Source organism: Rosa rugosa, chromosome 5 (assembly GCF_958449725.1).
Source record: "Rosa rugosa chromosome 5, drRosRugo1.1, whole genome shotgun sequence".
NCBI lineage: Eukaryota > Viridiplantae > Streptophyta > Magnoliopsida > Rosales > Rosaceae > Rosa > Rosa rugosa.
In genome coordinates, this window is record NC_084824.1 from 2,146,673 (window position 1) to 2,288,197 (window position 141,525).

A 141,525-nucleotide genomic window follows, 5' to 3' on the forward strand; every position below is an offset into this window, starting at 1 on the left:
GTAATTGATTAACATGGCATATATACACAATCATAGTTAACCTGCAGAATGTACCATAGGGAACTGGTGAAAATATCTGCTGCCAAAAAAAGGCCTCCAAGAATCCAATTTGAATGTTGTGGTGGTGAGAAATGAAATTCATCAGGTGCACTTAGCAATATGATCGGTGGACGGTGGACCTTTGTAGAATGTGACCACAAATGCTCCTGTAATTGAAACGATGGTCCCCAAAACTTTGGCTTGACTATTTAACCTTCTCCAGTACACATTTTCCATCCTAATCAATAATAAATATTTAGACCACGTTAATTTCCAACAATTAACGTCGTCATGCAGTTCTTAATTAGTTGTTTTAAATTAATTAACCGCACTAATTGACAGCTGACCAATATATGAAATTTCAACAATAATGGCACATGAAAGCTCTTTGTCCCAATAGTCCTCACCAACTAATACGTGATTGGGTAGAAACGAAATATCACTTAAACAAAGTTGAGTTCCTTAATTGTTTATAATTATAGTACTAATAATATAGTAGTATAGATGTACATACATAGTCAATTAAAATATGTATTATGTATACCATATGTAAGTATATTGGGCTATTACGTACCACTCAACACATAACTTTCCCACAACTACTAGGAAAGCACAAGTTGCAGAAAACTAGGATAAGGACTCCTCCAAGTTTCTCGGTGACTCATGCAAGATCTGAAGAGGAAAATCTGGCAAAATCACTCTCACTGATCTTGTATTCATTCCATCATTATCTTTGATATGCATATCGACTAAATGATTTACTTTGGTTATATGCAATTAAATGGTTTAAATGATGCATATCAAATAAACGATTGGTTTGCTAAAAGTTAGGAAGTTTTAGGTTTTGAATGTTTATCAAATCAGTTTTAAAAGCTTTCCTTGTTTTCATCTTGATTGATATGCATGAAAAAGAGATTTGATTAAGGGGGAGTTTTGCTCCTCTATAAAAAGCTTTGAAAACTGATTTCTAATAGCTAGAGAGTTTTTTTCGTGTATCAAAATTGCTCTTCTGTGTGCTGCACATGTTTACTCAAATCTTTTACTGAAGAAAAACTCTCGATGCTTGTTTCATGTATTCTCTTGCATACTCTATCATTTCCATAATTCATTCTCAAGATCAGTGAGATGATCGAGTACAAGGAAGATTGAAGATTGTCTTGTTTACATGTTGTGTTGTTTGAGTCAGAAGTTAGAACAATTAAAACAAGTTAGCACTTGGCTAATTGAAAGTGATTGTTTTGAACAACACTACTTGTATACTGTAAACTTGATTGTTTCATATTGGATTGATTTTTCGTGTTGGATACGTCAAAAACCACGCAGTAAAGTTTCCTCAGTGGAGAGGTTTACACTGCGTTAGCAATTCCTGTGTACTTCTTGATAAAGCAAATTCCTGTCAAGCAGTTCTATCAATCATATTGCAATATGATTGATAGAACTGCTTGACAGGAATTTGCAATATTGCAATTGCAATATTGTTCTGTTCGGTATTTTCACCATATACATCAGAGTCTTTGATCAAATATATAGTATACTGACCTGAAAATAAGAGCAAGTATGAAAGTGAATGCAGGAATGAGGTTAAGCATGGCGGTACCAAGCGTGGGAGAGCTGTGGTCTATACCAATAAATAATCCAAATATCTGCCCTGAACATCTGCATATAAACAAGGAAATTTAGTAGTAATTAATCAACTAAATAAAAATTAATTCCAGACCCTTCAAAATAGTACTCAGTCAGTTACATACGCAAGGAAGGCAAGCAAGAAGAATCTGCGGAGTATGGAGAATGTAAGTGGAGGAGGGCGGTCTGGTGATGATCTGCAAATTATCATTCGCGCCCCCCAAAAACAAAGTAAGTAATCAACAGCAAATTAAAATACATAATTAACAAGATCATTAATATGAATATATGATCGAATAACCGAAATGATAAGAAAGAAAGGAACCTGTGGAAGATGAACAAGGCATAAGGGAGAAGGAGGAGGGTAGAGAGAGCTAGCGTTGGCGTAGACGACCATGGTGTATTTGTTGACCCCTTTAGACATGGCTGCCTTGTTTACTATCATATTCCCAGCTTGAGCCAGAATGGCCATAACCATTCCACCAAATGCCAGTAATTTCTCCATGCTCGATCCTCTCAAGCTCGATCTCTATCTCACAGAGAGAGAGAGAGAGTTAAACAGAAACCGCTAACCAACCACACCTGCTATTTTCATGATTTCATCTCATTATGATTTTTCCTTCAAGCTACATATATGTTTGACCTATTGCTTTCAATCCTTTCACGCTTTTTCGTTCCGGAGAAATTATTGACCAATTGAATTATCAATTGCAGACACGGTCGTACATCCAATGATATGATATATGTAGGACTAAGAGTGGTCCGTTTTGTTATGTTGACGATGTTTGGTTAGATGAGACACATGTTATTATTCAGAATGTGTTTTATCGATTTATGAGGATTTTTGTAATGTTTCAAGGCAGAAATATCACTTTGGTCATCGAACTATCTTTCGTTCAACACTCTGGTCACTCAAAAACTTCACTATGGTCATTAAATTATGTCCCCGTAAATCACTTTGGTCTCTCTGTCTATTTTTTCCGTTTAAATGTGATTTCTCCGTTAACTCCAATTAATGTTGGGAGTTTCAACTTGAAGACCATGGCAAACGAAGCAAGAGACAATCTCAACCACTTGCAGAGAGCCACCCAGCTGTCTAGCACTACCAACAACAATGGCAGGTACAACAGGGGATCGGAAGGACACTTTAGGAGAGGTTCGACATGCCCCGAATGACTAAAGAGGATGTCAAGGTTTGGGTGGAGGAGAAAATGCTAGTCATCAAGGTGAGAAGATCGCCAAGAAGAACGATGGTACGGGAGTTGAGGAAGAAGGTGAAGAGTGGTCGGCTAAGGGTTATGGAAGCTATAGCAGTAGAATTGCTTAGCCGGAGAAAGTTCAGTTTGAGAAGATTAAGGTTGAGGTTAAAAATGGGGTTTTGTATATCACTAATCCTAAAGCTATGAGCAGCTCCAAGGTTCTGGACATTAATGTTCAATGATAGAATCACATGTAGCAGAGGATTAGGAACATGTATCTCTTATATTTGATTCAAGTTTTGAAAGTGTTTCCACAATGAAACGAATCAATTGTGCAAAATAGAGTTTGTCTTGAACTCTAATATAGAGAGAGCTCGAATACTCAGACTCTCTTTTTGAAATGGGTTGACGAATACATCCCTACTCATTAGGCGCGTGAGGTTCAATTGCCACAGTTAAATGGAGAAAAAAGACAGAAAGACCAAAGTGATATACGGTGACATAGTTGAGTGACCAAAATGAAGTTTTTAGAAGTTGAATGACCACAGTGTCGAACGAAAGATAGTTTGATGACTAAAGATGATATTTCTGCCATGTTTCAATGTAACTTAGGGTTCTGGCTTGATGTCCCTCTCTATGCATCTTTTAAATTTAAATATAAATAACGGGCATAGGGCTAAGTTTACATGTTAGACTGGGTCCATATTCAACTGTACATTTGAAATACGTGGCAAGCTTCAAACGGCTAGATTCGTTTAATGTCTTTCCTTTCTGGAATAGTACTCAACTGTCTCTTGTCATTGATTTATCAATCACGCGTGGTTTTACCTATCAAACTATATATAAGAGTTAATAGTCAAAATTAAGGTTCTCGGAAACTCTTGAAATCACCGGTCCGTTTGTGACTGGATGACGGGAGAAAAGGAAGGGGAAGTTGATACACTCACTAAATTTGAACCTCCATTCCATATTTATATGGTCAATTGGTCACAAAAATCAACCCATGAATATGTACATTTATACGTACGTTAAGTATATCGATCAAGAAGCTATTATTAGCCAAATAGTCATCCTCAAGTATAAGAGGTACAACTAATAGTATAGGGATTTAAGAAAGGCTGTCGAATCCACGAGGATTGGATTCCTTTCACTAGCTCGGGTGTTAACCTAAGGAGAGCTAGCTAGAATATGCAAATGTACAATCACAAATCTAAATTCACAAGGAAATCTAGGCTCATGGTGAGTATGTACATTGTGGTGGTAGTGAGATTGTTTGTTGGATAGAGTGGTGAATCAAATTAAAATAAATGTTCAAATGTAACCTAAACTACTCTAAATTAAACTAGTAATATAATGAATGAAGTTAGGGGTTGAATTGTCTACCACTAACCTCCCTTGCGTTTTTTTTTTCACCACATCAAACCATGTGGCATTTGAACCAATTCAAGTAGGAAACCCTAGGTCAGAGAACGCGCCTCACGCGCCAAAGACAAAGAAACCCAGATCTCGCAGTTGGCTCTCCCGGCCGGCTGTAGCCGGCGAATCTGCCGCTGCGGTTCGAGCCGGGAGGGGTCTTTTCTTTCTCAGTCTATACTTTTTTAGCCTTTGCTTTCTTAGTTTTCTTGTTTCTCTAGAGTGGTTCGCCGGTTTGGGAGTGTCCAGATCGGTGGGACGTGGTCGGAGCATGCTGGCTCGTGCTGTATCCGTGGTGGCGTGGCTCGGTGGTGAGGCAAGGTTGGAAGGATGATGTTGGGGATGTGCTTTTCCATTGCGGTGCGGATCTGTTCTGTCCAGATCGATCCGATCTGGTTTGGATCTCTTCGATCTGACCTGGGTATGGATTTGTTTGGCTGGTCTGGTCTGGATCCATGGTGCGGATGGGAGGATGGCATCCTGTCGACGGCGGCGGTCGGTAGGGGATGGTTTTGTTGGGGCTTGGCCTGCGATGTTGGTTGACGGCGGTTGGGGTCGGAAGGAGGTGGCGGCGAGGTGTGGAAACTTTGTTTTGGAGTTCTGGTGTTTTTTTTTTTCTTTTTCTTTCTTTGCTTTAGGTCGGGTGCACTGCAGGTGGTGGCAGAGACTTTCATCACTTTTGGCCTTCCTGATGGTCATTCTTGCCTAGTTTTGAGTCTGCACAAAGTCTGCCTGTGGCATAGACAAGCATTAATGGCTTTCTAGGAGGTCTTTCTGTCAGGATGTGGGTCGGAAGTGATGCGTTTTGGAGGAGTGGTGGGATGATGGTGTTGGGTTCTCTTCAGTCCTTGGTCTGATTGTCCAGAACTCCCTTGATCGGGTTCGAAGCAACGACGAGTGTTGACTTGGCCGATCAATTGCTGGCCAGGCGGATTCTGGGTGGGAGTTGGTGTTCTTGGCTGAGTCTGCTCCATTACGTTTTGTTGTTGCTGCCAGTTTGTTTGGCGCCAATTTAGTTTTTTTAGTTAGTTTGGAGTCGGGGCCTAGTTTGGCTTCAACAGTGCGTCAGTATAGATGTCCATTTTGATGTCTAAAGTGGGAAAAGTTTCGGTTGAAGCTTTTTCCCATTCTCATTGTAATCTTCGTTTATTAATGAAGTTCTTCCTTGATCAAAAAAAAAAAAAAAAAAAAAACCTCCCTTGCGAGTATTGAAGTTCAAATACAAGTTATGCTATTCTAATTTCCCAATTACCCTCTTTACATCTAGATAAGACTACAAATGCTTAAACTCCTTTAATGTTATCAATTCCAACCGGATAAGTCTAGAATTAACTACCTAAGAACAAATCCTATTACCGGTTAAGTCTCAATTCATTGTTCCTAGATGCATAAATCTTTTAGTTTAGATAATCATGCAAGCAAACCAATGCCATCATAGAGGATGCTATCATGCTATCAATGCTCAAGGTTAACTGTAATACCCCGAAAAATCCAAATTAAATTCCATGGATTTTTAGAAATGATTTTACGATAGTAGGAGCGAATACGAAGCTTGGAGAAGTTGTGGAATTAGTTCGAACGATTTTATTTTCGAAAACGAACGTTTTTTAGGGGGTCAACAAAGATGACTTTTTATACGTTCAAAATTTGGGAAAATTTCCTTCATGAAAGTTGTAGAGCTCGTCGATACGATCGCGTGCATATGTGGAACGCAATATTCGGAGTTCGTATGAATAAGTTGTGAATATTTTAAAATTGGGTTTTTTCTATAAATAGTGGAAAATTCTGATATTTTTTTCATTAAGGCCAAAAAAATGGAAATTTTGCTGAACAGTCCCCCCCTCCTCCGGTTCTCTCTCTCTCCCTCACCCTCAGACCCGACGTTTTTCACCCGACCCGACCCGGACCCATCTCTCTCCTCCGGCGTCCTCCGGCCACGACCCGGCCTTCCCCGAGCTCGCCGTCGCACGCACAGCCTCCCTCCGGTGTCGCCTTGCCCCGCCGCTGTCCCTATCCCCGGATCGAAGCCACCCAGCCTCCGATCGGTGACCCGACCTAAAAACCCATTTTCCGGCGTCCCCTCGGCCGATCCTTCCCATTTTCGTGATCTCCTCCTCCCTCTGATCATCCCCATGTAAGTCTTTCATCACGATTTTGAGTGTAGAACACTAGATCAAGGTTTGACTTTTTCGACGTCCCTGATTTAATCTGAAATCTGATCGGACGCACAGGATTAATCCAAATTCCAAGCTTGATCTAGGACGATCTAGGCCAAACCAGACTTAGCTCTAGGTATGGAAGTCGATCACCCTTTCATTTTGAACAAGTTTGTAGTTGGTCGCTTTGCCATCGGAGGTGGTTGACCCGGAGTTGACCGCCGCGTTGACCGCCCACTGACCACCGCTTGTGGCGGCGCGTCAGACCATATTTCGAGTTTTCATTATCTAGGCGATGATCTATGCATCCATACGAGCGTTTTGATATATAACATGGTCATGTTAGAAAAAGTTGATAAATAGTGGATTTACGTTTTTACGTTACTATTTACGGTTTTTACGTTTTATCTTCTGTTTACGATCTGCGAAGATCAGACCATTGGTTTTGCTTCAAATTTAGATATGTTGATCGTATGACTGTACCGATGACTTTGTGAGGTCACGGGCGAAGATCCGACCGTTGGATCTTCGTATAATTGTAAAACAGTAATTCGGAAGGCGATTCGTGAGAATCTGACCGTCGGATTTTCATATAAAATTATGGAGATATTAGTAAGGGCAATTCAGGAAGATTGGACCGTTGGATCTTCGTGATAATATTGGAGGATGATCCTAAGGGCGATCCGTGAGGATCCGACCGTTGGATCATCATATAATTTCGATCCGACCGTTGGATCATCGTTTAATTTCAATCCGACCGTTGGATCATCGTTTAAGTACGTTTATGAGTTGTTGGCTAAGTTAAGATCATTATTGGATTAGGTGATCGATGGATTGATTTGGTGGACGATTCGGATTGATATATTTGGCTTTTTAGAAGACGCAGCTGGATTAGAGGTGAGTAAACCTCACGTGGTTCATATTACGAACCGAATAAATTTAATTACTTTATTTTTATCGCAATTGTGTGAAAATATTTGTGGAATAAATATTTGTTTTAAATCATATGGACTTGATCAACTACGGTCCATAGGTAAGTAAAATGATTTTATTGTACAAATGAATTTCACGGTTTTTATGCTTGAACTATAGTTGGTATTAGTGGTCATCCCTGAGCGGATGATTACGTATATATATATTTACGTGGAATATATATATTGGTTGATGTGTGATTGGTGTGATGAAATGATTGAGAATGGATTGGATATTATTCAAGCTATTAATCTCGCATTTTAATTGTTGAATAATGAAATGTTGATCATGTGGTGTGAAAGCTATTTTATATGCCCACTTGTGATTATGTGGAAATTATTTTAAGAAATAAAGATTTATCTTGAAATAATATGTCTCTTTATGTGGGTGTACATATACATATATACGATCTATAAATCATAATTAAAGATTGTATTTGTGAATTTGATTATGTCTGAGAAGTACAATTGTGAAGCCGAGTGATTTCTACAACCCCGTGCTTAAATGAATTACTGGTAAATGTGTTTTGGTGTTATGAGACGTTAAGCCTGGGCCCTAGTCCCTATAGATAGTGCACTATTATACTCTTAGGAAAGAGGTGTTCTCCTTGAGTATACATACTTTGGATTTGTCCTCTGTATGCTACGGCTTACCCGTGCTTTGGGTATAGTAGACATACTCTAGTACGTGGATTTGTGATTTGTTACCAGTCAACCTGGCTTACCCGTATTTTGGGTATAGTAGACATACCCTAGTACGTGGATTTGTGATTTGTTACCAGTTAATCCGAAAATTCACTAAAAAGAGAAGTGTGCTTATATTATCCTGATCAAATATCTATCTGTGATATATTGCTAATATGTGAAGGTGTTAGTGAAAAGAGAATCAAGCATGCTTTGCTTTAATGTTATTTCACATATTAATGTTGCAATATTTGTTGGTTGGGATCAGTCAAATGTGGAGTTTTAAAAGAAAGCATCGAGAATATACTTATATGTTTCTGTGACTTTTGGAGTTACCTTGTGAGTGTGTTGATTGTTTACTTGAGTTATAGTAAATATAATTGAATAAATCAACAGTTCTTTCTTGTTTACTCATACGGGCTGTCAAAAGCTTACCGGGTTTTGTGTTGTTGCAACTCCCGGTACACTATTCAAAATGTGTAGCGGGTAATCCTACAGGTCAGGAGAATCAGGGCAGTGATCGTGCGGTTTAGAGTATTAGTATTAGATTTATAGTATTTGTTTTGTGAGGAGAATTGTGCTCTCTTGAGCTTTATAATTTGTTTTGGTGAGAGTGTACTGTAATAAGTAGCTTGAGGATTTGGTTTATGTAATTATTGAGAGGTGTAATGTGCAGTTGATTTTGAGAAAAAAATTCTGAGATTATAAACAGGGTATTTGAGGTTCATGCTTCGAATATGAATTACTTAAATTCAGAATTCGGGGTGTGACAGATTGGTATCAGAGCGTAAGGTGCATATTCAATGATTTGTCAATACTTTCCGAGTGATGGCCCGTCTGCAGTGGATCCCCATCGTGTGCTCTTCAGTATTGATCAAGTCATTGGTATGTGAGAGTGTTAGAAGTCATCTAGGACGTTTGGTCGTATTAGGAGTTATAAAATACCCTTGGTGTGTTAGTATATTGGTTATTAGGTATTTGTATTGATTGATGCTATGTTTGAGTGTTATACAAGTTTTAAACAATTTTTGCTATGCTCCCGAAGTAATGGACAAATTGGGAAGCATAACTAAGGATTGAGGTAGACCCTTAGGTAGAGGTCTAGTATGATGTAGGGACATGATCTTTCTATGGAGACAGTTGAGGATGAGGTGTAGGCATCAGAGGTTGAGCTGCCTGTTCCACTAGTGGTTGATGTGATGAATTCTATTCTTAGGTTGAAATGGTGAAAAATGTTGAGGATTTAGGAGTAGTTGGAAAGAGAATTGATCTCACCGCACCCCCGCCGTCCTCGAAGCTCGGCCACCTCTCCGACTCCTTCAAGCTCGAGCACCAGTTCCTCTGAGTCCCCTTCGAGCACTACAAGAAGACGATCCGCGCCAACCACCGCATCACCGAGAAGGAGATGTCCGCCGTCATCAACGACGCCGTCAGTCACCTCAATTCCCTCGTCTCCAGGCTCCAAGGCCTCAAACGAAAGGTAAACGAATCACAATTCAAAGAATTAGAGTGATCTGGAGTATTGAATCGTCGAAATTCGAGCTGACAATTTTGAATGTTAGGCATAATAAGTAGTTATTCTGATTATATTGCGAAATTGTGATTGAGATTTTGTGTGGTGATTGATGTTGAAGCAGGAAGAGGGGAGCAAGACTGAGCACTTACAGGTGCAGAGGTGCCGGGCGAGGCTGGACCATTTAGAATGAGCAGATGTGGAGAATTTGTCAGAATGGAACAATGTGAGGTTGAACCGGATCCTTGTGGACTATATGTTGAGGATGTCTTATTATGATAATGCGGTGAGGTGAAGATGGCCGAAAGCCAAAATATTCAGGTAGTTTTGCTTTCTGGTCTCGGATTAGCTAGAATTGTATGATATTATGGTTCTTATGGTATGGTTTTGGTCTTGTACTTTCCGGTATTTGTAACTCATGCTAGAATAGAGCCAATTAGGCATGAGAATATAAAACCTGAGTTCAATGTTTTTGCATTGCAGGAACTGCAGTTTGGAGCCACTGCCTCAAAAGTTTTATGAGTCATATTTGAAGAGGTATGCTGCCAAAATATTATATATTTAGTTCAACCTCTAAATTTCGTCTAAGTGTTGATTAGAGTTTTAGAATATAGAGTGTTAAAGGGTCCAGCAATAGGAGCCAATTTGAAGTCACTAATTTCTCAAATTTTTAGCAATTTTTTGTACCTTGGGCATTATGATGGTTAGCCATGGATATATCTAGGACTGTAATATATGTTCAGTGGGAGTTGGTTTCAATGCCACTATGTCTACAAACATTTTAGGATTCCCCTGTTTCTTCCTATTATTCGAGCTGAAATTGTCTGATTATCATTTGGGTTAAATTTGTTCCTATAGTTCGTAATTTGGCTATGTATCTTTTAAAAATATCATCTCCTTCAAATTCTTTTTTGAGTGTTTTACATTGTGAAGTTTGTTCTTTATAAAACTTTGCAGTGGTGTATTTATCAGATTTACATTTTTATTGAGATCACAACTCTCTTTTTGATCTATTTTTGTGGATATGCAGAAAGCTAACAAGTATTGTTCCTTCTGACAGATTTGCCTTCTATTGTTGTTCATGTGACAGGTGCCTTAGTTTACAGTTCAACTCTCACTGAAAGAGTGTTCATTCTGGTTGAAGGGTAATATAGCTATGGATTATTGTTTCATCCGTCGTTGCCTTTTTTTTTTTCTTACGATGGTGTAAAATTTGCACTTATTGTGTTTATTTTATGTTTTCTTCTTTATGGTGCCCTTTTAGCTGTAGAATGTGTACGAAATGCTTCTGATGGTACCTTGATGCATTCTTTGACGGGTCACAATGAATCTGTAAGTAGTCAGTGGTGTTTTTGCAGTTTCCTTTATTCTACTTTGAATTTCTTCATAAGTTGTGTTCTTGAATGCTTTAGTTGCAATATGTGCCTGTGGTTCTGTGTTCTGACAATGTTGCAAGTAATTTTAAAAGATTACTTATTGTACTTGTACACTCTTGTTAATGCTTTCATCAGATTGACTCTCATTCCTCTTGTTTATTACTTTTATTGGCTTAATATTAATTAACTTTTGTTGAACTGTAGGTACCAATTCACTTCTCATTTGCTTTGAAGGGTTGCACTTGCAGGTATTATTATGTTTTTCTACATGGGGTGGCTTCCTTAACATGAGTTATTATGCTTTTCTAATTGGGGCACTTTGCTCGTTAGACTGACATTTTTTTTTTTTTTTTTTCAAGATTATGGTTTAGTATGTAAACAAATGGTGACAGACCTGTAGTTGTGTTGTGTTTGTCCACATTTACAGGCGGACTTAAAAAGCTGGACTTCAAAAGTTGGACAGAACTAAAGACTAAAGAGGATCACTACAAAGCGGAAAGTGCTAGTACTCTATGACGTATGATTTAATTTCAGATGTTTAGTATACTCGGTACCATTAAATGTATCTGATTGTCTAATTTATTATTATCAGTAGTGTGTATTACCATGTATATATTGTGGATACAAGACTGATGACCAGGAAGAAAAAAGGGGGAAAAAAAAAGTAAAACAAAAGCTCCAGTTTGGTGCCAATTAAAAATGGCACCAATTTTTTTTTTTAAAATTTGGGGGATGTTTCCCACTGATGTAAGAGTTGCCAATTAAAGATATAATGGTGTAAAAGATGATGTGGCACCTGACAAAAGTAATATGAGAGAGTGATGTGACACACATGTCAGTTTGGTTAAAAATAGCCCACCGATAATGTATTGGTGCCCTATGTTCCAAAGGAAACTGGGGCAAAGAGCACTGTCAAGGTTTGGGTGGCTGCATAGTGGCTAATGAAGATTTTGGTGGCTTTTGTGAGTAATGAGCACCCTTATTGGAGGGTGTCCTTTGGCCAATTTTCTAGTAGTGAATGCTCCTTGAATCCTCCTTGATGGTGGAATAGATGGATGATAAACTTATTGATGGTGATGATGAATGAAATGGTGATGAAGATATGATGCTCATTTGGCCAATTTTGAGTGGTAGTGATGGAGTAATGGTGGTGTTGATGGAGGTTGAGGAGTATGTATATTATGAGTTTGGATTTTGGGAGGTGGAGATGGAGGTTATGCATGTGGAGGAGATTGAGAGAGAAAGAAAATGTAATGGGGTGGTGTGGGTGATGCCTCTTTCTTGTGAAGAATGGGTGCTTAAATAGTGGAGAGTGACGTGAAAATGGTGTTGAGAAGTAAGATAGCAGTTAAGTTTTTTAATTAAGCAAAGAGGTGGAGTATGCTATTACCACTCTATCCCAAAAAACAAGAGAAAAGAGTATGGGAGTGATGGTGTAGGTTAGAGTAGGAAATGATGAGTGATGGATGGTGATTAAGCCTAAAACATGATAGATATTGAAGTGATGATGATGGTGGACTTTTGGGTAATAGGGAGTGTTTGGTTGAATTGGAATAAAAAGGTTTGGAATTTGGTTAAGATAGAATGATGGTGAATGAATATAATGGAATAGATGCTATGGTATTTATCCTCCTTGCTCCTCTATGAATATGACCGGAAAATACATGGCACCAACGTGAGTGGTGGTGCGCTGCCACTTGTGCCGCCAAAAGTGGTGGTGCACGAAAAATTTGCCGAAATTTCACTTTTTTCTCCTCTTGTCAACATTTTCTACAAAACATGAAATTAGATTAGTCAACATTAAATTGAATTTTAGAACAAGTAATTTTCATATTTTAGGGCACAAATACGTATATGAATTATGATCCAACAACTACTTCTATCGATCTGTGGATGATTGATCTAGCTACTTGTTTTGTAGTAGAGGGAGCTTGTTATGATCAACACTAGAGGGATCTTCATCATCCAGCTTCTCTAATTCTCTGGCCTTTCCCCACATCACAGCGTAAAACCCAGTAACAATTATAACTGCACCAACCAAATTGCATGAAAACCATCGAGTTCTAAAATTATCATTCATAAAATATGATCGAGTGTGAGCATTCACATGTGTCTATTGTTGAAACTACATGCATATACATCGACGAATGACTCTGATATAGTGATATATACTATGAATAAATAAGCGTCGAGAGGCTAAGATTTGAGTATGTAAACAAGTTACAAATTAATTTTAAAGAAATATGTACCTCCCAAGGTAGACTACTGAATCTCCCAAAAAGATGAAACACATGATGACACCAAAAATTATCGCAAGCGGTTTGAACATAGAGCAATAAACAGCTCCAGCCTTCCACACGCACCATGTCACTAAACTGTAACGAAGAACTGTTGCTACAATTCCTTATACAAAGTCTACTTAATTAGTTTGATATATACACAACTAATAATTAGTACACTACATATATATTTGATCATGAACTATATATGAAAAAACTAATCTTAACTAGAACTTCATTAAAAGCATTACGGTGTATAAAATAGCAATGAGCCTCATGTCCTGTCTTAGCGCCCATGCATTTGCATCTTTGATAGCAATTAAAGTAAACGCCGCAGACTGAATGGTGGTGAATAAGCATTCGAAAAACACAATAAACACAACTGCTGGGTACTGCTCAAGGATCGATGCCTGCAACTGTACGTTTCCTAAATTAATTAGGAATGAGAAAAATTACTTGTGACGTAATTAATAGGTTGCTCATGGATGCTTGTTGATAAGCTCATAAATGTACATGATTTTGTATTGATTTCTTCATGTTTTCTTAGCTAGTTTTCCATCTATTTGAGTCATTTACTTTATTTTTATGTTTTATAGGTGTTATGGAGCAAAGTAGACGAAAGGAAGCTAAATCAGTAAATCTGCCTATGTAGATCAGTCAACATGCATCGACATGAAACTGAGAGCATCTCAGAATGAACCAGCAGTGAGCTTTATATGGTTGGAAACCGTTGGATGTCTAGTTTCCAGAACTTTTAACAGTTCGTTCATATTATTTTTCTACAAGAAGTTATGGTCGATTTTGTACAGTAAGGTCAGACAATCCAAGAATCTGACACTTTGACAGAAATCCATGATTTGGGGCCTCTTTTAGAAGCCCAACAACGAGTATTAAATGCATATCTCTGTTTATTAGAGATATATGACATCTTTTAGGAATCTTAGAGGAGAATCTATTTGAATCCTAAAAGGAAAAGAAGTGCAAAATTTCCTAAACGAAGCAATAAAGAAGGGACATCTACTTTAGACGTAGGCTCTGCCGCACAAGAAAAAGAAAAGAACGACATCTTCTGCCATCATCTAGCCGTGATCTCACCTCCTTTCATCTCTATTTCTCTTTTCAATTCCTTGATGTATGCTTTCAGCGAATTCATGACTATGACTAGCTAAATACTTTTGTAGCTAGGGGCAATTTTAAAGCCTCAAACATGTTCAATTCATATTGATGACAATTTCGATCAGTTTTTGGCTTTCTATATTATCAATTAAGTGTTTGTTTCACCGTGTCTACAAGATGAATCTTTGCTTGTTTGTTTAGGTGCGCAACTAAATGAATAGGTTAGGGTTCTAATGCTAGGAGTAACACTAGATTAATTCGTATTGAATTTCCAATTGAGTAGCAAAATGTTTTCTTGAACTACATGTGACTTGAACCCTAGGTTTAGCAAGACTACCAATGTACTTGTGACCTTAGATTTATCCAAACCCTTTTCTTGCTTAATGATTTTGATATATTAAACTTAGCGAGTTTGTGTCTAGGTTGCATAATCGGAAAAAGATTAAGTGGTGAGCTTGTATATATTCACTTAATGAGGAACTAAGAAAGGGTAATGGGTTAATTCGAGCTTGTGAGTTAACTTTGGGTAAATTCAATTGAGAAGTAGGATTCCATAACTGAGCTTTGATATTTTTTATTTTATTTTAGTTTATTATTATTATTTTTAATGAATAAGGGTTTAGGCGATATTAGCTCCTTGGAGGCAAACGATGTAGGGAACAAGTCCCCCACCCTCAATCATATTCTAATAACCTGGAGAACGTACCATAGAGAAGTGAAAAAAGCGTCAGCTACAAGAAAAAGTCCTCCCACAAGCCAGTTTGAATGTTGAGGTGAGAAGAGGAATTGAGTGGCTGAACTAGGAACTAGTAAGATTGATGGACCTTTGTAGAGTGTGACAACAAAAGCTCCTGTGATTGATGCAATGGTTCCCAGAACTTTGGCTTGGCTACTTGACCTCTTCCAGTACACATTTTCCATCCTATGTAATTAATCAAAACACCGATTAATTTATAAAATATGATTGAAAATGGGGCATATATGAAAAATCTTTCCTCCTAGTTAACCCTTTTTTTTTTTTTTTTGCCTGAAAAGATAAAAGATGACCCATTTTCAGAGTGGTCGACAATGGGGCATCGGGGCATGCATAATGCTAAAACGCGTTTCACTTGGCCTTTGAAAGCTAGCTTAGCTCTTTGTCCCACATTCGTACTATCAATGTTTGTGGTGTAAGGGATAATATAAAGGTATATAATATATTCTCCAAAACTAGTTATTTTATGTGGTTAACAATGGTCGAATTATTAGAAATAGACGTGTGGTATATATCATAATATCAATACTGGCCATAGCTATCAATAGTCAGGATATTTTTACCGTCAATTATTCCAAAAATTATTCAAATGGATCAACCATGCATCCTTAATTATAATTAAAATTTGTCTAAACTAACCTGAAAATGATGGCAAGTAAGAAAGTGAATGCAGGGATGAGGTTAAGCATGGCAGTGCCAAGCGTGGCAGAGCTATAGTCTACATCAATATAAGCAAAAATCTGGGCCGAACATCTGCATTGTTCTTGGAAGAAATTAAATAATGAAATCGATCAAATTAACAGTATATATCTATATATATATACACCTTTAAATTAACATGAAATAATTAAGAATACTTTGCAATTAATTAAGCTGTACTTATGAGCTAGGCTACCAACCCAAAGAGGCCAAGCAAGAACAATCTGCAGAGTATATATAGAGAATGTAAGTGGAGGTCGCTCTGATGGTCTGCAATTTGATTATCGCCAGAAAAAATTAAGTATAAGTACTGATTAATGAACAAGACTACAAGAGGAACAAATGCTAATTAAGTAAAGGATATGCATGGGGGAGGGTCTAGATCGAACAGAAAGAAGAACCTGTGGACGACAAAGGCAGAAGGAAGAAGGAGGGTGGAGAGAGCGTTGGCGTAGACGATCATGGTGTATTTGTTGACCCCTTTCGACATGGCGGCTTTGTTTAGTACCAAACTCCCAGCTTGAATCAGAATCGCCGTCACCATTAATTCCAACAAATGGCAGTAATCTCTCCATCCTCATCTCTCTCTCTCTCTCTCTCTCTGCAGAAAATCCATGAAAGCAGTTTCTACTACTCTTAGAATTTCATTCAAGATATCACTCTCCCTTGATCTCCCTCGGCGTCCCAATTAAAGTATTAAACTAAATTCCTACTACTCTAAACATATGTATCCTCACGTTTTCCTTATTTTATCAACATTTGGCTCTTTCTCAAAGTTTTTTTTCATTGTTAGAGACATCCCAACTCTATATGATAGGCATTTAGATATTTGTAAGATCGAACTTTATATGGAGCAAACTAATTAGAGCCAAGCCAGCTAGCTAGTGGGTACGTGCTGGTGTGGTAGAATTGAATGCATCTGGTTTTTGCATTTTTGAAGAATATAATGCATGTATTGGGCTTACATTCCATTTAGTATCATGCAACGAAGTACTATTACATCTCATTGTCCGAGATCTGGTCCAATGCAACCCAAGAGATCCACTACTATAACAATAACAGCATGATCATATTTCATTTATTTATTGGGCTTTTCCCTAAACCTAAACCCAAAATGAAAACTGCCTATCATCAACACATTTAACGAAAATGCTCTCTTTAATTCCAATTTTTAATTTTTAAAGAAATAGTAGTAATAACTAATAAATCCACGCTAATTACTGTTCAGAAATAAATCCATTTTGCATTGGCAAACCCAAAATAGGAGCATTACTGTTCTAGCTATGTCTCTGCAGTCTGCACGCAATAAAAGATTGAGAGCATTACTGTTCTAGCTATATATGCATGTCTGCAGCTGCAGTGAAAGACAACTAGCTAGCATCCATATATATGAATCAGTACTCTTTGAATGCAACTAGTTATATGCACTCATGCGGTCCTTTTATGAATGCATTGAAGTTTGAACCGAGATAAGCATGTGGCTAAGTTACCATAATGTGAATATGCATTGGAGTCCTGTCTTTGTTGATCGAGCTAGCTAATTTCAAGCAAGTCACTCACAAGAATTCAGGAACGTACTCACTACAGTAATAAAACACTTACTAGTTATAAAATATTAGTTCTGTTTGAAGGTGGTCCTGTACGTATATACTTGATCGAAACTGAATGATCATTAACCAGCTAGCTAGTACTTTGAGCTAGGGACATCATTCAGAGTACTTCTGCTTAGTCCTCCTCTCAGATTCTGATTGCAATTTAAAGAGCGGGAGGTTATTACAATTCTAAAGTTCTTATCAGTAAGTACTAAGTAGTAAGTTGACAACCTTTACTTACTACGGTAGGCGTGGTAATAAAACCCTTTGCAGCAATTAGCTAGGTTCTGGTGCTTAATGCAGCTTTTATTGACATTAGCTTGATACCAAAAATCCGCAATCCTTGACAATGTAATTGTCTACCCGGAAAATGGAAAAAGAAAACAGCCAGACAAGAACATTACAGTAGGTATTCATTTGTAGACAAACTTGAAAACGATACCAATGCATTAGGGTATCGTCTTATTTAACAAAATTCTTTGTGAGCAAATTCAAATACGTCACGCAACTTGTGACGCGTAATGAAGACTTTGATATCATGTTAGACAAGAATACTCAAGATTGAAATGAGTCAAAATAATGTCTATCAAGTCAACACTAGAGACAAGCTATATATGGTACATACCAGTATCTCATACACTCATTTTAATTACATATATTTGAACAAAAAATTACAATTATTTGAATCAAAATTACAACATTGAGAACAAAAGTTACCATATTCATTTACACTATTTACATATAGTTAAACAAAAATTACAACATTGACAGCGAATTTGTTCAAAAGCTTGTAACAATGTCGTAGGAGGTGTAATTACCATTATTAGAACTAAGATTACACAAAATAGGACTCAACATTACCACTTTGACAACAAATTTGTTGTCACATTTGTAAATGTGTGTATGAGATACTGGTACGTACTATAAAATTTTCCGTCAACACTAATTCTATACGCTTGTTCTTGGTCGATCGACATTCCTTCTCGTGAACGAATTCCGGCTACGCGCTGGCTAATAAAGGACTCGTTGATTTAGCACCTGCAAGCAATAGTAACTAGCAGAGGGGACGGAGAAGGACAAGTCAGTGCAACCCATTGGCTGCAAGTACCAAGTACGTTTCCCTCCTCTCTTTCCTTCACTGACTGATTACTAATGATGCAGATAAAGAAATAAAAGCTTCCAAGGGAAAATCACAGATCGCTGCTGCTGCGGTACTGTACAATATGAGGGTCCTAGCTTCTCTCTCTCTCTCTCTGCCTTTGAGACTTTGATAGTGGCATTTCACTGGATTTCCATTAATTTCACAACTTCAATGATGCTATTGTCTCTGAATCTCTGATCAGGTACTTCTGCAATTCAAAGGAATTAGTAAGGAACTTATGAGACTTCTCCAGCAGTTAAATAAAATGATCATTGACCCTGTAATATTTTTGAAATATTAATTGGACAGTGCCTACTGTACGTAAGTGCTCGATTTCAAAATTGCAAATTGACTGTTTACCTAACCACAAGAGGGCCATAAACCTAGACAATCTAGAATGAGGACTGTTGGGACTTGAAAGGATGTGGGATCAGATCATCAGATACATATTTTTTTTCTTTCTTTCTTTCCTTTGGTTTCTTGGCCCACAAGCCTATCGGCCATTCGGCCTTATAGGATAGGATAAGCATATCTTTCCCAGGCACTGCACCTACCACAATTTTTTTAAACATGTATCACGTTTTTTAAGTTTAATTAGTTAGATTCATTTCCCTCTTTGACGATACACAGTTTTTCCGCCTTTCAATTTTCTCCATCTCACGACTTCGGGGGGAAGGAAATTCGAACATTGAACCTGTTTGATTGAGACTTATAACCGTTCACCGAGTCCAATCCAAATTCCGAACTTTGAACTAGTCATGGCATGGCATGGAATTGGGTTGGATTGGATTGGATTGCTAGCGTTGTTTTAGGGTCAGTATGTCGAACCAATAAACACCGCAAGGTCATATCCTCATATTCTTGTTCATGCTTAGAAAGTAGAGAACAAGGAGCATCTCAGTTACAGTATGGCCATGCCTTCATGTATGTAATGCCAACTGTAAAGAGAGACGGAGCCTTAAATTCACTTCAATAATACCAACTGTTAATAAAAAGATTCCATACTCGATCTAGAGCAGCTTTAGTTTCTGTTGTTTCTTTTTACATGTATGTAATCTCAATTGGTAAAAATCTCGATGTGAGAGGAGGAGCACTTTCTGTGCGATCTGATCACGACGTCCCTATCTCACTGATCAGCTGCTGCTTGTATATACCTTACCCACCAACCCCACAAAAATCTCAGTCACGTTGTCTTCAACTAGAGAGCTTCAAATTTAAAGATGCCTTCCATCTCTCTATGATTGTTAGTCCTTTTCGGTTCTCTGTTAGCCAAAGAAGCAAACATCATCCCTTTAACCCCACTCAAATGAATGCAATCATGGCCACCCATGCAAATAGATATCTCACTTCCCTTAATTGGTTTATATATAAAACTTAACCAATCCCCCCTAATTAATAGACTACACCTAATCATTAACACAATCTAATTGTCAACCTAATTCCATGCTAAAGTGTACATTTTTATATAGAACGTTCTCATGTATGCTTCCCCTATATGGGCAACTCGATCATCTAGCTCTCACCAAAGTTTGTTAGAATATTTATGTATGTGAGAAAGATGTTTGTTAAATATTTAAAGAAGTTTCAACAAACGCATACAAGATCTATCAAGGAAGTAAAACGATCGAGTGCAAAAAAGATTCATTGTAGTAAAGTACGTGTTCGACGAAATGCTTCAAAATAACTGCTAGCTGTAGCAAGAATGACCGAATGAACAAATCAAACTAGGGTTGAGCTTTCATTAACTCCCCAACAGAAAGCGTAAGCCAAATCTAAGTTTTGGTTTGTGGTTCCAAACCCAATCAATTGATTAATATTTAAACCAAACAAACACTCAAATCCTTTCAAGGACATGATTGAGTACAGCTTTACAAGTGGACCAGTATATACTAGTTGGGTCTTGGTTGTCCAATTTCACTTTATTTACGATGTTGATGGGTGATGATAGTGAAAGGGGTACTGTTGCTGATGATGGTGAAGCAAAAATCTTTACAAGCTCTCAAAATATTTAAAATGTGTTGAACATCTGTAGTCACAAATTCACATTAAGGGTTTGGTGCTGGTGGATTGGACGATCCTTATATGGGTCATCCACTACATTGACTACAAAGCTTCAGATCTAGAGCCTGAGAATGGAAAAAAAAAATTTCTTCCTTTCGAAGTACTATGAACCAAAACGATAGGTGTCTTTCTCTGACTTTTTACTTATCAAAGTTGCAAGTATTGTGGATGATTCTCACAAGGGTTGTCCGGTACGTCAATTCATAACATGTGATGTTTTAGATTTTGTAAATCATAGAATCAAATTTTTCATTGAATTTAAAAAGTTTAAAAGTTAAAATTTTCATAATATATATCACATGCTCTGAAGTGTGTGTGTGTGTGTTTGTGTATATATATAATGCAGAACTTTCATGAATTTTGATATATACTCTTTTTTCAATTTTGTGAAATTTTTGCTCATGTGATGGACGGCTAAGAACGAAAGGGCATCTTCCATTTTTTTGTAGCAGGTTTGAATTGCGACCACTATACTATATACGTGGGTGGCTTTTCTGCTACATTGATGATATGTAAAAGTTGGGTAGGAAAGAAGAAATCAAGAATATATTTGAGTCTTTGGAAAGGCAAGGGGACTCATTTTTACAGCAATGAAAAGGTTACCAAAGGTACCCAGAAAAAGGGATATCTTTCTTTAATCTCTTTGCTTTTTTCCTTTTTGTTATGGATGAGTACACACGAGCTTTTCTTGGCCAAATTTGTGAGCCTTCACGTGATGCCTTGGAGTTTTCTCATCTCAGGGCAAAAATTTCAGAGTGTATGAACTTGATTGCATTTGACCAACTCCAGTTCTCCCCTCTTTGGACTTTTTCCAATCTGTTTCTATGGTCCTCCCCTAGTTAATAAAGGATTGAATGTTTAATCTCTAACCATCCCTTCCTAAATTTCATTAGCTTTAGATGAGAAAACTAGCTAGGGTTGATCTTTCATATATTGGTTGTGGAGAAAACAAAAAGAACCTCTCACATGATCATTAACCAAAAGCATTATAAAAAAGAAAGATGCATGTTGGGAAACGGTGGATTTCATTTTTTATATTTATCAGCTTCGAAAACAAATCATTTTGTTAGTGGATAAGACATATTTCATCACTCCAAGAAACACTGAAATTTAGATTTTTGGACATCACATTGTGCCTAATAACACACCCTTTCGAACAACCAAATAACTGAGCACCACCTAGTTATTGTTCCTGTTTCCTTAGGACCAAAATGGCAATCCACCCCAATAACCAATGCTCATATGTGGTAATCTCTATCTCTATATAATACCATTTTAAACATTCCAACCAATTATATCAAATTACATTGAACCTAGCTTCTCTCATCAAATTAATAATGGGGGAGGAAATGAGTGGTGAAGATGGAAATCAGGGAGAGAGATGATTATATGCCTGCTTTAGAGTATGCATTACTAGATACTGTCTCTTATTGTCTGATCATTACTATACATATCAACAAAGGCACATTACTTGTATATATTCATAAATACCCACATTGTATATTTCTGAATCAATTCTTATATTATCTTTATTTGTTCTCCATGCCACCATATATATTGAATTGGGAAGGATGGGAAGAGGCAGAGATTCCACTTGTTAAAGAGAAAAGGATGGGGCATTTAATTTGTTCAAGGGACTTTGTTCAACATCTTGAACAATCTTGACCAATACTACTCTATCTATCGCTTTTCGATCTTCCATACCAATATAATAAATTCTATTGTTTTGTTATTTAAAAACAAGAAAGAACCATATACAGAAGATATATATAGATCTGCAGAAGAACCATGACCACTAGCACCAATAAAATCCAAAGCTCATTGAATTGTTGCCCCAAAACTCAGTCCTTTTGCTTACCTCACTATCACCAGACACAGTCTCCAAAAACCGAATATTTTACTCAAACCGATCATGAATTCATGCATTGCAAAGATCCCAAAAACTACAATAACAGATAGAACCCATTTATAACCTCACGCTCGAGCTCTTTCTCTCACATATACATAAAGACATATATCTTGGAGTTGGCTATAGCTTGGTCCAAAATCCAGAAAGGAAAATAACTAGAGATAGATGGATACGATCACTAGATCATGAAATGTAAACTACACTAAACTTAATTTGGAGTGAAACAACGTAAAATGACCCTAAAACAAAGTTTCAGAAAAATGAGTACTTAATAACGGTACATGTCCAAGCAAAAGTTTCGAAAATTTTTTGAGAATATTATCGCAATTTCATACCTTCAAGCTAGCAAAGTGTGCATGCCATTATTAATTGCTAACAAAATAACGAACCATGAAGATGAGAAGTTAATGTTGGTGGTGTGTTTGGTTGCCCTAGCTGTGAATTATATACCTACACATTATAATTAATTTAGCACTTTAACTACGTACGATGCATTAAAGGAATTGTGTGTTAAAAATTAAGGAAGACGACGGTTTTCCTTGTAAAAAAGGACGGTCAAAGCAGCAGGGAGCTGGGGACAGTATATAATGCATCTTCTTCGATCTGTCACATTTTTGAGGTGTCAGCTAGCTGGTGCAGAAATAATGAACACACTGAAAGCTCCTTTTGCTCATCATTTCATTTTATACAGAGGAGAAAGAGAAAGAGATGGAGATAGAGAGCTGAAAAACCTAAGTTTTCATAGCAGTCCGTAGCTCGTTTCCATTAATTTCTGTATATATATTTAGTTCTGAATTCTGTAACTGAGAGAGACTGAGCTTGATCGATTTACAAGGAAAGTACAGTACTACAGTACTGTACACAGTTGCTGTTGCTAGCTTAGGTATCTATGTCTTCTGTGTGTGTATGTGTGTGTGTACCTAGCTAACTGTAACTCAGCAGTTTCTGTAACCCTAGCTCGAAAACTTATTAATTAACCCTAGGCAACCAATAAACCAGAACGTTAAAACCATATTAGCATGGATAATATGTATACTGATGAATGAAAGTTAATAAACAGTTGGCGCCGAATATAAAACTCTTTTTCGTTTTGGTAAATGTGGGCACCAAAGCCATTTTTCTTTTTTCTTATCTGAGTAAAATTAATGCAAAGTGCTGCAGACTGCGTTGGTTAATAATGGTGGTTGGGGCTTATAATTGGGAAAGTATTGTCGTGAAGAAGTGGCAGGAGGTCGAAGAAGTATCAAGTATTGTGTATATATTTATATAAAACCAGTCTCTGTCTAACTGTACGTACGTATTGCGTGCTCTAAGGTTTCTCCAACCCACGTATGTTATGAGTAGTTATGCCATCCATACTTTCTCACACAACAATTAACCAAGTCTAAGACACATATCCTACTCCATTCCTAAGGTATAGGGTCACTGGCTAGTATGCCTACATGTACAACACAAAAACTATAAGAAAAACTAAAGTTGGCAAAGCTTTGCTCAATATTAAAGATAAAACCGATTCATATAGTAACAATCACATTCTACCAATTAATAAGTTTATGGTACAGGAGAATTAAAAAAAAAATAAAAAAATTGTGATGTTGATTTTTCACCTGAAACTATTTCACAAGGGTTTTTTAGCAAAAATTATTTTGTTCATTAAAGTGATCGATAATATTGTATATCAAATTAACATTATATTGTGACATAAAACATATGTCATGCCAACTCTCGTAAAATACAAGTCATAGTTTACAACTATGTTACTCATAGAATACTAGTTTGAACGTCTTAGTGGATCTTTTCATCTTGAGAACTTAATTGAAGACTATATTTATTTAGAATTTTTTGTTCATCCTTATTTTGTCAAAGAAAATCAAATTAACATCCAATATAAAACGCATGTCATGTTTAACTCGTGTAAAACAGGGGATGGTTTAGTGGCAGGATGAAATTGAGTGTCGCCGGATTTATTTCCGTGCGGCAACATAGTGGGAAAGCTGTACTATTTGTAATGATGCTTCTTTGTGATAGAGTTATCTTTCCAGTATGTCACCGCTATGTCAAAGCAAATGGAGTAGCATTTCGTGCACTCTTTGCTAATTGGTGCTTGTTAGAATACATAGATTTGGTGGAGAGTATTGATATTATTTCAGGATGTTCTCTTTATGCTTATTGTAATTTGGGGTTCAGGCTCTACGTCCCCCCCTTGTATTCTGCAATTTCATTAATCAAGGCTTGAGGGCAGCCGCACCAGCCCCCTTTCAAAAAAAAAAAAAAAAACAGGGGATGGTTTACTACTAGGGAACTACTATGAAATTTGAAAGAAAGAAAGTATTCATGGGACTGAAACCATCATGAGTGGTAATACTATTACCTAAATGTGTCAGAAAATCAGAGCGTGATAATAATGCAATGTATTGGGGTTTGGGTTGGAGATGAGAAATCAAACATATGGGTCATCGTCTCATCGATCAAAGGAAATGGTGGTAGCTAGCTAGCTGCTGCTGCTACTACTACTACCTCAATTCTCATCATGATAATGATGCAGTCTGGGAATAATATTAAGGTTTGGTCGTTTCTCTGATGCCTAACCATAATAATTCATAATAATACCAAGTTTTGAATGAAGGGTTGAAAGAAACACCATTGGGAACCAAAAAAGGTAGGCCCTAAAAAAAAAATCATTTTGGTAAAAAGAAAAAGAAAATTAAGACTCATTTATTTCACTTCCAGTCTTCCACACAGTACTCACTCACTCTCAAGTCTCAAAGAGAGGAGAGAGAGGGTAGTATAAATGTGAGACACCCATGTAGGTGAGCTCATATATCATCATATAAAGTAGGATAGGATGTTGGGGTTTTCCTTCTCATCTTTAACTCAAAGATAGAAGAAGAAGAAGAAGCAGGTAGAGATTGAGAGACTACTAGCTAGCTAGCAATGGAAGAACATATTAACCCTTTGGCAGTGACTCATCTGCTTCAACACACACTGAGAAGCTTGTGCAGTCAAGAAAATTCACAGTGGATTTATGCTGTCTTTTGGAGGATCCTCCCAAGAAACTACCCACCACCCAAGTAATTAAAAACTTTAACTTCTTCTTCTTCCTCCAGTACAGGCACACGCAGTTACTACACAGTGTAATTTGAAAACTAATTAACTACTGTTTTATTTATAACAGGTGGGAAGGTCATGGAGCTTATGACAGGTCAAGAGGGAACAGAAGGAACTGGTATGTTTTTATTAATTGTTATTAGTTTCATTTCATACTGGACTATAAGTACTTTATATGATCGATCATACAGAAATGGATTATATACACAAATGGCAGGATATTGGTTTGGGAAGATGGTTTCTGCAACTTTGGTGCCTCAGCCTCACCAGCTCATGATCAGATCAACTCAACCAATGGTGAGTGTCCAGGTGGCCCTTCAGTTTATGGTGGTGATCAATTTCAACATCACCAATACTACCATGGTCTGCAACCTGAGCTTTTCTTCAAGATGTCCCATGAGATCTACAACTATGGAGAAGGGTAAGCAATGGTTGATGATGATGATGAAGAAGTAGTTAACATATATTATTTCTGGGTTTTTGGATATATATAGAAACTAAGCTTGATTTAATTTGGTGGTTGGTCTGAGCAGGTTGATAGGGAAAGTGGCGGCAGATCATAGTCATAAGTGGATATACAAAGAACCAAATGATCAGCATCAAGAAATCAACTTTTTATCAGCATGGCACAACTCAGCTGACTCGGTACTACACATTTATTATATGAAACTATACACTAAATCTAGTAGTTAAGTTTGTGATTTCATGCTACATGTATGTGCTTATAGGTTTAATTGCTTTACTGGTTTTAGAATTTCATATGTGTGTGCGTGCATGTCTTGTTAGGTTTTTGTTTAATTTTTACTTCTTTTGCTTCAGCACCCTAGGACATGGGAAGCCCAGTTCCAGTCTGGCATAAAGGTATATACTAATAATCACCACAAAATAAAAATTCAAAAAAAAAATTATACTTACTTGATTGATTTGATTAGTTAATTTAGATGCATAATATCATTGCAGACCATAGCTCTGATAGCAGTGAGAGAAGGTGTAGTTCAGTTAGGAGCAGTTAACAAGGTGGTTGAAGATCTGAGCTATGTTGTTTTGCTCAGAAAGAAGCTGAGCTACATTGAGAGCATCCCTGGAGTTCTTCTGCCTCACCCATCATCTCTATCATTCCCCAGCTTCAAGCTTGACCCTCATGGCTATGGTAATATGGGTGCCCCTCCAGAGCATCATAGTCATGCATGGCACAATTTCCAAGGCATGGGCACTAATGCTACAAATCTTCTTGTCCCACCACATCCAAGTACTACTCATGACCAATATTATGAGCACCATTTCAACATGAACCATCATCAAGTGCCAATGTTGAAAAACATAACACCCTCCATGAGTAGCCTTGAAGCTCTCCTCTCCAAGCTTCCCTCGGTGGTGCCCTCACCACCTAATACTACTCATGATCATCACCAGTTTCCAGAATCGTCTCATCATCATCATCATGGAGGTGGAACTATGCAATTTATGGCGACTACGGAGCAGATGGTAGTGGCCAAGGAGGAGACTGATGTTCAAGAAGAGGAGGAATACATGGCACCGGATCACAAGAACGTTTGTGTTAACGCCGGGGAGAGCAGCACTTCTATGTCCGCCGCCTACGGCCGTCAACAACCCCAGCATTTCCATCACCACTGAGATCAGCTAGCATATATATATATATATATATATATATATATTGTACGTGTAATCGATCAGGAGCTATAGCGAGCTAGCTAGCTAGCGGAGCAAACAGTATCGGATATTGCTGATTAAAAGTAATGTCAATTAATGCTAATTTTAATTTCTTAGCTTGATTTTATATTATATGTAGGAGTCAAGGATTGAATTCTAACAATAATAGTTAACGAGTTTGATTTCAGTATATTAAGATGGGACTTTGTTCCTAGGCTAGTCAAGGATTGATCTTCTCGTTTCTTCTTTATTTTATTTTTTGGTACAATGGGGGCCCAAGGCCCAAGCAAATTAAAGAAACAACAAACTAAGAAATACTAGCTGTAGTCACTAGTTACAGCTCTCGGCCTAGCAAGGCCTATAACATCACCAAGAACGACTGGAGCAATAAAGGCAGTTATAGATGGAAGTGTATATGGCAATGCCGAACTCCTTCTCGTTTCTTCAGTTCTTATATGAAATCAAATCAGTAACTTGACCAACTCTGAAGCATCAGACCAAAGCTAGAATACTCATAATTAATACGGAGAATATCACAAATGGTCACTCAACTTTTACCTATTCGACACTTTTGTCACTCACCTTTTAAATATATCACTTTGATCACTCAACTTTGACTCTGTTATTTACTTTAGTCACTTCTTTAATTTTTTTCATTAAAAAAAAATTATTTTTCACAATATTAATGATATTTTCGTCCAACCAATTGTGAAAAATTGAGAAATATGTATTATAATGATTGGGAGAAATGATCAAAGTGAGATAAAATGTCATTGGGTGACTAAAGTGATTGACAATATAATAGTTGAGTGACCAAAGTGATATATTTGAAACTTAAGTGACCAAAGTGTCGAATGAGTCATAGTTGAGTTCTGTACAAAATGGCAAAACCTATAACTACGTTTGAATCTTCGAGTAAATTATAGACCATATAATCCATTCTAGTACTAGGATATCAGAATTAATACATGTAGTCTTCAGTGAGGTCACAAAAGCCGTAATGTGTTGTTTATCTGATAGAAGTCTAAAATTTAAGCATTCTCCAAATAAAAATTCTAATGAAGAGCTTCAACTTCGTCCTTGAAGTGTTTGAGTAGGCTATGTGTCACAGGCCGACTTTTTACGCAACGGAATTAGCTCATGAGGCGCCAAGGTTCCTCTAAACCGAGGCCAACCTGTCTTCTTTTTTCCTTGATACTCCATTTTTCTTTTCCTCTATGTGCTTTTCTTGTCAATCTGACCCCTTTTGACATTGTCTCTTTACTTGTTGGGGTTTACCAACGAAAGCTACTCACACATGAGTTTCACACCTTGTGACTAACCGATCGCTTCCTTGTGTCCTGGTTGACTTCCAAAACACTCGCCTAACCAATAGGCTTCCTTGTCATCCCGGCTTGTGCCAGTCTATTGTTGACCCACGTGCATCCCGCACATTGATAGCAAGTAACACGACAGTGCGCCGAGACTTAGATGGCCTTCACATTCCCTCATTGGTCATTCCTTAGTAACATGCCCAACTCATTCGCCTCGTGGGCATCCCTTGCACCACCCACTCGGCTCATGGGCAATAGCTGCCTGCATACTTCACCTCGTGAGCATCACTTGTACAACCCACTCGGCTTATGGGCAACATCTGCCCGCATACTCAAGCCTTGAGTGTTTTCCTGACAAGCCATCCTGGTTGTGTGGCATTTCCCTTCTAACGATGCTAACCTGTTCTCTTCTTGATGACTGTCATGGCTCTAAGGCCTATCCTCGCCCATAGGCCAATCCCCAAGCGGGTGTACCGACTTGCATGCTGGCACGCCGCTCAAGTGAGCAACTCACCCTCGATGCCCCTCTCGAGCTTCCTTTAGTCTAGCACGGGGTCGCCCCTCCCGTGCTTGCTGGCATCACTTTCCTTTGGGCAAGGTCGAACCCTAACATATGCCCACGTCGTTTGCTCTGTGGCCAATGAGCACCATGGGGTCCCGACATATCTTTCGTAAGCCCACATGTTTGTCTAACGCTGATGGCTTAAGGACCGCCCTCATATGAACCTCACCCTCGACGCCGACCCGCAATATCAGCTTTTCAACCGATATTGTACACAAGACATCCTGACTTATGAAAACATACGTTGCCCCTTTCTGACGACATATGCCCAGCCCTTAGGCCCCAACGGGTGCTAGGGGAAACTCACTTAGTGCCCCATAAGGCCAGCAGCGAGGGTGGTGGAGAGCTAGACACCAGGTCTCCCCCTATAGAGCATATCAGACTTAAATGGAGAAGGCGCGGGGGAGGAAACATCAATATAATCGAAGAGACTAATAATCCATAATTAATTCATAGAAAATCCAAATGACATGCCGTCAAGTGCGTTAGACTCGTCTCGAGGTCCTTGACATTTCTTATGTTTTGAGTTCTCTCAAATTCCCAACCGAAGTGCCTCGAACCCGAAGTTTCACTTAATTATGACAATGCCACTCGCCCTCCATTTAGCTCCAAGCTCGCTCTTGGGTCTCCGTAAGGTTCGCCCCTCTTGGCATTTCCTTCACAAAGTGTCATGATAACACTACTCTTAAGTGCGGCTTGTGACACTATACATGCTCATTACTGTGGAATCTCCCTTATCTCTAACCCGTACACTCACCTGAAAGGCTGAAACAATCAAAGAGTAACTTCTTACCTTTAACAGAATTTCATCATAACAAACACAAGAAAGGACCATGCACGTAATTGCTTCATGTCGATTATCAATTTCTTGATTTGTCATAGCAAAGAAAAATCACACCAAACCATTGGCCCATATACAAAGCTTATTCTCGATAACAGACACTATTGTTGAAGGACAACTTAAATGTTTGTGGCTAGACAACTGCGACTAGGGTGAAATACAAAAATGAAGTTATTAGAGAATTAAAGATGAATAACCTGTCCAGTTTGGACGGGATGAAATCTGCTGTCCCCAAAAATACTGTGCCAAACCAGTCCCCATGCATTCATTGGTCCACAAAGAATAAAATATGGAACAAAAGATTAAGAAAATATTTTCTTAATCTTTATGGACCAATGAATGCATGGGGACAGGTTTGGCACAGAGTATTAGGGACAACAGATTTCTTCCCAGTTTGGACTTCATCGTCACCAACAACTAAAATGTAGTTGTAATGTGTCATCTGAGCTTCTCGTACCTGCAGGAACAAAATCAAACAACAACCCAAGGGATGAAAATAAAAAGTTAAAAGCCAAAAAAATAAAACTAAAAACTACAAAAAAAAAACCAAAAAATAAAACTAAATACAACCTTGATGCGGGGGTGAATCGGTAGAGAATGAAAACTAAAACAACATTAGCACATCTAAGAAAGGAGAATGATAAAAGAGCAAAGCTCTATATTTCTCAATAGAAATTCTCATAAACAAAGTCTAATTTCCTCTTACATTGTTGTTCCTAATGCTAATACAACTTTTAACCACACTTTGGTCTCCTAATACATTCAAACATTCAAGAGTACCATTTCCCAACCCAACATTAAACCATGTTTAATCTTCCAACACATTCAACAACTCTAATAAATAGGCATAATTTGAAACATAAATTAATTAATTAAATTCAAAGAGGGACTCCTTGAAATGCCAAATGATTCAATGGAGTTACCCCATGCACTACATCCTAAAAAATGGAAAATTTGATGCAATAGGACGAAGTTATGAATGCAAATCTTTTCTGTATGGTCCTATCACTTGTGTCAACATAAACAAAATAACGAGCCTGAAAGATCTCGTCCTGGACCTGCAAAAATGAAACAGTCGATTTACTAATCCAGGATGGTAAATCTTGTGCATGTAAGCATATTTAGATTAAATAAATTTAAGAAAGAATATCATACTATAATTGCGATTACTATCAATCCCAACAACCAGTTAATTTACCTATCGATGTTACTGGAAATACTAGATTAACCTAGCTGGTTTCACCAAGCCAGATCAGTTGTTGGCTCAGCTCCGGTTCATGCATAACCAAAATTATCACTATGCCAAAAACTGCATCACACTACACTTTTTAGACAACGAAAAAAAAATTTCCGTTGTGTGATCACTGAAACTGCTTCACACAACAGGTTTAATGAGATTGGCGTTGTATAAGGAGGTCGTACATCAATTTTTTTGGGTCCAAGATTATTGTACAACAGTTTTAAGGATTTGTCTGTTGTCTAAATGTAAAAAAAATTTCCCCCTCACCTTGCTCAAATTTGGGTCTAAATTTTGACTCACCTTGCACAACAGTATTGTTGTATATGTTGTATGAGAGTAAGTTGCAAAATAACATACAACGCATTTTTTTGTTTCCGTTGTGCAAGTTTGGAAGAAAATCACATGTACCCCAAATGTGAGTGAGTAGCCCCAAAAAGGCCAATATTTGAGTGAAATGCATGGTACACGATTTAAGCACCTACAACGGAATGGCTTATTTGTGTTGTCTGAATGAGAAATGTATGTCCTTAACGTCAAAACTGCTACTTTGATTGCACATAGGCGGGAATTTTCCCTCCTTGCTCCCTTAACTCAAATTTAACATGTACATGATCAGACAACTTAACTTCATACATGCGTTGTGTGAAAAAGTTATAAAAAAAAAAAATAAAAAAAAAATGCCCGCCTTTAACAAATTTAGTTAGGGCCTTAGTGACTTTGTCTCCCCACTCGGCTTGCACAAAGTAACTCTGCCTTCAGGCCCCTCTTCTTGTTCGTGTCTATCTCTTAGAAGCCAGCCATTTCCTCTCTCATCTCTCCTCACGTGCAAACCAAAAAGGAAGAAACCCAAAGTTTTGATTCTAAGCAACATCACCACGAAGGTAACTCCCTCTTCTCCTTCTCTAGATTTGGTCTCTTCGCACCATTCTACCATGTTTGGATTTCCTGATTTTGATTTTAGGGTTGTAGATACCTACTAGCAAGGCTAGTTTGCTATCTCACTAAGCATAATTAACACCCTCTTTGGGACACCCACAAGCCATGGTGAGGCCCAACCGCTACTTGCATCTTGTAGCCCTATGTTCAAGCTACGCTACGGTATCCGGAAGTCACAAATCCATCGCCGGGAAGCCACCTTTCCGGCCTTGCCAAGTTTCCTCCATAATAGGCATTTCTAGACTAGAATAGTTGTTTCTTGTCCCACATCTAAGAAAATGTAAAGGAGAAGCATTCCTTCACCTATAAAAGGAATGCCTCCTCCCACAACTCAAAACACTCCATTACATCTCTTGTAATCTTGTAAGGCCGCAAGGCTCGACACACTAGTATAAGCTTTCAAGTGGACGTAGTTTCCCGCTAAGGCGGGAAATGAACCACTATACATCTTGTGTCGCTCTCTCTCTCTTTACTTATTGTTAATTAGATCCCCAACGGATCCAAGCATTAACATTGGCGCCGTCTGTGGGAAGCCGACACACAAAGGCTTCGTCACTTACCATTGAGTTAAGTCATATTAACCGAGCTCAAAGTAATTTCTTTCATTGAGTTATATAATTGAAATTTTTAGCGGTAACTTGTGCCATCGAGGCCGGTCAACGCCCAACATGGCTGGTCAACGCCGGTCAACACGTGGTCAAACGCCCGGCGGAGTGGGTCAACGCCCGGCGGGGTTGGTCAACGCCCATGGGTCCGGTCAATACTTGGTCAACGCCAGTCAACGCCCAACTCAAAGGTCAACGCTGACCTAAAAAAAAAAAAAAATTGGCGGCAAAATCTTCTCTGGACACCCAAAAAACTTCTCTGGGCACCCATGCTTTCTTTCAAACAACCATCAGCGCGCGCTCCGCTGGATCTTCACACCTTCGCCGAGCCGCCTCCGCTAACCATGCTCCACAGCTGACCATCACCTCCGCCGAGCTTAGTCAGCGGCACCGCCGAACTCCTCCTCCGCTGAGTTCCGCTCTGCCCAACTATCCTTCTCCGCTCCGCCAGGAACCTCCGTTCCGCCAGCCATGAGCCCCACTGGCCGACATCCGCTAACCTCGCTCCGCTCCGCCTGCCAGCCCAGCGGTAACCCAACACCTCCGCTGACCATCATCAACGGCCAACACCGCCATGTGTTCTGCCGCCAAACACCATCAGCGGCAATTTCTGCCGCTCAGCTCCACCACGACAACCTGCATCACCAGCGGAACCGGCCCCTCCGCCAAGAGCCCCGCTGACTTCGAGCACCACCGACTGGCTCCGCTGGTCACAATCACTACTCAACCATTGCTGGATGTCCTCCTCCGGTCGAGCACCGCCGAGCGAGCTCCGCTAGCCATCCACCAGCGGCTCCGCTGTTCATAACTCGACAAATCTAGCACCTCTGCTAAGCACCGCTCGCCTTCACCGCTGAGCTGTCACTGCCGAGCTATCGCCTCTAGGCATCACCGCTGAATTTCACCGCTGGGTACCACCGCTGAACACCAGCTCTCCGCCGAGCATCAACTCTCCGCTGAGCTCCAAATCTATTGAATTTACTATAGGTACCTGGATCATTGATCAGGACACCCACCCACCCCTTCTCTGGACTTCCACCGAGTACTCCATGTCTAACATCTTCTATCAACACCCAAGTATCTGTTTGGGCAACACCAACGTCAGGAGAGCTCTCAATTGACCAGAAACCCAACCTCATCTCCCATCGTCTTCGATCGGCGTCGGCCAATGCTGATCGTCACCTCTTTGACTGCTCTCGGTCTATGCTGGAAAATACGGAGCCTCAATGCGAGTCCCCTCACCATCCACTGCTCATTGACAGCCCCCAGTCAACCTCTGCTCGTTGTTCTTAACAATTACTTCTGCAGAAGAAAACTAATCTGAGCACATAGGAGTAACGCGCAAGCACCCAACCACAAAAAACAGATAAGAGACACAATCACCAACAACCGCTTCAATTAACGAGCCTTCTACTATGGAGCGTAGTGCTTGGACAACTCCCGCTCCAACATGATTTGGGCACATACGGTGATTCCAACTCCAACTCGCTCCAAATCGGCATAAGATAAGTAACTATATCTTTCTTGTCTTTTACGCTCTTTCAATTTGAGCTAATGCCATGCCAATCACATGCTTTTACTACTTCTAAGCATGCTTATCGAATATCACACTTGATATATCTTTACATGCTTCCATAACTTTTAAGCATGCCTACAACATTTCATAGATTTGGCAACACTTTCTAGATCTCACATACTAGATATACCATGCGTCACATACCGATCTCAATGATCCTTTAGCATATCTACAAAAATGCAAAAATGATATTAGCATCCACATTACAAGTACATGCTATACACATATGCCATGCTTCTATTTTAATTGCAACTCAATTAAATAAACATGGGACACTCAAACAAAATATTATTACTTACTCTATGTGTTTATCATTTTTCATACAGGTACAAACTTTACGAGTCTATGGACTACGACCAACCGCCAAGCGGTAAGGCAACGCCTCATAATGACAATGACCGCTACGCTGCATGCAGTCAAGTTTCTCCTCTGAGAAATAGCAAAGGGACTAGTTAACACAGCCCACGGCAGCCATTGATCCGGCAGTTAACCCCGACGCTTGGGTACCAAAGATTGGGCTCGCAACCCAACACCCTCTGCTCCGCGCAGCTCCCCTCATCAAACAATTTTCCGACCATCTGGAGGTCTATATCCAGGAGTGGGGGACTCCTCGCAGGGCCTAGCAGGGGCCCACCCGAAAGGGCAAAAGCGTTCGCTCCAACCAATTCTAGATGGACGACGCACTCGCACTAATTATGCTTGATATACGGCACAAAGCTACGCTTTGGTATCAACCCGCAAGAACACCCTCCTTGACTGGGGACTTCGGGGACTTATACATACAGCCCAGCATAATTAGCAACGGCCACGCTCATGCCTCAGGGCGTCACCATCGAGCTACCCGTTAAAGCCTCATGGCAACACCGCCAGGTAGGCCTGGGCGTCTGGACCCGAAAGACCGAAAGCCCGACCCGGACCGAGCAAAAAAGCCCGATTCGGTTCGGTTTTGATATGAAAATTCTCGGTTCGGTTCGAAGCCCGACCCGAATGCATGATATCGGTTTGGTCTCGGTCCTCACATACTATGAGACCGAAAGCCCGAACCGGCCCGATTTTCCCATCATTTTCCACTTGTCCCTCTATTATTGGGTGATATTAATATACTAAATATTAAAAATAATAATAATAACCCTAAACACTAAAACAGTCGTGCCTAACCCATTTCGGCATTTTCCCGATCTTAGCCTCTCTCTCTCTCTCTCGAAACCATCTCAGGCTCTCAACCCTAAACACTAGTGTTCTTCGGTTCTTCCCCATTTTCTGAAAACAATCTCAGCCCGATCTCGAAACCATCTCCAAAGTTCAACCCCATTCCAGATTAACACTCGTGTTCTTCCCCATTTTCTGAAAACCCAGTCTCTGAAAAGTGAAAACCAACTCAGCCCGATCTCGAAACCATCTCCAAAGTTCAACCCCATTCCAGATTAACACTCGTGTTCTTCGACTTCTTCCCCATTTTCTGAAAACCCAGTCTCTGAAAAGTGAAAACCATCTCAGCCCGGTCTCGAAACCATCTCCAAATTTCAACCCCATTCCAGATTAAAAATTCCCCAAATTTCATGGCTTCAGTTCTTCCCCAATTCATTCCCCATCTTTATCAGTTATCAAGCAAGAGAGAGAGAGAGAGAGAGAGAGGTTGTCGTCGCTGCGTGTCTTTACTCTGTAAGCCGAGTGGTTGATTGGGAGTGGACGAAAGACAGAGACAAACCGATTTCTCCGTCATCTCAGCCTCTCTCACTCTCCTCCCAAGTCAGCTCCTCCTCCTCCTAAACCTTTCCCCTCCATTTGCAAACCTAAATGCTTCGACGACCCGAGACAGCAGCCCATCAACCACAGACGGTGGGTAAAAGAAGGTGTTGGGTGGGTAAAAAATCTGGAAAATGAAAAGAAAAATCTGGGCAACAACCACAGATTGCCATGGTATCGATTTGAAAAGGAAAAGGAAAATCTGGGCAACAAGATATGGAGATGAGAGATGGTGGGTAAAAGAAGGTGATGGGTGGTGAGGAATGGGTTAGAGAAAATTTGGGGCTAAGGTTCAAAAAGAAAATTGGGGCAAGATGGAAAGAGAAAAGAACGAGACGAATGGGGAAAACGGAAATGAACCAAGAGGCAAAAGCCTCAAATCTGGGTTCTGTTTTAGTGTTTTGTAAGTTTTGTTTCGCCTAGGACGAGAATAAATATAAACTTTGGAGATATTATGACAAGATTGTCTTGTGCTGCAGTGGTTGGGAGCAAAGCTTTCGTGTAAGAGGTCGGGGGTTCAAACCTCGCCTCTTATCGAATTCTGTGTGTATTTTGCATCAGAGCTGGGAAACTTGATTTTGGGCCCGAAAAGCCCGAAGACCGAACCGGCCCGTTTGGGCTCGGTTTGGGTCGGTTTCCACTTTTGAAAAAGCCCGAACCGGCCCGAACCGATTATTTCGGGCTCGGTCTCGGTTCTACCAAATTTCGGGCCCGGCCCGACCCGAGCCCAGGCCTACCGCCAGGCTTTCGCGCTCGTGCCTCAGCAGCAACTGCCAGGCTTTCACGCTCGTGCCTCAGCGGCACCCGCCAGGCTTTCGCGCTCGTGCCTCAGTGGCACCGCCAGGCTTTCGCGCTCGTGCCTCGGCGGCACCGCCGAACTTTTCGCGCTCATACCTCAGCGGCACCGCCGACTTTCGCCCTCGTGCATTCCCGGCACCCTTGAGTTTCCGCTCATGCCTTCTCGGCACCACGAGTTTTCCACCCACGAGCTCACCGCTCACGGCTTCCCGGCACCACGAGCTTCCGCTCACGAGCTTACCGCTCATGCCTTCGCGGCACCCTCGAGCTTCCGCTCACGAGCTTACCGCTCATGCCTTCGCGGCACCACGAGCTTACCGCTCATGCCTTCCCGGCACCCTTGAGCTTCCGCTCACGAGCTTACCGCTCATGCCTTCCCGACACCCTTGAGCTTCCGCTCACGAGCTTCCCGCTCATGCCTTCCCGGCAACCCTTGAGCTTCAGCTCACAAGCTTCCCGCTCATGCCTTCCTGGCACCCCGAGCTTCCGCTCATGCCTTCCCGGCACCCCGAGCTTCCGCTCATGCCTTCCCGGCACCCCGAGTTCCCGCTCATGCCTTCCCGGCACCCCCAGCTTCCGCTCATGCCTTCCCGGCACCCACGAGCTTCCGCTCACGAGCTTCCCGCTCATGCCTTCCCGGCACCCCAAGTTCCCGCTCATGCCTTCCCGGCACCCAAGAGCTTCCGCTCACGAGCTTCCGCTCACGAGCTTCCCGCTCATGCCTCCCCGGCAACCCACGAGCTTCCACTCATGCCTTCCCGGCAACCCACGAGCTTCCGCTCATGCCTCCCCGGCAACCCTTGAGCTTCCCGCTCATGCCTTCCCGGCAACCCCGAGTTTCCCGCTCACGAGCTTTCCGCTCATGCCTTCCCAGCAATCCTCGAGCTTTACGCTCATGTCTACTCGACACACCACACGTTAATGGAACATTGAATTTTTCTACCATTTGTCGTTTACCGACCGCGACAAATCAAATTCTTTTCGTGTTCCATTAATACGAGCAAAAACCAAACAGACACAACCGTACGCGCGGTCATCGTTCATGAGTTACAAATGCATACCTTCGCGGCACTCATGCAACTTACATCTCACGAGCGTAACCCCGTCAAACTCGACCTCGTTCGTCTCCTTGCGCGCATAACACATTTATCATATGCAATCCATTTGCATCAACATGTATCACGCACCCCATACGTTTATATATGCCAACGCATACCCATACAACTCACATTTGTTGCCCAATGCAACGAGCATTCTACGTATGCCTGTTTTTTTGTCTTTTTTGTGCAGGTTAATGAGTCCCTTCTTGCTTACGGAGTTCGGGGACTTGTAGGGCTCCGTACCGCCCGGTTACTTATGCTTGGTGACATCATGTGTATAACTCCCCAACCAAGAAGCTCCTCTTACTTGGGGACTTCGGGGACTTGTAGATACCTACTAGCAAGGCTAGTTTGCTATCTCACCAAGCATAATTAACACCCTCTTTGGGACGCCCACAAGCCATGGTGAGGCCCAACCGCTACTTGCATCTTGTAGCCATATGTTCAAGCTACGCTACGGTATCCGGAAGTCGCAAATCCGTCGCCGGGAAGCCACCTTTCCGGCCTTGCCAAGTTTCCTCCATAATAGGCATTTCTAGACTAGAATAGTTGTTTCTTGTCCCACATCTAAGAAAATGTAAAGGAGAAGCATTCCTTCACCTATAAAAGGAATGCCTCCTCCCACAACTCAAAACACTCCATTACATCTCTTGTAATCTTGTTAGGCCGCAAGGCTCGACACACTAGTATAAGCTTTCAAGTGGACGTAGTTTCCCGCTAAGGCGGGAAATGAACCACTATACATCTTGTGTCGCTCTCTCTCTCTTTACTTATCGTTAATTAGATCCCCAACGGATCCAAGCATTAACAAGGGTTCTTTTTGTTTTCCAGACTGGGAAGAGACACTCTTCATTCCTCTCTTCAATTGAACTACTTTTGGTGAGGAAAAGTTAGTTTCTCTTTGTTGATTTTTTATCTTTCATATCAATTTCTCTTTCAGCTTGAGGTTTCATATGTGGTTTCCGAATGGGGTTTCAATTAGAGTTCCAAAAGGTGGAACGGTCCAGATCATCGTCGTCGTCCACCTCCAGCAGCTCTCACTACCTCTCCAAGTGCCTCCTCCGAGGCACCGTCGTTCTCCAGGTCCTCTACGGTCACATCCGCTTCCCTAACTCCAACGACATCGTTTTCAGTAAGGTCTTCTCTCTCTCTCACTCTCACACGCCCCACCCTCCCCCTTCTCTCTCTCTCTCTCTGCGCTCTAGGTCAATCTCTACTCGTTTTAGATCTGATTTTGGTGGAATTAGAAACAAAGATGAACTAATATGTGATTTTTGGCATTTCAGGAGAAATCGATAGAGTTGGTGATAATTGGTGAAGATGGGGGATTGTTTAGTCTATATGTGAGCAGCCTGTGTGTGGCACCATTAAAGACATTGCCGTCCTACCATGGAATGATAGATTCCGAACTCAAAACCGCCAGGTGTTTAGTTCAATTCAACAAGCAGTTTCACCATTTTGTTTCATGAATTAACTAAATTGTATTGCATTGAGTAAAATTAATTTTGTCCTCTTGTTGTAAATGCTAGGCAAAGATCTTTTGGTGGTTGTATCTGATTCCGGGAAGCTCTCGGTTCTCTCTTTGAGCAACGAAATGCACAGGTGTGTATGCATTCTCTTGCTTTGTTCAATTTTCGTATTAGTTACTTCTTCATGAGCTGTAACAATAAAACCATTAGTTTAAAATGTAAGCATCTGCAGAATCCCGATTATATGCAAAATGGGTACTATTTTATGCTCTTTGTGTGCCTGATCTGTTCATGAAAAGAGTGGGAAATAATGAAAAGTGGTCACTCGTTGAGATTGATTATGATCAAGTTCATGGCCTATACAGGGAAACCACCAAGTTCATATCAATTGAGATGTTTTGATTTATATGAGAAAAGGAGCTTACTTGTTAGTTATCCAGTCTTTAGTTGGATGGTTGGAAAACATTTCGTTCAGCTTTCATACCTTGATATTATGACACTAGAACCTTTTGTTCCAAAAGTTCAGTATTTTTACTATTTTGTAAAGTATTGGTGTAATTATTCCACTTTTGTAGTTGTATACCCTGATAGTATAATGCCAATTTATACCATTTTTCTATAAATTGGAGTGACATTTGGTCTACGTTTTGTGTATTCTTCTAAGTGCATGGTTGCAGATTTCAGAGGCCTACTGGAGCAATTCCTTCTGTAATGCTGGGATTGGAGTCTCTGACAAGAGACTTATTTCAGTCCTGAAGATTACATGAATGGTAAGAACACTTTTCATGAACCAACTTGTGAACAACAATTAAAGAAAAGCTAATCTTATATTGTTGTCACTTTGATAGTTGATTTTTCTATCTATAAACAATTGTTTTCCTTCATAGTTACCAAATATTAGACTCTCCCAAACATTTCTTTGTAGAAGAAAAATCAATTGGTATTGTCTTCTAACTCTTTTGCCTAAGTAGGAAGTTAAGTGTTCAAGCTTTTGTCTAACAATCACAATTCCTTGTGTTACATTCTTGATATCAATGAATTCTCCCTTGTAAATCTAAGTTTGCAGAAGTGCTTATGTTAAGTTCTGTATAGGATTAAATTATGTTTAGTCTCTGTACTATGACCCTTTTTTCGTTTCAGTCCCTGACATTCTCAATTAATCTGAAAAGTCCCTAACGTCAAAATTTCCGTCTGATTGGTCCCTCCCGCGTCAAATTAGGAGTTGGCCATAGGTGAAATGTCCAATATACCCCTCTGTTATTTCTTTTTCCTTTTTAATTTCTTTTTTTCCTTTTTATTTTATTTTTTCTTTTTAATTTCTTTTTCTCCTTTTCTTTTCTTTTTTCTTTTTAATTTCTTTTTTTCCTATTTTTCTTTTTTCTTTTTAATATCTTTTTTGCTTTTTCTTCTTTTTTTCTTGTTCCTTTTTAATTTCTTTTTTGCTTTTTCTTCTTCTTTTTCTTGTTCCTTTTTAATTTCTTTTTTTCCTTTTTTTTTTCTTTTCATTTTGCCTACTTTCTCCTTCCTCAACCCACCAATCCCATTCCGATCAAACTCCACAACCCATCTGGTTCTCTCCCCAAATTGAAACCAAACCCAGCAAAGACTTAGCTTGGCGGTGCAGAGATGGACATCGAGCAAAAGCAAGAGCTAGGAGCTGATCGATCACTTCTTCACCTTCTCTGAAGCCATCTCCCTCTGTTGGGATCCGCCCTCGCCTCCATCATCGCCGACGCCATCTCCCAAACACAAGCAGATCCCAATCAGCTCGGAAATTCGCCGCTAAACCACTCCCCTATTGTTTTCACAGCCTACTTCTCTCTCTCCCACTCAAATCTCACTTTCTCTTTCCACATCAAGCCTCAATTTGGAAACTTTTCACTGAAAACTACCATTTTTTCAGACCCTGAGGTTTTTGGGTCTTGCTCAAAATGGTGATTTGGATTTTGGGTCTGGTTTTTGATGGCCAAGTTGACCAAAACCAGAAGTGAAGAAGAAGAATACTGATGGAAAAGGAAAATGGCCGCCGGCGTGGAGAATAATAATTGGGGTTTCGGGTCGATCTGGATTGGTTCGCCGACGTGGCGCTACCGATGCAGCAGGATACGATGGTCATTAAAAAGGAAAAAGAAAAAAGAAAAAAGAAAAAAGAAAAAAGAAAAAAGAAAAAAGAAAAAAGAAAAAAGAAAAAAGAAAAAAGAAAAAAGAAAAAAGAAAAAAGAAAAAAGAAAAAAGAAAAAAGAAAAACAAAAAAAGGAAAAGGAAAAAAGAAATTAAAAAGGAAAAAGAAAAAAAAAAAAAGGGCTGCCGGCATGGAGAATAAGAATTGGGGTTTCGGGTTGATCTGGATTGGTTCGCCGACGTGGCGCTACTGATGCAGCAGGATACGATGGTCATTAAAAAGGAAAAAGAAAAAAGAAAAAAGAAAAAAGGAAAAAAAAAAGAAATAAAAAATAAAAAAGCAAAAAAGAAATTAAAAATGAAAAAGAAAAAAGAAAAAAAGGAAAAAAAAGAAATTAAAGAGGAAAAAGAAAAAAAAGGAGAAAAAGAAATTAAAAAGGAAAAAGAAATGACAGAGGGGTATATTGGACATTTCACCTAAGGCCAACTCCTAATTTGACGCGGGAGGGACCAATTAGACGGAAATTTTGACATTAGGGACTTTTCAGATTAATTGAGAATGTCAGGGACTGAAACGAAAAAATGGTCATAGTACAGGGACTAAACAGAATTTAATCCTTCTGTATATAACTATAAGACATCATAGATTTGTATAAACTGCGTGTTAAGAGGACCTCATTTTTGTAGCTCTTACTTTTATGTCATCACACAATATACATATTAAAATGCAAACTAAGAGAAGAGGTAGAAATCTGTCAAGCACAGATTGGTTCTTGCTATTCTAGTTCCTCTGTCTTATTTGAGATTAATGTCCAGTCTGCTGGCTTATATTTTCCGAATGGGGTATGTTCTGTCCATACTTTTGTTATGCTTACTAATTATTATCTCTGTTTTTGCTATGCGAAAAGGGGAAGGGAGAAGATGGTGAGTATATAAAGTACTTAGCTTATACAATCATCAGCTTAACTTATCTATGTTTGTCTTCTTGCAGTAATGTATATAGGGCTTCAAATACAAGTGGAGATTAGCTGTAAGACCTCTTCATTTATACTTGCTGCGTATGAAAAATGCTTGATATTTTACTTGGGTCTGGGCATTGTGTGAATATCTTTATCTTCCAGTTGTCTTCCTCAAAAATGCTGAAATTGGCTATTTGCTTTCCTCTGATTCTGATATGATGGCTTAAATTATGTTATAGATGCATTATAAGTTACACCAATATGTTGTTACTGTTTTTATTCATCTATCTAAAAATTTTAAAAGTTTGTTCCTCTCAGCTAATTGAAAGTAGAAGTAGAAGAACTAGACGAGAACTAGGCTGAACTTTTGTATTGCAAAGAAAAATAGGAAGTCCATTGTCCAACTGTGTCATGGTATAGCTACTTGTTTTACTTCATTATAGAATTGGTTTTATAATGCAGCCTCATCCATGAATGGTGAATTTAAATTTTGTAGCTTGAGTTCTCCTCTTAGTCCCGAAGAAATTGTGAAACCTTGAAAGGTGTCCAATTTGTAAGTTTGTGGGAGGGGATGATGTTAACAATGTTATTTTTATGGAATTAAATCTAAATGAACACCAGTAATTTAGCCTTCTTCTACAGGGAAGGCGAGAAATGAAGGTTCTGGGAATGGAAATGCTGAATCAAGATCATACCTTGAAAAGAAGCTCGTATTTTGTTTTGGTTCGCACATTGCAGCACAAATGCTACTCCTTTTGGAGAGGAGAACTTGCTTTCTTCTTCAGAGTTAACGCAAGCACAGGAGATTGATTTCATTCTATGCTTTCTGCTTTTCAACGGTATTAATGTAAAGCAAAAAATAATCTTAGAGGATATGCAATGCATAATCATTTCTCTAATTCCCTTCACTCTTTTACTCAATTTGCAACAGATAGCTACACGGATGGTTATTCAGTATGGGTGGGGACCTGATGATAGTCCTGCAATATATTATCACAGCAATGCGGTATTCTTCTTTCTTTGCATTCAAGAGTTGGTCATGACTTGTGTTAGAGATATAGATATTTCTCATGTGCCGTCTAAAACTTCTTTGATTCTATTTTCCCTTATTCATTTTGTTAAAATAGGGATATTAAGCTTCTAACTGGAAAGGTTTTGTTAATATGAGCTTCTTTAGCCTCCATACATCTGTTTGTTCTTTTTAGTTATAATATTGTATTTGTTGTCTAGAGTTGGTTTCGTTTGCTGTACTGTTTTGCCTTTTCAGTTTGGTTGATTACTCTATATATTTGTGTTAAAATATGCCCCTCTCAAAAAACATCAATTCCCTTTCTATCTTGCTGGAAATTTAGAATGAGCTCGGTAGTGAATTGCAATTTTTACTTTGCATTCCATAATCTATCAAATTTCCCCATAAAGGATAAATATTGAAGTCCTAACATGTTCTCTTTGGTACAGTCTACTGCTTTAAGCATGGGGAATAACCATGAGTAGTAGTTTAGCGAGTTATTTATTTCAGTATTAGGTAAACGAGTTCTGTTTTCAACTGTATCCGTAGTGAATCGATTGAAGTATGATATGGCAGTTAAAGTTGAAAAGGTATGATGACTATGACTATTATTTGTTCTAAGCAATTACTCTATGTTGATATAACTTTCCCTAGTAATGCTTTCTTATTTTGTAGATCCATGATTTAGCATATTATAAAGCTAAAGAAATGCTCCCTCAAAATGAGTGGTAGCAGCCAATACACCCAAGCGGATACTGATCAAGTGTGAAATGAGTGGGGGAAGTTTGTTGTGAACACATATGTGCATGAGCCATGAAGTAGCGCGCTTGATGCTGGTCCATTTTTGCTAAGGAAAACTTCTTTTTTTGTGCTTCTCTGCTGGTACATTGTCATGCACCATGTGTTGCATGTTTTGGAACAATAGATATATATGTATCAGCTTTTTGATGTCCCAAGTAGATGGGCATGCACTAGAATGCTTCTCTTGTTTAAAATGTTGGGTTCAATGATTAGTGGTTTGCAATGTTTATATTTGATGGTTTGCAATGTTTATATTTGGTATGTAAATGGATCAAATGCACAATTTAATTCAGGAATGGGATATGTTCAAAATAATCATACAACAAAATAGACATAATGATAATTGCCCGTTGTCTGAATGACCAAAAATAGGGACAAATCACACTGCAATCATTCATATCATACATCGGTTTTTAACAAATCACTGTCTTCTAATCTATACTCACACAACAGAAGCAATTAAACTATGTTGTCCCCGAGTTAATCAGACAACAGTTATAGTCCAAGAACTGAAGTTTGAATATCAGTCAGACAACACACAAAATAAAAGTCTGTTGTCTGAGAAGCTCAACATACAACATCTTCAAAACTAGCACTGTTGTCTGAAGGCAGCGCCGCAACTGCAGCGCAGCTGCGCCTGGCATCTGCCGAGCCACCTGCCGAGCCATCTGCCGAGTATCACACAACACGTTTAACACATACCTGTTGTCTATATGTTTCTCAGACAACTGTGTTCCACCGTTGTCTGATTTTTCATCAGACAACGGTCACCTCTACAACGGTGGCACTCCAAATCAGACAACAGTTTCTGTCTGTCGTCTGATACCTCTTTTGGCATAGTATATAGCAAGTATTAGTCTTCCTTTAACTATGTTTTTCGGTGATCTAGGCACCTAGCCCATCGTACGTTATTGAACAGAGCAAATGAATCAACTAGTTCATGAACAATTCAAACTTGCAAGAAAATTTAAGCTCTGCAATGAAATTTCCCATTGATTCTCATTAAACAGAATAATCAGCTCAAACCATGGATTTAGCTCAGGACTGTTACACATTAAGCAGAATTTTATGTTTAAGCTCCAGTACTGTTCCAATCCAACATACATCCATCTAAATCTGCTTAGGTGCTGATCTACACAGATCCAGACCCATATTTTAGTCTTCAGATCAGTAAAACTAGCTAGCAAATCAATCAAGTATATATGAATCATGAATGACAAAATAAAGCATTAAACATAGTACACATCTAACGGAAGACAAATACTTGCATAGAGATTATGTTATAGATGAAGATGGGAAAGAGATGAACAACTGTATATAGCATCCCCTTGTAGTGCTCCAACAGTATATTAAACATACGCTCGACAGAACCCAAAATAGCTCTGTGTATCATAACAGGTGACTCCCTCTTGCCTTCTTCACCCTCTGCTGAGTAATACAGCTCAAAGCGAGCAGCAGGCTGAAAATCAAGCTGCAACCACAGTATTTTTCCCCAATATAGTTACACACTTACATAATGAGAAACAAAAGAACATGCAAGAGATCGTTAAACAGAAAAAGTGATAACAATATACCTGTAATGTTGCACACTGAACTTCATGTTCAATGCATCAGATACAATGATATCTATCTTTGGTCCATAAAATGCACCATCCCCTTCATTTATTTGTACATGACTGAAAATGTAAAACATTTATCCGCACAAAAACAAGAAATTCAGGGGCACCTACAGGAGTGCTTTTAAAAATAAATAGATAATGGACCAAAACACTCCATCAATGATAGCTAATTTATAAGCCAACTATTTTACTCTTAGCAGCTAGGAAACTGTATCTGTCAAGGAAAAAGAAAAAGAAAAATTAAACAAAATTAAAGATAACCTACCTCTATAAGAACGAACTCTGTGCCGGAACATGAATCAATGCCCCGGGCAATTCATTGGCTTCAGTTCAAACTCCCAATCTGTATTTGAAACTCAATATTATCAATTCATCATATACAAAATTAAATCAAGTAAACTCAGTCCTATTCAGTTGCATAGAATAACTACTGGATTAAGTAATCAATCATCCGCATTGGCGCGGATTTCCTACGTACTATAATTAAGTTCCAATATTACTTATATGTTAAGCAATAAAGCCTGTTCCTGATAAGTCAAAGTCAAGTCATGAGAAGAGAAAGTCAATGCTCTAGAATGAGAGAATAATGAAGGCCATGTGTTACTCATCCGATGGTTCTGTTAGAATATATATAGTATAAAGACAATGTACGTATTAGCTTATATTTCTTTAAGCTTGATTTTACGTCTTTATCTTCTTGTAACAACTAACAACCATTCGATCTCTTCTCTCTCTTAATTCATATAGAGATTAGAGATTGGGTTTCTTCATCTGTAACCATGCATACTATGGTTCTATATATTATGATTCATTCTTTTATAATGAATTCTCAAGCTTCTCTTATGATTCCAGAGCCTGCAAAGCTCACGCGTTGATTCGATTATTGCGACTGATGTGATATTTTTATTGCAACTATTTTCTTACTACCACTTCACTTGTAGTTTAAGGAATTAGGGTCTCCCGCAGATATTATTGGAACTAAGTATTTCAGAAAAAAAAAAAAAAAGTTTTGTTTTGGTTTGGTTGAGAAAACAAATAATTAAAAAATATATTAAAGGTACGTCGAGAGAAAGAAAAGAGCTAGGAAATGTCTGCACCACTAAACAATCAATCAATAACAATATACTTAATTAGCTCAATTACATGCAATTGGATGACAATGTCCCACAATTAAACCTAGGGTGTTAAGGTCAAGACCGTATTAGATACTCTCTTAGTTAGCATGTTATGTGAATGGCAGTATCACCATAACCTAATATGCAACAAAATGGCAAAGAAGGGTGTTATCAAATATCTAAGATGTTGCACTCATTAAGCAAGAAAAATCTATGAACATATCAAGATACTTAATGAAGGGTGTTATCACTAGGTTACCTAGAAATTGGTTTCCACAAGAAATGCTAAGTTTCTAGCTTGGTTGTTATTTACTAAACATGCATTGATTAGGTAGTCATCTACATGCTTAAAACAATAGGTCCTATTCATACATTCTAAGCGTGCACTCAAAGAACGTGCAAATTGAAATCATCAATGAGGTACTAAATCAACTTTCATCCAATAAACATAGAACATAATCAAGTATCAAATGATATTGAAATCATGTCTAGGGCTTTAACAACCCCTAACCTATATGTTTACTTACACATAGTCTTGTTTGAAATCACACTAAACATCATCAAGAAAAAAACTAAAGAAAACCGAAATTGAGAATTGATTTAGGGTCAGAATCGATTGTTCGAGATAGTGATCTCGACTGGTCGATGACAACAAGGAAAGTCTTTTCACGTTCTTGCTCAAATTTTCTTGATTGATTTTCGCGCGAAAGTTTCTACTCCTTTATATTGCTCCTTGAGTCCTCTTTCATTCCTTTTTGGATTGAGATTCCTTAACTTAGAAAGGAAGCCAACTTATTGATCTTCAATTTAGGATTCTCCACGTCATCCTTCCAATAATAGCTTACCACGTCATCAATGCAATAAATGTGAATATATCCTCAATATTTGCTGCTCAATCCCCATCATCCGGCTTCCTAGATCAATCAGGGTTTCGTTTTCCCGTTTTTCTCTTAATTCATGCATCTTCTCCTTTTCTTCTCATTTTTACATCTTTGCTCCCATAAACCTAATAAACATAAAAGATAATAAATTGATAGAAAATATAATAAACTAACAAATAACATCGCATATCATGCTCCTATCAGCGACCTCTTCAATTTGATCGAGATCCTGATCTGGATCTTGCTCGTCACTTCTTATTGCTTCTACTTCCACTTTGTATATATTTTGGTTTCGGCTGCTTCGTTTTCTGTCGTAATGTTGGATCTTCTTCACTATTGTGTAGTTTTTGCTCTTATTTTCGAGTTCTCCAATATTGCTGAATTGTTACTTAGTTGGTTCTAATTCCAGTAGTTTTTGCTCTTATTTTCGAGTTCTCCGATATTGTTGAATTGTTACTTAGTTGGTTCTAATTCCAATTTTATCAGGAATGTAAATGGATCGGATTTGAAGTGGATCAATCTAAATCCAAATCCATTTACTAATAAAAAAATTCAACCCGAACCCACTCTGTTAACCCGGCGGATCATTAATAGCTCAATCCAAATTCATATCTGTCGGATTAACGGATACCCGATCCGCTAATCTGATCCGTTTATAATTTTAAATATTTTAAAATTTTAAATAGTAATATTAAATTTATATCATGATACCTCATAAAATATTAAAACAACATGAAGAGTATCACTGAAAGTAGAATTACATTATCAAAATATTTCCTACACCTGATAAATTAAGAGAGAGACGTCAGGAGATGTGTATGAGATTAATTGTGCTTCTACAACCTTCTTAGCTTTTTGGTAAACTAAACAAAGCCTTTATCAATAATGCTTCTTGGGTAATGGACTGATGGACTTTTTTTACGAAGACTATCCCTTAGGTTTTTGCAAAAAAATTGTATTAGAAATTCTTAATATTTTATATTTTTCAAAAAATAATAATGTATTAATAAAAAATAATCTTTTTGTTGTAAATATTATATATATGTGGTTGTCCACTGTAAATACTCATTAGTTATATCCTTATAATGTAAACACTACTCCTATATAAAGGGGTCTAATGAGAATGAAACACACACTTTTACCTCCTCCTATATTCTGTTTATCTCTTCTATCTCTCTCTTATTCTTTAGTTTATAACACGTTATCAGCACGATTTGTTTTTATTTCTTCTTCTCCCTAAACTCCATGATGATCCGCAAGCCTATGGTGCAACATAGTTGCCTATGACCAAGGCTAATGATATATGAGTTTTTTCTCTCATTCTCAAAGAATTGCTTCATACATAACATAGATATCTTATTTTATCGCATAACAGGGATATGTGTAGCATCTTTATTCCTATTAAATATGAACATCAAATTTTTTATGCAATCAAACAATTTACATATATTTGTATGCATGTATCTATTATATAATGTAATTGTTGAGATTTATGTTTCATATTCGACTTTGAGAACCATTGTTCCAATAGTCAAGACTCGAGTCCACTCGGTCAGTGGTCTTAGACCTATGGCTCTATAGACATCACACGAATGTTTTTCTCGTGTTTTCCCTATGGGGTCCGTTGTTCATATTTATGAACACTTCGAAACCTCTGTTTCGTATATGAATTTTTCTATGATTTTTCATAGCACATAAAGTTCTAATACTTATGGATCCTCACATGGCTATAGATGTGGCTAAGGTAATCATTTTTTTGCGCATTTGTCGCATGCCCAAGCATTTAGTGGCACTTTACCTAGCCCTCTCTCAAAGGCAATAAAGACAAAATCAATTGTATTGATCAATCAGATCCCTTGGGATTGATCTGTGCCATTGGACATCATTCCACTCAAAATCGACGATTTCCTTTGTCGATAATAAAAAACATGTTGGTAACATGATCAAAGGCGGTGTTCTTGACAGTGATTAATTTTAAGCCTATATTTAAGCATTTTTTTTTATCTATCTTTGCTGTCTTTAAGTCACTTTTATTTGTTTTTCTCTTATTTGATATTTCTTTATTGATGTTTAATTAAATTTTATTATGAATCATGCTGAAAGTTTCATCATGAATTATGTTCATTAAGTTTAATTACGCTTAATTATGAATTATCCTTTATTAAGTTTACATTAATTATCTTTATTACATTTATTTGTTGAGATTATTTTGGCCTAACAAACGTTTTTGTCATATCAGCTACATGAATACCTAAATTTTTTCTTAATTTTTTTTTTTTTTTGAAAGGGGTTTGGAACCCAGCCTAGTTGGGAGGCTCAGCCCCACGCCCGATTCCATTTATTGTATTAATATTAGAGTTTTGCATCGAGGGGGACATAAAACCTGAACCCCGAGCTACATAGAAACACTTACATTGATCCTCGTAGAGAATATCCTGAATAATTGCAGGCATCTCATCTAACCACAAATCATCAATATCACATCCACTAGTAAGGTGAGCAAGCATATCTGCTACACCGTTTGCTTCACGGTAAATATGTCGAACTCTAGCTAACTGATTGAAAAGCACACATATACTCTTTACAATCATCCAAAACTCGACTTACCTCATAGAAATTTTTCTCTTCACTGTTGAGAGCAGCAATCAGAATGGCAGAGTCGCTTTCAATATCAATGTTAGTCCAACCTTGGTGAATACCAAGAAGTAAACCAGCTCTACATGCCTCCGTTTCCATATTAAGGACCGAGTGTGCATGTAAAAAAGGCTTAGCCAATGCAGCAATACCCATACCTGTTTCATTCCTAACTACTACTCCAATACCTCCACTCCCATCTTCAGCTCGAAAAGCTCCAATATCCACATTAATTTTGAGACGACCACTAGGAGGATTTTTCCATTTGGTCTGAGGTCTCCTTTGCTTCCTCACAGTCTTCGGATGGTACTTCTGGAAGTCTACTAGTCCATTGAATCATGTTCATAGGTTGAAAACTTACACCCTTCTAGAGTATATTTTTTCTTAATTATGTCTACAATCAATGATTTATATCCACCCCATACTATTTCATTTTTTTGTGAAAAAAATAACAAAATTATTTTCCATCGCTGGGACTTAAACCCATGTCTTTTTGGATACGAACCAAATATCCTAACCAACTAGGCTACAACAATTTTCTAATTATTTTGTTATAATGTTCTATTAATGCATGTATCAATTATTAATTCTAAATGAATATCTCTCTATTTTGGCATATGGTACTCACGAATTGGTATCAACAATATTAATTATATTTCCTGCAGAATCGATGTATGTATTTTTATTAGTTTGACGACTTCAATTTGGTTTCCTCTTATTATTTAATCTGATAATTTGATAGTAAATTGTCAATTTATAATGAGATCGAAACTACATGTTTCTTGATCCAAATACATGTGGACTTAAAATTCCTCTAGTGATTGTTATACAATCAAATAGATCAAAACTTCTTGTTTCTTGATCTCCAATTATGTCAGAACTCAGAACCTTTGTCCCTTCTTTTTATGAGTACATGTGAACCTCTGTTCATTCCACTTTTAGAACATGCTTCTAATTGTGAAGACTCAAACCAGATGTTTTGAGTATGAGGGCTATGGTCCATAAATCTATTATTATTGGAGTATATGCGTATACGTACCCATATGGACTATTGTCCCAGACTCGAAATTTGAGTATATAATTTTGACATTTGTTTTCAATGTCAAACAATAATATGAACCACGTGTTCATCAATAAATTCAATTTGAACCATGAATGTTCATGATAATTATAATGACAAACATAGTTGTCTTGCATGCATATAATGCAACTATGGACATGATCCATTGCAATTAATGTTGATAATTTTTCACAATTGATGCTTCAAAAAGCTAAGGTAACAATAATCTCAAGAGCTGCAGATCTTGATTGATGGTCGGCTCCAACTGAGCTCGTATTATGTTACCTATGTGGAATATCATTACATATATTTGGTGATGAAATTTTCACCTAAATTAAGTTGTATTAATCAACTATAAGTATACTACTGTATACTGTATCATGAACTAAAAATTTCATTGAGCCAAATGAAAATTACTTTGGCGTGACCAATGTGTCATTGTTTTATCTACTATATCATGTAGACTCATCTACATACTTTACATTGTTGTATAATACAACAACAGTTGCAAACCTTCATAACAAGGATATTATAAGTTATCGCATATTTGCGAGTTGTCACTTTAATAAGACAATCCTCCCATCATTAGGGGAGCAATATCGTTTATGAAAAACAACATGAATTGATGTGTGATATCTATCCACCATGTCTCATTTAATTTTGAGAAAAATTCTAAATTCATTATCTTTTTGACCTAAAATTTGGTTTGGGCTCGCCACCCCCCTATATATGGATATCATAGATCCAATATTTTTTATCACACATTTTGCGAATGGTCAAACTAGATAGTCTTCCCGCCATTAGGGGGAGGAAACACTATTGTAACGGCGTGAATTTATGTGGAATATATCCACCAAGTCCAATGTTTCAAGTTCCTTATAAGGGAAGATTATACAAGCCCTATAACACTCTTCATGAGGTTATACAAAGATCCACATTCTTGAATTAATTTGTCCTTGAGAGACAACAAATGTTAATTAAAAGAGGCATGGGTACCTGATATGAATAAGCTTTTTATAGCTAATGCATGCATATATTTTGAATGTGTGATAGATCTCTAATTGATGATCATTGATGATATCTCATCTATAGTAGCGCTACTAAAAATCATCAAGGGTTGTATACTACCACGTTTCACTATGTCAACAATTTATAATATTGGCCAAATTGGAAAGAGGCAATTCCAATGAATTTGAATATTGTAAACGTGATGATATACTTGGACTTTATCAACCCTAAAAATTACAAAAGGGTGTACTAAAGTGAATTGCAATCACTATGACACAAGTCTCTATAAAGAGACATGGGATTATCATTCTTCTCCAAGCGACAACTTTTCTATAAGTACAGTGTTACATATAGTTGTTATATTGATGAGAGGCTTATAGTAGGTTGTCATGGTTACTATGAAGATCTTAAAGGCAAATTGCTAAAAGTAAATCCCAAATCCTATGTGTCATTATAAGCATATTGCTTAATCAAATCCTTGACGGATTCATATTGCCAAAGGCAAGTCCATGAATGAGTGAAAGAGCTTAAAGCTCACTCATGGAATCAAAAAATCTAAAGCTCATATATACTCATTCATTTACGGTCAAAGTGACTTATTGCCTCAATGAGTACTATGACAAGACGAATAAATCGAATTCGAATCATGCTCACAATGTTGCAACATATTCTAACTTTCGCGAAGTTATGAATTTCTCCAGAGCTCATATTGAGCCTATATGAAATTATCAATTACACAAATTGATATTTATGGCTAAGTATGCCATACTTGAATTTCAATGCTCGGATAAAGGTAAATGTCTCAATTGTTGTTCCTTTATATTGTTATTCTTTAACTAATATCTTTATCTATAGTTTGAGCATATGAAATTGGTTTTACTCTTATCATGTCAGGTAAGATTCATTAAGAATATCATAGTTTTATTAGGTATTACCGTAACCTATGCAGGAATTGCAATTCATGATGAGTCCCCTTTATGCAAAGCACACATAGTCTCACCTATGTAATCGACACACTGTAAACACGAAAATCCTGCAATGAATGAAAGAAGGACACGTGTACAAAATAATATATTTTATATTAATGAATTTGAGGGTTACAATCTCTGTAGATACTCTTTCACAAGAATCTCCTCTGATTCGATCTCTGACGTTGATTTGATCCAAGGGTGGCGAGCACTTGATCTTGAATCGAACGGTTGTAGTGTGAACTTCTTGTTATGTTGATGATTTGAGGAAGACGATTGACCAAGGGCTGTAGAAGCTTGATCTTGATCGGATTTAGGCCACGAGTTGTGTCACGTGGTGAGCGTTCTTCGGCTTTGGTAGGGGACGAACCGGCACGTGTGTTTGGTGCTTGTTGATTCTCCACGAGCTTGATGAAGAACTTGTAGAGGATTTACTTTGTTGAAGACGACGGATGATCAAGGGCTATAGAGGCTTGATCTTGATCAGACTTGAACCACGAGAAGTGTCACGTGGCGAGTATGGCTTTGATGGCGGATGAATCGGCACGTTTGCTTGGTGCTTGTTGATTTTCCGTGAGTTTGACAACTTCTGAGCTTGCAGGTGATTTCCCTCGTTTGTCTGAAGTTGGTGAGGTGAAGAGACCGGCTATTTGGCAGCTTGATGGTTCTTCACGAGCTAGGGAGACTTCTGAGCTTTGGAGAGGTTTCTTCCGTCTGCTTGCGTCCCTCTGTCTGTCGTCCTCCTCGTCTTGATTTGAGAGGGGGTATTTATAATGTTGTCGCCTCCCTCAATTTGAAATGCATTGATGACATAGCATTAATCACATTCCTTAATTGTGTAATTAAATCAATCAGTTTTAATTGATTGACTTAATTATTTTTTTATTTAAGGAATACGTCAATCAATTTTGATTTGATTTAATGCCCGATTTCAATTAGAATCAAACAATTTAATCTGATTGATATTTGTATTTAATACTTGATTTCAATCAGAATTAAACAATTTAATTTGATCGATATTTGTATTTAATATTTGATTTCAATCAGAATCAAACAATTTAATCTGATCGATATTTGTATTTAATACTTGATTTCAATCAGATCTTAAACAATTGAATCTGATTAATATTTGAATTTAATACTTGATTTCAATCAGAATTAAACAATTTAATCTGATCGATATTTGTATTTAATATTTGATTTCAATCTGAATCAAACAATTTAATCTGATCGATATTTGTATTTGATGCTTGATTTTCATCGAGATCAATCAGTTTAATACGATTGATCCGCTTTAAATGCTTAACTCGAGCAACAATCAATTAGCGATAAATTGACGCTTCCACAATTGATGCTTCCGCGTCATTCAATCGATAGATCACTCGTATATATTTTGACATGCGTCATCCTCGAAGCTCACATAATTTTGGTGACGTATGAGCCACGTGTACCTTTTGTAGGACCCATGTGCCAACTAAGCCTGTTTAGTCAAAATTTCAAAGATTGATCGACTTATTTAATGAATTTTATTTTCATTAAATTTCTTGTGTCTACACACACCATATCCAATATACATTGTGCATGTATTTTGTTACATACATGATTGAAGCTTGCAACAATCAGGAGGAGATTCTCATCAAGGGAAGCATTCAAAATTATGCCTAGGACATATGCGTGTTGCACTCTTTTTCTCCTTCGACCAGGGTTGTTTTTATCCCACTGAGTTTTTGTTACCTGGCAAGGTTTTTGATGAGACAACATTAAGCGCGTCCAACACCATATCATTTAGTGGTGGACATCCAAGGGGGAGTGTTGTAAATATTATATATATGTGGTTGTCCACTGTAAATACTCTTTAGTTATGTCCTTATGATGTAAACACTACTCCTATATAAAGGGGTCTAATGAGAATGAAACACACACTTTTACCTCCTCCTACATTATGTCCCTCTATTCTTTCTCTCTTATTCTCTAGTTTATAACACTTTTATTATTATAAAAACGGATCAGATCGACCTAAATCCTTATTTGATCAGTTAAATAAACGGGTTAACGGATTCGGATTATTAATGGATCAACGGATCAAAATTTTCAATCTAAACCCGCCCAATAGCCACGGATCAAGATCAAAATCCGGTTCATTAACATGTCTAAATTTTATTGCTAATACTGGTAAATCTTTAAAAAGGTAGCCCAAGTTTTACTGCTATACTGGTAAATCCCTCAAACAGGTAGCTCGTCGCCTCTTCAGTCTAGACCCATCTCTCACGGTCCTTGTTTATTGTATGTCATTGCTAAAACGTTTTGTCCAAATTCGTATAAGAATTTGAACAATTAGGAAAAACAAGTAATTAAAAATGCCGATAAAACACTCAATTGTCCATGGCATGTAATTAAAAATAGCTTAACAAGTATACGTACGTAATAAGTTTAAATGATTGGTGAAGAAACACAGTATAAACTACAGACACATGAGGATATTTGAGTGAATACGGCTGTTCACATTTGGCTTACGTGGTATTCCATATACCTAGTAATAGCTTTCCTTGATAACTCATTAACTCCATGCAAAGCCGGAGTAATATTGGATACATGTGCGCTCCATTCCCACCAGGTCAGGCCACCACTACTCGATCGCAATTAGGGTCCAGCTGAGCTGCACATATGTACCTACAATAAGGCTATGAGCTAAAAAGCAAGCAAGCAACCAGCGGCAGCCACTAGCTACGTACACGTCCCCTTAGTTTGATCGAGTTGTTTGAGTAGCTTTGGCTAGCTAGCTTTATACCAGCTCATACATATATGCACCACGGACCGATCGATGGAGTACCAATTAACCAGCTTGCACAGCCAGTACTGGTAGCTTTCCTACTTCCTAGAGCTAGCTAGCTACTACTAGTTGATAGACGACAAACTGAAGACAGTGAAAGATTGAAGATGAAGAAAAAAACTGAGGAAAGCAAAGAAAAAACTGGGAGCTACTTTGATATTTTTTTTGATTGTTTGCAAAAGGACCTAATTGCTTAACATTTCTAATTGCAGTTAACCACTACTTATAGTAATCAGTTACTAACTAATTTTCATTCTCTCCATCAGATGCTCAACACGCGTAGGCAATCTGCAACCCTTATCACCGTGATTCTGTACTATAGTCTTTACACAAACTACCTCTTCAATTTCAAATCCAAAGACCCACATTATGTATAGTGCGAGAGGAGGTCTTCACAAGGGGAGGTTGGACCACTGAGATATATTTGTCCAATCGTCTAATTATCTTTCGTGTAAGTACTCTGTTTCTGCTAAAGAATACGGAACGGGAACTAAGCATGGATCATGGAAGGGAGAGAGAGAGAGAGACACAAGCATGTATAGTGGTTCACCTTGCCCTTGAGGCAAGGCTACGTCCACTTAGATATTTCTACTATGAGTGAGGCCAAGTAGCCTTTGTAGTGATACAAGTATAGGGATCATGGATCCATCCCTTCTAAGAAGGAGAGGACTTCCTCTTATAGCTAAAGGAAGTCCCCATCTAGTTTACATTTCCGATGTGGGACACAACATACATATTGCTTCTCTTGAAGCCTCTTGGAGAGCATAGGAGGGTGGCCTCCTAGCAAGGTACCGGCCGACCTCCACCATAGCGAGGTAGCTCGGGTGTCGGACTACAGGATGCATGTTGTAGGCGGGACTAGCCATGCCGCGGGGCCCACCTAAGAGGTCGTTGCTTATGCTTGGCGGTATGTGGTATAAGTGATATCAACAAGTCCCCCAAGTCCCCGAGTAAGAGGCGCTTCTTGGTTGGGGAGTTTAAATGTGATGCCGCCAAGTATGAGTGATGACCTTGTTGAACGCCATACCCATACTAGTCCCCCAACTCCGTAAGTAAGAAGGGACTCTACGGGTATGTTGGTGCCCCGGGGCCCTCATGAAGCTAGTACCTGCAAATAAGATAAGAGTGCACAAAAAAGCATATTGATTGCGCTAGGGCAATCGAAGTGACATTTGAGTCAAATGCATCAAGGTGCATGAATGTTTATGAGATGCATGATGCAAAGATGTGTGATGAACACGGTAAGACAAAATGATATGTAAGTGTTGTATGTACGTGATGCACATGTGTTAGGACCGGGAGTGTGGTTACTCGCCGAGTCCCCCAAGTCACGTAGTAAAACAGGAATTTGGATTTAGGTTACGTTCGACGAAGCCGGTAAGGCTGAGAATGAAGCTCCGGTATCGAAGTAACCATTGACAATACTAGAGACTATGGCGTGACCATGATAGTCCCCGAAGGATAGGTTAGAGGAAGGAACACTAACTTACTTAACCCGAACGTGTAAGCCATTACCCGATTGTTTGGCTTATGTGTAACGGGAACGTAAGAGTTGAGCTCGCTCATGTTGAGCGGGTGTGAGTTTTGTCCTATGGTCTTATTAATGGGATGTAAAAGAAATTTAATTGTTGCGATCAACAATAGGTGAAAAATTTCAATATTTCCATTAATACACCATAGCACGAAAAGTATGAGCGTGAAGCCTGATGATAGTCCCGGTCGGGTACTATCTCCACTTGTGATAAGTGGTATGAATAAGTCCCCCAAGTGTACAGAACGCTCGGGAGGTGAGATGACTCAGAAGCAAGGGATTGGACCTTGGCTTACCCCGCCTCCGGTACCAAGTGGGGTTTTCTGAGGGCTTTAGCCTATGGTGCCCGATGGGGTAGAATGAGGAGAGTTGAGCCTCGGATACCCGGAAGGGTAGATTGAGGACTTGATGCCTCTAGTACCCGATGGGGTAGCATGAGGGCATGATGCCTCTAGTACCCGATAGGGTAGCATGAGGGCTTGATGCCTCTCGTACCCGATAGGGTAGCATGAGGGCTTGATGCCTCTCGTACCCGGAAGGGTAGCATGAGGGCTTGATGCCTCTCGTACCCGATGGGGTAGCATGAGGGCTTGATGCCTCTAGTACCCGATGGGGTAGCATGAGGGCGTGATGCCTCTCGTACCCGATAGGGTAGCATGAGGGCTTGATGCCTCTAGTACCCGATGGGGTAGCATGAGGGCGTGATGCCTCTAGTACCCGATGGGGTAGCATGAGGGCTTGATGCCTCTCGTACCCGATGGGGTAGCATGAGGGCTTGATGCCTCTCGTACCCGATGGGGTAGCATGAGGGCTTGATGCCTCTCGTACCCGATGGGGTAGCATGAGGGCTTGATGCCTCTCGTACCCGATGGGGTAGCATGAGGGCTTGATGCCTCTAGTACCCGATAGGGTAGCATGAGGGCTTGATGCCTCTCGTACCCGATAGGGTAGCATGAGGGCTTGATGCCTCTCGTACCCGATAGGGTAGCATGAGGGCTTGATGCCTCTAGTACCCGATGGGGTAGCATGAGGGCTTGATGCCTCTCGTACCCGATGGGGTAGCATGAGGGCTTGATGCCTCTCGTACCCGATGGGGTAGCATGAGGGCTTGATGCCTCTAGTACCCGATGGGGTAGCATGAGGGCTTGATGCCTCTAGTACCCGATAGGGTAGCATGAGGGCTTGATGCCTCTCGTACCCGATGGGGTAGCATGAGGGCTTGTTCAGCGTGGGCCGGTGGGGTCACGTGAGGGCTTGAGCCTCCTTAACCCAATGGGGTTGAATGAGGGCCTGTAGGCCTTCTTTACCCGGTGGTGTGACCCCGGGTAGAATGATGTAACCCCGTTGGGGTAATCGGTGGCATTGGCCTCCGGTACCCGGTGGCGTGGCCCCAGGTAGAATATATGATGGTATTGGCCTCGTGACCCCGCTGGGGTACCTCGCCGATTAGGGAGGATTTATGTAAGAATATGACCTTGACTTTACCCATTAGGGGTACCTCGCTCGGGGCAAGGATGTTAAGTGCCGCATAAAAAGTGCCGTATGTGTGCATGTAGTAATCGTAATTGTCGGGCAATTAAATTAAAGCATGAAATCAATACATAGGCATAACGGATATGATAATAGATATGAGATTGAATTTATCAAATATCATAGGCATGCTTTAGATAATAGTAATTGTTATTGAAGCATGTAAACCATTGCATTTAGCTCAAATTGAAAGAGCATAAGTGAGAACTTATCTTATACCGATTTGAAGTGGATTGGAATTGTTTGAAACATGAGATTCCCATGTTTTGAAAAATAGCGTCACAGTGTGGTGCCGACAATATATCCGGTTTGAGTGATTGAGCTTTCTCAAAACAAAAAATGGATGTTAGTCCAAAGTGATTTATAGGGAATGGGACCATGCTCGACAGAAACATTGGGGAGGAACAGTTAGCGATCCATATTTATTTTGATCAATCAAATATAGTTTAATTTAATTGTATGTTTTAACATGGAGAAGAATGGGAATCATAGTGTATTGACTAGAAGATTTGTTTTGCATGGAAGTGGTGCGCAATTGATGCAGCTTCACATAAGGTGCACTGTCATTAATTGTATAGTAAATCACGTGGCCTAGTAGCTATAATGAATGACATTTGATCATGTATATCTTATATCTATCACGAATGTCAAATTGGCAAGTAAACTCAAAAGGTACTTCAAGCACTTGCAAGTGTGAAAATTTTGATTAATACTTGCTGGAAGTGGTATGCTTAGATTTCACTAAACTTTCATAAATAAGAGACAAGTATACCATGAATGGAACATGGATTTTCTAATAATTGTCAAATGATATGTCTAGGAGCAGTAGGTGATTCACAACAGCAAGACATGAAGGTTTATTCTCATAGTGATTATGGGCTGCCATGCACCTACTTTGAATGATGCATCTGGTCATGGAAATGTATATATCGACCAGTACATTAATTATGCAATGGGTCCTATACAATGAACAAGTGTTAAAGCACCTAGAAGGATGTGTGTAGTAGGCATGCACGGGCAAGCAAGTGCGTGATATGTGTCATTGTATTGAAGCATAGCAGGTCATGTGATGGGGAAAACATGACATGTAGCAGGTAGGCCAGCAGCTATGCTAATCGTGAACATGGTTTAGATAATTATAATATGCACGTGTATGAATATATAGCATGCTTCGGGTTTGCAGTGCAAAGAGTAAAGATTTGATTTTTGAAAGCTTATCCTGTTCTCTGGTTTTGCTGAAGGGTTGTTTTGCCATCAGCGTAAAGTCAAGTCCATCGAAGAGTTGAAAGCTAGATGCAGCTGGGTTTGGAGCCCTCCGTTTTTGGTGAGTGCCCGGAGAAGAGCATCCTTCGTGTTTGCAGAGCGAAGAACTTCTCCTCTTTTTTTTTTTATTTTTTTTTTTTATCCCGGAGTGTTTGATCCATGAATGAGTTGGTGAAGTTGGGTCAGAGGTGTAGACAGCTGTTTGTTGAAATGGTGACTATCGAGATCTGAGGCCGCCGAGACAAGCGTGTACTCCGGGATGCTTTGGTGAGGGAGGTGATTGAGCTGCTGCCGGGAACTGTCGGTGGGGGTACCGATGATAATCCGGGATTCGTGGGTGCCCAGAGCAGTACTTTTTTTTTTTTCGAACGGTACTTGGCTGAATTGATCATTGGCTCTGATCCGGGAAGGACCAGAGGGTACCGGAGGCTGCTCAATTGTCACCGAGGAGAGGCCAATTGTTCCCGGTGAGAGACAAAGTTGATGCCCGCGGTGGGTGAAGTTTTGGTGAGGCACCGAGATGTCGGGCTGAGAAGAGTACCGGTCGGAATGAGCCTCCACTGATTCGAAGCCGGAATCGCACTTTGAAGTGGTGGACCAAGGTCAGCGGTACCAGGCGGGTGTCCAAAGTAAATTTCCTTCTTTTTATTTTTGGAATCGGTACCGGTGATGCAGCTGGTACCCGATGAGGTCAGCTGGTACCGTCGAGGTTCTCGTTACAGAGAAGCTGGGATTTTTCTTGGGTTTGAACCGAGGTGTGACCGTGTGAAGATGATGCCGGTGAGGTGAACCCGGGATCCGGAACTGGTGATGCCGGGAGGTCAAAAGGGTTTTTCTTCAGTGCTTGGACAGCTTGAGCCAGTACCCGGACGAGAGTATAGCGGGGAGCTCGTTGCCGGAGAATCACCATCTCTTTTTTTTTGCTGCTCGAACTGTCGAACAGAATTGGTTTCCAGAAACGAAGTTGTTCCCGGGACTCTGGCCTACACATGATCCCACCGGGATGTGTCAGAGATGGGATAAGTTTCGAGGTTTAGTCACCGAAAGGAGAAGCGGCTGCGTCAGTGAGGGTGAAGAAGCTGCCGGGATGACACATGTTTTCTAGTTGAAGAGGGTACCGGACGGCCTACAAAAGTGCGGGTCCCGGATGGAGTAGGTTGACTGCGTACAGAGGGTGGAGGAGTTTGGGTGAAGAAGCTGCCGATGGAACTTCACTTGACATGGTTGTCGATACCGGGGACGAGGTGGTTCCAGTAGGTCCACGTACGAGTTGGGCCCATCACATGGCGTCGGGATGAGTTAATGAGGGAGGTCAGCAGCTCTGTCCGGGTCCCCATGCAATTGAACCTTGATTCCTAGATGGGTGGTGGTGTGTTGCTCGGTACCGTGATACATGTGATGAGCAAGAGTTGTTGCTGGGCCCAAGGGTGCATGAGATTCATGCAATTATAGTAAGTACCCGATGAGGCTGAAGTTGCTGCCTGGTTGCATGCACGAGTAAGAGCTGCTGACTTGTGGTACTCGATGGCTCAGGTACCCGGAAGCTCATGGTACCCGTACATGACTCGTGGTACCCATCCATGACTCTTGCTCAAGGTCGGAGGCTCATACCCAAACATAGGGCCCCTCCTTCTAGCGCCAATGTTTCTGCTGAAGAATACGGAACGGGAACTAAGCATGGATCATGGAAGGGAGAGAGAGAGAGAGACACAAGCATGTATAGTGGTTCACCTTGCCCTTGAGGCAAGGCTACGTCCACTTAGATATTTCTACTATGAGTGAGGCCAAGTAGCCTTTGTAGTGATACAAGTATAGGGATCATGGATCCATCCCTTCTAAGAAGGAGAGGACTTCCTCTTATAGCTAAAGGAAGTCCCCATCTAGTTTACATTTCCGATGTGGGACACAACATACATATTGCTTCTCTTGAAGCCTCTTGGAGAGCATAGGAGGGTGGCCTCCTAGCAAGGTACCGGCCGACCTCCACCATAGCGAGGTAGCTCGGGTGTCGGACTACAGGATGCATGTTGTAGGCGGGACTAGCCATGCCGCGGGGCCCACCTAAGAGGTCGTTGCTTATGCTTGGCGGTATGTGGTATAAGTGATATCAACATACTCTATAAAAAATAAAAATAAAAAATACATAGTCAATATTTTACGTACACATAAAGACATTCTGATTATGACCGCCTCACTTAAAACTTTATTGTAGTTCAATTACTCTCTGAACAGCTGAACTGGCCACCCACTAGCTAGCTCACTCCCTCCCTCAACCTGCAAGTTTCACCCCGGGGCCGGAACGGTTCACTTACCAAACTCGACGATTTTGTTACTATCTAGTCAAGGCTAGCTATAGCTTGCCAGCTAGCCAGGTAGCAGCTGATATATATGAAGATCGATTGAATGAGGTCCCCTACCCTCTCTAGTCTCTCGTGTGCTCGTGTGCATGTGACTGTGGGTGTCTCTGTGTTTCCTCTGACGATGATTGTAATACTAATAAGCACCCACGTTTTCCATCTCTTTCGCTCTCAACGCCATCAGTTTCTCATAACGTCGCTTTGCACAGTAACATGCTGTGTCCACAGTCTCTGCGTGTGTATCGCGATCTTTGCCAGAAAGCTAGCTAGCTCAGTAATATGACGATCGACATGATCAGTTTGGATTGTATATGTAAACCCTAAAGGGCTTAGGGTACGTTAACGTTCACATCAAGATCAATATATGAGTTTAACCGCAATTGTTAATTTTCAGATTATTAATGGGTGTTTCAATTTTTTTTTTTTTTTCAGACTACTGGGTGTTTCAAATTTTCATTACTGTGTTTTGTATATATGTAATTATGTATAGATTGTTTTGGCAACAAAAGTATGTGGGTATATATATGTGTGTGTGTGGGTATGTGTGTTGGCGCGCGCGCGCGAATTCGATCTGAGACTGATACTAACTCCATCTCTATCCATGCTAATACATGCATGTTGCCTGGGAAAGGTCGAGATCAGTGAGTTGACATACTCACATGCATCAGGGTTTATCTATAGGGACCCATCGATCTTATTGCCCTCCATCTCACAGGTTACTAGTTACTATACGTACCATGAATGCAAATAATAAACCAAGTCAAAGTACACACACATCATCTTCTTTCAGAAGACCTACATTTAGATATTTCATCTAGCTAGCATTGTTATTATTACTAACATGCATGGCGTTGGTTCAATACTTCAGCCCTTCATCTTAAACCTCCAAACCAAGTCGGCACGCAATGGACCGCAAGCTAGCTCCATCGGACGTGCTAGGTTACCAATATCTTCTTTTTCCTTATCTTAATTTACTAATTACTAACTTGTACACGCCCGATATTCTGATTATTTTTCTAAAACCAATTTTTATTACCTCTCAGATTTTAAGTCCGTTAGATTTATCTTTATCATCGAGTATTGTTATTTAACAATTTTTTTTTTCTTAGTAAATCACTACTGAATGAGAAAATATAAAAAGAAAAAATAATACGTTCACACGGGGAAGGAACGCCATAAAGGCATAAACCTTACCGCAACTTGAATTATATAATAATTTATAGGGAAATTCGTCCAAACAGTGTCTGAACTTTTTCAGACTATTAATTTTCGTACCTAAACTTTGAAAAATGTCACAATGGTACCTGAAGTTTTGGCCCCGACCCAATTTCCATACCTGGAAACAGTAAAATCGTCTACGGTGTTAAATTTTGAAGGATATTTTCGTCATTTTACTATTCATCTTCTCTGAAATTGACGGGCCACCACTCGATTGGCTCTATCCTCTTCTTCTCCTCCACCGAAACCATCACCAACACCTCTCTTAGCTATCAATGTTTTTCCTCCACCAACTCGATTCCTTTCCAACCATGTGAATACATTAATCTTTGGAAAGAACTACCGGAGCTACGAGACCATGAACACATTTATAGGCTGCCTAATGCAGCTCACACATTTTCGCCCCCCCGGCATTGATCCCATAGCTTTAAGCAAACAGTTACTACAGTACTTTGAGTCACACACCAAGCACCACTCCCTCTCCTTCAATATGTTCCCTTTTCCACACCTGCTGCAAATCCCTCTCTTACTCGCTACCTTCAGCGGCGAGGCCCAAGCAACCGGCGATCCCACCGGCTCCGATTGCGGCGGCGAGGACCGGTCGCCGTCGTCTTCCGTCTCCGATTCTCTCGGCGTGTTGAAAGTCACGACCGCAGCTCTCTTTCCTCCTCCTCCGGCGTCGTCCTCGACCGGTTTTGGCTCCGAGTTTGAGTCCTGAGCTGAAAATTCAGAGCTGAAACCTACCGAAAACGACGTCGAAGTCTGCGTTTCGTTTGCGGCGTCGCCGTTCCTGATCCGGCTGAACCGAGAGGCGTCCCGATCGACCGGCTCGGCCACCGGAATCGAAGAAAGCTCCGAAACCGAACCTGAAGCTCCGGAAGCAGCGCTGCGAAGCGAATCGATGTCGACTGGATCAACCTTGGGGACTTCGTAGGGCAGCGGAGGGCCTTCATACTCAACTGCGATGGAGTAGTAGAGATGGTCATCGTCCGGCAATGGCGCGCCGGAAGGCAACATCTTTCTGAGTAGCTCCTGCCAGCTTTTCTCATCCTCGGGTTCCGGAGCCGCCATGGCGAGGCCGTTAGAGGACCCGCGAGAAAACAGGAAATGGAAGAGAGAGAAAGATTGTAACTGACGGTTTGTGGAAATGGAATCATCATCATCATCATCATTACTGTCTTCCTCGTCCTCTTCCGCCACCGGAGCCTCGGGAGTGAGCAAAGGACCTCGCTGTAAGCGCTTAAAGGTCTGGACGGTCTGTTGAAGCAATTCGAATTTCTTGGGATTGAGATTGGGCTTGGATTGGAGAGGCAAAGGCATGGTGGAGCTAGGGCTGGAACCCGGGCTGGGATTAGATTTAGAGACGGGAGTTGGAGAAGAAGGAAGTGATTTGGCGCTGTGGGTTGATCAATGGGGACGCGCCGTCGATAGCTAAGAGAGGTGTTGGTGATGGTTTCGGTGGAGGAGAAGAAGAGGATGGAGACAATCGAGTGGTGGCCCATCGATTTCAGAGAAGATGAATAGTAAAATGACGAAAATATCCTTCAAAATTTAACACCGTAGACGATTTTACTGTTTCCAGGTATGGAAATTGGGTCGGGGCCAAAACTTCAGGTACCATTGTGACATTTTTCAAAGTTTAGGTACGAAAATTAATAGTCTGGAAAAGTTCAGACACTGTTTGGACGAATTTCCCTAATTTATAACATAAAGCTCCGAAACATGTATGTCGAATATTGTGGACCAAGTATAAGTGTAGGAGGATGCAACTCATCAGCAAATTCAGTGCATGCTTGATGCCTCACATCAACCCATGTTAAACAAACATATCGATCACCATCACTAATTCACTACCTGTGTCTCTATTTGATCCAGAAATATATAGAATGCATCGAAGATACAAGAATAGAGCACATATGCTAGTTCTCAATTTGGAGGGGAGTCATATCATAGTTTTTCATGCATGCTACTGATAATTAATATCATAAGAAATAATTGTACTCCCTCATACTATATTATGATTTAGTAATAGAGGGACGTGCGGTGGGTTTTCGGGTGTAGTGGTCCCTTCTTCTTTATGGGAGGGCAGGCGCTCCACGCAAAGACCGCTAACGAGGTGCTAATATCGCCTAATCCTCTATTTTAAAATTCAAAAAAAAAATTATGATTTATGAACATTGGATAATAAGTTGGCACAATCTTGCCCATATTATTCCGCTTACATTTGTTTTTTTTTTTTTTTGATATATTAATAAATCTCAGGCCAGAAAGGACCATTACATATCCTCCCTCTACCATCTCTGGGTAGATAAAGAGTTTGTGGTAGTAGCACAGTGATACATAGATTAGATCCAATCATTTGACGGTTCCACGCTCATAAGAGAGCCTATAAACTATTAACTACTACATAGTAAATAGGCCGAGTAAACTAGACTTGATGACGCTTACTAAAAAACTAGAAACATAGCTCCCTCAACAAATAGGGAATTATTGGAATTAAATAGCAAAAAAACTATGTAAAACCCTAGTAGCCCAAAATAGCCCCAAAAAACCCAACTCCAAGCCCAACAAAGACTGGACTGACATGACCCAGTCCCCGTCCCTCACCCAGCAGCAGCACAATACCGGAAACCAGATGTACGCCACCCGACCACGCCGTACTCGATCGGTGATACTCCGATCAACGTCGCCCCTGCGCCTCCCAAACCACGAGCTGCGCTGAGTTACGTCAACCCAAGCCTCCACGCCCCGCAGCATCCCGAACTCGCCCCACAACGAATCCAATTCACCTCGACCCGCAGTCACCGATCTCATCCCACCATGATCTTGCTTCGCCACAATCCGGCATCCCACGCACATAACCACTGCGCACACAGACGGAGCACCAAAGACCACGACCAAGACAACCATGCCAAGACTAGGAGCACGGAGCCTTCTGGAGAACTTTTCGAGCCAATAGCATCAACACCCCGTCCGGCGGCCAACCGCAAAACATCAGCGAGGCCCGGAGGCCAACACCAACATCCGGGCGCCGCCGAACGAGATCGATTTTGAGAGAGCGGGAGAGCCGACTTTAGGGTTTCTCCTTGAGAGAGAATATGGGTTAACTATCTTAGAGTCCGGTCTTGCACTGGTTAGACTTGGATTGAAAATTGTTATTCCGCTTACATTAATGTATTTTAATCATCATTTACCTAAAGAAGAAAAGTATAATTTCTCACATTACATGTGTCTCCTCATCTGCCATAATCAATTTCGGAAAAGAAGGAAAGAGGATCTCCATCCAACCACGTTATTTCAAAATCCTAGATGATATAATTAATTCATTCAATTCGTAAATTTGGTCACATTTCAAATCCAATCCAGTTTTGCCAGCCTCACACATTCTCATTATTGGTTATGGCCCTAACTCATTAACTAACTTTTCCTCCCTTTAATTGTACAAGAATATATCACCAAATCCGACGGTTATAACCTCTCCCAGGTTGTTCTTTCCAAGGCCCTCCACCCGCTTCAGATTTGATCACATGACATATCACTATGGGTGCTCTCCTGGAACCCAGTTGGACAACACTAAAACTCGAATGTAAACGGGTAAATGTGATGTAGGAGAAAGGCATACCGGCGGCCGGGCCATCATATACACGAGGTGAAGCCTGGCAGCCTTCTCAACTATGTGATGTAATATGTTAAATTGAAAATGTTCATTGAATCGATTAACGTATGAGTAAGTATATGAGCTCAAATTTTGTCATATTGCAATTAACATTAGGACTTGCGTGTAACACTAATGGGTCACAACATCACGCTCACTCAATAGTCAATACTCAAACTATCCTCAATTATCTCGCTTCTAAAAAAAAAAAAAAATGGTAAAACACAAAGTCTCAACATTAGTGGATGTGTAATACGTTCGGTTTCGCCACCCCTTAAACGTAGGGGATCAGATCGGACACGTGTGGGGAAGATAGCTGCCGGGATTCGGGGATTACGATGGTAACTAAACAGAAACGTACCAGAGATGGAAGAAAGCAGGTGTACGGGAGCGTGCGAGAAGAAGGGTTTGAGAGCTGTCAGACACGTGCGTGGGTCTTGGCAAAGGTATGCAAATGGGAGTGGGGGCGGGACCCGCAGCCGTGCCCCATATGGCAAAACGACAACAAAACTGTGCTCGTGAGGGAAATTCAAAGGTGTCCTTTGTGGCCTTATTAATATGGAGAATTATTGGTCCATCATATCGGAGAGAGTTGGCCGGGTAATTTGGATTTTGGAGGTCCAAAAGCCAAAGTACAAAACAAAAACACCAATGGCTCGGCTCACATGGCCTCGTCGCCCTAACAATATAGGGTGCTAATGTGCTATAATAGTAGCCCAGCTAGCTTCGCTTCCCATCATTTATATCCCCTCCTCCTCTTCTTCCTCATCATTCACACTTCACGCCCTTAATTCCTTCTTCGTCTTCATCTTCGTCTTCACTGTTATTTGAATTGTGCTGTAAAATACCGTGTTGGATTCTGAGAATGGTGAGTTCATTGGATAGCGGGTGTTCGAACATGAGGTCGAGAAGGAGGCGGCCGAGTGCGGTGGGGGGAAGACGACTTCGTGTTGGCGGTGGAGGGAGGACGTCGAGGACTGTGAGAGTGAAGGTGAAGAAGCTGCAAATGCTGATTCCGGGAGGGAGAGGGTTGGAGGCGGAGAGGCTGTTTCGCCACACGGCGGATTACATAATGTATTTGAGGTTGCAAGTCGATGTTTTGCAAGCGCTTTCCAAGATTTACAAGCTGTGAGATAGTGTTAATCACCATGCGCCTATTAGTCTCCAATCTTATTTTCATGTAATGTTTATTTTTTATTTTTCGATCTCCTGCTATATATATGGAGCTAATATATGATATGTAAGGTCGATCGCTGTTAAATTAAATCCCACTGGTAATGTTCATCAACTTAGAGCTGTGAGATCTCAGAATATATTCAAGTCACGGTTTAATTTAATTATGAGATTATAATTCTGAGTGTATATATATATAATGAGTAGCTTTAACATTGGTAATGTAGCTAAAATTCCTTGGGTTAATTTCCTCTCATCTTCTTGTGGTGGCATATATAGTATTTAACTTTGGTAATTCGCAGGAGCAGCAGCTAGGGTTTTAAGTTTGACATAGTCATTTAGATCTACTCGAGCTGATTCATCAACTTCTTCCAAATTTTACTGTAGGCAATAGGTGGTGTTTTTGTTAATGCTCCGATAGTCCGATAGTTTCATGACTTCATCAATATTTCTTCTGTTCTAAGTGAAGTTTTATAATCCCCATCAGTGATAAACCACTGAAAAAAAAAAATGTCTGTTTTGTGTAACTGAAGTTTCTAGGTAAAGTATTGTATATACTGATAATATTTGATTTGACTCTTAACTTTAGTTATGGATGTTATTCCCTTGAAAGAGCTTGAATAGTAACGAGGAAAGTTGGAAACCTATGGAGTCCTCAAAACAACAAAACAAAATTGAAAAGATAGGTAGATTTTTAGGCTATTTTTTCCCCAGCCAACAATAAGTCAAGTCACTAATAAATTTCTCTGTGATTGATTTGTGGATCTCATGTTAGAAACTTCTAAAGCAGTTAGAAAGTTGGCATCCAATATCTGCTAGCTAGAAACGATTCATTAATTCCAATTTATATCAATTGGTCCTGCAAATCGAGCAAAGTCATAGATAGCTTTACACATTACATAACTTTCAAAATTAGTGCTGAAGATGAATTCAAAGACTGAAGGTTAATTAGGTGGGAAATAGAAAACTGTATCCTATGAAATTGACCCAGTTGATCACAATCTTCCACAAACAAACCATGGAACCTTCCTAACTGCTAATTTACCCCAGGATTAGATATCTAGAGTTTGATGTTAAATGCTCTTCATCTATCGTTGTAATTAGAAGTGTGGAATGTATTTTTCCTGAAAAAAAAGAAGGAAGAGATTATCTGTCCTATCAGTCCTATGTATGTCCTTCATCAATTTAAGCCACTATCTCAATTCTTATGCCATGTACCACTTAAGAAATGTTTGGCAAAAACCATACTAATCTCAGACCAAAGAACGTGTACTCCATGGCCTACCATCTCCTATCACAATCTTCATTTCCTGCCATGTATATAATATAAGTGAGCTACTAACTAATTTCATCTTTTAGTTATAAACCAAAGACCTAGCTAGGAGGGACTTCTTAATTCAGAAGATGCATGATAGCAATAATGATTGGCTTGAGGTCCACAACTCCGGCCACGTGGTCATTTCAAGCGGAAAATTATTGGACTATTTCAAACTAACTATATATGAAATTCCTCCTTAAGACTTGACTTTTTTTTTCTTTTTTTTTTTTTGGTTCCTTAAGTTTTGTCCAATGCATGAGAAGGCCTTGACTAGAACACCCATTTCATAACACAAAATGAAAAATTCAAAGGTTGAACAGCGTTTCCAAACTGCTACCTTGCATTGCGAAGACAAAAATCAAAATAACAAAGCCCTTCAGTCAAGCAGTCGGACCAATAGTTTTGTTCGATGTGTCGGTTAACCTAATACTTCATTGCTCAATGGGCTTTGGGTCCATTAAAGTTGAGACCGATATTTTTGGGGCCCGGAAAGAAATGGTGGTACAAAAACACTGCCTTATGCCATCATGAGGTCACCGTCCTCATGATCCGAAATGACACTTATACCCCTGGTCCTTGCTCTTGGGAAGCTACTAGTTCCAGTACCAGCTCTCTCTCTCTCTCTCTCTCACACTCCAACTCCTACTGAAATATCCTGCAGACTTTTTCTACTATATAAACAAATCACAGCCCCCTGATGTGGGACTGCGGCCACTGCCTGTAATAACTTGTTTAGGGGTTAGTATTTAGTAATCTCTCTCTGCAAAGCTCTGCAACATTGTCCTTAAAGAGCAAGACAAGACTCGTCATCATCATGATATCAAGCAATTAACGTGGACAGCTGGGCTCCATTAATGGCAGATTTTCCAGAGCTGAGGAAGTGAGGTCGGTACACACTGCAAACTGCGACAGTTCCAAAAGAGAGTTCTCTGTGTTTATTCTTGTTGCAAACCAGCTTCTAAATTATGTCAAAGATTTCTGAGGCCAATGATACCCTTCTGAAGGTACCCTTTTTTTAAGTAGTTAGGGGTCAAAGAATTGTTTTGTTCTGAATCTGACCAAAACTGAGATTAAGTCTCTTGTGAGTTACAAGATGTATAATGTGCATGTTGCTTGTTTGCTTCCAAGTGTGAGTTGGGTTTGATCTCAAACCAAGCAAGCAAGTTGATTTTGATTACTTGAGCTTACATAAAGGTTTTTGGGTCTTAAATGGTGGATTTAGTTTGCCGGTATTCTAAAATGTCTTGGAATCGAGCTCAAATCGAGCTCCTCCATCGTCAATCTCGGTTTCTTTCGTCTTCTCCTTCACTGCCATATAATAGTGAATATCAGAAGCAATCAATCCCACCATCTTCATCTTCTGGCAATAAAATTAGTCCAGCAATTCTCTTCATCATAATTGTTCTAGCTGTTGTGTTTTTCGTATCCGGAATCCTTCACTTGCTTGTTAGATATCTCACCAAGCATAGATCTTCATCGATTTCTGAATCCAACAGATACCCAGAAATGTCTGGGTCTGGAGTTCTCCAGAGACAGTTACAGCAGCTCTTCCATCTTCATGATTCTGGATTGGATCAGGCTTTCATTGATGCTCTTCCTGTGTTCCTTTATAAAGAGTTGAAGGGTCTGAATGAGCCATTTGATTGTCCAGTTTGTCTGTGTGAGTTTACTGAAAAGGACCAGCTGAGATTGCTTCCATTATGTAGTCATGCTTTTCACATTGATTGCATAGACACATGGTTACTGTCTAATTCTACTTGCCCTCTTTGTAGAGGGACACTATACACACCAGGGATTGCCATTGAGAACCCGGTTTTTGATTTCGATGATTCGAGGGAAGAGGAAGGTTTTTCAGGGAATGGAGGAAATGGGGGTCTGATTTCTGGTCAAAAGTCTGCAGAGAATGAGATTGAAAAGAGAGTGTTTTCTGTGAGACTTGGAAAGTTCAGAAGTACTACTACTACAAATGTCGAAGGAGATGAAGGAAGAGGTGTGGAGAGAATAGAGGGAGAGACTAGTAGTAGTAATTTGGATGCAAGGAGATGTTACTCAATGGGGTCATACCAATATGTGGTAGCTGATTTGGAGGTTCAAGTTGCTCTGAGGCCCAAAAGATCAGGTGGTAATGGTGATAGTATGAGGATTGTGAGAGGGAGAGTGGGGCAAAATGGGAATTCCAACAATGATAGTGATAATGAGGGGAAAAAAATTGGAGGTAAAGGTGAAAGCTTTTCTGTTTCTAAAATCTGGCTATGGCCTAAAAAGGGCAAATTTCCAAGTTCTGCAGAAACCCAAATGGCTGCTACTTCCTCAGCTACCGTGGGTTTGCCATGGAGTGATAATAGATCTCAGGATACATGATGTTAACTACTGTAGTATGTATTTCTTCATCATATCAATGGATCTATATAAATTCTTTATCAGAAAAAATAGCTCTAGGCTTTTGCTTTGTTCTGGAATTTGATTTCTTTACTGTCATGCAGATCCTGTTCTATATAACTTTGTCACAAGCTGCTATGCACTTTATCTTTTCAGGAACATATATAATGACTTTGACAAATGCTTTTACTTTAACCACAACTTTAGCATTATGCTTAGGACCAGATGCTAAAAAGTTTAGCTTCATATGTTGGGTTGGTAAAGAACTGGTAATCTCCACCACCTTCCAATGCATATTTGAAATTGGAAGTCCTATCTTACTTCTATTGAAACTTGTAATTTGTAGACACTATAAAACACTATTTGAAACTGTTGTGTTTTTCTTGTTTAGTTAAGTTTGGGATCTAATCAAAACCATGTGATGTCCTTATAAGCCTAAACAAGAAAAAGAAGAAGATAAACTTTGTTATAAATGTATGAAATAGTGACATCAAAATGATGCTTTTTGGCTGCTTTGGGTGTCTTTAGAAGATCTGCTTTTCTTTCTCCTCTTCTTTTTTATCCGGTCATGGAATCCCTTTTTGTTTCGGATGACATGGTCGTTGGTGGGATCGTGATAAAAAGGGGTTTGAGGCACTCTTGTGATGAAGGTGCCTGCTTGAGTTGACAGGTTGACGATGGCGGGCAACGGCCTGTGGATGGTGGGGTCGTTAATAGAGGAGTGTTCTCGACCATGTGAAATCAAATAATGCTACATAATTTTCGATTAGAAAGACCTATCATGTTATAGAACCCGTTTGAAATTGAAACATGGGTTATGGGTAGAATTTTTTTTATTTATATCTAAAACAAATAATTTTAGAGGGGAGGGGAAGACAGCTCGTGAGTCATGATTAATATAATAGAATGCACAACATTTAGAGAAATTTAATGTCACGTTCCACTGACTCCACTGGATGTGAAATTGGGGTTAGTGATGATTATATATTGTAGCCCACATAATCATTTGAATAAGTATAATAATGTTGGATCTGAACAAAACGCCATGAAATAAGCGAGAAGAAAGATCAAATGATGATGCATTGGGACCTTGGTATGATCTCACTACAATACCAACTCCTCAAAGTCAGAACCTCGGAAGAGAGGTTTTAATGTTTATGGGATTGTTCAATTTGGAGGGGGAAGAATCCAAGGCCTTGCAGGTTGGGCATAAATAAAATATATAACGACTACTTGAATCTCGTATGATTGAAAATGCCACCTTACCAAATATGTTTGACTGTGATTTAGTCCAAAATCAGAACAGCAACTAAGATCTAGAATAGTAATGGTTAAATCAAACGATGAAATGCCATAACAGATGCAGTCTCTATTGACAGGTTTTTGGTCGGATTTCAGGGCTATACATTAAACTGGTTCTTTCGGAGTTGGAGTCATCTATTTTTCAAAATATCACTCCACCAAAAAAATAGCTACAATATAATTATTTCCCATGAATTTTGATGATAAAAGAATAAAATAATATGAAGTACAAATACAAAGAAAGTTGACAATCAAAATAAGCTTACATTACTGACATCAATGAAAATTGTTACATTAAATCAAAGTTGATATACTATATAGCTGATACTGATTTGTGTTTCAGAAAAGATGAAAAGTATAACTGATTTGCAATCTCAAACAATAAGGCTACTGTGCATTCAAACTAACAAAAGTAGAAACAGCACCTCAAGATCTCAACATGGCACGAGCTCCCTCCTTTTTGCACCGAAAGCAAAATTTAATTACCACAATTTAGTAAAGGAATAATTTGTAATAATGTACATAAACCACTTACAAGGGGAAGAAAAATGAAGGGGGAGTTATGGGGCCTTTGGATGAATCCCATAAAAATCACAACCACTTGCTAAGAACATGCCCCATACTCTTAAGAAAATTCACTCCCACTTGCTAAGTAAATGCCACCCCAAATTGAACAATCGCACGGAAAAGATTGCACCGACACGACGGACAGTGAGAAGATGGAGACTTGTGCTTCACCATCTTTACCATCTAGAAAACTGCTCCACTTCATAAACCCTGGGGAAAATTGTTGATTTGTCCTTCCTCCAAGACATCTTTGTTGTTCATCTTGTAAGCTATCCTTATGCGCATGACAAGACTTTTCTGGAAGAAAAAAAATACATTTCTGTAAGTATCCACTGCATCCACCCAAAAATGAGGGAAAAAAAAGCTACAGATGGATTCATCTAAACCCTCAGCCTTAAAGACCGTATAAAGGATCCCAGTCCCAATCCCATGTCATAGGACTTTTGTCCTTGTGCGCGCGTGTGTGTAGATGTGTACATGTTATAATGGCGGAGTACCAATGGGGACGGAAGTTGAGGATTTACGTATCAACTAGCTTAATCTTAAAGGTGAAAATGATTAGAAGCCAAACGAGCAAAAGAAGTGCTTTCTCATGACATGAAGGAAAGTTCAAAACCTAAACGCGACATATAGACAGAAATTCAGATACCTTTCCATGTTGGCTATTGGTAACTCTCAAAGTTTGTGTGATGGACTCATTACCACTTGCCGGAAGAGTATTGCCGCTAGCTGGCTCTAAGTGCAGTTGTAGGAACTGTAACTCAGAATAAAAAAAGAAAAGTCAGAAGTGCAAGTTCAAATTAAGAACAAATAAACTTAGTGCGTGTGCACTTACATTTCAACTATAAAATGAAACAAACTTTAAATAGTCACCAATCATTGTAGAAATACAAGAACACAGCAGTAAAGAAATGTGGGAATCTGTATACGACCACCAGGTCCTTCCACACTTTTTAAGCATTAATTAATCTCCCATCGCAAGGCATATGTTGCATAAAGTTGAGAAAAGGCAACTAACTACTTAACTCGCACACTAACTATACACGACAATGAAATCCCACCGACAGACAGACAAATATAATAGAAAGAACAGTAAAAAACAGAGATTTTCGTAACCATGTTACCTTTGGAACAGCTGCCTGAAAAATAAAATCTGTATAGACGCTAGGTGACAAATTAGTGAATGTAGCCTTGATTATTGTTGTTTGTGGATTTCCAGGCAGCTTCGAGAAGTTAAACCCTATCCTTAAATTGCTGCTCTCAAATGCCACTACAGATGGATACGCAGGGCCATTGTTTTCTGGATCACAGAAAAGAGGACAGTCACCAAATTAACCCCGATCATATCTGAATGTTAACTTCTGAGTGTTACCAAAAGTTTACCTTGTATTGGTGAGTTGGTGGCAAAGCTGTCCAGCAAATCAATAGCTCCAGCAGAAGAAGTGGGTTGTATGGAGTTCGAAAATGGAGATGATAGTACCTCTAATGGTGAAACAGGTGTTTTGTTATCTTGACCAGAGTTTAACAGATCAGAGATAGCTGAGCTGCTTTGTGTAGGTGTAGCAGTAGACAAGAGATCCAACAGAGCATCAGTGCCATTGTTTGGAGAATGATTTACACCTATAAGAGTTTCACAATCAATATTGTGGGTTGACTACAGAAATAATGCAATTACTTTCTTTTCCATTCTATTCAGGCATATATGTAGTGAGACACCAAAACAATTCAAATCCATATAATTACTTCCAGATATTACCAAACGAAAGAACAGAGTGCAGTCCATGCATTACATTCTACAATAAGTGGATTTTTCAGAAATGTCTCTTGTAGCATCTGTAGGTTTGAATTAAATTTCAATAAGTAGCATGAATTAGTAACTCCAGCGGTCCAGCCCTAAAGATCTCGGCAACATTATTATATCGACCCAAAATTTCCCAGCCAAGAAAATCAAAATTTTGACAAAACTTTAATCTGGATCATTTACATGACAAATCAATAGAAACATAATGATCCAACTGGTAGGTGCTGGGGAAACTAACCCGATTGTTTAGGAGCTCCTGACAAATCAATATCGAGAAGACCGTGAAAAGAATCACCACCAGAGGAGCTAGGTGCTGGCACATCATCTGAATTTAGATCAAGTAAATCCACAAGAGGAGCTGAAGAAGGTTTGACAACTCCATTTGGTATGTTGATTGAAGCATGAGCAGGAGTTGAACTAGTAGTATTTGGTATAGAACCACTCTGCTTTTCCTCCCACTCTAACAAATCCAAAGTTGGCATCCTCTCAACCAGTGTAGATCTGCAAAACCTCATCCAATGTAACAATTTGCTTTCGAGTTTGTAGTACAAAGCAAACACACACACATACGGAACCGGGGAGAGAGAGATAGAGAGGAGCATATATATAGATGAGCTCTATTATTCGAAAGTACGCGTGCACCACACACACACATATAAGAAAACCTTCTCAGAGCAAGGGAGATCCAATGTAACAATTGCAACTTATACCTAATGTTCTGATGCTTCGCAATAATAGAATTCAATTCAATGGATCTTTGCTGCAATTCAAGCACAAGGCTTCCTTTGTACTGAACTACGATTTCTTTGATCCTCCTACATAGGCCATTCAATGAACAATCAGGCTTCGTGTAAATTAAAATCAGATAATAATAAAACAAGCAAATTAACATAGAAACATACTCTGAACAAGATGGGAAACGTGAAGATAGCTTTAAGAGAGCAATCAAAGCCATAGCTTTGGTAGTCAGATCCGAGGTATGGTGCTTAAGGGCAATTTCTATGATATCCACAGCATCACTCTCTGTTACCTGATTATTATTATTTTAATAAAAAAAAAAGAAAAAACTCAATCATCAGGAAACTTTGACAGAAACATAAAAGGATGCAAACTCATGGTCCAAAACACAGGCAGTGTTACCAACTCGAAATGAGATGGATCTTAAATGAATATGAGATGTTTCATTATGCCATGGCATTAAGTCAGAAAATAGCTTATTTTCTTTTTCTTTGAACTATTTGTCCTCTAGGTTTCAAAAGAATAAGAAAACCTTTTAGAAAAGGTCTTCATTTTATCATTTGCTTCAGATATTCATCAGTATTGCAACATATTGTATTAAATACCACATGCATAAAATTTTATGACTTCTATAAATGCAGGGATGACCAAAGTTTTAAATAAATGAAAAACAGCAACAAGAAAGCTAAGAATCAAGCATAGCATAGTATGCACAAATTACTACACTTCTCCATTAAGTATCATGGCAGAAGACGAGAAATTTATGACTGCAAGATCTTCAGATGACTGGAAAGCATGAAAATGTAAACTCACCGTTATGGGATCCTCTACATCAAGCATGCCAATATTATTTACCAACATGTCACCATATTCTCCAATGCACCAAACTGCTACTCGAACCAAAGTTTCCTGGAAAAATAAATACTACAAAACATCACTGACATGAAAATGTTGATACTCAAGATACTAGGGATTGTGAATTGGGCACTAATCCTATTGAAGGAAACATTAATCACCTGATCAGCTGATGTTTGGAGTGCTCTGTATAAAGCCCTAACCGCATACCCATGAAGATCAGGTGAATTGGTTATCACAACAATAACTGCGTGCCATACTTCATCTTTTACAAAATTTCCAGCCTACTAAGCATAGCAGAAAGATGAGTACTTTGAAAACAGAAATTGTACCAAGTGAACAATATCTATAGCTATTGTCCATACAACTTAATTAAAGCTTATAGCACTTCATTAAGATTTATACCTCAGAGAGAACCTTGAGCATCTGATCAATGTACCAAATCTTCTCAGGGGAAAACCTACGACACCACATGGTGCATGTTCATCAACTAACAGTTGTAAAATTAAATTTAATACATGTCGAATAATTCTACAATACTGAACATCAGCGGCACCAAGCCTGTCCCCAAAATAAAGTAAAATAATTGCCCTCAGCAAAAAAGTCAAAGAACAAAGAAACATCTATGGCAATAAAGACTGCACTGAACTGCCTTGGGAAGAAGCAGCAACTCCTGTATCCCTCAACTACAGGAATGATTATGATGGTAAATGAAACTAGAATCAAAAGCAATGTTCACAGTTGGACAAGTTATCCATGCAGCATCAAACTTTTTCAATGCAGCAGCTAGCGCTCATTTATATTACTTATTACAGAACGTACAAGTAATGTCCACTCTGGATTCCTTGCAGAAAATAAGAAATTTAATTCAATTTCATAAATCCCATATACTTCTTTTTTTAAAAGAAAAATATGCAATCATGAACTGCAAAACTTACTTCTTGACAAGGGAGCAAATTTTTGCTGTAAGATCTCCCTTGAAATCTTGATCACTTACTTCCAAATAATCAATGAGCTCTTTTGTTAGAGGTTTCACGTTACTTTCATTCACAAGAACATAAACAAGTTCAAGGGCCCTTTTACGAATTGAAGCATCTAAATCCTGAAAGGAGAAAAGTCAAGCTATAAGCTTTTCGAGTTGTACACATGTACATTTAGTTCTTGCCCTAAATCATGAAGCACAATTGAGAACAGGGCATTGATAGAATACTTGATGGAAAAAAAAAAAAAAAGCTTTTAGTTCTCATATCAAAAATAAATCAGCAACTGTTTTACTCTTCTCAATTAAATTTACACTAGCAATCAATATACCTTTACACATTCCAAGATAGTTGCCCGATGCCTCTGTACAGCTTGAGCATCAACTGTAATGGCTCTCATCAGCATGTTTAACGCAACATATCTGCAAGGAGTGACACAAAGGTATTGGTACGAAACAACAGATGGCAAAGAGCTGAGCAAGAACATAATAATTCCCAAGGGATGACAAAGCATAAATACCGACGCTTACCAAGCTTTAAAAAAAAAAAAAAAACAATCCCCTTAAATGATAGACATCTAGGTCCTACCAGAAACAGTAAGCCTTTCAGAGTAGTTAGATTAAGTTGAGAATCTCATTCATGAAATCCCCTTAAAGTACCACTACATCTCAGATTTACGAAATCACAGGGGATCTCAGCCAGAGGGACCTTGCTTCAGTGACATACTAGTATGGATGGATGTAGCCCAATGGCCAAGGCAAACCTAAGCAACAAACAAAATTGAAAAATCTCAGCACTGATGTGGTGGCAGACTATTGACAGGCCCACACTAGTAGTGCAATTATCATCCTATGCTAACTGTATAAGCATGCCTGCAGTCAATATGAAGTTATCACAGTTCGGACACTTGTACAGGGGTTTTCACTCTTTCCTGTAGTTTTTTAGATCCCTTGCAATAGTATGACAGATGCCATCCATTGGAAATCAGACAATACTAATGGTAGATATGAATCTGAACTCTGAAGGTTATAGAATATATTGCCAATTGAGTCAACAAACCAATATGTTGGAATAAATAAAATCCACCATCATGACCTCATCAGCAACAAAGCATTATAAGTGTAAGGAACAGTAACTTTATTGCGGAACAAAAGAAAAACTTCAATGAATATTATTACTGCAGACCAAACTTCTTTCTTGGAAGACAATAACCACACAAACCCCCACCCCCCTCCCCTCAAAAAAAAAACTAAGGCACCGCAAACAAACCTGATATTATTGTCACGATTCGATAAAAATCTTCCCAAAATATTGATGGCAAGCACACGTAAGCCACCATTGTCTTCGATGCTCATTATAGTTGCTACGCATTCGTATAGAATTGCATTCCCTGCATTTTTGTTTGACTCAGTTTTGGTAGCCACCTGCATGTTGTAGAGCGAATAATAAGTGCCTTGTCTATTTATAAAGCAAGTACTTAAAACAGTTAAACCATAGCCTTAGAAAATAATAAAGTGCTTATAGAAGAAATAAATTTTACTGTGCAAATAAAGCCTGATTTGAATGATTATTAATAAATGTAAAGTGATAAACCCAAAATTATATCCATGTTCAGACGTGTGTGAGACAGTAAGGTTTTAAAAGGTAGCCGAAGCGTTTTGGTGTGAGCCCGTATAGGCGTAAGCCTTTTGTTAAAAAATTATTATGATACAAAACAAATATAGTATAGTTAAAATATAGTATAGTTAAAAAATTATTATGATACAAAAGAAATTAATATAGTTAAAATATACATATATCATTTATATAAATTAGCTAATTCAACCAAACACAATATTTAAATGAAATCCAAGTTCAAACTTCAAACCTCGAACAACTACAGTGATGAACAAGCATGACAATTAAAATCTACTTTATTCTTCCAAATCTTCCTCCTTATTAAGTAGCATGACACCATCCAAGCGCAAGGGGGCCTCGCGGTGGTGTTTTGGGGTGGTGGGGGGACAGACACAGAGAGAGAGGCGTCACGAGAAGAAATGAGCACAGCTGAGGTTAAGTAAAGAACCTAGAACCAAAACGGCGAGGTTCTGCTCCTAGTTGGTTTTTTTTTTTTTCCTTAAGCCTTGGCTGGGCCTTTTAACCCTTTGCACCTTTAAATGGAGGCGCCACTGCAGTTTTCGTCCACCTAGGCGTGCCTTTTAAAATCACCTTAGTCACAATTTAGTTTTGAAAGACTAGCCTCTCTAAGGCGCACTTTCCGCCTAGGCAGTCACTAAATGCACACCATGAAATAATGGGGCAGTAGGCAACTTAGATGAAGGTAGAGCTACTTTATTTATTCTCACTCTTTCTGATGCACACCATGAAATAATGATACACACAGCACACAGAAAATGAAACCAGTCTTTGAAGTATTTATTTATTTTTTAACATAAGCATAGTTTAGAAGATGAAGAAGCATAAACTACTTTCATTTCATAGTTTTTTCACAGTTCTCACAGTAAGGAATGTGTATGAATAGTGAGATTGCAGTTGAAATATTTTATAGTAAGCTAATGAATAAAAACTATACAAAGACTAAAACTAAAGATAGCACCGGATAAAGTATGACACTTACCTGGGCAAGTATGTCATTCATACATTCACTAGCATCCTCATCTCCTTGACCCAATACACGCAAAAGCTTTAGCAATCTAATATGGAGGAAAGGATCCGTGATCCCAGCAATGTCGTACTCAGGAGCATATGGGCTGTTCACGAGATCCTTTAGTGTCTTGACCAAACCCTCTGTGCACTTCTATGTTAACATAAGCACAACTTGTTAATGAAAAGAAATAAAAAGAGCACCGACTACATTCAAAGATTGCATAGTATATCATATATTTCTCCAGGAAGGGAAAAAAAAAACTTTAAAATAATAATAAAATATTACAACTATATATATGAGCATTCATTACAAATGGTTTTAAATGATGTAATCTGACCAAAATTAGCCTTACAAATTTAGGTCTTCTACCATAATGGGACACACAAAACCTAAATAATAACTGGTCAATGATAAAACTTAATTATCTAGAAAAGACAACATGCACTGTCAAATTTAGCCAAGAATACTGCACTTTTAGATACACAGTTTATCTTTTGTTCAAAAAATTAACATCACGACGAACATCCTATTCTAGCATCCACAGACAACAAATATGGACACTATTCCTCCAAGAAGGATGTAAGCCAGTATGGAAAATCTGTAGTGTATAAGATAGCATAAGTTTAGCACACTGCCAATAATCATATTGAATTAAACTCCAGTTGCAGCATAATATGTACATGTATCAATTTAACTAGAAAAGATAAACAACATGCTATAGTCAAGTTACCATTCTAAAGTATTCGAGAGCTTCTTCACTGGCTTTACAAAGCTCTGTACAAAGTTGAACTCCTGTGATTAAAACACCATGATGCTTTTCTCTAAGTAAGGCAGCAGCAGGATTAATAAAATTTTCCGCCAGTTCAGGGACTTTCTTTATAATCCTTATGGAGCACAATGCTGCCTATATTGAACAGTGAGTGCAGTCAAGGTACAATAATGAAAGCATAAATGTCACCCCAACAAACTCCAACCATCAATTTAAAACTTAACTTAGTTTTCATTTGAAACAAAGAAAGGAAAACCATCAGCAAAAGGATGATAGTGGACAGGAAAAAAAAAATCTTAAATGGACCAATAAGAATAACAATTCAAAATTTGCCAATAACTATGTAGTAGAACTTCAGAAAGAATGTATCTACAATGAGAAGGATAAACAAAAAAAATGCCAAAACCACTTCCAAAAGCGTCATTTGCAGCAACAAAATACATTTGTGTCCAGCAGGGGCAAAACAACCAGACACTTCAAGTGTTTGTGGATGGTGGACTCTAATAACACATTACTTCCCAGCAAAATACAAAGGAAGAAACGTTCAAGAAAGATTGATGCCTAATATAATTTTGTCATTCAACATTGAAAAGCCCACCTAGAGCTGCTGCAAAAATTAATGCAAGGGTACTACTGTTCCAAATTTTCTTGTTACTCTATTTTGGTTGTATCAGCAAATGAATATGTAAGAAATCTAGCCACACAGCACTGTTCAAGGAATGCACCTCAGCAACAGAATTAAACAATACAGTTCTTGCACCACATAAGACAATAAATTGGCGAAAGGTTATGAAAAATCAGGCACAAATGACATTATTATTGTACCAGTACGGTACCCATTAGTTAAACATTTCTTCTACAAAGGGGTTTGAGAAGAACTTAATGAAAACATCATTGTCAGACCTTCTTGAATGTTAAAATCAATCTAAAGGACTAGACTAATTCCGGCTCATCCTCATCATTTACTACCTCGTGGGATGACCATATGATGCCATACATATGATATAAAGCAACAAAAAAATCTTGGCCACAGGTCCATGAAAGATATTAGTAAAAACTTACCTTTTTCCGGATATTTGGATCTCGAAATTGTAGCAATCTCTCTACTTCTGGTGCAAGATCACGAGCCATCTCTGCTGAACAAATATTTCCCATAGCACAAAGAGCAAGTCCGACAATATACTGGTTTGAGTGATTCAGATCTCTGAACAGAAATTAAGGTCGCTACAAAGGAATTTGTGATCAACTATCCTTGCGTTTGTGACAGTAGTTTATTTTTAACAAGCTTGCTTAGTTAAAGTAGAGACACAAAACAACATGAGATAGGAAAGAAAGAAAAAAAAAAGAGCAAAGGCTTATCTAAATGAAAGTCATCTAAGAATTGGATACTGTTTCAACGAGTTTGTGACCAACATCAGAACTTCTTGTCTTTCATCGAGAAGCAGCATGAGGCCAAGATACCCTATTCTCTTCTCAGGAAAACCAGCAGATGCGATCAACTTCAGGCACTCCATTTGACCAAAATGTGTAGGGTAACCCAGCATGTGGATGAACATGAGCTTAGCCAGGTTACGGTGCCTGTAGTCATTATCATTTTCATTTATGGCAGCACGAATAGCAGCACACTCTTTTCTTACAACACCACGTTCCTCTGCTGCAGTTTTGCAAGCACGTATAGCCCGAATCATGTCCCTGCAATAAAACAGTAAGTACATACCACAAAACATGTTATACAAGATCAAGTTAATAATATTATGTCTGTCAAGCTTCACCTATGAAAGAAAATATACTATCAATGTAATAAACAATCATTTGGGTACATCATTTCACAACCATATGCCTGGCACAAAATACATGGGAAATACATATCAATGTGATAAGAGCAATCATATGAGTACATCATTTCATTATCATATGCCTAGCACAAAATACATGGGAAAAGATAAAAAAAGTTAAGTGAAAAAAAAATTAACTTAGACCTAGCAACTATAGGTTCTGACATACTAAAAACAATTACTTCTACAGTATATGAAAACCTAAAACTTAGCAAAATGCCCGACGAAGCCCAGAATCTAAAATTTACTTCCTGGACCTAGGAATTTAACTCCCGTCGTGTTCCATTTCTTTCAAAATTTCTAAGAATTAGAATGAAAGCAGGAACTTAAGGCTAGTATTTACTATTTTGTACAGAGAGGAGAGGTGGAGGCTGAAATAAGGTTGAACTCTTCCCGATATTTGAAAAGCTTGCAACCCTAATTTAATGACATGGAATTGAACCCTCAGAGAACCAGTAAATGCCTTTACCAAGTTATACAGTCAGTCTCTAACCGTGTGAAAAAAAAATACAGATATTACCCTTTTCATATTTAAACGGTGGATATGGAGGTCACTCTTCATAAGTTGCAGTCTAGACTAGAGAAGTAAAAGTTTTAACAGTTGATAAGCACAACAATGTACTAGCAGTTCCCCAATACATTAACCTGTCCCATGAGAATGTAGAAGTTTAGTCAAACCAGAATATGGCTCGCCTTCAGCTAGAACAATTTAAATTGTTTATAGTGAAGAGCACTGGCATATCACTCCAAACAATAACTTGCCACCTAATGCAACTCAAAATGCCCTTGAGCTAGATAACTGGACAATGCTCAGCTTCAACATAGAGTTAGTCAACTTATCATTACTTCTCCGACGCATAACACATCTATGGCTTCCGACAGCATACCATACATAGATCAACTACTCTCCAATTAAATAACCAGTAGAGCATACTCGTCCCAAGAACAATTCCAGTCGCTACTTAGTCTAAAGCACAAGATTACTACCCTAATTGTAACTAACAACAACCCCTATCAAAAAACCGAAAACCTATACGAATAGCCACAAGCAACTCCAACTACAAAATCGACCGAATCAAATCCTAAACCACTCGTCCCAACTACAATGCACCCGAACCACACAATTCCATACCAAAAAACAACGACTCTTCCTGAATCTATGAAAAATCATCCAAAGCTAACCAAATTTCACACAATTGAGGCTTCGCACACGAATTCGAAACACTGATCTTAATACATAGAGGCTTCGGTGATTACCTCAGGCGCGTTCCGGAGGAGAAGGGATTCATGATTGGGTCGGTCCGAAGCTCCGGTAGAGCTCAACCTGATCCGAACGGAAATCAAAGTCCGGCGACGATCAATCACCTCGAACCGGGGGGCGAAAGTGGATAGTCCGAATTCGAAATCGGAGATCCGAAAGAGATCTGAGGGGGGAGGGGGGAGGGGAAGAGAGAGAAAGAGAGATTTTGGATCTGAGAGAAAACTCGACGATATAGTATTTTGCAGGGTCTTTTCTTTTCTCCTTCCACTTACGATGATGAATGGAAAAGTAATAGAAGAGACTAATTTTTTAACTCGAAAATAAATATTAATAATATAATATAATATAAAACTCGATTTGCGTCACCCGCGGGTGTGACTTAAAATGGGTCACCCTCTTTATAGCGCGAAGTCTACGTGGAACCGCGGGTGATTGGCTGAACTCATCGGACGGTCCGAATCGGCAGACTGGACACCCAACGGTCCAGATTACTAGCTTCTGATACTAAACCTTCTTAAAGTAACCCTCACTCTCAGTCTCGTTTCACTTCTGCAGAGCGATCATGGCGTCACACACAGTTGCTCTCTTCTTCGTCTTCTTCATCATCAACCTGGCTTCGCTTCAAGGTAAAACTGTAATTTCTTGCCACCGATGAATTTGAATTTGCAATTTGATCCTTCGGCTTTGATTTATTTTCAGTCTTCGCCGGAGTCGTGCTGGAAGAAGGCTACACAGTCACCACGGTGATCGACGGCCACAAACTCGATATAAACCCTTACTCGGTGCTCCCTCGGCCTGGATCGTCCGATCTCATCGTCCTTGATTCTTCCGGTAGTGCCTTCTACACCGTATCACTCCCCCCATCCAAATCCCAAGGTAAACAGTAATAACCTAATTCGAAACTGTATTTTAGTTTTCACTATGCTCAATAGTTGAGGTATAATTGCAGATAGCGTGGTTAAACGGCTCTCCGGCGCCGGCGGCGAGGGCTATACAGACGGAGAGTCCGGTACGGCCCTGTTCAGGAAGCCGAGGGCCTTCGCGGTGAACCAGAAAGGAACGGTTTTTGTTGCCGATAGGAGCAATAATGTGATAAGGAAAATAAGCGCCTCAGGTTTGAGTCCCTTGCTTTGAATCTTGTTCTAGGTTTTGGCATAATCGTAATTAGGAGTCTGTGTTTTGCTGCATTGCGTAGGTGTGAGCACCATTGCTGGAGGTTACTCACTGAAGCCTGGGCACGAGGACGGTCCTGCACAAAACGCAACGTTTAGTTCGGATTTCGACCTGGCTTTTGATGCTGGTAAGTGTGTGCTTTTGGTATCTGATCGTGGGAATCAGTTGGTGCGGTTGATTAGTCTCAAACCGGAGGACTGTGCCGGGAGTTCTCCGCCGTCTGGTGAGGTTTTGTTTCCATTGCAGTGATGCATTTCTGTATTTCGGTGGTGATGTGGGATTTGAATATGTGATTGATTGTATTGTTTTGCAGCACTTGGATCAGTTCCACGGTGGATTATCGGTCTGGGGTCCTGTTTTGTGGGAATTTTAGTCGGACTTGTAGTTCCTTATATTAGGCGTTATGTAAGTTTTGATTGCATTATTTCTGTCGTATTTGTGGTGATTTGAATGTCAAGATCGTAACATTAACGCAATGTGTCTAACTGGTCCTGGTAGACAGGAGGGCAGCAACCAGCTCGGCTTCAGCGTGACATGGAAGCAATGCCAAATGAAATTGGGGAATCAAGCACAGACTATTTTCTTCGCCAGGAGAAGCGCAATTGCTAGCTTCTCCATCCCTGTTTTGTCGCTGTTGAGGCGGCTCTTTTGGTTGTGCATCTCCCATCTTTCTCTTATGTTTAGTATTAACAGTGTGGAGTCCCGAGTTTCTCGCAAGGAATGTGTATCTTTGCTTGATCTCGATGTCAATAACAGTAGTACTTCTGAGACGACAGAGTCATCCAAGTATGTGGTTCAGTTAAAGGATTTGATGCCTTTAGATGGAAGCATGGAGTTGTCTAGTAGTGATAACCGGATGCTGAAGCTAGATGGTAATGCAGGGGGGAGCAATGTGTTATCTGGTTGCCATGGAGGAATAGATGGCATGATAGACAGTAATATTATGGGATTTGTGGATGGAGCTTTGGGAAGTAGTTCAGGTCTAGTTAAGAGGAGATGAAATGGGAACAGTTGAAGAAAAACATCCTCCTTGTATATTATTTTTAACTCAAGTTGTGAGAGGCTTGTGAATATTGTTTTATCAGGCTTTGCCCTGGAATGCAACTCAGCGATTATGTTCCTACAATCTGTTTTGTCACCATGTTTGCACCCATCTTGAAACTTTTAGTTTGCAATTGGCAAGTAGGGTTTGCTAAACAAACCTGGAATATGAAGGTCCTATCTCCTTAAATCATGTGATAATGTAACTGCTTGTACTGTATCCTTCTAGCTATTTGGTAAAGCCTGCCAATTTCTACTACATGATGGATTAGAAAAGCGCAAACAAGGTTACCAAAAAGTTCCCAGAGCTTTGGTTCAAAGAATATATTCAGTTAAAGGAGACCAACATTCTTAAATTATGATAGCAACTATATAAGACGGCCAATATACTTCAACAAGGGCCATTCACCCTTGCAACAACGCTGATCCCTGAAAGGCTGAAACCCTTAACTTACAAGGAATCCTTAATACCACCTATATACCTAAATTTCAAAAGGAATTTATATAAAGGTTTGAATCGGGTCAAAACTATGCATCTCTTGGACGTATATCATCAATAACCACGGGGATAGCCCATTGAATTGAATCGGTAGCTAACACTGCGATGACCAAGCATGGGATCTCCGTAATCAATAGGCTTAATGACCACAGCTTCACCCTTCCCATCCTGCTCCTGGACTGCCCCAAACACAATCTCAGTGGTTTGATCACAGCTCTGCTCATAGAAAGTTTGTGGAGTGGATGACTGGTGACGATGATAATGCTGCTGCTGTTTTGGCTGCTGTTGATGATCACCCCACCCATTGTAGAAAACTCGGCTTTGTCGCAACTGTTGCATTGTTTCAGCATCCTTGGCCATAAACGCATAGGTTTTGCGTGGGGTAGGGGTTCGGGTCTCAATTGTAGGCGGCTCGTCCTCATCTGCTATCACATAACTATCTTGCACAGGCCAAGTATTTGAATGCTTGTGCTGCTGTTGCTGCTGGCTTTGGTCTTGATAGTTTGAATGCTTTTTCCCAAGAATTTCCAAAATAGATGCCCAGGCATTGACTAAAAGCTTTCCAAGTGATCCAAAGAAGCCTTCTTCTTGCTTCTCCTGCTCATCTTCAGTTGGAATCAGTGGTGGCATGACTGATTTCAGAGGCTTTTTGTATGGACTTGACGGCATTCCTGGCTTGGTTAGGACTTCATCCTTCAAAAGAGATATAACGGTAAAGACATGTTTCATGCTCTCATATTGATCTATGATTCTTAATAACAAGCCTTACATGAAACTACAGAAAGGAATTTCAAACTACTGTCATACTCAAGTTGTTATTTTCACAAAGTTGAGGGTAATAACTACCAGGTGATTGTACAACCAGTCCTATGACTCCTATTTTAGAAAGTGGTTCCCGCAAAAAGCAAGACTCATTTGCTGTCAGGTATCGATTACTACCAACTATAAAGTGACAATCTGCAGACATTTCTGGGATCTACTTTTCCTTACTAAGCATAATAAGCAACCTGAGGTAAAAGCAACTTAAAATAGTAACAACGAGAATGCTAAGTAAGCACAAACCACATGCAGGGAAAGTATATATCCCACAGGGTGTAGAAATCAACAAATTACTAGTAAAAAAAAAAAGGCAAGACTGGTGCTCACATTTTGGGAAGAGACAATTGTACCCACTCTACGTTGCAGTAATGCTAACATGTAACCAAAAAAGCCTGCCCCCAGAAGCATCGCAATCCCTGCAATGATGAAAATCAGTACCTACCTGCATACTTTTCAATATTCACAAATTCCAAAAGAAAATATTGGGTAAAAGAGTTACCAAGCGGGAAACCACTTCCATATTGGTAAGCACAATCATCAAAATGGAGTTGGATCTCCCTGATAGCTTGATTTCCTCTGTCTATGACAAGTAAGGAGCAGCTGCTTCCAATGTAAACCACATCAAAGTCGTTGGAAAATTTTGCATCTTCACTTGGTCCATCCACATGGCTTCCCCCACGGCCCAATTTCCCTCCTGCAATTGTTGTGACCCCTACATGTAGAAATTCCAATGGCAACAAAATTAAATATCTAGCTCCCAACTTTAATTGGAGATAACTCATAGGTTGATAAGAAACTACATTATGATTCACAAGACAACAAGCATATAAACATGCATTACTGTATGCAGTACCTATTGCAAATCTTATATTTCTAGACCATTAGTATGTGAGGAACTGTTTAGAGAAGAAAAAGGAAACAAATCAACTTGGTAATGATATGCTGAGCATAAATAAAAAACAATTGCTTATAGAAAACAAATATGGCAATTACCAGCATCACTAATTTTCCTGATTGCCATATTTCTTGTGTCTGCAATATAAATGTTTCCCCTGTCATCAACTGTAAGCCCCTTTGGGTGGTTCATTCTTGCCTCTCTGGGCTTTCCATCTATATGTCCAACATTGCCTTCAGGGGACCCTGCAACCAGCTTTGGTCTGCTATCTGCAAATGTTCCCATGACAGAGAATGAATAAATTAGAGAGTTGCATACCTGAAGAATTCAATGTATCTATAACAAAAATACTTAAATTTTACTAAAGCATGTATCAACGAGAAGAATAAAGAAATCAACAATATTTAGCAGGATTGCAACACATATCAAGGCCCTATCCAGTTTAAATTTGTATTCATATAATATCTGAATGTAGAATATTTTAGGATTCAATTGTACTTGTTACTTATACTTGCAGAAGCAGCAAGTCTCTTTTCTTCTAGAGCTTTTTCTGGATCCCACATTCAGAAGTCCAAAAATAACAGAAGAAAATCTTCATTTTAACTACATGCAAAGCTTGCCAATCAAGATAGATGCTTTCAAAAAGAAATTAAAGTAAATGAAAACTCATGTTGTACTCCTTTAAAAAAATAAAAACTCATGCTGTACTAGGTTGGGCAAAGAGCATATTATTTCCAAAAGTGGACGATTCTACTTCCAAAAGTTCCAAGAAAAGGAAACTGAGAACCCATGTGTTATACATCCTCTGCTATCTTTTAAATCAAAAGTTCATAGCAGTATAAGACTAGATTAGTTTTTACAGTCGAGCCAACCAGTTGCATAATTAGCCAACTTTCCAAAGTTGGTAAGAGGAACCTGAAGTTGTAGATTGTACAATCACATCCAACCCATCAAACTTCTTACGCCTAAACGATTAAAAGCGGAAAAAAAATACTCTTAACAGAAAACCAATTCAAAAGTGTAAGTTGTAACTGAAAATAGATGTAGGTTGATTCAAAGCCATCAAATGTAATCTCCAAGCTACACAATACCCACTTACATATAGATAGAGACGAAGACATTCTATAAATGTTACTATTAGCAGAGTCCAAAATCAAAAGCTCCCCATTTGGCAAAACCTCAACAGTGTGAGGCTCAATACCAAGCTTGCTCCCATCAAACACTGTCTCCACCGTAAACCCACTCTCAAACTTCACCATCGGACGGCCCGAAACCGCTGCACACAAAACCCCAATCTTCTCAGATCACAAAACCACATAAACCATCAGACTAACAAAACAAAAATGCAGGTAGCATCATCATCATCAGAGATCCATACCTGTCTTGGTTGTTGCTTTCAGTGACCAGAGCCATTTCATAAACACAGACGCCAAATTTGAGAAATACCCACTTACAATCTCTGCAAACCCAAAACGAAAAACCACAACTTGGGATTATAGATCATTACAACAAAACCAAAAATTTCACTTAGATCATAAACAAGCAAAGGTAGAGTCACTTACTTGATGTGGGACTCATCGGAGCCGATGAGGCACCTCCGATCAGAACCAAAAGAACAAGACCCAGAACCAAAACTGCCCGACCCATTACCCCAAACCAGCTGGAGAAGAAGGGATTCAAGGTGGCAGCATTATAGAAAACCCTAATGAAAGATGCTCTCACTCTCTCAAAGTGAGCTTTTGAATGTGGAGAGTGTGAAAAGGAAGGAAGAGACAAAGGATGAAAAGGTGGACGAGCGGAGGAGGGAGGTCACTGACTCTGTGGGGACTGCGTTACAGTAAAGACGGTGGTGAGAGAAAAAGATTATATGCTGAGGTGGGTAATTAAGTATGTCGTGGAATTTTTATTTTTATTGATTTCATTTTTTATTGCAAACCAAAATAACCAAACCATGCGTCAATGCCACACTTATTCTCCACCTACATTCTCGCCTTGTCGCTTGTGTTTGTTTGGGCCTTATATGTTTTTTTTTTGAGAAAACTTTAAGGATATATGAAATTTTTGCAATCATAAAGTGTTTGAAAATTTACAGGTCTGATAGCCGTTGGGTTTAGTTTGGCCACTTCTAATAAGAATTTCTCTTATTGAATTCTTTTAACAACAACTTATTTTTCAATTTTATTTGAATTCGTTAAACCACTTTGTTTTCTTTCCCAACAATCTCTTCTTGTGATATTAGTCGAGACCTCATGTAAAATCTTGACACAACTGTGATATCAGCTACTGACCAGGGATTATTTGCTCAACTACCGTCCGATTGAAATCAGACGGTTGACATGTATCTAGATTTTTCAGAGATGAAATCTGTCAACCGTCCGATTGAAGTTGAGCAAATAATCCACTGACCAGGAGAACGGGACTCAACTATTGAATTTCATAATAGATTAATGTTTCAACTAAAAACAGATGTACTACCCTTCTTTTTCTTCTTGTGTCGATAAGTACTCTACCATCTTGATGTTTCATGTTCAAGCAAAAAATTTGACCCTACCTGGACCAATATTGACGGGCTGGTATCATGCTATCACCGACTCTTCCAAGGCAAAACCAGTACTTTACCGACATCATTAAGACATTAACCTTTGGTTTAGGGTTCATCTTTCTTTCACCAGACATTAACCTTTGGTTAGAACCAAAGGCCATATATATTCCATGCCTTGGATTTAAAAAAAGTAGCAAAACCACGTTTAGAAGCAAATTAAAAAAAGGCCGAAACAGAAATTGTCCTGGCCTGAGCTGAGCTGAGGTGTGGTAATGGCCCAGCTAATCCCGACAATACAGATGGCAACATTCATCCAAAGGCCCAGAGCAAGTTGCCAATCGAAAATCCAATAATGCCAATAAAATTTACACCCTGGGAATGGCTTATGTTAAGGACAAGTAGTCAAACACCAAAAGGGAAAAGGAGGCCGCGTTGCACCTCGGTGGTACTCTACATCTTCCCACTCAATAAAACAAGACTCTGAAAAACCGCTGGAATTTCCAGCACTTCTGGTCACCACCATTAGTTGTCAACATGAATGGACTAAACTCTTATATTATATCATTAACGATGGAACTGACATTACCTACTTGTGACAAGAACATTGTATCTATACAAGTTAATGGTGCCCCCAAAATAATGCAATTTGGACATTTGAAAATCTTACCAGGAGGTACCGATAAATACATATTGATGTCACCATGCACAAATCAAGAATGGTCAAGTGCTCCATGCTCCCGCCAATACCCGAAAATTGCCTTTTTGCTGAGAGAACCATTCAGAGGCTGAAAAGAATCCAAACACACGCCGGCAATCCCCCAAAACTTGATTTTGGATATCACATAACCGAATCAAAGGCGCTCTCGAAAGAAACCTGGATATGGGGTAGATTCCTGGGCTTGGGGTTTGAAGCAGTAGCAAGGCCTTGAAGTAACTTCACAACATCAATTGCATCATCGAGATAGTACTTGGCCTTACTTGGCTTTCTTCCAACTGTGCAAGCAAATATCTCAGGAGGCGAAGGCAATAAAGGACTAGCAACTGTGCTTAATATGCTTTCAAACATGTCTTCATCAGATCTGTCGTCCCCAATGCACATCACAAAATCTGGTGGCTTCCCATCATTGACCATTCTCAAAAGAACCTTCTCAGCAACCAATCCTTTGCTTACTCCCTGCATGTAGCAAAAGGATTAGTGAAAAACTGAAACTTCACATTGGTATTGTGTTGCGTGAGTGTGTTTGTGTGCAGATGCAAAGAGAGATAGTTACTGATTCAGTCTTACCTGCGGCTTAACCTCAACGATATGCTGGCCTCTCTTGACTAGAGCTGGTTCATTAGCAAGCACATTTTCCAGATGATCCAGCAACTCCTTGGCCTGACAGGATCCAAAGTCAGGGTCTGCATCTTGATGATGCCATACCAAAGCACTCTCTTTACTTTCTATGTTGGAGCCATCTGTTGCCTCCGTATATAATCTCATCACAGGCTCCACAATCTCTTTCCAATCAAGGTCGGCAGAGACTAGACTGGTTTCCCACTTGGAAGTACTATCCCACCTAAACCAAGATCAGAGTAAAATGCCTTAGTTCAGTTTAAAAAGTATGGGCTAGCAGAATAGACAAAACATCACATATTACTAACATACCTTAAGAAGTAGCCATGCTCAGCAGCAATCCCCAGCTTCTCACATGAGGCAAACCAATCGCCCAGAGAAGTCCTACTCCTCCCACTAACAATAAAAACAGTGTTCTTTGGATCTTTGCACAGGGAATTCATCATAGAAAGGACTTCCGGGCTTGGGGACTTGATAATCGAAGTTTGGGGAATGACAGTTCCATCATAGTCCAAGAATATTGCCCTTCTAGTTGTTCTTTTATAAGCCGAGACAATATGGTCTACAGACAGCTTCCTAAAATTCGGAGAAAGGGAAACAACTCTGAACCTCAAGCCCAAACCAATTCCCCAGCACCTTTTACTATAATGATCTTGACATGCTCTATCCAAATCCTGTGAAAAGCTTCGTGCCCAATATGCCACATCATGAGAACTGACATAACGATAGTGTTTCTCATGACGTAACTGCTTCTCGGAGTTAGACATGGTGATAGCCAAGTTCAAAGCATCAGCCACAGCATCAATATCCCAAGGGTTAACCCTGATTGCTCCACTTAAAGAAGGTGAGCAACCAATAAATTCAGACACAACGAGCATGCTCGTCCGAGGAGAATCTTCTGTTATGCCTAAAGCTTCATTCATATCTGGAGTTCCCTGCCTGCAAACAATATATTTGTAAGGAACTAAGTTCATTCCATCCCTTACAGCATTCACTATACAGCATTCGGCCACAGCATAATAGGCTGATTTCTCTTGATGAGAAACAGGATGATCAATCAGAATCACTGGCTCATAATTAGGAGAACCATAAACCACATTGATCCTTTTGGCAGTCAAGTATGTCTCGTTCTTTGCTTCCTGTACATCTTTCCCAAAGCCCCTCGCAGGATTCACAATTTGGACCAGGACTATTTTGCCCTGCAACTCTGGATTCTGCTGTAAGAGTTGTTCTACAGCTAGAAGTTTTAGACTGATGCCTTTAAATATGTCCATGTCATCAATGCCAAGGATCACTTTTTTCCCCTTAAACTGTTCTTGAATCTCTTTGACTTTGGCGGTTGTGGAGGGAAGATTCAATGCAGATTCAAGCCGACCCATATGAACTCCTACAGGCAGAATTTTAATGTAAACTGTGCGGCCAAAATAATCAAGCCCAATGTGTCCTCGCTTAGATTCATAGTCAAGGCCCAGCATTCTGCTGCAGCAGGAGAGGAAGTGACGTGCATAATCAAATGTATGAAAACCAATTAGGTCACAATTCAGTAAACCTCTCAAGATTTCATCTCGAACAGTCAAAGTTCGATAAATTTCTGATGATGGGAATGGGCTGTGAAGAAAAAACCCAAGCTTTACCCGATAGTATCGCTTCCTCAAAAATGTTGGGAGAACCATCAAATGATAATCGTGAACCCAGACACAATCATCCTCAGGATTAATAACTTCCATCACCTTGTCTGCATATATTTTGTTTGCAGATACGTAGGCCTGCCACAACGAGCGGTCAAAGCGGTCACCATGGTCTGGGCACATGGGCAACATATAATGGAAAAGGGGCCATAGTTGCCGTTTACAGAAACCCAAATAGAACTTTTTCTGGAGATCACTGGGCAGAAATGTTGGCACACAATTGAATTCCTCCAGCAGTTTCTGTGCAACCTCATCTTGTTCACTAGCATCTATTTCAGCCTTGAGAGACCCCACATAAACAACCTCAGTTTCAGACGAAAACCCGTCCTTTAAATGTATCAAAATTGAATCCTCATCCAAACTGAAGCACCATTTGTTTGTTTCTGGGTCCCTTTTAGCATGTAACGGTAACATATTCGCAACTACAATTTTCCGCTCACGGCAAACAGATGAAGTGCCATCTGAATCCCCATCATCATTGCTGTAACTATCGACATCAGAGATAATACCAGGAACAGTCATCACCCGAGGAAGGGTCCTTGGACTAGGAGTACAAGGAATATCCAAAACTCCAGATGCCAATTCTAAAAGGTTTGCACAAGATCTTGAAGCCATGTTTGTAAAAGGACCCTTTTTACTTAAATCATACAGAGCAACACACTCAGAGTACAGTCAGAGGTGTCCACAAACCTACATGGAAGAAAAAAGATAGATCATCAGTAAAAAAATATTTGCCCGAGAATTACAGCATTCAGATTCAAAATACTTCAAATATTCTGGGTTCTTGGTCACAATGTAAAAATGAAGACACTAGATAAAGCATGCATTCCACCTAAATCTCATAACGAGAATTACATTTCCTAAAGAGAGAATTTCACAAATGGTCACTCAACTATGACTCATTCGACACTTTGGTCACTCAAGTTTCAAATATATCACTTTGGTCACTCAAGTATTACACTGTCATTCACAAAAGGGTGGCTTTTGTGAATGACAGTGTAATACTTGAGTGACCAAAGTGATATATTTGAAACTTGAGTGACCAAAGTGTCGAATGAGTCATAGTTGAGTGACCAAAGTGACTATTCTCCCTTTCCTAAAAAACACTGAATGTAGAAGCAGCTCACTTAGAAGTAAGATCAAAACACACACAAAGTTAACATACATCCAAAGCAATTATGCACAAGTACCTCCTGGTCTAAATACACTGGAAAAAGTTGAGACAGCTGGCTCAGTAAGCTCCAAATACAGTCGAAAGACAATTTCACTAAACAGAGCTAATTTTTCTGGATAAAGTAGGTAGGGCTATACATGCATCCAAACAAGTCTAATTACAGTTGTCCAGAAAAGTGAGAAAACCCTACATAATTACATTGACCGTTGTCCTATTCTACAGTGATTCACCGCGCATCATTTTGAATCTGAAGCAAGAAAACTATTCTTTCTGGTGTGACATCACCGCGCATTCCAGGTGTTAATCAAGAACTAACCATATTTTGGAGATTATAACAAAGATAAATCCTGTCTTTAGATTCAACAACACTATATCTGAATGCAACAACAAAAAAAAATCACTAGAGCTATCACCGTCTATATAATCTTTGCAGATAATAATTTCTAAAAACACAAACAAGAATACTTCAATTTTTTAAAATTAAAAAATAAAAGAAAAATATACAGCTTCATCACCAAGCTGAAGAAACTCTGTAATATAGTATTTTTTGCTGAAACTACAAGTAATCGAAGATCTCTATGACTGAGAAAGTACCTGAACCGAAATTAAAATCTATTTTGAAAATCAATAGTCACGTACAGAGCTTCGATCAACAACTCCCTGGCCAAAAAGAAGGAAAAAAAAGACTCCGTCAACCAAACACAGCCAAAAGATGAAATTCCGGCCAAGCGGTTTCACAGCCCGGTTGGTTCTCCGGGAACAATAAAACAGTAAAAGTAAAAAAAAACACTCTGTAAGCAACGAAAACAAACCTAAATAATCACATAATAGTCCTGTGAAGCAGACTCAAGGTCTAAATTCTGGAAACGAAGATCAGGACTGGTATTTTTTACGGTTTTCTCCGTAAACCAAAAGGACGGCTCCGGAACTACTCAAATTCCAGTAGTAGATCAAAGACAGAAGACGAGAGACGTTACCTCAACGGCGGAGGTCCGGCGATCGGATACGGCGGCGGCGGAGAGAGAGAGATGGGGGGGAGGCTGCGCTGGATGTTACGAAGTGTGGAATTAAAAATGAGAGGAAGATCGGAATGTGAAAAAATATAAGAGAGAGAGAGGGGGTTGTTATATTGAAAGAGAGAGAAAATATTACCGCGGTTTAAGTAGGGGGGGGTTTGGCATATGGATAGACTTGAGGATATACCAACTCATAACACGTGAATGACCACTATGCCCTTTGCCCCTTTCGTGCTTCTTAGGTCTTTCCCTTTTTCTTTTCTTTTTGTGTGATTTTCTTCTTTATTTAAAATCAAAAAAGGAATACAATTATTGTGTAGTGGTTTGGGCTGTTACGTGTCTGTAGTTGCATTTGACTGTGAATTCAAACTAATTAAGCAATTAACATCTGCGTAACGCTATGCAAACTAATAAAATTATCTGGAACAAACAACACGTTGTAGCTACGAGACTATCTTTATAGTTTCATCAATCTGCCAATATATTTTTTAAAGATGTACAAGATAAAATAGTATCCAATGAACTTTCTAAATGGCTCTCTGTTAGTTTACATTGTATTTGGATCGATTTAATTAGACTACACATAATTAAATGTGTCATTCAAAGAAAATTAATGACATTGAATTTCATGATTAATTGAATCTAAACTGATTAAGCAGTTATCGTCTCCGTAACGCAGCGTAAACCAATAAAATTGTCTCGTTGTAGCTATGAGGCTGTCTTTATAGTTTGTTAATCAGTTCGGGTAGACTCTTAGCTCCTGATATGTGTTTTAAAGATGTACAAGAAAAAATGGTATCTAGTGAACTTTCTAAATGGCTCTCTGTTAGTTTACATTGTATTTAGACCGATTTAATTAGACTGCACATAATTGAATGTGTCATTCAAAGAAAATAACATTGAATTTCATGATTAATTGAATCTAGACTAATTATGCAATTATCATCTACGTAACGCAACGTAAACCAATAAAATTGTCTCGTTGTAGCTACAAGATTGTCTTTATAGTTTCTTACTCAGTTCATGTAGACTCTTATACCTCGTTTGGTTGCCGGAAATGAAACTGGTTCCTTAATCTTTCCCATGAGCATGGGAAAGTAAATTTCTCACCTAGTTTCCCTACCAATGTTTGGAAACACCGAGAAAGTAATCGCAAAATGTATTTTACTTTTCTTTCCAATATTTGGTTTGTGCATGAATGGGAAAGTAGGTAACATCAATTTTCCAATAATATATTTGCTATCAAAGCATAAACAATTTAAGATTCAAAAGTTTCATGGATAAATTGGTAATAACAACTATTAAAATAATCTTCATAGTAGGTAACAGAAAGTATGAGGGAAGATGAATCTCATGGGGTGTGGAAGAATCCATTTCCCCCCCCCCCCCCCTATTTTTTATTCATGCAGGAAAGTTGTTCATTTCCTTGGGTGTGCCCAACACAGGAAATGATCAACTTTCATTTCCCATCCTTTCCATTCCGCGAATCAAACGAGATCTTAGCTCTTGATATATTTTTTAAAGATGTACACGGAAAAATGATATCCAGTGAACTTTCTAAATGGCTCTCGGTTAGTTTACATTGTATTTAGACTACACATAATTGAACGTGTCATTCAAAGAAACTTAATAACATTGAATTTCATGATTAATTGAACTAGACTAATTAGGCAATTATCGTCTACGTAACGCAGCGTAAACTAATAAAATTGTTTCAAACTACAAACACGTGGTACTCACAAAGTTGACGAGACTATCTTATAGTTTATGAATCCATTTAGATATACTATTAGCTCGTGATGTATTTTCAAAGATGTACAAGAAAGAATGGTATCGAGTGAACTATCTAAATGGCTTTGTGAGTTTACATTCTATTTAGACTGATTTAGTCTGATCACACATAATTGAATTTGTCATTTAAAGAAACTTAATAACATTGAATTTCATGATAAATGAAGCAATAAGTTGAACTATTAGAAAATAAAATATCACGATACTACACACTCCGCGAGCTTATGTTTTAGATCGTTTATTTCTAATTCATTCATCTATTTAGTAAGAAAAACGTAAAAATTTTCTTTATTATGGTTGAAACACAAAGCCACAAAATACTTACCAGAGGTAACTTTCCAATTAGCGATGACTGGTTGGATCCCTCTCTCCAATGATACGTGTAGTATCTCGATGCTTATATATACACATTATAAATTATGTATCTATGTCCTAGATTAATTTGACCTCTCAAATAACATGACCAATTCAAGGCACCTTAATTTAAGGTTTGTTACATATTTGATGAGTATTAGCCGCGTAGGTTAGGCAATTTTCTATGCGACACACTTTGGGTCCATATATATATATGTATTTCGATAATGATGTAATACTATACACTCAAAATGTATTGTTAATTACATTTTATAGGTTAAAGGTGTGTGCGAAATGAATAGCCGAATAGGTAGTGTAGCTTGATTAAGCGAAACACCCCGTTATTAAATATCATTATCCTCCAAATCTCCAATAGTTGTGGTTAGGAGGTTTAGGTCAAATGTCCGTAAGTTTTTTTTTTTTTTTTTTAATTGACTCATGCTTAGTTGCTAATTTTAGTTCAACCAATTACGTATCGTTATCCGCATCGTGTAATAAAGTTTAATAAAATGATTGACATCTTAATTAATTAAGACAACAACCCACGACTCCGTTTTTTTATGCCGCACGCCAATAGTGACTAGATTTTGATAATCTAATCCACACTTTACACTGTTTAATCACCCATGACCACCATGAGATTTGATAATCAATTACTTGATGTCTTTTTGATAAAAAAAAAATAAATAAAGTTGGTGTATAGTAAAATATAAATTTTTTTTTAGTAAAGCCACGGGGGCAAAATAATATATTCATCATAAGTCAGAATAGGTCATTACATACCGTTCCGCTGTCATTTAGAGACAGACAAGAAGCTACTCATTGTACATTCAAATACGTAGAGATAATGGATATCATCCTTCAGACTTCAGTACTACTCCAGAGACGCTAAAGAGACATTGGGTGCACAATAGTGCTTAGGTTCCTAAAGGTACAATATGAGAATAGAATTGATATTAAAATATGAGAATTAATTAAGTAATAATAAGTAATCTTATAACCAATAAGGAAATGTATTTAGTTGAATTGTTTGATTACTGGATTGTTGGATCGATCTATAAAATATTGTTAAGTGGAAAGTTTAAATAGATGTAAGACTAGTCCGATGAATTTTGAGTGAAAATAAGGACTAATTTTGATAAGTAGCATTTGTTTCTCTGGTTGGACAATTGAATCGAGGTAATAGTTCAATCAACAACTCTTTGATCTTTTTATCATGATAATTTCGCACTAATCCCTTAACGTTAATCAGATTTATTTTCTGAAGGAAAGTGTTGTGGTAGTTGCCAAATTATAATGATTCTTTTTCCTTTTTTTATCTCGATTGCATATAAATGTGGTCAGTGAGGTTTTTTTCGAGTTGCGAGGCCTGCGAGCATCATGTTTTGACACTTGCGCAGCCAGCTACACTTGTTATTTCTTTGTTAAAGTTGTCGATTTGCAGATCAAGATATGTTTGTTGATTCGACTAACAATTTAGTTGAGTTTTTACTTTAATAAAAAAATTGGTAAAGATTTTCAAGTTCATATTAAATCTGCCTTTTTTGAAAAATTAAATTATACTAGTTTATTCTTTCAAAAAAAAAAAATTATACAAGTTTATTTTATGCTTGTAACTAATCTTTTTAATTAGAATTACAAACAGTTTGTTTACCGAAGTGAAAAAGTAAAAAATTTATCACCAGATAAATGAACACCCACTCCATTTTAAAAGGTACAATTAAATGATTAACAAACATTTCTTTCCGTATGAGGAACAAAAAGGAATATACCGAAGTCCATAACAAAAAGATGCCATTCCCGTAGGGAGGACAAGAGTAACCGACTGAATAATTTAAAATGTTTAAGTGAATTAATTAATCAAAAAACAAAATGTAAAAAAAGTGGAGGATATGAGCTGTGTGTTAATAAATGACAGCTAGGTCTGCTAAGGTTCGCGACTTCGCGTTTGGGCTCCCAAGAAACTGTGAATTGTGAACTGTGAAACGGAAATATTATATTCTTTTTATATTTTTAAAACTTAAAAATTAGTTTGTATGCTTTTTATATTTGAAGGTCTCAAGGCTCGATAAAAGAGGATTGACTCCGTTATCCGACAGCACCACGTCCCAGCTGGCATTCCGCATTCAGCATTTGGATAAGATTTAACCAGTACATATGACCCTACCCAATTACCATCAACCTACACTCTTATTTACACAGTTGCCATTCACACACCTTTTCCCTTTAAAATCCAAACTTTTTCTCAAATTTTTACGTCACAGAAAATTAGTTTGATGAGAAACAAAATTGAAGGTAAATTTTTGTTCCTGAACCCAAGATGTAAAATGTGTTCATGTCTGTTAATGTTCAGAATACCGCCATGTGATGTCGGCTTCCGATAACGTGGACTAGGGTCCAATTTTCCGATATGTATAGAGTTCACGAAATCCCGCTAATCTGTCAAGAGAAATACAATGGCGTCAAGAGGGGAGACCGCGGTTGGCGGTCTTCGCTCCTCCGATGCTAAAGTTAGACGATGTACTTGTATTGACAAATATAGCGGTAAATAACTATTAAATGCGTAATGAATGAAGATAGATGAGTAGACATTTTATAGGTAAAATAGTGAGTTACCTCACTCTTGTTTTCGATGTGGGACTGATATGCTTCAGTTTGCTGAGTTTTGGTCCTTCTGCAGAGACAACTTTGGGTGGCGCGTCGAGACATATTTCGGCCTGGAGTTGGCTTGCCAGTGAAGGTTGTTTTGTTGTGTTTCCAAGGGTCACTCTGTTGAAGTCATTCCGACAATGTGACATGGTTAAGGATGAGTGCTGATTAATGCCGGCAGGTGTTATGTATGTACAATGTCGAAAATAACCTTTCGCATAAGACATAAAAAAAGCTTCCACTTGAATATCTTAGGAGTGGTTATTGGTTATAATATATTATAAGAACAAGAAATAAAGATTCTAAAATCAAAAGAAGTGAATTGGTGATCTACGATTTTAGCCAACGTCTTACTAATCATTTTCAAAACGTGTACTGAATCAGTTGTTTCTTATTCAACAATATTTATGAGTAATAAAAGGTTGAGAAGAGACCATAACTTCATTTGGTATATATTTACTTTCCAAACAACCACCTTGTGTATATATAGCAAGTGTTGTAATGTGAAAATATAGTTTTTTATGAGTAGAAATTTAGTTAAGCGTATTACAATTTTGATCCATAAAATGTGCAATTTAATATGAATGAATGTCAAAATTTTCAGTTTTTCACTACAAAGCCGGTAAATAAACAACCTAACAAAATCATCACATACATCCCTTCTATTGCTTCATGGATCCACAAGTTTCGTACGAGAAAAATGAACTGTCAATAATATCCTTCTCCTTGAATCCACTATTCCCCTATACCTAATTCAAAAACCTTTTCAATAGACGTACTATTTTCCTCGTTTTCTTGAGAGCCCCATTACTCTTCGAGAAACCACTTGATGATTACAACCAGACACTTGAGGAACAAACCCCATTCTCCCAAACAGTACACAGATCTAAGAAAAAGCTAACAGTGATCGTGACCCTACCCACATTTTGGTATCCAAGAACGAAAGCGACCATGCCTGCCCATGTGTTAAGCAAGCAAAGCCCTAGTTTCGCCCACAGACTTTTTATCTCCTTCTTCCCTTTCAAGGCAAAACTTGAAAAGCGAGTACGGTGAGCATTTATGCTTCCTTAGCCTTAAAAAAGGCTAAAAATTCCTACCGATGGCATTCCCGTAATTATCTTAAATTCCAGCTGCTTTTTCACTGGTTGTGGATAAAATCAAGCAGACAGGGATTTCTCCCCGCCTTCCTTTTTTTTCCCCATTTTCCTCGTCCCGCTTCAACACGTGGAGCACTCAAAACTAGTGAAAGGAGGGCCGACGGGACCTAACTCCGTGGGGCCCGCCGATCATTATCCCACCACCATCAGCCCATTCGATTCGGCCACGTCAGCTCATGCCCCCGAGCCGACAGCGAAGACGCACCGGAACGAGACACGGGCATCACGTGACCTATTGGTCCAGGTCATCCTGCCAACTTGTGGGCCCGGTTTTATTTTTTACCCGGTCCGCCGCATTTCGTGGAGATTATAAAGGCCGGTTCGGGTGTGGGGTATGGGCCTCTCCTTATGCGAAACCAATCCTTTTCTTTTTTTTTTCTTCTTGGCCGTGGGACCCATTTCCGGGTTGGATGTTCCAAAATCCCTATGTATCTCTCACGCTGTCAACTTCCACATCCCCATCTTTCATATAATAATTCAGCTCCCCAAAAAAGAAAAAGAAAAAGAAATTCTGTTATTCACTTTCATATTGATATTATGAAAGAGGTTGCGTCCAGCTCAGTAAAAGAAGATGTAGGAGAATACTCTACATTTGAATTCTGATAATGAAATAGGTGTTTAGGTTGTTATTAGGGTTTACTCTGGTTATCCACAAACTTCCTCTTCCCTTAAAGGATGGATATTTTGTGCTGTGTCGAGCTTCATGATATTCCAAACTTTTTATTATTTGAGTTACATTTTCACATTGAATTTAAAGATTACAACATCTAAACCACCATGTGCTCCGAAGCATAGTATGAAGCTTTAGACCATTTTGGCAAAAACGCCGCGGGAGCGAACCGTCACACCGGGGGAAAATCAAATGTTTTATTGTTTTTTATTTTATTTTTAGACATGTTTAGTTTGCGGAATTGATATATTATGGGTCCACATTCTGGAAAATGCCTGGCCAGTCTAGTACCACAGTTGTCAACTTATAATGGGTCCAAAAACGTATACCCAAACCCTATAGGCCCAACCGCCCAACGTCCATTAGAACACTGTCCAGTATTCATAGCCCACAAGCTATTGTTGCCAATTCTATTGCCATCGCCCACAAGGCCTATTGGCCAACCTAACCTAAGGAAGAGCACAATATAACTACTGTTTCCTCTAAGGAGAAGCACAGATTTTGCAGTTATTTTGGTTTCGAGAGCAACACAGGTACCAACTTTCATATCGAACCCCTCCAATTTGAGGACTTGTAACCGCAAAGTTGAAGAGAAAGCCGGTAGGTTAAGGCGAAGCTCATTGTTACCAACATGATGCAATTTAATGAAGAGCAAGACAAAGGGAGTGTATGCAATTTAGGGATCTATAGTGTATAACTATGCCTCAAAGGCCCGCTGAACAAGTTACTTCTTTATCCTACATTTCTCTCACAAACCCAAAATAGGAGGATGATGAACCCTGCCAAATTCCTGGATATATTTTTTCAGCCACCATATTAATCTGTGGCCTTCAACTATTGCACAATGTTACAAAATCTAATTCACATTATAAGAATTTGTATGACAAAAATCAAACATGGTAGATCATCCCCACCTCCAATGTAGACGCGTGAGGAATATTTAGTGCATAGCTAGCTGTTCTGCTATTCCTCCTCAAAAACTCATATCCGTAGTTAATGGCAAACCTCTTCATCCAACTTGATCCTTTCTTTGCATTCATGTACGTGTTCCCTACTATGTAAGCTATTCCAGCTTCCCTAGCTTCCATTAGCTCTCGCAGTTCCTCCCTTGCACCTGTCTGGATCTTTGGGCTCTCCGGAACGATGAACCTTACCTTCTTCCTCCGTTGGGGCATTGGCGGTGACCTTATTTCTCTCTGTCTCACCGGTGGTGACGGTGATCTTATTTCTTTTTGCCCCAGTGTAGTAATTTCTGCAGTCATTTCTACACTGTCCTCACTCAGCTGAATCCCGTCTGCATGAGTAGAACGTGTTCCAACAACCGTCATTTTGTCATCTTCTTTCCCAGAATCTTCACTCAAAATATTGCAATCAGGACTGCTTCCTGACCGTAGGAACTCTGCTATACTACAGACAAGATCATTCTCAAATTCCATATCATCTTTGTGTACATCACGATATCCATATCGTACAATACACCTGTATAGTCGATACTCTCTTGGACCAATTTGCCCCACTAGAAACCGTTCCTCAGGTCTAACATGTGGGACTGGGACAGACTTGATGCAGAGGAAAACTAGAACTTGGTGAAAAGCCGGAAGGTTGGTAACAAAGTGGGAGAAGATTGCTGGAATTCCAGATACAAGATCGGTGTGTACGAGGCCAATCCCACGAACTCGGACAATCCCAAGGCTGGGACCAAGGCTGAGAAGCCAGTTAATGGAGACCTTGTTCTGAACTTCAAACTCGTACTTTCTAACTGTGCCATAGTGCCAAACATACATGACAAAGAAAAAACACAGAGCAAGAGCAACAGGAACCCATGCTCCTTGGTGGAACTTGACAAGAGAAGCTGAGAAGTAAAGAGCTTCTATTGTGCCGAAAAAGAACACAAAGCAAATTGCAAAGAAGATGCTCCGGTGCCAGCACAGGACAATAACGAGGGACATTAAGCAGGTTGTGACCAGCATCACAGAGATGACTGCAAAACCTGTTCCACATGAAACTATGAGGTTAAAGAATTCTCACAGGAGCGCATCAACTTATGAGAGAACTGAATGTCAGATCCACGTTAGAAGTAAGCAGCTATTTTCACTAATTCTTTATGAGCATTTGATAAATTCCAATCTTCTCGAAAACTTAATATTTGACACTGTAGTTTTAACTTTTAAGCAGGTATAAAATGACACTGCAGTAACCACAGAAATAGGCTATGCAAAAATGCAGCTACTAATAGATGCAGATGCAGAAGTATGTACTAATTATGAGATAGAAGATTAATAGAACTGTTGAAACTTTGCACAGGAAAATACCAAACAGGTGATTTGAGTGCAAAACTTTTGATCCTTTACATAAACGAAAACTCAGTTATCTCTTGTTTTGGTACAACAATATGTTCAATGCCATCAAACTGAAGGATTCAAAAAAATTAGGATCTTACGAGTTATAGAGCCTGCCAAGCAGGAGGTTCTTAAACTATAACTTATAGACAATGTACTTAGTTACACTGCCACATAAGTAGAAATATCAAACGTTGATGGGTTCACTAATTTGTAAATAATTGTCATACCTGATGCATTACCCATGCGCTTTGTGTCTCTGAAACCGATAGTAACAGCCAGACATAACAACATCAACATCCAATTGATTTCTGGGATATATATTTGGCCGTGGATTTTGGATGATGTATGGACTATTTTGACTCTTGGGAAGCAATCCAGGGCCGAACATTGCTTGATGATTGAGAAAGTCCCAGTTATAATGGCCTGGCTTCCTACTACTGCTGCAAGCACAGCTATAACCAGAACAGGCCATCTCACTTTCTCTGAGAAGTAGTGGTGTGGTGCCAGATTAGCCAAGGAGTTGCATATTTTTCAAATTCTAGAAAGTTCCTGCTAAACAAATCAAGGGGTCTACCTGGTACAGATATGTAAAATCCAATGTTGGAGTTTCCTCCCTTAGTGTAATGTGTAGATATGTAAGCAGCTTGTCCCATGTATGCTAGAACCAAAGCTGGATAAACCAAAGAGGTGAAAGCAATCTGCAAACAATGTGAACATCTATTAGCCAAAGTGGTTGTTTCACAATGGTATCAGGCCGAATAAGAGCAGAATGTTATATCTCAGACAAAAGGAAAATGAAATCACTAAAAGCAAGTTTGCAAAATTTCTTCTTGTTTCCCAAGAAATGTTTTTGAGGGCCCTAGTGGGATTCTTTTTTGAGAATAAGCCCTAGTGGGATTTGGTACAACAGTAAAGTTTGAATAAGACAATGCTAATATGCGTAGTAGACACGACAATGCTAATATGCGTAGTAGACACTATCACATCCGAATCAAAACCATATTCATATAAATGCCTTTTAAATAACTCCATTCGGATAATATAACAAGCCAAAGTAATTCAGTACATAAAATCAAGTTACATTATAGTTTATGAGCTGTAATGTACCTGGATTGACAGTTGCGAAAAGTGTCCAAGATCAGCAAACATGGCTTCTGAACCTGAAAAATTTGATGTGTGTTAGAAAACTAAGGAGCCACTTTGCTTCTTATGGCATATCTTAAATGCACACTTACCTGTTATACACAACAAAATCCCACCCAGGGACATCCAACCTCCTTTCTGTGTTTTCTTCAGAAATTTGTACATATAATATGGAGAAAGTGCCTTGTACACAGTTGGATTGAAGTGAAGTATATTGTAAAGACCAATCACACTGATGCACAGAAGCCATGCCAGAACTATAGGAGCAAACAAGAACCCAACTCTATGAGTGCCATAATGTTGAAGCGCAAAGAGGCCTATCAGAACTATGCAGGCAATTGGAAGTTCTACATCTGCAAAAAACCATCAACCCTTCGTGAGTACAAAGCCAAAGAGTGAAATCAGACAATCAAGTTAACTTATGGCTTTAATTCTTAAAGCAGAAAAATATTGAAGACTTCAAAATCTGAGTACACAAATTGACATAAACTATGATACATTGATACCCAGCAATTCAAAGGAAAAGGATCAGATTGAGAATTATTTAACAAAAAAGGGAATCACCCAAAATTCAAACTACTGAACAGAATACAAATGCCCAATAAATACCAGAAAAGAACAAAATTTAAGAACTCACATTTGTGATGCTTTTCGGACAAAGAAAACTCAAGCCCAGAAACAGCAGAAAACACTGCACCAATTTAAAGCAAAATCCCAGTTAGTCCCAAAACAGAAACTTTTTCCAACTTTACCATCCATAACGCAAAAATTACCAGAAATAGCTGGTGTGAGAACACCATCACCAATCACCATACAAGTGCCAATCAAAGCAAGTACAAGTAAACACCTCTGCAACACCCTATGCTTCTCCAAAGTTGACTTCAAGCCTGACCCGAAACCGGAGTTGGGCTTCAAGGACCTTGTATCTCTTTCCTTCTTGTAATCTGTAAGCTCCTCATCAGCCGATTGGGAATTGGGTAGTGAGCTCACTCTGGCATGTCTACACAGCAAGGAATACAAAGCAAATGTCCCTCCTTCACCATTATCATCAGCTCTGAGCACAATAAACACATATTTGAGAAGAGGCACAAGTGTGAGAGTCCAGAACACAAACGACAACACTCCAAAGATTTCTTCATTGGTCTCAGAGTGTTCTATATCTTCAGCAAATGTGCTCTTGTACACATACAGAGGTGAAGTGCTCAAATCCCCATAGACAACTCCAAGGCTCTGATAAGCCAGACTCAGAATTGTCCTCCATGATTCCTTCTATTACCATAAAAACAAACACTTTTGGTCAAAAACAACCAAAATGGGTTTTCTTCAATATGAAAAAAAACAGACAGTAAAGCTTACACCTTTACTTACAAAACCGAAATGGGTACTCTCCAAACTGAAATTTAATCAACATCAAAGATCAAAGTTCGCACCTTTACTTGGTTTCGATCAATCCCAGTTTCCAGATCCATGGTGGGTTCTTCTCAGCAATCAGACATTGAAGAAAAGACTTCTCATTTGGCAAGTTTACCTTCCCCAAAAGTTTATATTCCCAGAAAAATTCAAACTTGCACGCACGCTTTTTGGTTTCTTTAATTGGAGAAAGGCCGAATCAGATTGTTTATATTAGTAACTATCTAAATCCTTGATGGGTTTTTTTTTTTTCGTTTCTGATCAGAAAATAACAAAACCCAGTTGCAGAAAACGCCTCCCCAGGAAAGGAACACTGAATGCAAAGAGCGTTATACACGAAATTACTTTGTTAATTTAAGGCCAGGGATTCAGGGAAAGAGAGACAAAGATGGTTTCCTCAATTTAATAATACAAATAGTAATAATACTAGTATAGTTTATGAAAGAAGTAATTAAAGTAGTATAAGCAGCAGTTGAACAACCAACAACAATGGTGAACACACGAGAAATGACAAAGAGGATGATGGGATGGGGTGGTTGTTCTTCTTCTCCTTCCAAAACGAGAAAGAGAGGAGAGAGATTTGTTTTTTTGTAGTTGGTGGGATTTTTGTGATTTGGGGTTTTATGGTTTTTAACTTTTAACTGAGGAGGCTACTTAAGTTGATCGAGTAATATAATGAGTTATTGACCACCTGGCTCTGAAAGAGTGAGACGCTGTGATATGAAGTGGCAGTGTTCTCAGATTTCCAGCAGCCAATTTTGGAGCTCTGAGCCTTATTCTTCCCAAATCTATTGTAAATTTTCAGAGAGTTGACTCAGCCTGCCACTGATGATAAAATAATGACCCGTTAAAATTAATTTACAACAAATTATTATTTCGGACCACAAAAATCAGTTTGAGCAGAATAAATTCTTATTTTCTTTTTTTGGGAAGAACCAAGATATTCAAAGAGTGTGTATTAGTTTAAAGTATCTTTAGTGACCATTTGTCTGCTTAAATTCAATAGTTGCCTTTTGGATTGCGATTTGTCTAGTCTCTAGAGTGTTTGGGCAGCCATCAAGCATGAATTTTGACTTTCTTGATAGGACTAGAGAGTTTGTGATTATATTTATAAGATTGAAAGCTGTATAATTAAGTGATAAACTAGATAATAATACAAAGTGTAAACAGTTTTCATGGTGTGAAAACTAATTTGCAAGCCCAAAATAGTTCAAGTTTGACTCAAACTCAATGTGTATCATACGTGTGATAGGCTATCACTCTAATAAGCAACGGCCAAAGTGTGATAGGGAACTCAAAAAAGAAAAAGCTATCAAAAGAAGAGGAGTCATCCAGGGAATTTCCCACTTGTTAATTTGTCTCAGGAGTGGGAAATCAGGAATCTCACAAAGAATAATTCCCACCTCAATTTTTGAAAGGTGCCTTACATGTCCTCCCACCACAAAAAAAGAAGATGAATTATTTAAATATGAATTATTTAAATGATTGAGAGTGACTAATTGTTGATCAAAGCCGAGTTATGGCTTAATTTGTGGGGTTGTTATCATTATTGTTAGAAGCAACAACTATTTTGGATATCATGGAACATTTGCCAAACTAGCTTCTAAATAAACCACCAACGCAATGTGACAGGATATGTTAATAAATAAGTACTACTATATATCAACTATTCATTGCGAGCACCTATTTAATGTGGATTGGTGATGCTTTTTGGGCGGGGAGGAGGCGTCTAATTAAGTGCTTACCAAGTCTGAAGACTGAAGAGACAAGTAATTTTCCCTTTTCTTTATTTTTTTGTCAAGAATTGTTACTGTTATATAAAAAACTATCTCATCGACAAGGAAGCAAGATACCGAATTTCAAATTCATTTATACTAGAATATTCTTATATTTTAAGGTTTCAATCACTATCTCATGTAACGTGTACATGACAAAAACCTTTATAAAAAAAAAAAAGGGTCTAGATCGAGGAAATTCATGTTTATATTGTTTATCGTATGAGAAATGTTAACTCTATCCTAACCTTCATATTATTAATTTTACAAACATTTGCAACATTTGTATGAAGTAACAATTTTATTAACCTGCTAATAAACTGATCAGAGGTGGTATCATAACCCTAAAATTCTCCCTGTTTAAAACTTCAGATGTGAGCAACTGTACTACTGCTAATGCATTTGGTCCTTAATCTTGTCCAACTTTTGATCTTATTAACAAAAGAGGAAAGGTAATATGATTAATTAGCAAATAGAGTTTGGACGGTTGGTAGTTGTTCGATTCTAGAAAATTCCAACACGTTTGGTCGACGATGATTAGTGGTTGTGCCACTGTCCCGTGGCAAATTCTAAACAGCACGAGTATGAACCCTAAGCAAAGCTTCTTTCTTCCCCAGCAAGCACAGAGAATTGAGAATCCGTCTGGAAATAAAACTCTGCCAAGAAAGGAATAGAGAGGCCGACAAGGAAAATATACGATATATTTGGCGCAATTTACGTTGGTGTTCGCTGATCGTGAATCGTGAGAGTTGAGTCACGGCTTCCGGCCGGTCCAGGGAAACCGGAAAGCACGCAAAACACATGGCAGTTCCAGTTGTGCAAGAGAATTAATGTATCTAATTATCGACTACTGTAATAAGTTGCATGCACACGATAGCACAGTGCACCTAATTCAAACCAGGCCAGCAAAGAAAATATCTACTGGGATGAAGATTCACTCAAATTACGTAACCTACTTTTTTTTTGAGAATGAATTACGTAACCTACTTTACACCAAAAAAATAAAAAAAGACTTCTAGCCCGCGCATAACTGCGTGGTTTCGATCAAATGGCTCATCACGTCTATTTCTTCATTATCATACCTGATCCTTAGAAAAAAAAAGTAGGGTTCTTTGCACTAAAATTGGCTAAAACTAGCCCACTTACCCCAGCAACATATTTTTATTCCCACCAACCCAATTTAAAATGAAATGACAACTTTGCCCATAACTTAATTAAGAAATCGCATAATGCCACTCCCTCATCTCTCTCCTCCCTCCGAGCTCTCTCTCTCTCTCTCTCTCTCTCTCTCTCTCTCCCCCCTCTGTGAGGCCAAGATTTGGTCTGAATTGAGGTCCGGCGATGCCGGAGGATACCAGACCGTATCAGGTGATTATCGACGTCGGTCCGGCCTCGTCGACGACGCTAAGTCGTCGTTGATGCTCCGGGAGAGAGGTCAGTTCAACCGACTTGCTACTTCGTCGAGGAGGTCACTGAGGAGGTCATCACCGGCTTCGATGAGACCGATCTCCACTGCTCGACCCGAGGACAGGATCCGGCAAGGACCTCAACCCCTCCGCCGGCGTAGGGGCAGCGAGGTCTTCGTTGGTGAGCTTGGCGAAGTGGTTGGTGGCGAAGAGAGAGAGGAGGATGCAGATGGTGGAGTAGAGTGAGCTGAATAACCCATTTGCGGTGAAGGTAGAGGTTGAAATGGCGGCGGAGGCGGTGGCAGGTGTGGTGGAGGTGGGTCGGTGCTCGAGGATTTCAGGGTAGCCGTTTTGACAGAGCCATGAGTCGAAGAAAAGGTCAGAGATACAGATAATGCGTTCATTCCTCTCTGTTCCTTACGGTAAAGACCTAGCTCCAATGGGTTCATATAGATACAGATAATGCGTTCCGGGTTATTTGCTTCCCTTCTCCAATGTGGTCTTCTTTTAAGTTTTGGGGAGTCTTCTCTCTTCTGGTTCTTCCAAAATTCTCAGCTCTTGGCTACTGCTGGTGTGCGTCAAAGTGAGGTGCAGCTGCATCCTATTTTATTTAATGAAGTTAGTTGCTACTGTCGCAAGCATCATGGGCTCATGGCTTGTTGTGGATGCCATCTTTTCTTTTGGGTGTGCAGTGGAATTTCTTGGGTGCCCACATGATTTTCATTGCTATTCTTTTGGGTGCTCATGTTTATTCTTTGTTTGGAGTACCAAAGTGAGTCTTAGTTCTACTGTTCTATCATTGTATTCAGTTTTGGTTAATTTGTTTTCTACGTTTGTTTTCATACTTCTAATTTTGTTGGTCCTCCTATTTGGGGGGCAAATCAAAATGGTGCTACTTCTGTTTTGCAACAGAAGGCCCAAAAGGAAAGAAAACAGGAAAAATAGAAGTATATTGCTACCCAATAGACGTCTATTGGGGGGCAATATACGTCTATTGGGGAGCAATAGACATTTGAATTGATGTAATCTACTCGTTTTTTTGCTTAATCAAAGTTTTATTTATCTAATTTTACGAAGATTAGTTCCTATTCTGGCTATCTAAAGTTTTATTGGGGGGCAATAGACGTTTTGAATTGATGTAATCTCCTTGTTTTTTTTTCTGTAATCAAAGTTTTATTTGTCTAAATTTAGGAAGATTAGTTCTCATTCTGGCAATTGAAAGTCCTATTGGGAGGCAATAGGCTTCTATTGGGGGCCAATACATGACTGATAGTCATCTATTGGGGGGCAATAGACGTCTATTGGGAGGCAATAGAGATCTATTGCCCATCTATTAGGGGCAAAAAAACTTTCCGGTGAGATTTTCAGCAAATTCCGATGGGCGGCAGCCGGTGATCGGAATCCGCCTACCGGTGATCGGATTCCGGCGAAGTCTCCTATGGTTTCTCTCTCTTCTATTTTCTCTATCTCTCTAAGTAAATAAGGGGTGAGGGGTAAAATGGTATTAAAAAAAATTAAAAACAAAAAAAAAATCTTAATAGGGTATTAGGGAAGACTCCCTTAGAGTGTATTGGGTAAGAGGAAATTAAAAAAACTCAATGGGGTTAGTGGGAAAAAAATCCTTAGAAATGGGGTAAATGGACAAAAACCCAAAAAAGTAATTATTATTTGAAAGATCAATGTAATATATGAAAACACTTGAAAAGTTCTTAGGGTTTACGAACGTGACTACCAAGTCCAATTATGATTGATATTTTCATTTTTTCCTTTTCTTTTTCTACTGTCATAATAATTAGCACACATCAACATAACTTTCTACGAGCTACATAATCTTGAAAGCTTTGCCACTAGCTGCTGGAAAAATCATTTCATAAGATTTTCGTACAAGAATGTTAGAGTACGAGATTTATAAATTTGTTGACTTTTAGATAGTGTTTGGAGTAAGTATATAAAATGTAGACACACGAGGAAAATAACGATGGTGATATTTTACCAATCCGATGAATTATTCTAGAATATGTAGACTACATAGTTATGTGTTAAATATAGACTGCATGTAGTAGTTTTCTTTTTAACAATAATATGCTACGGATCTATCATGACTTTTCTTTCCTCCATTTTTTATTTACTTAAAAAAAAAAAAAACAATACCGGACCAGTAACAAAAAAAGAAAAAGAAAATAGACACCGGTCGCCGATGACCTGATTCCGGTGACAGGTGATCGGAGTCCGCACGACCGGTGACGGGATTCCGGCGGCCTACGATCGAAGTCCAGTGAAGTCTCTCTCTAAGTGACAAAGGGAAAGAGGGCAAAATTGTCCCATAAATAAATAAAAATTAATAAAAAATAACTATTGGGTATTAGGGCAAAAAATATGTAATTTGTTGGATAAGTGGGCAATCTTATAAGATGTTTGGATAAATAGGATTAGTGTAGTTCAAATTTGAGTAAATGAACATTTTTCCTATAATAAATCATTTAAAGCTTTTGGTACTCGATTGGATGTGATAAGTTGTATTACATTGGGCTTCTCTTCTTTTTTTTGAGAAGAAATAGAATACATTAATAACCAAAAAAATTACAAAGCATTGGAATAACCGGTTGTGGTATCAACACCACGACACATATTCCTACCAAGATCCATAGTTATGGGTCCGTCACTAATAGTAACATCTATGAACCGAAAAGGTCCAACCCCTAACCAATTTTTACGCCTATCACCCCATGTTACAAAGAAAGATAACCAATCCCGAGTGTCACGATACGACTTCGACACCAACATCCAGACGAACCACTCTACCCTCTTCCACACCGTGTCCCTAAACCGCCAGACCACGTGTAAGGGAAATCCACAATTCCGTTGATAATCAAACATCATCGAAATTGTAACATATTGTTCCCAGGAGTAACACCATGTAGATGGCTCCACAACACAACCAAAACCTCCAAACCCTAGCTCAATTGAGTAGGGACGTTTTATTTGACCTAAATCCATTGGGCTTCTCTTCTATCTAATCACTATCTCGTAAACCTAACTGAGAAGACTAATAAGAGATCACAGACATTTGATCTAGAGCTTATTTGGTAGACGAGTCTATCTCGAATTTGTTTGGCAATCCAAACTAGGATATTATATGACATTGACTCTGAGCACATATAGAAAACAAAAGCTAGCTAGCCACATGAATGATGAATCAATCTACTGCAAGTATATTGCAGCATTAGTTGGAATAAAACCAGGGGAAGGGCATGGAGTGCGAGAAAGATTAAAGAATTAATAGAGTCGGCCGGTCTCATAACCAGAATTCAACGACCTACACATCCCATTTTATCCACTAGATTAATTAAACAATGAGAGATTAGTTATAGCTGGCTCAACATGAGCGATTAGGTACATTAATTAATCATATAAACATGCAAAAAAATAGTAAAGTAGAATAAGAATACTGCCATATCACAACAATGTTAGGTCAAGAACCATCTAGTCATCAAACCATATGGTATTAATTGTTCTCTAGTTGTTTGCTTAATTTCTAGTATAAGGTCTAAAGTACCCACTAACATTTTGATTATGAAAATCATTCAATTGAATAAATATAAAATATTTCTCAGAGACACATGGGTCACTGATCTGTATAACAGTCTCAATTGTTACCTAATTTTTGACTGTTCCTCTATTTGTTTTTTCTGGAAAAAGGTGTTTTGATTTCTTCCCACTAATTTTTCTCTTTTTCATGGGAGGATATTTGATCTTTCGAATCTTCTCCAGACAGTAAAAAGATGTTTGTGTGGACGTAATGAAAGTTTCATGACACGTGGTGGACTTCTGGTTGGGATGGGCCCACCGGTTCTATTTGATGACGCAAAGTGCAAACCCCACTCATATTCTTTCTTTAAATAAGCCCTACCCGGTGACTCCCCAAAGTCCAGGCCCGTTTGTCTGTACTTTTTAAAAAAGCGCTTTTGCTAAAAGTACTGGGAAAAAGCATTTGGAGGGGAGCGCTTCTGGATAGGACTACTTTGGTTTTGAGGGGGGTTCTAGCTAATTCCGGAGATTCGTACTACAAACATTTACAATCTAAAAAACAGTTTTCAACTCTCTGACTTCGGAGTACTTTATTCGACAGTAGTAATAAATACTAAAGGAGTTTCCATACTCTGGTATTGAGAACCGATAGAGAAATAAAACAAAGAGAGACACAAGGAAAGAGAGAGACCAGCAAAGGATGTAACATGAAAAATGGCAAAAACCAGCCGATTCTGATGTAATCATTTATTACCTGTAATGATTATTTTTTTACAGCGTCTCACATAGTGAGGTTCTTCTAGCCAAAAATCAATAACCTAGGACAATCCTCTCCCAAGTAATTAACCTACAAATCACACCATGTAAGTCATTCCCACTTCAATGATGTTCATGTGAGGCACAGTGTAATTTGCAGCACCAGCTCGACAGTTCCTCCTCAAGAATCCGTACAAGTAGTTTATGACCAGCTTCTTCAAAAAAAATGAGTTCTTCTTTGCCCTCACATCCGCATGTGCAAGCAGATAAGTGAATCCTGAATCGGTTGCTTCTCGCAGAGCTGAGAGCTCGTACTCCAGACCAGGGTCTTCATCTGATGACATCATACTAGACGGCAATGCTGCACTGATACCAGTTTCTTCCGAGGCAGTAGAAGATCCTTGGAGTCTTGAATCACGCATCAATGGGATTTTCAATTCATCAATCCCATCGCCTTCTGGGAACCCCCCAACCGAAACGCTCTCACTGTCTGATTCATTCCAGTACTCCAATGCAAGATCTTGAGCCTCCCTCCTCAAAAACTTCTCCAGGCTTTCAACAAGAAGTTGCTCAAATGAATGGTGATCTTCCTTCCGAATATCTGTGTAACCATACCGAGCAATACAACGGAACATATGATAGTCTTTTGGGCAAAGTCTTCGGAACAGAAACCTCTCTTCCTGAGGAACCACAGGCACCGGGACATACTTGATGCAAACAACAACTAGAACAGAGTGGATAGCTGGTAAGTTGAGAAGGAATTGCCCAAGAATGGATGGGATGCCTTGGACAAGCTCACTATACATCATTCCGATTCCTGGCACTCTCACAGTCCCAAGGGTGGAGCCAAGCTCAGTCATGAAGTCCATGGATATCTTCTCCCTGACTTCACTTTGGTACTTCAACACACTCCCATAGTTCCAAATGTACATTACACAGAGGAAGAAAGAAGCAAAAACAAGTGGCAGCCAACCACCCTGATAAAACTTTGATAAAACCGCAGACAAGTAGATGAGCTCTACTGAACCAAATACAAGTGGGAAACACAAAGCCAGAAACAAGTTGGTCTGCCAAATGAGAAGCATAACGAGTGTCACCAAGCTAGTGGTAACTATCATCACACCAACCTCAGCTATGCCTGCATGAATTATATAACTACATTAGCACATTTCTATGTGGTGCTCACAAAATTTTGCAATCTCACAAAATATATAGGAAGGAGGAGGAGACTCAACCATATGCATTGGCAATCTCTGTGGTGCTCCGAAAGATGGCAACTACAACTATGCACATGACCATCAAAAACCAATTGATAACAGGGATGTAAATTTGGCCCATCATCCTCCTTGAGGTGTGAACTATCTTCAGCCTTGGGAAGCATCCAAGAGCCATAGATTGCTTGACACATGAAAATGTAGCAGATATCATTGCTTGGCTGGCAATCATCGCTGCAAGTGTGGCTATCACAATGACTGGCCAAAAAAGGCTATCTGTTTGTCCACAAGATTCAGGAACCGGAAGTGTCAAAATAATGCACCAAACGCCAAGAGATGTCCCTTATGAAAAAACTAGAGTAAAATTGAAATGAATAGGTAGCCATGATGTTGGAGTGTCACCTGGTACAGAATCATAGAATATTCTACGAGCAGAATCAGGGTATTTCATAAGATAGGCAGCTTGACCCATGTAAGCAAACAGGAGGCATGGGAACACCACAAAAGAGAAGGCAATCTGTGCAAGATGTATAGACTACATAAGGTTTTTGATAAAACAACAGGTAGAAGTAAAGGCTATTGATCGGCCAACCTGTATGGCTCGTACAGAGAAATGTCCTAAATCAGCAAACATAGCTTCAGCTCCTGCAATGGTATAACCAATGCAATGGTGTATTTGATTAAGTTCTTAAATCCACCAGACAAATTGAAATAGGAAAATAAAATGGCTATCACATTAAAAAGATTCAGTAATTATTCTTAGGCTCTACCAACAGAACTGGCACATTATATATATGTAAAAAGGATTTTAAATTTCCACAAAAATAAAATTCCTACTTCCCGGAACTGCCAAATTTGAAGTTTTGGATATTGTTTTTGGTATCCCATAACATTATTACAAGCAATCCAAGTAGAAAGAGCTAGTGAGGCCAGCAGAGGCACTTCAGTTTCAACAGTCATCTATCTATACATCTGTCAATTGGGGTTTAGGCCAATGAGTATAGTTCAAGCCAAACCAAATATTACTATCTGTTTGCTTAATCTAAAAATTCCAGAAGGCATCCCGACCAGCAAATTTGTTTAACACATATGCTGGTGCTTCTTATCATAGTTGTAACTGGGATAGCCATTCACCTATCGAGCTTGTGCTATATGGACAAAGTTTCAAATATACACTGTTTTCAGATTTCGCTCAAGCGTGTACTAAAGCAGGTCTAATCATACCAAGAAAGACGTAACAATAGGAAAATAGGAAATCATATTCTGGAGGGCTGTCCGGCTTGGTTCTGCACTTATGGTAGATATTGATGGGATCCCAAGGTCTAAGACTATGTTAGTTGATATTTGTACTTGGTTTTCTTGTTGTTTGTTTTGGGGTTTGCGCCCCTTTGATTACCAGAATAGAAAAAGATGGTGACAATTGGAAAATGTATCTGCCAATCTATTGGGTTTCTAAGATTAAGGTAATGTTCTCTTCCCAGATATCTGGCTAATTCTGTTTGCCTACATGGACCCTACTTTCTGACACTGACAGATGGTAACACAATGTCCTGCTTGGCCAGTGAATCATTACCCTCTAACATGAGAAGCAGATTGCAAAATTATCTCTTTTACTTGCATAGGATAATAGATATGTGTCATCTGGTAGGGATATTTAGAAAACTTTGCTATTCTCTCCTGGACTTCTTAAGGTTCAAAGGTGAGATATACCTGTTATGCATAGAACACAACCACCAAGAGCATACCACGCTTCTTTATCGTGCTTCTTGAAGAATAGATAAATATAAATAGGATTGAATGCCCTCAGGACAGTAATATCATGCTTCAGTAAATTGTAAAGTCCAATAGATCCCAGAGAGAGAAACCACAAAGCAAGGATAGGAGAAAACATGACACCCACTTTACTAGTCCCAAACCGCTGTATGCCGAACAATACCACGAGGATTAGGATTGAAACAACAACGACAGCATCTGTAATAAAAATGAATCAGATTACGGGCCATCTTGTCCCAAATGCAATAATTGGCTATGACATGTGGCACATACTACAAAGAAAAGACAAATTCAAGTAAAAATTTAGATTTTAGGTAATCTGGTAGGTAGATGTACAATTGTCTCTAACCGATCGACCCCCAGTGCCTCATACAAAGCGTGTTACACTTGGGAAGTGAATGGGTTTCCTAAAGAACTTTGATTTGATATCAATACAATTACCAAGTACGTGAAATAACTAAGATATGAAAACAAATCAAATTTGAACCCTTGCAGTGTCTGTTTCATCTCCAACTCATAAGTCATAAGTCGCTATGATTTTTCCAACTGTTCATATTTATTGTAGAGAAGATCATCAAATGAACTGCAAATAAAAAGGAAAAACAAATACCCACTTGTGCCAAATCCGGGAACTTCACCCTGCAGGCCACTGACAGCGGACATCACTGCAATAATCGGAAACAAGAACATCAGTGCAATCCTACACAGATAAAGCAAGATTTCATATTATGAAAAGATTGTATGCATTATTGCAGTTCCAGGCAGCTCAAAGGAAATCAATTCTACTTCCAAAGTAATAAGTGCCAACAATTAACTCGATCAAGTCAAGACAACCCTTCTTCCGACTATGAAGGGGATAACTAGTTGTTATTGCTTGTTATAGATATGCTAAAGAAGTAAAGAGTGGGGAGTACTTGAACTACAAATTCATGCAACAATTTTTTAGATGCTCAAAAGTGTCCATCAATGTACCTGATATTGCAGGGGTTAGAATACCATCTCCTATAATCATTGAAGTTCCCATCAAAACGAACAACAAGAGGAGAGTTTTTGAGGCTGATCTCTTTTCTAACGTCTCTTTTATACGCAAAGCCCTCTTCAATTCTGGAGTGGGTAATTTTAGTCTAAAGCTTGAGATATGTTCATCAGCTGGCTGTTGATTTGGCAACATATTAACCTTTGCATATCTGCATATCAGTGAGTACAAGGCAAATGTTCCTCCTGCAATTGGAAGCATATGTATGGCGATAAGTATACACATAATTAAACAAGGAGAATACAATTTTGATAAGAGAAATGCCTGCCTTCTCCATTGTCATTGGCTTTGAGAACTACAAAAACATATTTTGCTAAAGGTATAATGGCAATTGTGTACATCACTAGTGATAAAGCCCCCAAGACATCAACATCTGAATCAATTTTCACCCTGCTGAACACATCAGTAAAGACATATAAAGGGCTGGTGCCCATGTCACCATAGACGACACCGAGTGTTTGGAATGCTAAAGCAAGAGTGCCCCAGATAGAAGAATCCTGTTTATTAAATAAAGGTTAGTAAGACATGAATAGTAGCATTTAGGGGGTGGGGGGTGATTATGTATCATACACTTTAGCAGTGTAACTTTCTACATTATAGAGCTAAGACAGACTAATCTTGGCTGCAAAGATGAAGTTGGTGTCTGTCAGTAAACCAGGCTCACTCTTTTTAAATGATTCATGGCCTCATCATTCTATCTGGGAACTGTTGAACTAGTAAACTACTATACTTCAGAATCAACATATATGGGAATAGGTCTATGACATGCATGTATGATAAGAAGGATGCCACATAAATTTAATTGTTGGAACTATAAATGCAACTTGCTCTAAAATCCTGACCCTGCAAGCATCATTTATTTATAAAGTTCTTAGTTATGAAGGATATCTTAGTTCAAGTGTTCTTCGCTTCACTGCTAATGCTAAAACCTCTCACATATCCAGGAATCATAGATCCTCAAGCATGTTCATAACCTAGTCAGTAATGAAGTAAACACCTGCTAAGTTATCATTCCTCAATTCAATTAGGAAATGAGCACCAGAGTGTATATCACGCTGAAAGCAACACAATGCATGCTAACAACTCCTCTCACATGTAACACCCACCCAGTCATTGTGAACCTAAAGCAGATTTCCACGCTCAGAACAGAAGACATTACCAGAAATGGAATCATCAAAAACCCAATCAAAGACCTCATCCATAACCAAGCTCAGATGCCATTAATTTACTTTCACCACATGAACTGATTAAGAAAAAAAAATTAAGGCCCTCATCTTTTAAAGTTATTTCACTTGCAAATTGGCGATATCCCATCTTCAAAGGTCAAAAAATCAAAACAAACATATGGGTTCATTTCAAGACTACAAATTTCAGATTGTATTTAGCTTAAAAACACAGAGGTTCACATAAAAGCACCAATGTTTCACCAAATTTCAACAAACCAAAACCAAATTGCTCACCTTTGAATGGTGGCTATAAGCACCAGCAATCTCCATGGCTTCAACATCAAAGGAATCAACTCTCTTGGGCTTTTTCACAAGCCTCCTCCTCAGAGATCCATACCCTCCATCTCCGCCTCCATTACCAGAAGAAGGAACAATCTCAGTTTCCACTTGACTCCCATCAACCCACCTCGAATCACTCCCACTTCTCGACACCACTCTCTCACTCGCTTCTTCAATCTCATCTCTTTCCTCCATTTTCACACCAACCCTTCAAAACCCACAAACCAAAATACTGAAAAGGACCAAACTTTTTGGATTCAAGCTCCAATAATTGGTGATAGGATAACTGGGATTTTAACGTTTTGTGAATTATGAATGCCCAACTGCCTTATCTCTGGGACAACCATTGTGATTTCGAAGAGAAACAGTGTGAGAGCAACTCCAACAGCTTCTCTATAATTTTTGTATTATAGGGAAGCAAAAGTCAAAGCTTTAAGTAATTTTTCTTCTTCAACTCCAACAGATTCCCTAGTTTACAGCGATCTCTAAAATCTCCAAATTCTTCCTTAAAATTTTAGAGATTGCTATAAATTTAGGGAATTTTGTTTTCTCTCTCCTCACTTTCCCTAAAATGGAGAAAGTTATAGGGAATCTGTTGGAGCAAAAGAGGCTCATTTTTCCCTAAAATAGAGAAAAACTAAAATATGGGGAAGCTGTTGGAGTTGCTCTGACAACTGACAACAACACAACGTTTTTTTTTTATATATTATCTTCCTCGGCTAAGGATATACCTATGGTCCATAACGAATCTTAAATTACTTTGTTGTTCATTTTTAATGTGTGTGTTCTATTAATAGGATTCTGTTTGTGTTGGTTTAGATAAAATGGAAATATTTACATGGGTGTGAGTGCCGACTGCCGAGTCCTGAGGTCATATCCAGTTTGTGACACAGTTCATCAGTCAGTACGTCGTAATTTTACTGATGGGAACCGATGTTTCTGCTGAACCATAACATTCCCTCGGTTTCAGCGCATATAATAATACTCATTAACTGATATCATATGTGATCGAATATGAGTTTTTTTTTTTTTTTTTTTTACAATTGATCATTCTTTCATTTTCACATCTGGTAAAACAGGTACTTTTGTCTTTGCTGGATAAAGGGGCCTTAGCAAGACACAAAGGTTACGCCGGCTTTTCCTCTTGCTCTATGGTTAGAGTCTTTGGGGTTTTTCACAACGAATCTCCGCTAGTATGGTGGCGGCGTTGACTAATTAAATTTTGTGTTGTGGCGTTTGTTTCTCAAACCTCAAAACTCAAAAGAAATAGGACAAAAGGTAATGAGAACGTGAAAATCAAACTTTTATATAAGTTAATGTGTTTGAAATTGAGAGTTGAAGCCAACTAATTACATTAGTATTAACATGAAACACGTTGAAGCATCATGCTATTTAGGTACATTGGCTGTGCTTCTTGATACATGCCCACACACTTTGTACCTACATTAAAATTTATTAATTTTTTTCTTATCATCAATCCACGTTATGACGATCGTAACAAGAATACTGTAGTAATAAAAACTACCTACGAGAGATCTCCCAATTACAAAAGAAAACTTTGGCCTGTATTAAAAAGAAGGGAAATTCGTCCAAACAGTGTCTGAACTTTTCCAGACTATTAATTTTCATACCTATACTTTGACAAATGTCATAATGGTACCTGAAGTTTTGGCCCCGACCCAATTTCCATACCTGGCAACAGTAAAAACGTTAACTCTGTTAACTTTTAAAGGGTATTTTCGTCATTTTACTATTCATCCTCCTATCTTATCTGAAACCATCCTCTTCTTCTCCTCCACCAAAACCATCTCCATCTTCTTCTTTCTTTTCTCCCTTCTCCTTCCTTCTGGTTTGCAGGGAGGCGAGGTCGGGCGAGCGTGGATGCTGTCAGGCGGGGAGGCGTGCGCAGGGCCGCGGAGGCCTGGGGTGCAGCGCTGGACAAGGCTGAGGCCCTTGTGGGCTGGCGGGGACTGGGGATGAGTGGGCTGCTACGTCGTCGCCGATCTGGGTGCTACGACGGTGGGGAGCTGACGAATCCGATCTGGGTGCTACGACGGTGGAGAGCGCCGGCGAGCAGTGGCCTTCTCGGGTCGTGCGAGGCTAGGCGAGGTGGGCAGCCGACCGTGCGCGGCTAGGCGAGAGTTGGGCCATGCGTACTGGTGCAGCAGCGCCGTTGCAGGTGAGGAGGCGGGGTGTGCAAGGCGCGGGCTGCCGGACGCGAGTCTACTGCAGGCAGGGAGGGTGGCAGGCCAGTCTGGGGAAGCCGAGGTGACGGCAGGCTACCTTGACTTGTGTAGTTGCTCAATTTTGTATTTGTTTGGTAGAAATTGAAGAATTTATGGTGTTTTAGGTGGATTTGGCTTGGTGGGTGTGTTGGGATAGCTGAAAGTTGTTGATTTTGTGTAATTTTGCAAAAAGTTTGAAGCTTTATGATGCATAATGTATGTCTGGGAGGAATGTATATGAATGAGCTAATCGGTCTGAGTTGAAAGTAAGAGAAATTGGCTTTAGTGCATTGTTAATTTGTTATGGTGAGCTAATCAGTATATGGGAAATGTAAGGGAATGCTGAAAACTTTTTTGGATTTTGTGTGCAAAGACTGAAGCTTTGAGATGGTTTCTGTGGAGGAGAAGAAGAGGATGGTTTCAGATAAGATAGGAGGATGAATAGTAAAATGACGAAAATACCCTTTAAAAGTTAACAGAGTTAACGTTTTTACTGTTGCCAGGTATGAAAATTAGATCGGGGCCAAAACTTCAGGTACCATTATGACATTAATTTCCCTAAAAAGAACCCCAGATAATGGCAAAAGGTACCATTAGAGGGCCGAAATGAAAGAGGCCCAAGAGGACCACGCTCTATATATAACGCTCACAGAAAATACACAAAGGGGAAAGCAATAGAGCGGTTATTAGCTTCTCTGTGTGTGTGTCTAGGGTTTTATTAGAGCTCGATTCTCCAAGGTGAGCTCAATCCTCTTTTTTTATCTTCCCCTTGGCGACCTCAGCTTCGCGATCAGACCTGGTTTTGATTCTCGGTCAATTTTGATTTCTCAGGACGATGACTCGCGTTTACGTTGGGAATTTGGATCCTCGAGTGAGTGATAGGGATCTTGAAGATGAGTTTCGCATGTTCGGCGTTCTTCGCAGGTCGTTTTTTTTTCTTCCAACTGAATGAATTGGCTTGATAGTTTTGTTTTGGGTAGGGGTTGATATTGATGTTGATGGCAGTGTGTGGGTTGCTCGGAGGCCACCGGGATATGCCTTTGTTGAATTTGATGATCACAGGGATGCTCTTGATGCAATTCAGAGATTGGATGGTTTGTCCAACTCTCCTCCATATCATCTTTTCGATTAATTCCGATGCATCTTCTTTATTTGAGGTTAATGGAAGAGATATGCCCGCTATTATTATGCATTTTATTTTTTGCTTGGATCGTAATCTCCTATTTGTGTCTCTGCAGGAAAAAATGGTTGGCGTGTGGAACTGTCCCATAACTCCTCTAAGGGTGGTGGTGGTGGTGGTGGTGGAGGCCGTGGCGGGCGTGGTGGTGGAGGTGACGACTTGAAGTGTTATGAATGTGGTGAACCCGGTCACTTTGCTAGAGAGTGTCGTATGCGTGTGGGTTCACGAGGATTGGGTAGCGGAAGGCGCAGAAGTCCTTCCCCTCGACGTGGCCGCAGAAGTCCCAGTTACGATGGTTATGGGCGCAGGTGCGATGAATACTTTTGACTTGTTTTAGCTTGTGCTGTATACATTTTTTTTTCTTTATGGTTTTTGATTTTGATTACCAGCTTGATTGAAATTGTCTGGAGTATTGAGTTAGTTTGTTAATTAGCACTTTGAACTCTGTGCTTTACCGCATCCATCTTGCGTTTGGTTTTTCAGCTCACTAAGAAATGGGACTTGGTAGATTTAAATTTTGTTGATTGAACAAAAGTTTCTAGTGTCGGTTAGCCTTTGTATTGAAATTGTTACACTTAAAAGTTTAAGTTATTGCAGGACTTATAGTCCACGTAGGAGGAGATCTCCTCCTCTACGACGTCGCACCCCATCACCTCTGCCTCGACGTGGACGCAGCTACAGCAGGTCCCCCCCATACCGCCATGCTCGACGTGTTTCTCCTTATGCCAATGGGTAAGTAGTGGCTTTACAATGTATTGCTCTTTCTGTTTACAAAGAAAACAATGAAAATTGAAACTTGATTTTTGGATGGCAATAATGGCATGACATTGTTAAGACTTTAGTATGTGCTGCATTAGGATTTCCTTGTGAATTTTTACATGTAGCTAATCTCATGTGTTTGTTTGTCTTTGCCAGGGACTGAGCTGGAACTTGATTTGAGCAAATGCTGGATGGATGTTGAAAGGCTGATATCTTCCTGCTATAAAGTAGTTCTAATAGGATTGGTTGAACTGACAAGAACCATGTTAGTTATGTTGATGATGTTATGACAATGCCTTCTGTTCGAAGTGTTTTTGCCGCATAAAGGGGTGCCTTGGTCACCGTTTTGCGTCGGCGATCTTGCTTCGGCTTACTGAAACTCAGAGGTCGAATTTCTACTTTTATGTTTCTCTATTATATCTGTTTATATATGTCTTTATATGAACTTTGTGTGTGGTTAGGTTCCATTGTTTTGCATTAGATTCCTAAAAAGTTTACTTGTTTTTGTTTGGAGGTATGATTTTTGGCTAAAACAGCTTTGTTTCGCCGCTTACTGCATCTTAGTGCACACCATACCCTCTCTGTCTTCACCACAGTCTTCTACTTGTAGTTGCTCCTGCATATTGTTCAGTGAAATTGAAACGACCAGCAACTTTGGTACTCTGGTTGCGTACGGCTCTTTTTTATTGCTATGTTCTGCAATCAAGCCTCCTGAATATACTTTTTTGTTAGTTGGTCCAAGAAGATGAAGCTGTTTTATGCCTCCCTCATCTCTGCTTCTCTGCACATCATCTACTTGCGTTGTCTACATGTTTTTACTTGAGAAACTTGGCTGTATCTTACCATGTTAGTGTTATCATCATCAACAGTGCTTCTGTCATACCTTCATATATAGTTTCATCAGGTCGTCAACAATGTCCACTCTGCTGTTTGTTGCACTGTTGGTTCTCTTCTCCCAATTCGGGTTATCAGTAGTTGAAAGTGAGCATCCATTGTAGTAACTTTAGTGGGTACTTAGTATTGGTCAATTTACTCAATGAGTTGAGATGAACTGGGGATTCTTTTCGGCTCATGGAGTCCTTCTCTCTCCCGCCATCATACTCACTGAGTTGAGATCGTCAACAATGCCCTTGCTGCTGTTTGTTGCACTGTTGGTTCTCTTCTCCCAAGTTGGGTCGTCAATGGTTGAAAATGAGCATCCGTGGTAGTAACGTAGCGGGTACTTAGTATTGGTCAATTTACTCACTCAGTTGAGATGAATCGGGGTTCCTTCTCGCTCATGAAGTCTTTCTCACACCCACCATCTTAGTGTTGGTCAATCTACTCGCTGAGTTGAGATTAATTGGGGATCTTTTTCGCTCATGGAGCCTGCCTCACACCCACGTCCTTTGTTGTGGCCCTCAACTACACATGCATCCAGTTCTACTTGTAATACGTGACCGTCTATGTATATTTAGGATTTGAATCATTTTAACATGTGTATGATCTGCCAACTTTGTTAAAGTTGGCAAGCCCAACAAGAAGGTCCTTGATGGTTCATTGGCTGTCAGGGGAGAAAGCTGTTTGGGTTATATTCATGTTGATGCCTTAAGCAGCCTAATATTGGCAGATGTTTCATTCCCATCTTGATGCGTACTTGTACAAGCTGTTATTTTCTCTTGGGTTAAATTGTGTTTGCTTGGAGATTTGTAACATGTGGATCTGTCAATCTGGTGTTTAACAGGATCTTCCTCACTTTGTGACTTTAATTCTGTCTCAATCCAATGCATTCTATAGATCAATTGCAAATTTGCAATCTCCGAATTTGGTGTTTTATAATCCAAAGCTTATTGTTATGAACTAACTAATACCATGTTATAGTCATGTTATGATAATTGCATTGAATCTAGGCTTGTGTGGAGAACTATGTTGCTTGATGGACTGAATTCAACTCACCATTCTTCGGCTGAGAAGGCGAAATATATTCCGAGTGATATAATTCACATTATCCGACTGATATGGTTCACATTTTCTATTGTTCTTGTGCTACACGACGTGGTCTTAGTTTGAACTTGATCCCTTAAATAGTGGAAATTTAGATGCATCTTTTTTGTTTTAAAATGAACTTGGGGATCAAGTCGTGTAAAAGAAGTCAAATGCTGAAATTTGTTCCAAAGTTCCAAACCTTAAACTCAATCGTAAATGGTCGGCCAAATATAATAAGAAAATGAGAACCACGCTGGAACTGTACCATTTTCCATTACAACAATGCTGAAGTCACCAATATTAAGAGAGGAAGGAGTAGTCCTACACAGAGCTCAAGACTCTCAGACAAAATCGAAATGGAGAAGAACTCGAGAGAGGAGAAGACGTCTAGGTTTCTAGGCATCTTTGGTATCATCAGAGCAGCCATAGAAATCCCTTTCATCAATCCCAGTTTCATTGCCTTCACATTTATCACATCCCTTCCTCTATTTTGCATAATGATGTTACCAAAATTGCCATTCGAGCCTGCTAGAATCAGGGAGGCATTAGTTAAGCTAGAACAGCTTAATTCCCACTCCAACAAACTCATATCTGTTACCTCATGGCTTCTAAATGGCACCATTAGAGTTGGCACGGTTCAACTTTGCAAACTAATCACCTTCCTGGCCACGGTCACTGTTATTGATTCTGCTTCAACAATATATAAGGGCGGAGCTGGGAGGTCAGTGGGTCTCAGAGATCTTTTACGAAACAATTTCAGAAATAGGTGGGATAACTCTATGTTGGCATACTTAGTCATGTCCTGGTTCTCAAAGATGTCATTGGACGCTGTTCTCCTAAATGGTACTGCAGGTCCGTTGCGTTCATTAAGAAATGAGTGGGCGCCGCCTCTACATTTCTTCACTCAGGTTGGGGTCTCTTTCGTGCACCACGAGTACGGGGCGTGGTGGCAAGTGGCTCTTGTTGTTTCTGTTTTGGAGGAAGACAAGTTACTATTTGATGCCTTTTTGACCTCATCAAAGTTGAGAAAAGGAAACAGATTAACGGGGTTTATTTTGATGCTTCTCTATTTTGGTTGGTGTAGCTTGCCGAACCTCTTGAGGTCGGAGAGATGGAGTTTTACTAGTGGAGTTGCATATGCTTTAGTTGACACTTGACAGAGGCTTGTTCTGTTTAGGGCACGTTATGAATTGGGTTGCTTGCACGATTTATTACCATGATTGCAAGAATCGGCAGAGACGGGAGGAGGTTGTTGCCAAAGAAGATTGATGATCTCCACAGATGTTTACTTCTTGTACAAGGAATTTTTTTCCTGTTGCACTTTAGGTATATTTTCCTAGGGGAGGGCAGAAACCGAACCGGGGGAGCAAAACCGGCCGAACCGGGCCGGAAAAATGGTGGCGGTTACCGAACCGGAAAAAGCAGTGCAAAAATATTCAGATTTCGAACCGGACCGGATTGAACCGGGTCGGAACCGGGTTAATTATCAGAACCGACCGCAAAAAACCGAACCGGTATATTTATTATATTTATATATATTTTTATTAGTTTTCTTATGTGTCAATTTATGATTGGTGGACATTTGGTTGCATGTAGAACACCCGCACCCGATCACTCCTAAACCTAAGTAACCTAAACCTAAACCGAGTGCGATCTCATTCAGTCTCCACTCTCAGTCTCTCACACTCGGCCTCCCATCTCATTCTCTCTCTCTCTCTTGACTCCACACCGAGCCCGACTGCACACAGCCGCAACGACCGCCACAACGCTTCACTCCGAGCCCGACTGCACACCGCCGCAACGACCGCCCGCCGATGTTCACGCCGAGCTCGATCTTGCTGCAGACGCTGCTGGCTGCCCGCCGATGTTCACGCCGAGCCCGATCTTGCTGCAGAACACTGCTGGCAGCCCGTTGATCTTCACGTCGAGCCCGATCTAGCTGCAGAAAGTTGTTTGCTGCCCGCCGATCTTTACGCCGAGCCCGACCACGCCGATCTTCACATCGATCTGCAGTTTTGTCGCCTCTCTGACATGGACTCGGTAATTCACTTTTCTGTTTTCACTTCGATATTCATGGACTCTCTATTGTGATAGGTTTTCTGTAAAACTTGTGAGGATTCGGATTGAACTTGTGAGACTTCGGATTGAACTTGTAAAACTTGTTGGCTGCAGATTTGCATATCTGCCTTTTAGTTTTTATGAACTGTTTTTAAGTTTGAAACTCCTTTGTTAGTTAAATTTGGGTATGTAATAACTAATGGACTAGGTATCTGTTTCTGGACTTGTGGTTAACTGGTTGTTATGAACTTTGCTCTATGGTTTATGAGTTTGTCGGATTTTTCTGCCTTTTTTCCTTCTAGGACTTTATGAAACTGTGTATTGAACTGCATTTTTTCCTCTTTATGCTTGTTGTAATTGTATTGAGCATTTCATGGGCAGGTTGTGTTTATGCTTGTTTTGCATGGATTTGTAATTGGGCCGTGAATACTGAATAAATAAAAAAAAGCCCATTTAGAACCGAACCCGACCCGGGCCGAACTGAAAATTCGGGTCACCGAATATTCCGGCCCAGCCCATTTAGAAACAGTTGTCGGTCCAAATTTAGGCCCAACCGAGGACTCCGGGTCGAAGTCGGGTTCGGCCCAAAACCGAGCCGGGCCGACCCGAGCCCAGCCCTATATTTTCCTATTGAAATTTGGAGTAGTTAAAAGCCTGTAAACAGGCCTTCTCAAGGTGTGCGAAACCTTTGTTCTGCTAAAGGTATAATTTATACAGAACTCCGTATATTGCGATACAACTCTCTCTTATAACTATCACAACTTGTATCACCGTGATTAATATACAGGACTCCATATATTGATTGATTAATAAACTCTCTTTTAAAACTGTCACTGAGGTTTTTGGTGGTTTGATTGTGTGCATGTTTTAAAACTCGACCAATATGCACCAAGTTCTACTTGCAATAGACATATAGGCTTTGAATCATTTTAACGTGTGATCTGCTTAAGCTTGCATAATTTGATAAAAATTGGCTAGCCCAACAAAAAGGTCCTTGATGGTTCATTGGCGCACTTTCATGGGAGAAAGCTGTTTGGGTTATTCATGGTGATGCCTTAAATGGCCTATATATTATTGGCTGATGTTTCATTCCCATCTTGATGCCTCCGTTTACAAACTAGTGTTAGAATAAAAGTGGACCTATTATCATCTATTATTCAGTTTACAAATTGGATTGGAACTTTGGTCATTAATAGGAGATGTATGTCTAGTACAACACCTAGAAACCTATTGAGACAATTATATCAGCTCATAGGTTAGGAATCCATTAGTTCGATTGCAATTGTAATCCGAATTAGTGTTGCATTAGGCTTCTTGTTATTGGTGACTTGTTTTCTAAGAAACACTTTTATGGGAGGATTCTTAGGATCATTAACCAATATATATAGATGGTATTGGTCCCTGCTCTCTTTGTTACAAAGCATCAAGTCCTGCCCCATAGAAAGGAGCTTAAATCCAGAGCTGAGGAGAAGATCAATTTGTGTTCGTTGTCAAGTTCGTTTAGTGCTACTGCAATGGCTCCCAACACAGAAGAAGGTTAGCAAATAAGTCTTGTATTTTGGTTCATATGGTGTTGAACTGTTGATTAACATTAAGTGTGTTTATGTTCTTGTGAATTGATCATGGGTTTTGATTTGCTCATTCAGTTTAACAACTAGTTGCTGTTATTTTCTTTTCGGTTGAATTGTATTTGCTTGGAGATTGTAGTATGTGGATCCATCAATCTGGTGTTAAAAAATATTGGTAGTTTATTATGGCGAGGTTTTAGGTCTAATTCAATATTGCATTTGCTGTCTGAATTGGCGCTTTATTATAATCCAAATCAAATTTGATTAGGAACTAGAACCATTATCATGTCCCGATAGCTGCACTGGATTTTGGCTTGTGCAGAGAACACGGTGGTTGATGGACTGATTAATAATGTTGATTCCACTTACCATTATCCGGCTGATTGAGAAGGCGAAATATGAATGATATGGTTTATTTATTTATTTTGTGCTACACGGCATAGTCTTAACTCTTAAGTTGAACTTTGATCGATCCCCTATTTAATTAGTGGACTGTGGACATTACAATAATTTAGATGCATCAATTTTGTTTCAAAATCAACGTGGGGATCAAGTCATGTGTTGAACTGGTTTACAGTAAGTAAAAGAAGTCAAATGCTGCAAAATTTGTTACGACTCTGAAATAGTCTCCAAAACTGAGCACGACCATATATAATACACAAAGAACCACGCTGGAGCTGGACCAGTACCATTTGTCATTACAATAATGCTGAAGTCACCAATATTTAGAGAGGAAGGAGTAGTAGATCCTATTGAGAATATATACATCCTACATGGAAAAAATTGGATATTGCCTATGAGTTTATAAGGATTTGGGCCACTCCATCCATTGTCAATTGGTTTTGGATGTGAACCCCAGATTACTTTATCATGGTATCAGAACCAGGTTACCCACGTGTGCATACCTAACGACCACACGGACTCCACGTCACCCAAGTTGTCCACGTATATGGCTTGAAAATTCGCTACACGTGCGGGGACGTGTTGAGAATATATACATCCCACATGGGAAAAATGGGACCTGGCCTATGAGTTTATAAGTATTTGGGTCACTCCATCCATTGCCAATTGGTTTTGGATGTGAACCCTAGATTACTTTATCAGATCCATCCACAAAACTCAGACTCTCAGACAAAATCGAAATGGAGAAGAACTCGATAGAGGAGAAGAAGCCTAGGTTTCTAGGCATCCTTGGTGTCATCAGATCGAGCAGCCATAGAAATCCCTTTCATCAATCCCACTTTCATTGCCTTCACATTTCTCACCTCATCCCTTCCTCTATTTTGCATAATTATATTACCAAAATTGCCATTCGAGCCTACTGGAATCAGGGAGGCATTAGTTCAGCTAGAACAGCTTAGTTCCCACTCTAACATGCTCATGTATGTTACCTCTTGGGTTCTATATATCACCATTAGCTTTGCCTTAGTTCAACTTTCCAAACTGATCACGTTCCTCGCTACGGTTACAACTATTGATTCTGCTTCAAGAATATATAAGGGCAGAGCTGGGAGGTCAATGGGTCTCCGAGATCTTCGAAACTCCATCGTCAAAAAAAGGTGGCAGAAGTCTACATGTGCATACATAATCATGCATTGGTTCTCCTCTGTGTCATTGGAGGCTGTTCTCCTCTATCACTCTATGGTAAGTGTCACAGACACGTTCTCGAGTAGGGAATTTTTTTTCCGCTTCCCTCAAGTCCGTGATGGCGCCTTGCTGCCCCCCATATGACAACAAGACCAGCATAGCACACCTCAGAATAAAATGTGCTTATCACTCAAGTGTTTCGCTGCCACCCAACACTCAAAGTGGACACCAATATATGAATGAATGTTTTAATCAACAAGACACACGAAATACGGGGAAACCCTAACCCTTTATTAACTCACACTTAACAAAAGGAACTCGTGTTGGATCTCCACAATACACTCCCTATTGGATGTGTTTAGAGTCTCAACACACTTGGCTATTTATAGAGGGCAGCCAACCCTCAGAAGTTGACAACCCCAACTTCCCTAGGTACGTGTGACGAGCACCCCACGCTTTTCTCTTACGGTTGACAACCCCAACCGCCTAGGGATAAGATCGCTTAACTAGTCGATCTTGTGGTTGACAACCTCAACCACCTAGGTTTATCCAAAGGGGAGTTACTCAAGGCAACCTCCTCCAACTTCCTTTGGATAGGAGCTAATAACCTATGCTAACCGCCGCTTGCATCAGCTTGCTTGCTTGCTTGTCAGCATGCCATCCTCGCCCCTCGCTGTGCGCTGCCCCTGGCAGTCCCTCGCACAGGCCATGCATTGCCTACTCTCAATGCATGGGCTTGCCATCAGTGCTTAGCGAGGTTAACCCTCGAGTCTCCCTCCTTGCCTGCTGACGGGCCAATGTTGGCTTTGCCCGCTGCCTGCATGCTTGGCTAGCGAGGCTTGCACACTCGAACACTGGACTTCCTTGCCTTGTCTTCCTTGGACAACCCTTGCTGCCCTTCGACACTCGAGGTAGGCGCAAGACATGCCTTAACCTCGGTGCTTTCACCCCTTGCACCTTCAAGGGTGTAACAGTAAGGCAGGTTCGTTGCGCTTATTGAGAAATGAGTTCTACATTTCTTCACTCAGGTTGGGGTCTCTTTTGTGCGCGACGAGTACAGCGCGTGGTGGCAATTAAGTGGCTCTAGTTGTTTCTGTTTTGGAGGAGGACAAGTTTCTCTTTGATGCCTTTTTCACCTCATCAAAGTTGAGAAAAGGAAACAGATTCACAGGGTTTGTTTTGATATGCTTCTCTATTTTGGTTGGCGTTCAAGGATCCTCTTTGAGTTGGAGGGATGGAGTTTTACTAGTGGATTGCCTATGCTTTTGTTGACAAAGGCTTGTTCTGTTTGGGGAGGGTTATGAATTGGGTTGCTTGCTCGGTTTATTACCATGATTGCAAGAATCGCCAAGGACAGGAGGAGGTTCTTGCCAAAGAAGATTGATCCCACATCGGATAGTTTAATCAGCGTAGCTGATCTCCACAGATGTCTACTTCTTACACAAGGAATTTGATGATCAATGGTACTTTTGTTTGGCTCCAATTTTGCTGCAGCTGGTCAACAATCTCTTTTCTTGTGCGGGTGTGCCAGCACCGTTCGGGTGCTGTCGTCGGGGGTGTCCCTTGACCTGACTTCTTTCAAGCGATTGTAGACGAGGAGAGCACCAACCTCGTCGTGGGATTCTTTATGCCTCGTGGTGAGGACTTTTGCTGAGCTTCTTGAAAATCACAATCGATACTCGATGTTGTAGATCGAGCAGAGCGAGAATCACTGGGAAGTAGAGAGAACTTGGTAAAGCGTGACTTTAGCTTGGCTGGTTTGCGAGGGCGTTACCCTTGCTTGGCTGGTTCCGTAACCGTTGTGGTCGTGGTACTACAATCGGCTCCCGAGGAGACTAGGACCGAATTACGTTGACAGAGGGTTTGGTGGCACTTAAAGTCGGCTTCTGAGAAGACTAGGACTAGGAGTGTGATCACCAGTAAGAGAAAGAGAAGGAGAGGAGTTGCTCTTAGAGATGTTTGCTCAAGAGAGACTTAGATCATCTTAGAGATGTATTGATGAGTGAATTGTTGTGTTTTTGTTACTTGTTGTAGCCTCTATATATAGGCTACCAAGCAACACTATTTGGCCTTAAACAAATCATGATGGGTTAGGTTTGAGCACTTAAACACTAATGGAATGTTAGGTTTGAGCACTTAAACACTAATGGAATGTTAGGTTTAAGCACTTAAGCACTAATGGAATGTTAGGTTTAAGCACTTACTGCTCCAATTTTGCTGCAGCTATATCTCCACCAAGAAATCAAAATGGGCCTTTGACTTCTTCATATCAAATGATCCACAATGAGTGTAGATCATTGTGGCAAATTTTCAGAGCTTTCTTCCATGTGGTTGGGCCGGAAATACTGCTGGACCTCTTACAGGTCCAGTTTTCCAGTTTTGCTTCTGCAGAAAATTGGACTGATTGTTTGAAGGCCTTCCACTCAAAACTAGCTATGGAACTCTTCATAAGAAATGATCCTTGGGCTGTCTAAAATGAATCTGCAGAGTTTCAGCTCATTTCGAGTTCATTTGGTCAGGCGGCCGCTCCTTCTGTTTAGCTCGGTTTCTCCTAGCCGAAGTAGGAAAATGTGCTAAAGTTGACTTTTCATGCTTCCATGCTTCCTTGCTTCCATAGTAGGCTTTATTTAGCCTCTAAATATATATTTCGAACTTGTCGACAATATATATCTTGAGCCACTGACATTGGCTCAATTTCTCCAAGACACGCCTTGTCAGGCCAAAATGCTCATTTTGGGTCCAAACAACTTTGTTGTAAAGTATATCAATAGACCAGTGACATATCTAGAAATTTGATCTAGAAGGGTCAAAACATAAATAGCTATGCATTTGAAAAAAAAAATATTGTTTAATAACATAATTGCTCATGTAAAATCTTTACATCTTATACCTAGCTTGATAAATTACCTAATTAGATTGATTTATTGGAGAATATTGATTGTGATTTCCTCTGTATTAATAGATATTGAAAGGGAGTGCATTAGTATTGTACGAAGAAAACCTAGAGACGCCGCCACCAAACCAAGGCTATCTTCTGAAATCCCATACTCGTCCGGTGGCGTTCTAACGTCGCCTCGTCGGCGTCGAATGCTGCCGGACGGGTGATGTTTTGGTCTATGGTCTTCAAGTTCTTAGAGGGCTTGGTCTTATGGGTATTGACAGTGAAGGTTGAGGTTTTTATTCGGATTGTTGTAGGTTGCTGTCTGTGTGCAGCGTTTCAGGATTGAAAAGGAGGCGGCGAACTGGGATCGAGCCCAAGCAAGTGCGGCGGTGAGGCGGGTTGGGAAGAGGTGGATTCTCACCTATTTGGTTTGTGGATCCACCTTTTCTGCAGGTCGTTCTTTTCTTTCGATCTTGAGTGGGCAACGATGGTGGTTCCTGAAGCGAAAGCAAGGGGAGGCGGCGGCAGTTCGGTGAGGCAAGGCGGCGGTTGGGTTGTGGCAGTGAGGCTGCGGCAGGTCAGGTCGCTGCTGCGGCGAGTTGTGGTGGCTAACGCTCGTGGGTACCAGATTGCAGTTTGTGCATTTGGAGTGAATTTGGGCCTTGCTTGTTGGGCCTAGGGCTTAGCTTTCTTTGAGTTTTTGGGCCTTTAGTCAGTTTATTTCTGCTTTCTAATAAGTCATTTTCTTAGGACCCTATGCTCGTTAGTTCTTAGTGAGCGCTAATGAGTATTAGTTACTTTCAGTACTCGCCTATTGACTATGGATTTGTCATAGTTATAGGCTCGCTTCAGATAAGTGAGCGATAAGTTCTAATATAGTTGGTTTATCCTATGTACCACGGTGGCTCCTCCACGAAGTCTTGTCTGGCCATTGTTATGTGTCAGCGGATGGGTATGTAATGACCTTCTTGGCATGCGATATTATCAATGGAATTACCATTTATTCAAAAAAAAAAAAAAAAATATTGAAAGAGGAATGAATCAAACAATAAAGTATAAAAAAATTTATTTATGTTGAAGGAATATCGATTTAGTGTGCCTTATCAAACTAGGAGTAGCAATAGGAGAGAAGGTTCTAGATTTCCCAATCCTACACGGATTGGTATTCCTTGTAACATTAGAACTTGTACTTTGTAATCCCTATATATAGGGCTCCTATTCTCAATAATAATACAACACATCTCTCTCTACAATTCTCTCTCGAATCTATTTTACTTAAACACGTTATCAGCACGACTCTAGCCACAAAAACCGAAACCAACTATTATGCCTACCTGTGTGCCTACTGCCCCAGCAGCCCCTAGCCCGAGCTAGCCAAGCCTTCGCTGCAGCCTGCTCTTTGCGCGCCCAACGCTACGCGCCCCTGCGCTCCGTGCTGCCCGCCTACGCGCCCGTGCGTCTGCAGCCCCGCGTCGCTGCACTGCTGCTCCTGCAGCTCTGCCGCACATCTGCTGTCCCTGCAGCACCTACGCGCCCCTGCGCACGCATCCCTACTGCCCCTGCAGCACCAACGCACACCGACTGCACCTTTCCCCTTTCCTGTGCACGTCCGTCTTTTTTCAGGCTCCGAAACATCTAGTTCGGAACCTCGGATCAAAATCTTTTCTTCATCAAAGTTGTTCATCTCTGTCTCTTCCATCTGACCTCCGAATTTCAGCCTTATCGGAGTTATTTTGAGACCAGTACAACAATCAAAGTGAAAACTGTTCAGAAGAGAATTTGCTCCAAATTTCAACAAGCTTGACCTTATAAACATTCGCTGCACGCCTCTACTCGGATTGCTTCGCTCCATCACGCCTGCATCGACACGTGCGTGATCCAAATACAAGTAAGTATTCAAGAGTAAGTTTTGAAGTTCCTATAATTCAAATATTTCTTCTTTTCTCGGGGACTTGAAAACCTCCCTTCTTCTACATCCCACCTTTCTTATAACGTGGGTTCGATTCTTGAAAAGCGGAATCGTGGGGATTCACGCAATTAACGAACTAAAAGCGTTCGTAAGACTTCGGACTAAGAGCGTCCGTAAGCATCGATTTAATGAACTAAGAGCGTTCGTATGCTACGGACTAAGAGAGTTCGTGAGCATCTATTTTGACCATTCAAACATCATTGTTTCGGTCTAATCCAATTATTCTTGGAAATCGATTTCTTGGTAGCATAGCTCGGAGATCTTATTTATATTAGTTTTCGTGGAAGCATTGACTCCGAAACTAACTTGTTCTTGTTTCATCTTTCAGGATGTCAAACATGAACAAACTCGATTTTGTTCCATTGGATTATGCAGGGAAAAGGTATTTAATTTGGGTCACTGATGTCGAGATCCACCTTATTGCCCGTGATTTATTGCATACAATCCAAGAGCTTTGTCCTATAGAAACAGCTCCAGACCCTCAAACTGAGAAAGATAATTCCAAGGCACTTGCCTTCATGAAACGTCACATGGATAGTGACCTACAGTTTGAGTTCATAAATGAGGATAGCGCCATAAAGCTTTGGCATGCGCTTCGCGAACGATATGGCAATGTTCGTGACTCCATACTTCCGAATACAGAAGCAGAATGGAAAGATCTTCGCTTCTCTGAATTTGACACTGTCATGCAATTTTATTCGGAAGCTCTCAGCATCAGAGCAATGATGCGACTTTGTGGAAAAACAATCACAGAAGACCAGTTGATTGAGAAAACCCTCAATACCTTCCCCGTCTGTGCTATGAGGTCCTCTGACTTATTTCGGACTCATGTAAATGCAAGACGGATCACAAGTTTTCAACAGCTTGTTGAAGCTATGGCCACTACTGAAAGACATGGCAATGAACTTGTGAAAAGAAGATTTGATAGGCTTCAAGATAGCTATCAAGAGCATCGTCCTATGGCTAGAGAAAGTCGCCATAGATGTCATGATCCATACGATCGAAATGCTCAAGAAGGTAATCGCTCAAGGCGACAATCTCACGACCGTAAGAGGCGTGATTTTGAGGGAAATAGGGTTGGAAACCATGGAGCCAACTTTGGCCATGGGCGTCACTTTCCAACGCCACCAGTCCTAGGGACTATGCATATTGCGCCAATGCGCCTCAATCAAGGGAGAATCCTCTTTATGGTGTCTATTTCTGATATGGAACGTCTGATCAATGGACCTGAATTTGCAATGTACCTACGAAGGTAGTCGCATCATGGTGATCAAGACATCGAGTTCACAAAAACTTTAAATCTGGCGATGAAGACAACATGCCGCAGATTTTTATATTTCCAAGAATTATGTAATGGAAATTATGCCTTAAATCAATAAAATGACTTATTGTATTAACTCTTTCCCTCTAGGCGTACTCAAGAGTAATTGTGATGTCTAGGCAAGGTTTGATCTGAGAGAACGGTTTTAAAAGTGAGCAACGCTCCACCAAAATCTCGCCTTACCTTACCTGGTCACAACCAAATTGAAATTACCGAACGGATTGAGTGACCACGATTTGTCTACGGTTTGATTTTTATGTTGGATTAGATTTTGGTCAAGAAACTTTGATGTAATCATTGGCTATTATTAATAAAGTATCGATTGATTTTATCTCATGTCATGGACATATTTTTCGAACTTTATTACTTACAAGATGTAAGTGCCAATGATTTTCATGTGGAAACACATTGTGAGAATGGACAAGAGTTCCTTTGCATCACCTCTAATGACTACGGACATAAACGAGTCTTAGAGAAACTTCTGTGTCGCTCTAGTGGGTTGTATGCAACCACTATTCGAGGCATTGAATCCAACCATGTCATGAGAGATGATTTATGGGATTCCGACACATATAGGCTTTGGCACGACCGTTTGGGACACCCAGGTCGTGACATGATGATCCGTATATTAAAGACTTCACACGGACATCCCTTTTTCAGAACGAAAAGAAGTAAAAATCGGTTTTTGGACACCGAAGGAGCCCCTGCACCTCACGGCGCCGTTCACCCCCAAATCCGGGCATCCTTGGCCGGCGCCGCCATCCCCCTGCGGCCTCAGGGTGGCATTGACACCACCAAGGCTCCTTTGTCTCCAAATTTTACTTCTCAAGTCAATTGTGACTTCGTGGCTCAACCAAAATCCTCATTGGTTGTTTCTAAAGCCCATCATTCGTTCTGCAAAGCCTGCTCTTTAGCAAAATTAGGATCGAGACCATCCTATGCAAAGGACACTAAAGAAAACATACCATTCTTACAACGAATCCAAGGTGATATTTGTGGACCTATTCAACCACCATGCGGACCATTTAGATATTTTATGGTGTTGGTTGATGCATCGACACGCTGGTCACATGTCATGCTATTGTCCACTAGGAACACTGCATTTGCTAAACTCGTAGCACAGATTATTAAGTTAAGGGCTCACCACCCTGATCATCCTATTAAGTCTATAAGGTTAGACAATGCTGGGGAGTTTACATCAAAAACTTTTGATGATTATTGCATGTCCATTGGGATTGAAGTTGAACATCCAGTTCCTCATGTTCACACCCGAAATGGTCTCGCAGAAGCCACCATTAAACGACTACAAATGGTCGCTAGGGCATTGGTAATGCGCACCAATCTCCCTATTTCTGCTTGGGGCTATGCAATATTGCATGCAGCTGTACTTATTCGTCTGAGGCCCACTGCCACTCAACCCTTTTTCTGCGTCCCAGATGGTGACTGGGTATGAGCCTAATGTCTCACACTTACGCATATTTGGGTGTGCAGTTTATGTGCCAATTGCGCCACCACAGCGCATCAAAATGGGTCCTCAAAGACGATTAGGCATTTATGTTGGATATGATTCTCCAACGATTATCCGCTACATAGAACCCTTGACAGGCGATCTCTTTACCGCTAGATTTGCGGATTGTCACTTCGAT

The 141,525-nt window shown here is 39.5% G+C and overlaps 12 protein-coding genes, 2 long non-coding RNA genes and 1 pseudogene across 26 annotated transcripts; 7 read left to right on the plus strand and 8 right to left on the minus strand.

The window, feature by feature from the left end:
• Positions 1-2,249, minus strand: part of LOC133707921 (WAT1-related protein At3g28050-like) — a 3,122-nt pseudogene extending 873 nt beyond the window's left edge.
• Positions 2,250-9,331: 7,082 nt separating this feature from the next.
• On the plus strand, positions 9,332-10,746 carry LOC133709788 (uncharacterized). Its single transcript, XR_009846381.1, has 4 exons — positions 9,332-9,565; positions 9,723-9,919; positions 10,082-10,135; positions 10,689-10,746. It is a non-coding gene; the product is annotated as an uncharacterized LOC133709788 (long non-coding RNA).
• A 629-nt stretch (positions 10,747-11,375) lies between these two features.
• LOC133709787 (WAT1-related protein At3g28050-like) lies at positions 11,376-16,704 on the minus strand. Of its 8 annotated transcripts, none has more exons than XR_009846380.1 (6): positions 16,224-16,703; positions 16,003-16,092; positions 15,763-15,876; positions 15,076-15,291; positions 13,224-13,669; positions 11,376-12,744 (listed from the first exon to the last, which is right to left on the minus strand). XR_009846380.1 is itself a non-coding variant. In XM_062135661.1 (5 exons), the coding sequence occupies exons 1-5, from the start codon at positions 16,364-16,366 to the stop codon at positions 13,573-13,575; spliced, it is 594 nt and encodes a 197-aa protein (XP_061991645.1). In that variant the 5' UTR covers positions 16,367-16,704; the 3' UTR covers positions 11,376-13,572. The 8 variants fall into 8 exon arrangements, 5 of the variants coding, with proteins under 5 accessions (XP_061991645.1, XP_061991643.1, XP_061991644.1 ...); XR_009846378.1 differs by having other exon boundaries at positions 11,376-13,002; XR_009846379.1 differs by having other exon boundaries at positions 12,852-13,669.
• A 1,410-nt stretch (positions 16,705-18,114) lies between these two features.
• LOC133707960 (uncharacterized) lies at positions 18,115-19,021 on the minus strand. Its single transcript, XR_009845462.1, has 2 exons — positions 18,916-19,021; positions 18,115-18,763 (listed from the first exon to the last, which is right to left on the minus strand). It is a non-coding gene; the product is annotated as an uncharacterized LOC133707960 (long non-coding RNA).
• A 6,266-nt stretch (positions 19,022-25,287) lies between these two features.
• On the plus strand, positions 25,288-27,483 carry LOC133710770 (protein RICE SALT SENSITIVE 3-like). Its single transcript, XM_062136902.1, has 6 exons — positions 25,288-25,596; positions 25,701-25,751; positions 25,851-26,054; positions 26,167-26,278; positions 26,453-26,494; positions 26,594-27,483. The coding sequence occupies exons 1-6, from the start codon at positions 25,460-25,462 to the stop codon at positions 27,266-27,268; spliced, it is 1,221 nt and encodes a 406-aa protein (XP_061992886.1). The 5' UTR covers positions 25,288-25,459; the 3' UTR covers positions 27,269-27,483.
• A 15,239-nt stretch (positions 27,484-42,722) lies between these two features.
• LOC133707982 (probable inactive ATP-dependent zinc metalloprotease FTSHI 5, chloroplastic) lies at positions 42,723-44,586 on the plus strand. Its single transcript, XM_062133438.1, has 4 exons — positions 42,723-43,576; positions 44,029-44,059; positions 44,141-44,169; positions 44,255-44,586. The coding sequence occupies exons 1-4, from the start codon at positions 43,445-43,447 to the stop codon at positions 44,309-44,311; spliced, it is 249 nt and encodes an 82-aa protein (XP_061989422.1). The 5' UTR covers positions 42,723-43,444; the 3' UTR covers positions 44,312-44,586.
• Positions 44,587-68,645: 24,059 nt separating this feature from the next.
• LOC133710612 (transcription factor IBH1-like) lies at positions 68,646-69,337 on the plus strand. The gene has a single exon (XM_062136721.1). The coding sequence runs from the start codon at positions 68,915-68,917 to the stop codon at positions 69,179-69,181; it is 267 nt and encodes an 88-aa protein (XP_061992705.1). The 5' UTR covers positions 68,646-68,914; the 3' UTR covers positions 69,182-69,337.
• A 1,818-nt stretch (positions 69,338-71,155) lies between these two features.
• On the plus strand, positions 71,156-73,080 carry LOC133709657 (RING-H2 finger protein ATL46-like). The gene has a single exon (XM_062135467.1). The coding sequence runs from the start codon at positions 71,750-71,752 to the stop codon at positions 72,899-72,901; it is 1,152 nt and encodes a 383-aa protein (XP_061991451.1). The 5' UTR covers positions 71,156-71,749; the 3' UTR covers positions 72,902-73,080.
• Positions 73,081-74,465: 1,385 nt separating this feature from the next.
• On the minus strand, positions 74,466-85,937 carry LOC133712891 (AP-1 complex subunit gamma-2-like). 2 transcript variants are annotated; one of them, XR_009847656.1, is made up of 19 exons: positions 85,671-85,937; positions 83,968-84,270; positions 83,641-83,782; positions 82,540-82,713; positions 81,780-81,959; positions 80,432-80,586; positions 79,494-79,584; positions 79,121-79,284; positions 78,588-78,642; positions 78,344-78,466; positions 78,141-78,236; positions 77,492-77,619; positions 77,300-77,404; positions 76,828-77,090; positions 76,172-76,408; positions 75,913-76,088; positions 75,438-75,542; positions 74,757-75,085; positions 74,466-74,677 (listed from the first exon to the last, which is right to left on the minus strand). XR_009847656.1 is itself a non-coding variant. In XM_062139000.1 (18 exons), the coding sequence occupies exons 1-18, from the start codon at positions 85,700-85,702 to the stop codon at positions 74,990-74,992; spliced, it is 2,625 nt and encodes an 874-aa protein (XP_061994984.1). In that variant the 5' UTR covers positions 85,703-85,937; the 3' UTR covers positions 74,466-74,989. The 2 variants fall into 2 exon arrangements, 1 of the variants encoding a protein (XP_061994984.1); XM_062139000.1 differs by having other exon boundaries at positions 74,466-75,085.
• Positions 85,938-86,140: 203 nt separating this feature from the next.
• LOC133712894 (uncharacterized) lies at positions 86,141-87,973 on the plus strand. Of its 2 annotated transcripts, none has more exons than XM_062139005.1 (6): positions 86,141-86,300; positions 86,374-86,550; positions 86,624-86,788; positions 86,870-87,070; positions 87,161-87,252; positions 87,350-87,973. In XM_062139005.1, exons 1-6 carry the CDS (start codon positions 86,237-86,239, stop codon positions 87,845-87,847), a joined length of 1,197 nt encoding a protein of 398 aa, XP_061994989.1. In that variant the 5' UTR covers positions 86,141-86,236; the 3' UTR covers positions 87,848-87,973. The 2 variants fall into 2 exon arrangements, with proteins under 2 accessions (XP_061994989.1, XP_061994990.1); XM_062139006.1 differs by having other exon boundaries at positions 87,346-87,602.
• A 247-nt stretch (positions 87,974-88,220) lies between these two features.
• Positions 88,221-92,067, minus strand: LOC133712893 (uncharacterized). The gene is made up of 7 exons (XM_062139004.1): positions 91,664-92,067; positions 91,480-91,560; positions 91,201-91,377; positions 90,200-90,370; positions 89,706-89,918; positions 89,534-89,622; positions 88,221-89,080 (listed from the first exon to the last, which is right to left on the minus strand). The coding sequence occupies exons 1-7, from the start codon at positions 91,746-91,748 to the stop codon at positions 88,442-88,444; spliced, it is 1,455 nt and encodes a 484-aa protein (XP_061994988.1). The 5' UTR covers positions 91,749-92,067; the 3' UTR covers positions 88,221-88,441.
• Positions 92,068-93,182: 1,115 nt separating this feature from the next.
• LOC133712892 (probable alpha,alpha-trehalose-phosphate synthase [UDP-forming] 10) lies at positions 93,183-97,999 on the minus strand. Of its 3 annotated transcripts, none has more exons than XM_062139002.1 (5): positions 97,819-97,999; positions 97,436-97,501; positions 94,292-96,357; positions 93,929-94,202; positions 93,183-93,817 (listed from the first exon to the last, which is right to left on the minus strand). In XM_062139002.1, the coding sequence occupies exons 3-5, from the start codon at positions 96,280-96,282 to the stop codon at positions 93,482-93,484; spliced, it is 2,601 nt and encodes an 866-aa protein (XP_061994986.1). In that variant the 5' UTR covers positions 96,283-96,357; positions 97,436-97,501; positions 97,819-97,999; the 3' UTR covers positions 93,183-93,481. The 3 variants fall into 3 exon arrangements, with proteins under 3 accessions (XP_061994986.1, XP_061994985.1, XP_061994987.1); XM_062139001.1 differs by having other exon boundaries at positions 97,654-97,999; XM_062139003.1 differs by lacking the exon at positions 97,436-97,501.
• A 7,145-nt stretch (positions 98,000-105,144) lies between these two features.
• LOC133710918 (potassium transporter 6-like) lies at positions 105,145-110,079 on the minus strand. The gene is made up of 8 exons (XM_062137059.1): positions 109,394-110,079; positions 108,737-109,232; positions 108,601-108,654; positions 108,056-108,316; positions 107,928-107,980; positions 107,395-107,518; positions 107,048-107,302; positions 105,145-106,468 (listed from the first exon to the last, which is right to left on the minus strand). Exons 1-8 carry the CDS (start codon positions 109,430-109,432, stop codon positions 105,369-105,371), a joined length of 2,382 nt encoding a protein of 793 aa, XP_061993043.1. The 5' UTR covers positions 109,433-110,079; the 3' UTR covers positions 105,145-105,368.
• A 6,706-nt stretch (positions 110,080-116,785) lies between these two features.
• LOC133710917 (putative potassium transporter 12) lies at positions 116,786-122,732 on the minus strand. Its single transcript, XM_062137058.1, has 9 exons — positions 122,322-122,732; positions 121,130-121,358; positions 120,798-121,046; positions 120,440-120,490; positions 119,763-120,023; positions 118,645-118,697; positions 118,455-118,569; positions 118,074-118,328; positions 116,786-117,976 (listed from the first exon to the last, which is right to left on the minus strand). The coding sequence occupies exons 1-9, from the start codon at positions 122,559-122,561 to the stop codon at positions 116,937-116,939; spliced, it is 2,493 nt and encodes an 830-aa protein (XP_061993042.1). The 5' UTR covers positions 122,562-122,732; the 3' UTR covers positions 116,786-116,936.
• Positions 122,733-125,192: 2,460 nt separating this feature from the next.
• Positions 125,193-126,975, plus strand: LOC133710230 (serine/arginine-rich splicing factor RSZ22). 2 transcript variants are annotated; one of them, XM_062136246.1, is made up of 6 exons: positions 125,193-125,329; positions 125,423-125,515; positions 125,597-125,685; positions 125,830-126,079; positions 126,369-126,503; positions 126,687-126,975. In XM_062136246.1, the coding sequence occupies exons 2-6, from the start codon at positions 125,427-125,429 to the stop codon at positions 126,691-126,693; spliced, it is 570 nt and encodes a 189-aa protein (XP_061992230.1). In that variant the 5' UTR covers positions 125,193-125,329; positions 125,423-125,426; the 3' UTR covers positions 126,694-126,975. The 2 variants fall into 2 exon arrangements, with proteins under 2 accessions (XP_061992230.1, XP_061992231.1); XM_062136247.1 differs by lacking the exon at positions 125,193-125,329 and having other exon boundaries at positions 125,343-125,515.
• Positions 126,976-141,525: the final 14,550 nt, after the last annotated feature.

Coding starts and splice junctions, on each gene's coding strand:
- LOC133709787 (XM_062135656.1), bottom strand. CDS start 16,366: ATGGTGACGGCGATTCTGATTCAAGCTGGGAGTTTGGTACTAAACAAA. Junction 16,093..16,223: donor TCTGCCTTTGTCGTCCACAG/GTTCTTCTTTCT, acceptor ATCAAATTGCAG/ACCATCAGAGCGACCTCCAC. Junction 15,292..15,762: donor TTACTTGCCATCATTTTCAG/GTTAGTTTAGAC, acceptor TTAATTACATAG/GATGGAAAATGTGTACTGGA.
- LOC133710770 (XM_062136902.1), top strand. CDS start 25,460: ATGGAAGAACATATTAACCCTTTGGCAGTGACTCATCTGCTTCAACAC. Junction 26,279..26,452: donor GGCACAACTCAGCTGACTCG/GTACTACACATT, acceptor CTTTTGCTTCAG/CACCCTAGGACATGGGAAGC. Junction 26,495..26,593: donor AGTTCCAGTCTGGCATAAAG/GTATATACTAAT, acceptor ATATCATTGCAG/ACCATAGCTCTGATAGCAGT.
- LOC133707982 (XM_062133438.1), top strand. CDS start 43,445: ATGCAATGCATAATCATTTCTCTAATTCCCTTCACTCTTTTACTCAAT. Junction 43,577..44,028: donor TATATTATCACAGCAATGCG/GTATTCTTCTTT, acceptor TCTTTGGTACAG/TCTACTGCTTTAAGCATGGG. Junction 44,170..44,254: donor TGGCAGTTAAAGTTGAAAAG/GTATGATGACTA, acceptor CTTATTTTGTAG/ATCCATGATTTAGCATATTA.
- LOC133710612 (XM_062136721.1), top strand. CDS start 68,915: ATGGTGAGTTCATTGGATAGCGGGTGTTCGAACATGAGGTCGAGAAGG.
- LOC133709657 (XM_062135467.1), top strand. CDS start 71,750: ATGGTGGATTTAGTTTGCCGGTATTCTAAAATGTCTTGGAATCGAGCT.
- LOC133712891 (XM_062139000.1), bottom strand. CDS start 85,702: ATGAATCCCTTCTCCTCCGGAACGCGCCTGAG. Junction 82,714..83,640: donor ATCCAAATATCCGGAAAAAG/GTAAGTTTTTAC, acceptor TGTTCAATATAG/GCAGCATTGTGCTCCATAAG. Junction 80,587..81,779: donor TGAATGACATACTTGCCCAG/GTAAGTGTCATA, acceptor TACAACATGCAG/GTGGCTACCAAAACTGAGTC.
- LOC133712894 (XM_062139005.1), top strand. CDS start 86,237: ATGGCGTCACACACAGTTGCTCTCTTCTTCGTCTTCTTCATCATCAAC. Junction 86,301..86,373: donor CAACCTGGCTTCGCTTCAAG/GTAAAACTGTAA, acceptor ATTTATTTTCAG/TCTTCGCCGGAGTCGTGCTG. Junction 87,071..87,160: donor CGGGAGTTCTCCGCCGTCTG/GTGAGGTTTTGT, acceptor ATTGTTTTGCAG/CACTTGGATCAGTTCCACGG.
- LOC133712893 (XM_062139004.1), bottom strand. CDS start 91,748: ATGGGTCGGGCAGTTTTGGTTCTGGGTCTTGTTCTTTTGGTTCTGATC. Junction 91,378..91,479: donor GAAAGCAACAACCAAGACAG/GTATGGATCTCT, acceptor TTTTGTGTGCAG/CGGTTTCGGGCCGTCCGATG. Junction 89,623..89,705: donor TGGAAGTGGTTTCCCGCTTG/GTAACTCTTTTA, acceptor TCATCATTGCAG/GGATTGCGATGCTTCTGGGG.
- LOC133712892 (XM_062139003.1), bottom strand. CDS start 96,282: ATGGCTTCAAGATCTTGTGCAAACCTTTTAGAATTGGCATCTGGAGTT. Junction 94,203..94,291: donor GAGCATGGCTACTTCTTAAG/GTATGTTAGTAA, acceptor ATCTTGGTTTAG/GTGGGATAGTACTTCCAAGT. Junction 93,818..93,928: donor TCGTTGAGGTTAAGCCGCAG/GTAAGACTGAAT, acceptor TGCTACATGCAG/GGAGTAAGCAAAGGATTGGT.
- LOC133710918 (XM_062137059.1), bottom strand. CDS start 109,432: ATGGATCTGGAAACTGGGATTGATCGAAACCAAGTAAAG. Junction 109,233..109,393: donor TTGATCGAAACCAAGTAAAG/GTGCGAACTTTG, acceptor TTATGGTAATAG/AAGGAATCATGGAGGACAAT. Junction 106,469..107,047: donor GCGCATGGGTAATGCATCAG/GTATGACAATTA, acceptor CATGTGGAACAG/GTTTTGCAGTCATCTCTGTG.
- LOC133710917 (XM_062137058.1), bottom strand. CDS start 122,561: ATGGAGGAAAGAGATGAGATTGAAGAAGCGAGTGAGAGAGTGGTGTCG. Junction 118,698..119,762: donor TTGTGTTCTATGCATAACAG/GTATATCTCACC, acceptor ATACCATTGCAG/GAGCTGAAGCTATGTTTGCT. Junction 118,329..118,454: donor ATTCTATGATTCTGTACCAG/GTGACACTCCAA, acceptor GTGGACAAACAG/ATAGCCTTTTTTGGCCAGTC.
- LOC133710230 (XM_062136246.1), top strand. CDS start 125,427: ATGACTCGCGTTTACGTTGGGAATTTGGATCCTCGAGTGAGTGATAGG. Junction 125,516..125,596: donor ATGTTCGGCGTTCTTCGCAG/GTCGTTTTTTTT, acceptor TGTTGATGGCAG/TGTGTGGGTTGCTCGGAGGC. Junction 126,080..126,368: donor TACGATGGTTATGGGCGCAG/GTGCGATGAATA, acceptor AAGTTATTGCAG/GACTTATAGTCCACGTAGGA.